This window comes from Bidens hawaiensis, unplaced genomic scaffold (assembly GCF_021521415.1).
Source record: "Bidens hawaiensis isolate Kalapana, Puna unplaced genomic scaffold, B.hawaiensis_p1.1 tig00019559_1, whole genome shotgun sequence".
Taxonomy (NCBI): Eukaryota; Viridiplantae; Streptophyta; class Magnoliopsida; order Asterales; family Asteraceae; genus Bidens; species Bidens hawaiensis.
Window position 1 is genome coordinate 261739 of NW_027492972.1, and position 133538 is coordinate 395276.

The 133538-nt window shown below is 36.1% G+C and overlaps 10 protein-coding genes and 2 pseudogenes across 11 annotated transcripts; 5 read left to right on the plus strand and 7 right to left on the minus strand.

Annotated features, from left to right (window-relative positions):
* Positions 1-22002: 22002 nt before the first annotated feature.
* Positions 22003-24129, plus strand: LOC143558610 (chaperone protein ClpB2, chloroplastic-like). The gene is made up of 5 exons (XM_077047419.1): positions 22003-22335; positions 23174-23392; positions 23476-23713; positions 23789-23984; positions 24072-24129. Exons 1-5 carry the CDS (start codon positions 22078-22080, stop codon positions 24127-24129), a joined length of 969 nt encoding a protein of 322 aa, XP_076903534.1. The 5' UTR covers positions 22003-22077.
* Positions 24130-29636: 5507 nt separating this feature from the next.
* Positions 29637-31021, plus strand: LOC143558627 (subtilisin-like protease SBT3.17). Its single transcript, XM_077047435.1, has 3 exons — positions 29637-29811; positions 29895-29992; positions 30822-31021. Exons 1-3 carry the CDS (start codon positions 29675-29677, stop codon positions 30899-30901), a joined length of 315 nt encoding a protein of 104 aa, XP_076903550.1. The 5' UTR covers positions 29637-29674; the 3' UTR covers positions 30902-31021.
* A 42-nt stretch (positions 31022-31063) lies between these two features.
* LOC143558628 (calcium-dependent protein kinase 11-like) lies at positions 31064-33307 on the minus strand. Its single transcript, XM_077047436.1, has 7 exons — positions 32547-33307; positions 32284-32427; positions 32049-32201; positions 31852-31967; positions 31611-31778; positions 31300-31524; positions 31064-31225 (listed from the first exon to the last, which is right to left on the minus strand). Exons 1-7 carry the CDS (start codon positions 33091-33093, stop codon positions 31085-31087), a joined length of 1494 nt encoding a protein of 497 aa, XP_076903551.1. The 5' UTR covers positions 33094-33307; the 3' UTR covers positions 31064-31084.
* A 13524-nt stretch (positions 33308-46831) lies between these two features.
* Positions 46832-47233, minus strand: LOC143558611 (sucrose transport protein SUC9 pseudogene; annotated as a pseudogene).
* A 3278-nt stretch (positions 47234-50511) lies between these two features.
* LOC143558612 (uncharacterized) lies at positions 50512-51327 on the minus strand. The gene is made up of 3 exons (XM_077047420.1): positions 50917-51327; positions 50604-50672; positions 50512-50556 (listed from the first exon to the last, which is right to left on the minus strand). The coding sequence occupies exons 1-3, from the start codon at positions 51325-51327 to the stop codon at positions 50512-50514; spliced, it is 525 nt and encodes a 174-aa protein (XP_076903535.1).
* LOC143558629 (disease resistance protein At4g27190-like) lies at positions 50568-57542 on the minus strand (annotated as a pseudogene). Its single transcript, XR_013139774.1, has 4 exons — positions 54236-57542; positions 52547-53281; positions 51708-52367; positions 50568-51628 (listed from the first exon to the last, which is right to left on the minus strand). The product of XR_013139774.1 is annotated as a disease resistance protein At4g27190-like (transcript).
* An 18278-nt stretch (positions 57543-75820) lies between these two features.
* On the minus strand, positions 75821-78306 carry LOC143558600 (sucrose transport protein SUC8-like). Its single transcript, XM_077047412.1, has 4 exons — positions 76888-78306; positions 76391-76454; positions 76268-76311; positions 75821-76166 (listed from the first exon to the last, which is right to left on the minus strand). The coding sequence occupies exons 1-4, from the start codon at positions 78145-78147 to the stop codon at positions 75990-75992; spliced, it is 1545 nt and encodes a 514-aa protein (XP_076903527.1). The 5' UTR covers positions 78148-78306; the 3' UTR covers positions 75821-75989.
* A 13564-nt stretch (positions 78307-91870) lies between these two features.
* LOC143558601 (uncharacterized) lies at positions 91871-95544 on the plus strand. The gene is made up of 4 exons (XM_077047413.1): positions 91871-92134; positions 92218-92305; positions 95027-95179; positions 95269-95544. The coding sequence occupies exons 1-4, from the start codon at positions 92002-92004 to the stop codon at positions 95300-95302; spliced, it is 408 nt and encodes a 135-aa protein (XP_076903528.1). The 5' UTR covers positions 91871-92001; the 3' UTR covers positions 95303-95544.
* Positions 95545-96027: 483 nt separating this feature from the next.
* LOC143558630 (mitogen-activated protein kinase kinase kinase 1-like) lies at positions 96028-98936 on the minus strand. Its single transcript, XM_077047438.1, has 9 exons — positions 98067-98936; positions 97907-97991; positions 97757-97819; positions 97503-97660; positions 97339-97411; positions 97194-97253; positions 97012-97122; positions 96709-96915; positions 96028-96453 (listed from the first exon to the last, which is right to left on the minus strand). The coding sequence occupies exons 1-8, from the start codon at positions 98831-98833 to the stop codon at positions 96748-96750; spliced, it is 1485 nt and encodes a 494-aa protein (XP_076903553.1). The 5' UTR covers positions 98834-98936; the 3' UTR covers positions 96028-96453; positions 96709-96747.
* Positions 98937-105740: 6804 nt separating this feature from the next.
* Positions 105741-108302, plus strand: LOC143558613 (uncharacterized). The gene is made up of 2 exons (XM_077047421.1): positions 105741-106790; positions 108099-108302. The coding sequence occupies exons 1-2, from the start codon at positions 105894-105896 to the stop codon at positions 108300-108302; spliced, it is 1101 nt and encodes a 366-aa protein (XP_076903536.1). The 5' UTR covers positions 105741-105893.
* A 2631-nt stretch (positions 108303-110933) lies between these two features.
* Positions 110934-113732, minus strand: LOC143558631 (transcription factor bHLH81-like). The gene is made up of 5 exons (XM_077047439.1): positions 113073-113732; positions 112874-112993; positions 112744-112809; positions 112319-112387; positions 110934-111652 (listed from the first exon to the last, which is right to left on the minus strand). The coding sequence occupies exons 1-5, from the start codon at positions 113478-113480 to the stop codon at positions 111605-111607; spliced, it is 711 nt and encodes a 236-aa protein (XP_076903554.1). The 5' UTR covers positions 113481-113732; the 3' UTR covers positions 110934-111604.
* Positions 113733-130137: 16405 nt separating this feature from the next.
* Positions 130138-133534, plus strand: LOC143558614 (DNA mismatch repair protein MLH1-like; the record flags this gene model as incomplete). The annotated part of the gene is made up of 11 exons (XM_077047422.1): positions 130138-130634; positions 131378-131550; positions 131621-131693; positions 131903-132037; positions 132166-132376; positions 132459-132607; positions 132736-132837; positions 132957-133026; positions 133104-133233; positions 133327-133421; positions 133500-133534. Coding segments are annotated over exons 1-11 (1452 nt in total), but the record flags the coding sequence as incomplete, so codon positions are not given.
* Between the last annotated feature and the right edge of the window lie 4 nt (positions 133535-133538).

Genomic DNA, 133538 nt, shown 5'->3' on the forward strand with positions numbered 1-133538 from the left:
TCACACCCCGACCAAAGGCGGCGGAACATGCCGGGGTGCAACGATTGCTCATAAGCGCATGACACTATTTAAAGCGACAATATTTAACTAACTCATTTCATTTCACATCATCGAAAATGTCACATAACCAAATATTCATAACTCAAATACAACAAAATATAACAAAATATAGCAAATCAAATATTGTTCAGTTTTGCTAATATCATAACGGTATTTGTGACGTTTTCTTCAACGAACTCCATAATCAACCTAGATGCAAACCTGTAACATTTATAAAACAAAGTTTATCAACACAAAGGTTGGTGAGAAATTCATAAGTTTGAACAATAGATATATAGTATGAAAAGCCACAAAACTAGTATACAAAACCATAAATAATAGCTATAAACTTGGATAAATAGTTATCGCTAACAAGTTAGCGACACCCAACTATAAGGGGTTGCCAAATAGTTTAGGATTTTATAGTTATCGTTAATTGCATTATGTTAATGACACCTTGCCATGAGGGGTTGCCAAATGGTCTAGGATTTATAGTTCCACCATCCAAAAGCGATAAACACATAGTCATATAAGCATAGAACACCAAATCGAGCAATTATTCAAGTAAGGTATACAACAACGTTTGTGGTTTAAGACCCAAGTATAAAACATTTAGTTTAGATAAGTTGAAATGTCACCCCCAAAATAAAAGATAGAAAACGGGGTATGAAGTTACTCACGTTCAAGTAATAAACTTGAAAGATTGATTATTTGGAGATTTGCCAGAACGACGAGTTTAACGTATGAAGCCTAAATAAAAGAAAGTCTTGGATTTAGAAAAGTTGTCTTGAAGATCTTTAAATAAAATAATTGTTGCAAAAACTAATCAATTAAAGTTCAAGGTTTAAAATGTAACTATTTAAGAATTTATAATAATAACCCTTTTAAAAAATGTAAGTTTGCTCAAAAACCGGGTTAAAGTATCTAACCTTAATATTTACTTAACCAATGTTAAGTAATAAGGTGGGGAAAGTGCTAAAATGCAAGTTCCATTAGGCTAAAGATACTAAAACGGGTTTTTAACGAGTGTTCGGGTTGTCGGTTCGGGTCTTGACAAATGGTCGAACCCAAAGTCAACTTTCCAAAATATTAATTGTTATGAGATAACTCATTAAAACATACTAACACTTAACCAAGTACGTAGATCTATTGTTTAGAACTAACAACGCACGTTAAGCGAGTGTTCGGTTTTGTCGGTCCAAACTATGTTATGAGATCAAGTTGGATCCAACTATTCCAAGTACTTAAGAAAAATAATTAAAATCAGTTTGTAAACTATTTTTTTTAAAGAAATATACAAGTCTTGATAACTAAAAACACACTTGTGTGTCTTAAGCGAGTAAAAATCGGTATAGTTCGATCTCCATCTCACAAAGAGTTCATAGATGGTTTCTACATGCCCATATATCATAGAACTTGTATATTGGTTTATAAATGAAGAAAACTTAAATTTTACAACAAAAAAAGTTAACTACAAGTCTTTTAAGCAAAAGTTTCGGTTTAGTTCGGTTTCCATCTCCCAACGAGTTCATAGATGGATTCCATATGCTTAATATCAAAGAACTTGTAAAAATGATTTTTGAAACTCAAATCTAGCAATAAACATGTTTAAACAACTATTTTAACAAAACTAGTAAACAAAAGTTCGGTTTCCGGTTTGGACTAGTTTCGGTTAAACCGAGGTTAGTCTTATACAAACCCACACCATGGAACTTGTAAATAAGATGAACAAACTAAAGGGTTAGAAGTTAGTCATAAGTGATATGTATAATAAGTTATGTGTGTGTAAATATATATCAAGAACACGAAGTCCTCCATGAAGCCTTGCCTTATGACATTCGAAACTTAACCAACCAAAGTCGGTGAAGTAACAAATAAAGGAAACAAGGGGTGTGTATTATATATATGTTGTACCACCATATTCAAGAGTTAGTAATGTTAGATGAACAAGTTAGAATGAAAGACTATAGTTAGTTTGACTTGAGAAGTCAAAACTTCAAAAATACATAAGAAATAACAACCTTGAATCTATGGAGTTTGAGAGAGTTTTTTGGAGATGTAGCAAGAGTAAAATGAAGAAGATGGGTGTGTATATATAGGGAAGGAGTGAAGGGTTGGGTATAAAGATTCTTTTATGGTTTACATAAAAATGGGTATGTTTAAATGGTCAAACAATGCATAATATAAAAAAAACAATATTTTATATATTTTATATATTTTAAATGACAAGATCCGATATTTTATATATTTGAAATGTTCGGGTTACAAACGGGTCGGGTTTACATAACAAAAGTGACCCGAAATTGACGAATGTCACATAAGAGTTTACTAAAGGCTTACGATACAAAACTCCTATCAGCTCCATTGTCAAACAAAATAGAAGCAAAACAGTCGTTCACAGGAAACTTACCGGTCACCACATACGGATCGTTGCGGGCTTGGCCCAACCCAATGACGAAAGCTCTACCTTTACCACTGCTTCCGCCACTGTTGTTGCCTCCATTGTTCTCATTCTGCTTTAGTTTGGGGCAATCCTTCTTGAAATGACCTTCTTGACCACACTCGAAACACCCTTTAGTCGCAGTAGGATGTTTAGGAGCACCCCTTGCCGCTAGGTCTCCCCTACATTCCTTAGCCTGATGACCCATTTTTACGCATCTCAGACATTTGATACGGTCGCATGGCCCAGCATGGTGATAGTTGCACTTGTTGCATTTCGGGTACTTCCCAGCATAGCCACTCGAAACTTTTCCGCCACCGTTGTTGTTATTATTGGAACTCTGATTATTGAAGTTCCGAGCGAGTTCGGGCTTACGGTAGTGTTGTTGCTGTGGGGGGTTCGATGATGAGGACCTGGCGTTGTCAAATTTCCTCTTTCCATTACTCGGGTTGTTGTTGCTGTTGTCAGTGCTCGGGTTGTCACGGGTTTTAGAGGTTGAACCTCTAGGTGGTAACGCACCTTGGGTCACTGCCTGATACGTCAGTTTGTGAGCTAACCGGATCGCTTGTTGAATTGTAGCCGGTTTGGAAGACGTCACCATACCCTGAATTTGTGGTACCAACCCATCGATATACATCTCGATTCTCTTACTCGGCGGGTCTACCATCCGTGGACACATTACTTCTAGCTCATGGGAACGGGTGGTGTAGGCTTCAATCTCGGAACCCACCATTTTCAACGACCAAAACTCAGATTCCAACTTCGCGATTTCCTCTCTAGGACAATACTCTTCCCGCATCATGTTCTTGATTCCTCCCAGTTCAGAGCATTTGCCAATTCCAACACAAGAATTTGCACATTAGAGTTCCACTAGGTGGGAGAAAAATCTTGCAATGTTCCAGCAGCAAACTTGACCCTGCTGGCTGGTGGACCGTTACACATCTCGAAAGCTGACTCTGCCTTCTCGGCCCAACGCAGGAAACCTATGGCTCCCTCAGTTCCGTCAAATGAACTAGGCTTGCAGTCTAGGTAGTTCTTGAAAGTACAGACTCTGGCTTGACCTCTGGCTTGATTCTGAACGTGCGCAGCTAGAGCTGCCGCCGCATGGTCATTCGGTAGGGTTTGGAGTTCTGCTGCGGTTAGGGTAATGTTACCGCGACCATGACCAGCGTTTCCTCCAGTCATCTAGGTGTTATCATCCTTAGATGTCATCGTCTGAGGACACCTCTGAGTGTGCCTCCGGCTCAGCCGGTTCTTCCTCCGGTTCCTCTTCGGGTTTCTCCTCGGGATCTTCCTCGGGTTCTTCCTCAGGTTCTTCCTCAGGTTCTGCTGCATTCTGAGCAATTTGCGTCTGTAAGATATCGCAACGCTCTAGAGCTATCTCTGTCCGGGATCTCGCCACAAGGAGTTGCTCTTGCAAATCGATCATCTCTGCTTGCATTTTTCTCATTATCTTCATTTGTTGATCGTTAGCATCTTGCACTTCCTTCATAGCCGCTGTCAGGCGGGAAATTTCCTCCCTAGCCTCGGTTCCACCTCTTATCAATCCGGAAACGTTCGCTCTCGCCAAGCGCATAAAACCCGCGTCACGCTCTAAACAGGAAACAACAACTGCGAGAACTCGCTCTATAGGTTCGGTTATGGGTGGTAGGGTGTTGGGGTAAGCAGGGCGACTCGGGTGAGGTAGTGGGGGAACTTGTTCGCGATAAACCATACGTCTGATCAGACTCGGGTACCAATCCCAGCTAACGTCGTCGTCGTACATGCCTCCAGATAGGCGATATCTCTTCGGTGCAGGGACTTCTAGTTCCGGGACTACTCGGGGTGGCGATGAGGTAGGTAGCTGCGGTTCCTTTCCATGAGCATGAGTCATCTGGTCGGATGATGATGATGGTGGCGTCGACATCTCTACAGGTATGTCGTGTATACGCGCGTATGAGTGAATGAGGTAAAGAGATAAAGATGACGAAAGACTAAACAAAGTATATGCAGTGCGTAGAAATTATAACTAGTGGGTCGTTGCGGTTATAGTCTAGTATGCATGCAATTTCTAGTTCGCTATAACCAATGGCTCTGATACCAATCTGTCACACCCTCAAAATCCACTAACGGAGTTTTACCGTCAGAGGGTGTGAACTAACAGGATCGGAATCATTAGTTATAATCAAACACCATAAATAAAGTTTTCAAACCACGAAAACATTTAAGTGTAAATAAGTGCGGAAGCGTAAAATCATAAACCAAGTGTTGCGTCACGCGGGACGACTTAAAACCCAATTGATAACAGTTTAAAAACAAGTTTGCAAAAACGATAGAGTTTAAGGTAATGCATGATCCTATACCGCACGCCCGTCTCGGCTACCTGAGAATAACATACTAAAAGTGTCAACACGGGGTTGGTGAGTTCATAAGTTTATATAAATAAAGCGTTTGCGTTTGCGTTTGCGTTTGCGTTACCAGATAGTGTTAAATCAATTATATATCTATAGGTAGCTAGCCTATAAAGCAAGTATTACTAAGTGTTCGACACCGAAGCTGACTGTTTATCATTTGCCTTGCCACCAGGTCTATCCCAACCATGGTAATGTGTTAGCCAAGATTACACACACTCGACCTCCAGTCGAGTTTAGCGTTGGGTGGCGTTTGTCAAACCCAGTAGTACTACTCAACAGTGACTCGCTATTATCCAATATTAAACGGTTCGATATTATGAAGGACTTTAGTTGTTTCGTTTGCCACTTAGCCTTTACAAGTGATATATAATCAAATAACAAAATCTAAAGCGTTTCGGAGTATGTATTCTCCCCCAAGTAAAAAGCGTTTAAAAGAGAAAAAGGGGAAACGTGAAACTCACTGTTTGCGAAGAATTCAAAAACAAGTCAACCAAGAGATTCGCGTCACAGAAAATCCTCACTAGCGTTCTAAAACAAGAATGAGATTTTCTAAGTGTTGGAACTATTATTGAGTCTCTAAACTCGGCACATAATACCTATGCATAAGATACGTTTCCTGTTTCGTTTGTGAATTGTGTGTGACTCAACAAACACATTGGTGATACGTTACATGTGTGAAAAACTACTTACGTGTCAAGCATTAATAGTGTACATTACTAGCAATTATTCCCCACAAGGGCAATTTAGTTAAAAACATAGCAATTATCTAGCAACAAGCACGTTTCATGTATTTTCACATAGTTCAGCAGCTAGTTTCATCAAGACAGAATCCTACTTGAAAGATTACTATATTCAATAGATCACAACATATCAAATAATTCACCAAAAATCGTCACAAAAGCATACATGAGTTAGGTTTCCAGAACTATTTTTATTGTATTTTTATTCCACATAGTTTACTCACAATGATCAAAATATTACAGTAAACTCAGAGCAGTCAAAATCATGCGCAACAGAATGTTATTTGTTATTCCCGTTAAATGAAAAATCCAATTAATGCAAGACCAATTGGTTTAGGTTCTTAACTCAACATATTAACTTTCAGAAGTGGAACCAACCCATTTGGTCTTGTAGTTCATGAGATATGATAATTACAAAACAACCTAACAGCAGGTCTCACAATTCAGATTTGCACCTCAGTTTTGTAAAATAATAAAAGTTAACTTTTACTCGTCCAAAAATTACAAACTTGGACTTTATAGAAACTAGACTCAACATAGTACCCTGTAGTGTTAACAACCTCGACCAATTTTCACATTAACATTTAGTTACAGTTGTCTAAACATAACTTACAATCTGTCCAGTACCAGTTTTGACCTTTAATCAAATTTAAATCGTTTGAGCAACCAAAACACCTCCAAATTAGGCGTGTTTGGGTTTTCTGAAAACTAGACTCAGAGCACTACCTTTTAGACTCATAATTAATCCAGTTTGGCTTTATATTTAACAAGTTACATATCGTTCAAGTTTAACTATCTCTGCTGTCAAAACTCAGCAAGCACACACAATCGTCTAACATGCATCCTAAGCATACGACATATCTCCAAACATGCAATAAACATAATTATCCATAAAAATCAGTAGTAACCCTCTAGGGTTTACAAACAATCAATGATTTAACAATCTTTCACCGTTCAAAATCACATATGATCATCTAAATCAATAACCAAAGCATAATCAATCATCATCTAGCATAAATCAACCCTAGTTCATCTTACCCATCAATTTCGTGACTTAGGGTTTTAGATTAACCCATTCAAAATCAAAATTAAACATAAAGGATGCATAGAATAGTTGTTTATACCTTCCTAGCACCTTGATTCTTCAACAAAACTTGACAATCCTTGTGTGTGTGTGTGTGTAATGTGACGGCAGCCAATGGAGGGAGAAGGGAGGGGGCCGATCGGTTATGGGGAGGGAGAGAGAGAGTTAGGGTTTTTAATATTATTAATAATAATATGTTACGCAAAGACCCCTCAACTTCTAATTATTACTTTTCTAGCATAAGTAACTTGTTTGCATCTTGAGTTAATGTTTTATATAATATTATCAAATAACACATAATCCTAACACATAATTATCAAATAATTATTGTTTTGATGTTTGTCGTTTATTCACCAATGGTTTGCGTCAACTCGTTTGCGTTTCGGTGCAATTCCGAAAGACTACATATGTAGTGATTGTCAAGCGTCATTTAAAACCCTAGTTTAAATGTAATGAGATGTGCGTTAAAGATCAAGTGATCTTAAGTTTGAGTTTGACGGAGTTTGGATTAACGGAGTTAACCTGAAATTGACAAATGTCACAATACGGTACCACGAAGATTCAAGGACTTCGTAATAAATGATGGGGTTAACCGGGAACAAGAAGAGTTGGAAGAAGCTTTAATGTTGCTCGCCGAGGAAGAACCGAAGAATTACTCAGAAGCAAAAGATAACAAATATTGGTTTAAGGCAATGGAGATCGAGTTGGAATCTATTGAAAAAAACGATACGTGGACTTTAACGGGCCTACCTAAGGGTCATAAACCAATCGGGCTCAAGTGGGTTTATAAATTAAAACGAGACGCGGCTGGGAAAATTATTAAATATAAAGCGAGGCTCGTAGCTAAAGGTTACGTACAACAATACGGAGTTGATTATGATGAAGTATTCGCACCGGTGGATCGACTCGAAACTGTACGAGTCCTACTCGCCTTAGCCGCGCAAGAAAAATGGCAAGTTCATCACCTCGACGTTAAATCAGTGTTTTTACACGGGAACTTGAATGAAGTCGTATTCGTGTCTCAACCGGAGGGTTACGTAAAGAAAGGAAAAGAAGACAAAGTTTACCGTCTCACGAAAGCCTTGTACGGACTCCGACAAGCACCTCGGGCTTGGAATCTCAAGCTTGACGGAACGTTAAAGAAACTCGGGTATGAAAGATGCATTCAAGAACAAGCCGTTTACACGAGACATACCGGTAACGAGATCATAATTATCGGTGTATATGTGGACGATCTAATTGTAACCGGATCGAACATGGCTCAAATTAAAAGGTTTAAAGAAGAGATGAAGAACCAATTTGAGATGAGTGATCTCGGTTTGCTAAACTATTATCTCGGGATCGAAGTTTCCCAAGACGAAGATGGAATTCGGGTTAAACAAGAATCTTATGCTTGGAAAATCCTAAAAGAGGCCGTGATGGAAAACTGTAATAAGGCCTATGTTCCGATGGACCCGAACCTGAGGTTATCGAAAGCCGAAGACGAGGATGATGTAGATCCAACGGAGTACCGAAAGCTGGTTGGTTGTCTCTGGTACCTACTCCAAACCCGACCTGATCTCGCATATTCGGTCGGGGTAGTTAGCCGATACATGCAAGCTCCTAAGGTGTCCCATGCTAATGCAATCAAACAGATTCTAAGGTACGTGAAAGCAACAACGGGTTATGGAATCAAATATTGTCGGGATAAGGGGGTGCTAAACGGGTATTCGGATAGTAGTCATAACATTGATGAGGATGACGGGCGGAGTACAACGGGTCATGTATTTTATCTCGGGCTTTCACCGATCACACGGTGTTCACAAAAACAAGGTACTGTGGCGTTATCATCATGTGAGGCAGAATATATGGCGGCAAGTGCAGCCGCGTGCCAAGCTGTGTGGCTTAGAGATTTGGTTAGCGAGATAACCGGGAAGGCATTACACAAGGTGGTGTTGAGGGTCGATAACACTTCGGCTATAGCCCTCATGAAAAATCCCGTGTTTCATGGTCGAACCAAACATATAAAATCCCGATACCATTTTATTCGAGAATGTGTTGATCGAGAAGAGATTGTGGTTCAACACATAAGCGGGAAAGAACAACGAGCCGATATCTTAACTAAAGCACTCGGGAAGATTAAGTTCGTGGAGATGCGAAAGCTTCTTGGAGTTGAAGACCTCGCTAATTCGAGTCAGGAATTAGGGGGGTGATTGTTGGCCCGTTAACTAATTCCCGACCTGTTACAAGTTCGGTAACCGGGTTGGGTTAATTCCTTGATTTACCAGTTTGGTGAATTAAGGGTTTTTTAGGGATTGCTAATTAATGTGTATTAGAATCCAGGTTTATCTCAAATATAATGTTTAGATATAGATGAGTTTGTGTTTGTATCTAATAAGGAGTTTGAGCCTAGCTAGGATTGGTTAGGATTATATAAACCGATGTAATCAAGTTTTTGAGTAAGTTTTCTTGATCAATATAATTTGGGAGTTATCCAACTTGTTTGTTCTTTGAGTTACTGATTCATACCTGTGAGGACTCTATAAGTTGAAGTATTATAAGAAACGTTGGGTGGAAGCTACTGTAATGACAACCTAGTGGGTTATGTGACAGTTCAGAAATGATGTGATTTTTCAAGACAAGAATTTAGAAAGAAAACAACCTTCGACTCTATTGACAGTTATACCTTTTTTGCAGTTTGTCAATATAAACCGTAAGGCTAGAATTTGCTTGACGGAGTGGCTTATGAACCCTCAATGCATTTGTAGTTCTTTTCGACCGGCTTGTTGCTAGTTGTCGTTTTTTAATTTCTATACACTAGTCATTTTAAAGAAAAAAAAAACAACCTGCCGTCTCAATAACCTTTATTAAATTTCAAACTATGTTAGGAGTTTCTAAAAGTAACATGGACTTGACACATAATAATTTCAAATGTACAACTCAAACCTATACCTAGTAACACTATTTAATATGAAAGACATTTTTATAAAGTTTTAAATGAAGATGACAATAGATCATGTAAAGAACGTGACATTGTCTACATAAATCACAACTGGTGTTACGTACTAGATTTTGCCTTGAAAGTTAATATACTATTCTGAGATTTTTCTCGCTTTTTTGTTTTTGATATTTTGAGTACATTGTACATAGAAAAATAAATGACAAATAGATTTAAAGCTCATTAATGTCACACAAGTTCATCCACTTTTAATCATATTATTCAGCATAAATATCAACAATGGTTGAAGTGACATTTCTCCGGTAGATACTCTTCTCACATTCTTGCTCTAAACTAACTAAAATAAAAATATACAAAATATTGTAGTTAATACTTAATTAATAAACAATGTTTTTGTTAGGAATTTTCATAGTTGGTTCAAGGCCCAACACCATCATCCATGGGGTATTATGTATGAATTCAACATAAAAATATAGAAATTTGAGGGCTTTGAAATATAAGTACAAGATAAGTAAGTTTGGGCTCAAGCTAAACTATGGAGTTTTCTTACATATGATGGGTTTCATTTTAAGGTTAGAATGGAGATGATCGGTTGGGTCAGTGGCTCGTCAGTGATACAAGTGACCGTTCAAAGAAAAGATCGCCAAATTTCTCAAACCGAAACTGATCTTGTCAATTAACCTCTTATTAGTTGATTATTTGCGGTTCACTTTAAAATTCTATGATCATTTTGAGCAGCCTGCTAAAATTTCTTAGCCTAAAAGTGATATATTTGTGAGTGAACAAGGTAAAATTTTTGGAAGACTTGGTGAAGAAACACTAAGTGACCCCGGCAGATTACGGATAATCTTAGGGTCAAGTAGATGTTTCCCACGAGGGTTAGGTCCGGCAAAGATGGTTATTCTTCTGATGACCTGCAAAACAGACACCGTGAGCTCATCACTGATAGGGGGGGGTACCTCCTTGTGACCACCCTCCGGCGTGAGAATCAGACTAGATTGCTCTGAATATAAATGTATATTAAGAGAAATAGCTAGAGCAGATAAGATATGTGATGGTATAAGATAGTATGATACCGTTCCAAGGTGTTGGAGTATTTATAGCCGAAGGTAGGTTTCCAAGCAGGTACAGCCAGCTGTATAATATTCCTTTTCTACCAACTGTGGGCTACGCACGTGCCATGCTGGTGGTTGGTGGGTAGGCAGCGGCTGATAGTGACATGGCCGGCTGTGTACTATTCCTTTTCCACCAACTGCAGGCTATGTACGTGCCACGATGAGGGTTGGTGAGTAGGCAGCGGCTGATAGTGACATTAAGTACTAGAGCGTGCTGCTCGTCGTACTGTTGTCAACGAGCTGTCACCCTGTGATTGGTTCATGGGCTGCTTTGGTCAGATCTTGTCTATTTTGTTCATACCTTGGCAGGTATAGTACAAAAGATCCTCCAGAAGCGTACGGACTGGCTCATTTGGGCGGGAGTATTCCCGCTTTGCTCATTCCTTCTTCAGGTGACATTACTGAATTATTGAGAGTTAGTGCCTTGTGCGTGTAGCATTACTATTAGTGCGGGTAGCCTTCCCTGATGGCTTGTATTCGCAGCTGTGGGAACAGGTGGGCTACTTCACCATTGGGAGGCTTTTCCTGCGGGAACAGCTGGCGTACTGCGCGTAAGGTCTTCATCTCTCTGAGCATGGTGGGTCCTGCGGATCCAGTTGGTCTTTGCGCAGACGTCCCTCTTCAAGGTGAGTCTTGCGGGTCCAACTGGGCTCTGCTGGGACCTACCTCTTCAAGTCCCCCCAGTCCAATGTTCTTCTCATGAATTGTTAATAAGTGAGGCGAACTTTTGGACTTAAGCAAAGGGTTTTGAAAAGGGTTTTTAGTTTTAAGGTTCTCCGTGGGGATTCTTCCTGCGGGTTTCCTAATGTCACGTGCAGAAATTCCCGACTTTTCTGCTTGATCTTTGGGTATGATGCGGGTAGGTATGTAACCTCCTCGCAAGTCAGGAGCGTTGAGTTTCACTTGTAGATTCTCCACGAGGTTTTGGTAGTTTTAGACATAGTGATCAATTATGTTAAACAACCAATTCCTTCTTGGAGCTTCAAACAATCTAGTTCTCAACTTTCCCGCTATGCGGGGATGTTATTTCCCTTTCCACAAGCATGGCCCAGAAGATCCTTCTTGGTTTTAATTCCTTGCAAGTGCTAAGTATGTGAAGGGTTTCGCCTTGACACTGTACCCGCACTCGTCTTATAGTTACTTGACTTCCAAGGTATTCTTGGCTTCAATTCCCTGCAGGTGCTAAGTATGTGAAGGGTTTCGCCTTGACACTGTACCCGCACTTGTCTTACGGTTTCTTGGTTACCAAGGTATTCTTGGCTTCAATTCCCTGCAGGTGCTAAGTATGTGAAGGGTTTTGCCTTGACACTGTACCCGCACTTGTCTTACGGTTTCTTGGTTACCAAGGTAAGAGGGTATGTTCCCTCTTATTTTTGAATCTTTGAATCTTTTTGATTTGCTTTATAAACGTTATATGACTTGCTCATGCATATTATAGTTTAATTTGGCACTTGTTTTGCCTCATAAACAATATATGATTCGCTCATGCATACTTTAGTTTAACTTAGCAATTTTCCAAGTGTTTTGAATAAGTTAACCTTTCGACGCGCGGTTGTCAATAGGTTAATGTTCAGTTTCCATCATGATTGTGCGGGTAGGACCGTCACTTTCATTTAGTGGGATGACCAAACTTCACCTATAACTGACCTGCGTGAAGGTTTTCCTCATGTTTTCCTTAGAAATTTTTTCCGTTTCTTGTGTTTATGCGGGTTTTGCCACCGTCCACACGTAACGACTTACTTCCCCACTTATTTATGCGGTGAATACCGGCATATCAGTGTTTTGAATAAGTATAAAGGTAAGACTATCAACACAATGTGATAAAGGAGAATCATTTCCATTAGAAGTGGCTCTAGGCCTTTTCTATATAAGTTTGGAATTGATCTACATGTAACATTTGCGTAATTGAGCTCCATTCCATGTTCTTGGGATGGGGGTGCCATCGAGCCGGTATGTGCCCTTTCCCAAAACTTCTTTGATAATGTATGGCCCTTCCCAGACCGGGGCCAGCTTTCCTGGGCGTTCTTGGTTCGAAGCGTCGTTGTTACGCAGTATGTAGTCTCCGACATTGAAGTTGCAGAGTTTTACCCGCGTGTTGTAGTACTTTTGCATTTGTCGCTTGTAGCTCTCTTCACGCGCTGCGGCTAAGTCTCTGCGTTCTTCGGTTAGCATAAGGTCTAACCGTCTTTCCGCATCATTGTCTTCTGGCTGAATCAAGACCCTTGGTGAGGGTAAACCAATTTCGACCGGGACCATGGCTTCAGTGCCATAAGTGAGGCTGAACGGGGTTTCTCCCGTACTGGCATTTTTCAGTGTTCTGTTTGCCCAAAGGACGTGTGGAACTTCGTCCACCCAGCCGGATCTGTGTTCCAAGAGTCTTTTCTTTATGCCATTACCCTGCGGGTGCGCCACTGAGGTAAAGGTGTGGGTGATTTGAAGTTCTTCCAGCCACTCTTGTAGCTTCTTGTCAGCAAAGTTGGTGCCGTTATCGCTCACCAAATTCTGGGGAAGTCCAAAACGACAAATAATAAATTCCCAAATAAATTTTTTGATATGTTTTGCGGTTGTTTGGGCTAAGGGTTTTGCTTCTATCCACTTTGTGAAGTAGTCGATGGCGACCACTAGAAACTGAACTTTCCCTGCTGCTGTGGGAAATGGGCCTGTCACATCGATGGCCCACTTCTGAAATGGCCATGAAGAGGTGACTGGAACAAGTTCATTCTTCGGGCGATGCGTGTTGGGTGCGTAGAGTTGGCAAGACCTACACTTTCTGATGTATGTCAGCGCATCCGTATGCATCCCCGGCCAAAAGTATCCCGCGTTGTTTAGCTTAGCCACAACAGCGCGTGGACCTGCATGTACTCCACAGATGCCCTCGTGCACTTCCCTTAGGAGGTAGCCAGCATCTTGGTTGTCCACGCATCTTAGGAGTGGGCCAAGAAAATTACGCCTGTAAAGGATGTCATCGATGAGTTGATAGTTCAGTGCTTTACAGCGTATTTTTCTTGCCTGTGTTTTTGACTCTGGTAGTATACCCGCCGCAAGGTAATTTATTATTGGTGTCATCCACGTTTCTGTGCCGGTTTGGATGACACAGATTTCCTTGTGCGGGACTGATGGTGCTCCAAGGAGTTCAATGCGGATGTCCTTTCCCAAGTGGGTGAAGGCTAATGATGCAAGCTTGCTTAACACATCCGCAGATTTGTTTTCGCTACGCTTGACGTGTATGGCCTTACAATCGTTAAAGTCGCGCATAAGGGTTTTTGCTTGTGCGAGGTACAGGGCCATTGTGTCGTTCACGGCCGTGTACGTCCCGTTTATTTGGTTGGCTACTAACATGGAATCCACGTGGGCTTCCAAGTTTTTTACTCCCATCTTACGCACAATTCTCAGCCCGGCTAAGAATGCTTCATACTCCGCTTCGTTATTTGTACTTGGAAAATCCGGTCGAATAGCGTAAGTGTATTCTTGGCCTGCTGGGTTGGTTAGTTTCAACCCTGCGCCTGAGCCCTCGTTGCTGGCTGCTCCATCAGTGTAGAGTCGCCAGACATCATCGATGTCCTGTGCTGGAGAAGGTTGAGCCTCCTCCTGGCACTCTTTCTCCCGCGAAACGGGGACTTCTGCAATAAAGTCGGCCAAGACCTGGCCTTTTATGGCTGGCCTCGGCTTGTACTTTATCGCGTATTCTCCCAATTCTATTGCCCATTTGGCTAGGCGTCCTGACAATTCGGGTTTGCCTAGAACGTTTGCGAGTTTGAAGTTGGTGAGAATGGTGATTGGGTGACCTTGGAAATATCGTCTTAGCCTGCGTGAAGCCTGTACAAGTGCTAAGACTAATTTTTCCAGGGTAGAGTACCGGGTTTCTACGTCTGTTAGGACACGGCTAACATAGTAGATTGGCATCTGGATGCCTTTTCGCTCTACTAGCAGGACAGCCCCGGTTGCTCTATCTGTGGCGGAAAGGTATAGGATTAATTCCTCCCCTGCTTCTGGTGCTGTGAGCGTTGGGAGTTCGATCAAGCGTGACCGAATTTCCTGAAAAGCTGCTTCCGCTTCTGGTGTCTAGCGGAAGTGCGTTTTCTTTAAACAGTTTCTCAATGTGGACACGAATGGGAACGACCTATCCGCATGGTTTGCCAAAAAGCGGTTAAGTGCGACTAGGCGTCCATTCAGTGTCTGAACTTGCTTGATGGTAGTAGGTGATTCCATTTTGATAATGGCTTCAACCTTTTCAGGGTTCGCTCTGAAGCCATCTTTAGTAACAATGACTCCTAAGAACTTCCCTTCTTCCATCCCAAAGGAACACTTGCTCGGGTTGAGCTTCATGTTTATCTTTCTGAGCGTGTTGAAAGTTTCTTCGATGTCTTTCAACATCGTTTCTGGGTCAGTGCTTTTGATGACCAAGTCATCCATGTAGACTTCCAAGTTCCTCCCAATTTGGGCATGAAACTCTTTGTCCATCAGGCGTTGGTATGTGGACCCGGCATTCTTAAGTCCGAATGGCATCATTTGATAACAAAATGTGCCATCGGGCGTCCGAAATGCGGTTTTGTCCTGATCGTCAACGGCCATGTGGATTTGATGGTACCCCTTATACGCATCAAGGAAGCATTTAAGGCGAAACAGTGCTAACGAATCTTCCTTAAGATCAATTTCGGGTAACGGGTAACAATCTTTGGGGCATGCTTTGTTTAAGTCTTTGAAATCTATGCACATGCGCCATTGTTTGTTAGACTTTGGTACCATGACGGGATTTGCAACCCATGTTTGATATCTGCTAACGCGTACGATGCCCGCGTCAAGGAGTTCCTTGACTTGGGTTCTACACGCGTTAGCTTGTTCCGCCCCCATTACTCTGCGCTTTTGTATGATTGGCGTAAAAGCCGGGTCACACTTGAGCTTATGCTCTGCCTTACTTCGAGGTACACCAGTCATGTCAGCTGGTGTCCACGCGAAGATGTCAGCGTTTTTCTGTAGTAAGCATTTGAGTAAGGTGCACGTAGGATCAGTGACTGTTGGGCCAATGGTAACAGCCTGGTCAGGGTATTTGCCATTGAAGGCCCATTCTTCTGGTTCGGTGATGGTTGGTTTAGCCATCTTTGGTTTGGGTTTTGATGAGACAGATGCGATGCATACATGGGGAATACCGGTGATCATCGCTACACCCTTAGCTGTTGGCCATCCCATCATGCCGTGGACTGAAGATACCACGGCATTGAATCTTGCCATCTTGTCTCTCCCGAAGAGAATGTCGTATGTGTGGTGTAGCTTCCTCATTACGACAAAGTCCACGTCTTCTGTGCGGGAGTGTTTCCCGTTTGTGAGAATGACGGGGAAAGATAGGATACCCAGGGGGGTGTTTGTGCTGCCGTCGAACCCTTCCATCAAGGCGTAGACCGTTTCCAGGCGTTCCTTGTCTTCGTCGTCTAGCTTGTCGAAGAACTGCCTGTACATAACCGTTGACGAGGCGCCGTTGTCAGCAAGAGTGCGGGAAGTGATGTAGTGCCCCAGCTGGCTTTTGATGACGATAGGGCCTTCTTTGCTGGGTCCTCCTAGCACTCGCGGGAAGCGCACCTCAGCTTCCTTCCACACGCATGGTTCTATCGTTTGTCTTTTTCTTCCTCTGACATTACTATGAACCATGTGGATGATGATGTCAACGGGCTTTCGTCCGTTGCTTTTGTATCGGTTATCATTCTTCCCTCCATTCTTGATTGATGCCACAAGGTGTGTAAGTTTTCCATCCTTGACGAATGTTTCAACAATATCCCTCAAGGATATACACTCCTCAGTGGTGTGACCCTTTGTCCCGTGGAAGTCACAGGATTTGCTCTGATCCACGTTATGTCGCTGCCGGACCATTGGAGCTTTTGGCCATGGGAGTTTTTCGGTGGCAAATATCTCCGTGACGCTTTTGGTGAGTGGCGTCCACCGGGGGTTTCGGCTTGATGGGTGCATGTTATCCCTTCCGCCTACTAGAGGGCGAGAGCTGGATGAGGTGTCAAAGTTTACCCTTGACTGCCAAATACTTAGCTTCCTCTTTTTGTTTTGTCGGGCGGTCCGGACGTTGTTTTCTCTAGTCCTCTGCGTGTAGAGGTTTGTACTCTGGGGAAGATCCCTACCCAGTTGCTTCTCCGTTTCGGAAAAGCGCTTGGCCACCGTCATGATGGCATCCCATGTGGATGGCATGCCATCTTTACCTGTCAACGTGCGGATAAGCTCTGGGTATTCGGCGCCCTGGATGAAAGCGGCGCGAACAAGATCTTCGCTTATGGTGCCCAGACTCAGCTTTTTCGAGTTGAAGCGAGTGATGAAGTCTAGTAAAGATTCATCCTCTTCTCTAACGCAGTTGAGGATCGTCCACTGCTCTTCAGTATATTTCCTCTGTTGGCTGAAGTGTTGGCTGAACTTGTGTTGGAAGTCCACCCAATCATAGATGTGGTGGACCGGTAAACGATCAAACCACGCCCTGGCCGCTCCAACCAGCGTCATCTGGAACATATAACACCACGTGGGTTCCGTCCAGTTGCTGACGGTTGCCCCCTCTATGAATCTGTTCAAGTGATCATCTGGGTCGGATATACCATCATAAGTGCCTATGTTGGACATCTGTTTGGCACTCTTCGGGGCGATTGCTTCCGCAATGTCCCTTGCAAACTTGGACGTTCCCGCATTTGCAACAGTTGGTCTAAAGGTTTTGGAGAAGTCATGTGGGTTTCCCCATGCGTTCCTTGGTTTGAAGGTTTCTCCAAAATCCCTTCTTGGTTGGAAGTCCGTTTCCTTGGGCTTCCCTTTCGCCCTACGACGAGGGTTTGCGTCACTGTCGGACTCCTCCCAATCATTATCCAAGTACTCGCACTCATTGCTCATGTTGAGCTGTTGAGTGTTTCCGAACTCGTCAGCCTGTTGGAGTGAACGTAAGCGTTCATCCAACTCAGCTTGGATTCCTTCTGACGTGCTTCCGCCTACGCTTTAACTTGATCAAGTGTTTGGCGGGGGAGCCTCGTCTGTTGTCTCTCCAACTGGGTATCGATGAATCCCAGTGAATGATTGTTTACTGCACTTGCCCCGGCTTGGGTAACCGGGGTAGTGTTCGTAAAAATTGTGTACTCGCCGGTGTTCCCCCCAGTAGCTGGGGTTGTGGTTACCGGGGTTTCTTGGTCACTCGCTGGTCTTGGCACCGGAGTAACCTTAACCATCTTTCCAGATGTTTTGAAAAAAATGAGAAAATTAGTTCTAGCTTTTATGCACGGATGGCGCCAATGAAGAAACACTAAGTGACCCCGGCAGATTACGGATAATCTTAGGGTCAAGTAGATGTTTCCCACGAGGGTTAGGTCCGGAAAAGATGGTTATTCTTCTGATGACCTGCAAAACAGACACCGTGAGCTCGTCACTGAGAAGGGGTGGTACCTCCTTGTGACCACCCTCCGGCTTGAGAATCAGACTAGATTGCTCTGAATATAAATGTATATTAAGAGAAATAGCTAGAGCAGATAAGATATGTGATGGTATAAGATAGTATGATACCGTTCCAAGGTGTTGGAGTATTTATAGCCGAATGTAGGTTTCCAAGCAGGTACAGCCAGCTGTATAATATTCCTTTTCTACCAACTGTGGGCTACACACGTGCCATGCTGGTGGTTGGTGGGTAGGCAGCGGCTGATAGTGACATGGCCGGCTGTGTACTATTCCTTTTCCACCAACTGCAGGCTATGTACGTGCCACGATGAGGGTTGGTAGGCAGCGGCTGATAGTGACATTAAGTACTAGAGCGTGCTGCTCGTCGTACTGTTGTCAAAGAGCTGTCACCCTGTGATTGGTTCATGGGCTGCTTTGGTCAGATCTTGTCTATTTTGTCCATACCTTGGCAGGTATAGTACAAAAGATCCTCCAGAAGCGTACGGACTGGCTCATTTGGGCGGGAGTATTCCCGCCTTGCTCATTCCTTCTTCAGGTGACATTACTGAATTACTGAGAGTTAGTGCCTTGTGCGTGTAGCCTTACTATTAGTGCGGGTAGCCTTCCCTGATGGCTTGTATCCGCAGCTGCGGGAACAGGCGGGCTACTTCACCATTGGGAGGCTTTTCCTACGGGAACAGCTGGCATACTGCGCGTAAGGTCTTCATCTCTCTGAGCATGGTGGGTCCTGCGGATCCAGTTGGTCTTTGCGCAGACGTCCCTCTTCAAGGTGAGTCTTGCGGGTCCAACTGGGCTCTGCTGGGACCTACCTCTTCACTTGGGTTTATGGAGGGCCTTTTTTGGCTTGAGCGGAGTTAAAAAGAGAAAAAGATAGTTGGGGACTTGATAAAGATTAGACGCCTTTTACGTTTCTTGTCCTTTAAGTTTGTAACTGTATTTTAGTCTCCGTTTAAACAGATAATGTACTTGTAGCTTTCTCACCACGAGTGTACGAGCAATAATAATATATCATGGTTGCAATCCGTTGATGTAGGTCAATCTACACCGAACCACGTAGATCCTCATTTTCTTATATTTATGCAATTTATTTATTGTGTGTTTGCATTTTCTCAACCCTTACATGAAGTACGGATCTATAACGAGTGTATTTAAGCTGACTGTTTAGCCAGCAAAGTTTTCTATTAATATATATATGAGCATGTATGTCGTCAATTTTTCATGATTTGACCCTTGTTACTAATAAGAAATTTGAGTTGTATTATTAATGACTAGTGGGTGGCCGGCACTTTACGGTGGGTTTTGTAAGAACTAAATATAACCCGACTTATTTTAAACATTAATTATATTCGGATATTTTTACTATTTAAATAATAACAATTATTAGTGGTTACATATAAATTTAATGTGATTTAATGGTAGAGTATTCACTTTGCTAGTGAGAGGTAGGAAGTTCAAACCTCATTATCAGCAATTTATATGAGAGATATGAGGGATGACCATGGCTTGCCAGAGTTCGAGTACTGATCTCACCCGGTTTTACCGGCTCCTCGTTGTCGTGCTGTTTGGCAGGTCTGGGGGGTTAGGTTTTATCCGGGGTATCCCTCAATAGGTGAACCGCTAGGGGCTTCCTTTAGCTAATAGGGGCGTGTACGGGTACCCGGTGTTACTTAGTTGGTCATTTCAAAAAAAAAAAATTTGTTGGTTACATTAAATAAGTATATATAGTGTATTAAATATGTGTTACTTGGTGTAGTGAATTAAATATGCATTATCAAATAATGTATACTAGTTATTAGTGGTTACAAAAGATAATTCTACCCTTTAAAAATTTTAATTACTTAAAATGAATGCATAAAGTGTTGCGCTATATGAATAAAAACTAATAAAACATTTAAAACCAAAAATTCTTAAAATGTCATTCTCAAACATATTATAGTATAGGATAGGAATTAGGAAAGATAAAGCGTCCACTATTCATGATTCGAACAGAGATAAAAATGCTTGACTTTTCACGTGTTTTCTCTAATCGGAATGTTGGTAATATTAGCAAGACGGAATGGCATTAGCTGTTGTTTGCCACCTTATTATCAGTATAAGGTCGAGTCAAGTCTTTTATATTCGCAATGAACTAGACAAAGGGTATCATTATTCCAATTAAATCAAGGGTTGCAACTCAAAGCATAAAAAGGGTGGGAAGAACCTTTCATCTTTTACCAATACATGCAATACTTATGTTCTATTCTGTATGTTCGGTATATCCAACTCTTAAACAACATGTAGAATTATTATTATTATTATTATTATTATTATTGTTGTTGTTGTTGTTGTTGTGGTTGTGAGTTTGTGACAAGCATTGGTATAATGCAAAGTTTTTTTTTAATTTGACGGGATTTCTTTAAAAACTCAAAAGTTTAAGAAGTTTTAAAAATAGTTCACTGCCAATATATACATATATACATATTGCTAAAATATGAATTGAAGTCAACTCCATATATTTATATATATTATTGTGATAAGTTGAACTCATCACAAATAATACGATTTATGTTATATCCTACTTTACTGAAAGAGGATTTATGTAATCTCCTTAATGAAAGTCTCCCGTTTTGAAAAACGATGTTGATTAGAAACCAAAAATCATCAAACAAATACAGAAGAAATCTCGGATAACCTTTCTATAATTGATCTATGAAGACAAAGCCGTCGGGTGAAGATTGAGATGAGGGCGAAGACAAAGAACATAAACCTTGTACGCTCGTTGGCTAGTTGCAAGCATGCATTGAACAAAATTGACTGAACTAGAAATGTTGGGGAATTTCTGCAAACGATTATCTTTGGATATCTGAGAGTCGTGTAAACACTATCAGATCAAAATTATTTATGGTTCCCAAATATTTTGACCGAATGAAACTCAGAATTATAAGCAAGAATCAAGTATGGATTAATTGTGTATATTATGATGAACCAGAGAAGTTACGTATGATCAAGATCAATAATATATTAGGGTTGGGTCAGTTATAACTGCTTAGCAGTTATAACATAATCATGTTTGAAATTCAAAAAACATCAGATGACGCTCCTGCTGTTTCATTAATATTAATAATAATAGTAGTAGCTCGACCCCAGCCAGGGGCGCTGCCCCTTGGACCCTGCCAGGGCTGCCGCCCCTCGCACCCCGCTACCAAGGGCGCTGCCCCCGGACCCCCGCCAAGGGGGTGTTACCCCCTTGAAGCCCTCATGACTTAGGGGCTTCGCCCCTAAGTATCAATAGGATTATAAATTATAATAAGATCTAATAAGCACCCGACTTATTTAGATTCGTATTACAATTAACTTGATCAACAAGTTAATCTTTAATTACACTAAAATCACTAACAAGAAATTGAGCTTGGTGGTCAGAAAGATCTTCTGCCAATTTGCTTAAGATATTTGGTTGTGATTAATGTGTTGCGTTTGCTCATGCCAATTTTCGTGTGTAATTCTTCATCTAAGGCCATGCGTTATGAAAGTCGTGAATGTGATATGTGAGTTTGTCATGTAGGCACACCGTAGATGCCACATAGGCGTCAGGGCTTTTACATTTTACAACAAGTTGAATGTGTTGTGGTTGGTGAAATGTGAAATATATATGACTGTTAGGGGGTGTTTGGTAGAGGGAATTGAGGGGTGAGAAATGGAATTAGAAAGAATTCTCCTGTTTGTTTATGAAAGAAAGATGTGAGAAATGGAAATAAACCATTTCCATTTCTCTAATTTTGTTTCTCTAACAAAAGCGGAGAATTGGATTTCTCGACGTTCATTTCTCCCATTTTCCTCCTTTGCCATATTCTCACTCAATCTCTCTATCTACACACTTTAATTATTCTTCCATTCATTCACCAGATTCATTCATTCACACTACTACATATGGCGTCATTTTCCGGCGTTGGACTCCTCCACCTTCCGCCGTCATCCGTTTGCTCCGATAAAACGGCGTCGTTTGCTCAGCCGTCAGTCTCCGTCAACTCGTTTGCTAAACCTAGACGAATTACTCTACGCTCGTTCAAATTGAAGAGTAGTAGGTGTAACGAGGCTTTGTTGCGAGCTGGTACTGGTGGTATATTTGGCGGCAAGAGGTATCGATCGTCGTTTGTTGTTCGGTGTGATGCTTCGTCCAATGGCAGGGTAATATATTATTATTATTATTATACTGTTTTGCTGTTAATTGTTAATTGAATCGATGATTAGGATTGATTGGATTAAGGATATTATGTGGAGTTTAGCATAGTTAGGGAATTAGGGACTAATTAATAGTTGAATGAATGATAGAAACTGAATTTGACTTCCTTAAAACTATAATTAGGACTGGAAATGAACTGTTCGTGAATTGTTTTACGGGAAGTTTGTTTCGTTTAATGAATGAAGGAGCATGGACAAGGAATTTCGTTTGATTCATTAAACGAACGAGCATGAACAGAGCCATGTTTATTCAATTGTGTTTGTGAACATTTGAGAAGGTGTTAGTTTACGTCCGTTTTTTGTTAATGTTTCTTTGTTTATGTTTGTTCATTAAAAGGTTTATATAGTTTTCATGACTTGTCTAGTCTTACCATATAAATTTAAGCAAAATTATTAACTATGAAACACAATTATATTTGAGTATTATGCGATAAGTTTATATGTAAATTAACATATGAATATGAATGTTAAGAAAAACACCAACACAAACTTGATAGCCGGACCGAACAGTTGTCATTGATCATTCTCAGTTAGCCAAATCAAAAAAAATTTATGTCTGTTCATTTGTGTTCGTGAATGAACGAACACGAGCTAAAAGTTTCGTTCGGTTAGGTGTTCGTGGATTATTTGCTTGCCCAATAAAAGCTTAATGGGACGGGCATGACCAAGACCTTGTTCAGTTTTTTACAGCCTTAAGTATAATGTATATTTAATAGAATAGGTAGATGGATAGTTGATATTTTCCATGATATACTTATTGACAATGGGACAATTGTATTTACAGATTACTCAACAAGAATTCACAGAGATGGCATGGCAAGCAATTGTGTCTTCTCCTGAAGTTGCAAAGGAGAACAAGCATCAGATTGTGGAGACTGAGCATTTAATGAAAGCTCTGCTGGAACAGAAGAACAGGCTAGCTCGCAGGATATTCTCCAAGGCTGGTGTGGATAATACACGCCTCCTAGAAGCCACTGATAAGTTCATTCAGCGCCAACCAAAGGTGATAGATATGGCGTTCTGTATTAATAATTATATGACACTTAAGCTGTTGCATGCTCTCACCTTGGTTACTTTATATGGCAGGTTATTAGTGAGTCAGCAGGCTCAGTGTTAGGGCGAGATTTGGAAGGCCTGATGCAGAGAGCTAGGGATTACAAGAAAGAGTATGGTGACTCATTTGTTTCTATTGAGCATCTGGTGCTTGGTTTTGTGCAAGATAACCGATTTGGGAAACAATTGTTCAAGGAGTTTCAAATCTCATTGAAAACGTTAAAGAATGCAATAGAATCAATCAGAGGAAAGCAAACAGTAATAGACCAGGGTACATACAGTTTATTCATGTTTGATCATATGTTCTTGTTAATCCAAGTGATCCTAATATGTTTTTGAACTTCAGATCCTGAAGGGAAGTATGAATCATTAGAGAAGTATGGTAAAGATTTAACTGCCATGGCTAGAGAAGGAAAGCTTGACCCTATTATTGGAAGAGATGATGAAATACGCAGATGCATCCAGATTCTCTCAAGAAGAACCAAGAACAATCCTGTGCTCATTGGTGAACCAGGTGTTGGAAAGACTGCAATTTCTGAAGGGTAAGTTACTAAGATAATACCTTTTTGTAAAACCACAAGAAGACAATGAAGACTTGAAGCCTTAATTTACTCTACTGCATTTGACAGGCTAGCTCAGAGGATAGTGCAAGGTGATGTGCCTCAAAGCAGCTCATTTGATTGGTAAAGATGTGGATCTAGGACGTTCTTTTCTTGCATTGACAATAGAAGAGAAAATTGAGATGGTCGAGTTGTATACCGATGGTTCAATGGGATAGTTGTGTATGGTTGAAGTATGTTTTGTATGTGAATTGGTTTTAACTATGGTTGATGTTTTTTGCTTAAAAACTATGTTTTGTATGTGAATTGGTTTGATCAATGCATATTTTGGTTGGAATTTATGCATCTTTTTATATGTTTTTTATTTTTTAATAAATATTTGTTATGAAAAAAATACTTGTGCTAATGATAAAGTTGATATAATTCTCTGTTTATTTCCTATGTACCAAGCAAGAGAAATGATTCTCAGCTATATTTCTCTACTAAAATCTCTGTACTACCAAACAAAACAGTCAATTCTCATTCTCCAGACCAATTCCCTTTCTCTGCAATTCCATTTCTCTACAATTCTATTCTCTGTACCAAACACCCCCTTAGGTGAGTTGGAGATAAATGATCGGTTATATTATATATTATTATCATTTAATAAGTAGTAAAGAAATAAAAATATCAAATAACACCCCATTCGAGCCAGCTACCAGCCTCATGTTTGTTTCTTTCACGCCCTATGCGGCGGTGTTTTGTGCCCGAGCAGGAAACTGCTAAGGTGGCATGACTTAGAACCATCTTACCCTTGCGATAACACATGGTCATAAGGCTCCAAGTATTTTCTCACTCTTTTTTTTACTTTAATTATTTATATTTGATCATCATATCATGAGAATTTTATAGATGTGTGAAAAAACTAAGAAAACTAAATTCCATCGCATAGGTAATCCATAAATATCTATTTTTATAACTTTAAGATTCTTTTTAATAATACTCCAATCCACTATCTCATAAAGTTATTTACTTCAATTGCGTATATGATCATCATCAATTGCTTAGAGCCTTAGACAACCTCCAACGTGGGCTTTCTTACCCCCCTCCTGTGATGATGTGGAGTGCAAGGTGGCATCGCCTTTCCAACATGCGCATTGGACTGCCCCTTCGACGTATAAGGTCAGATCCATATGAACAAGAATAAACACGAGTGACAGATTCCCTCTTTTACCCCTTTCAACCGTTGTAATCTTCTAACTCGTTATGAAATTACTTACAACAAGCATTAATTTTAACTGCTTAGCAATTAAATTAAATTGATAAGGCTAGATTGTTTCTTGTGCTTTTAAATGAAAATCACTTTGTATTTGATTCTTCCTCTATAATATTATGTCTGTCTGTGCAAGCTGGGTTTAAGTAAATTTTACTATGAAGCATTCTATTCACTTGAATTGTTCACCAATGTCCATGAGTAAATATAACACTTATAGCTTATTTAGTGAATACAAATGAACAAATTGTTTTGAATGGCTTATAAGCACTTATTGTTTTATAATTTAAACCTATACTCTATACATACGTGTTAGATACATTATCTTGTGATGTATGGACTAAAGTAATTTTTAACCATGTGAAAGGGTTTCTTATGCCGAAAAAACACTTTTTTTCAAAAACATCATCATTGATTTGAGGAAACTAATGTTTACAAAGCCTTACTAAGCCACTACTAGTCTAATGTGCCTTTAAACACTAAACAAAATAATGAACATCATGAAATAAAACATACCAATTTGTAAGCCAATATAAATAGATCATCATCATCATCGTACTCAGTATATCCCACCAATAGCAATGCTATGGTAGGGTCTGAGGAGGGTAAGATGTAGACAGCCTTACCTCTATCCCATAGGGATAGAGAGGCTGCTTCCGGTGAGACCCCCGGCTCGATAGTAGTTTTGCATCAAGCCTTGGACATAAGGCACATAGCACTCAATCATCGGGACACCGGCTGATCGGTGCATGTGCCCTTGTCTTTCGGCTATCAACGCCACCACATGATGCCTGATTAACCTTCCGCCACTTTTAACGTTATTTTCACGAGATTAGTAAAATAACGTCAAAATTAGTGCAATTTTACTTTTGCCCACCCGAGGGTTCACACATATATACATTATATGCGCGCACCGCAAGCAGGGCGATAAGCCAATATAAATACGAGAAACAATAAACAACAAATCTTGTCCCAAACAAGAGTACAAGAGTTACACACCTACACTTACTATGTTTCATTAAAAAGAAAAAAAGACAACCCTTGTGAATAAGGTTTTTTCTAAATCTTTTTTAGATTTCCATGTTGGGAAATTGTAGATTTGAAATGAAAAAGTGAAAGGATATCTCTCTCTCCTTTTTTTTCTTATTTTTTTTATTTAATGGAGGAGACACTTCATATTCATGTTGTCATATGACAAAACACACAAGTGCCAATAGCTTTACAACTATTTTCCTTTATTCAACAAAGAAGTAATTCTATAGGAGAATCAAGAATGCGTTTCTTCTCTCTTTATCATCAAGTGAATATTTGCTCATTCTTTTAATTTGTCACTTTCATATTTGTGTAAGTTTGTCAAACATAAGTCCATTGGTTCTTTCTTAAACCAATAATATTAGTTTGTTTGAATAAAACTAGTAATATACAATTCCTTAAGAAGAATTGCATAATAAAATGGAGATTCATTTTTTCATGTGATTATTTATTATAATCTCTTACTGTGTATCGCTTGTGCTTAAACAAGACCATGTATGACATGGTGATGGTTGCGGGCGTGGAGGCAGCAACAATGTCAATTTCAAAGACGTTGGCAAATATCGAGTCGGAGATTAAATTCTTTTACTTGAGTTTCTTCATAATTTAAAAGGATTGTTGAGTTCATGTTTGAGTAACTTATTCCAATTCCTAACTCAACCAAGCATGTTATTGCTGAAATTCGAGCTATAAATCCACCAAATTATACGAATTAAACACGTCAAGCAACATATATACTTTTAAGACTTCATTGATAACAAGTGTACTGCAAATTTGTGAGAAGAGTTAACACGTCTATTTGGTCTTTTAGAAAGTCTATAGAAGAAAAAACAATGTTTGGGCGGTTCAATTATAACCACACATGAAACAATTGGTTAATGAAAATAGTATATTTGTTTAGATGGAGAGCAACTCTAAATATGGAAGCAACTCGCCTACTGATTTTATACAAGTTTGCAGTGGCGTATGGGCACCCATTAGGAGGTAGTGTGACGCCCGACCAACTTCAATAGGGAACTCGATCAAGGAGATTCTTGCACCATGGAGTATCATAACTCACTAAAAACGATCAAAAATGTAAGTGATACTTGTGGGGACACTTTGATGCATCAAGAAGGATAGTAACGGAAATATAATCAACAACACCTACCAACTAAAAGTTGCATAGTAGATCAAAACAACCACATTCTTGCGAATAAAAAAGAAATCAAAATTTTTAAATTTAGATTGATCTTTTTTGACGTAATAGTGTTTTATATTTAGACAACTCCTAATCGGTACTATGGTTAGCAATTACACAACTCCTAATCAAGATTGATCTTTTTGACGTAATAGTGTTTTGTATTTAGACAACTCCTAATCGGTACTATGGTTAGTAATTACACAACTCCTAATCAAGATTGATCTTTTTGACGTAATAGTGTTTTGTATTTAGACAACTCCTAATCGGCACTATGGTTAGTAATGACACAACTCCTAATCATTTATTGGTTTTTTGACACAACCCAGTTTTATCATACCTAGTATGTCAAAATTTTTGTATCATGCGTAGAAGTTTAAAATTTAATCACAGTTAATATGATATATATATAAAGCTTAAGAACGATGTACATATATCTTAACAAATATTCATAAGTTTATAGAATACTACTAAATCAAACTAAGTAAAATATAAGCATAGACACAACATCATTATAATACACCGCCTTACATATCATACGCGTTATACGAGATTGATGGTGAAAATGTGTTCGAGCTTTTATTTGATTCTTTCTATATTCATTTTGCTTGATAAAAAAATTTAAAATATTGAATCTGCTTATGTAATTAAACTGAAAAGTATTGATTACTTCGAAACAGAAGGCAAGCAGACAACAAGCTGTGACGCTACTCCGTTTTGAATTGCAAACCTAAATCTTTTAAAAAATACATTGGCTTATCTTGGAGTCATAACATTACTATGCATGATCCGTTGAACTCGGTTAGGCAACTTCACAGCTTCAAGCGCGAGGAAACCAAAAAGTGTCAAAAGCAAAATGAAAAAAATATGTGTTGGTTGTTAAGACACGCCTTCTCATGTTTAGTCACATTGCATGTAATAGCTTTTAAAGCAGTTTGATCGATTGTGAACCACTACTCATTAAGTTCACCAGAGGGGAAACCCCTGTTAAATCCAAACACACATGCTTTCCTCCTATCCATCCAAACACCAAAATGTCAGCCGATTATATCTTCCCTCCAACGGGGCAATCAGAAAATTCATAGGTGCTTCTTTCTTAACAGAAATTCCAGCCCGCCTAAATATGTCAAAGAGCACATCCCTAGTCAGACCATGTCAGTACTTGAACCCCGCTACTACATACCGTGTGCTTCCCATATGAGTCTAAACACGTCTTGCGACAAACAAACATATCTCATCAACCGAGAATAGTAACAATATAGATTTTATAAAAACAATACTTTTTTTTTTTGAACGATCAACAAAATTGAAATCTCATTAAACTAGCAAGGAGCTAGAACACTTACAACCACCAAAAACACTCCACCCTCAACCTAAACAATATCCCATACACCAAACAAACATACAAAATTACATCCCCAAACTAAACATTATAATGAGACCAACTCTCCCATGTGAGATCTCTCATTTTTCCCCTATTCTTTATCCATAGGAAACTCATAACTTTTATTTCTTCGACAATCCTGGCTAGTCAGATCGGCACACCTTCATGCACAAGAGCGTTTCTTTTCTTCCACAAAACCCACGTAACAACAAAACAAATCGCTTGAAAACATTTAGTTTTGTCTTTTTGCAATGGTGCAAACTTATGCAACTCCAATACATCGTTAAAGCAAAATAGAAACGGAGTAGGTACCTTACACCACTGGGATACAATACACCACACGGTTTGAGCAAGACCACACGAGACAAATATATGTTCCACATAATCCTTGACTTCACCGCAGATCGGACACAACTTCGAAGTGATCGGAATACCCCTTTTTTCCAACGCGTCAAAAGTTGGAAGTCGACCCAAAACTGCCCGCCAAGCAACGAATGCAACTTTTTTTGAAACCAACCTGCGCCAATTAAAAACATTTACTTGACCATTGAATGTTTTTTCAGCAATTAATTCCATTACTGTTCTAACCGAGAAGCCCTCGTATTCACCCCACCGCCAAACACAATACTATATCTCGTATAAAAACCTTATATTTTTTTGATCCAATAAACTAAACTAGTAAAATCATGCGAAACATCATCTTGAACTCAAACCCATTTGGTCAATGTTGTGAGTCTCATCGATATATTCTCCACTTTCATAGTCAACTCCGCTTACTATCAAATATCAACAACCCACCCGATCAAACTACAATCAAGTAATCAATGGCGACTGAACCTGAACCCAAGTCAACCGAAGCACCATCAGCCACGGCAGAAGTCCACATCGTATACACCGATCAACCTCAAGGCCAGCAACCCGAAACCCATCACCTTCGCACCCTCACTTCTGTTCTCGGCAGGTCTTTTTTTTTCTCAATTGTATATTATTATTTTAGGGTTTCGGTTATTATTAAAATTGACTTTAAATTTTGTTAATTGGTAGTGAGGAGGCTGCAAAAGAGGCTTTATTGTACACTTACAAGCATGCTGCTAGTGGGTTTTCTGCCAAACTCACTCCTGATCAAGTTGAACAGCTTTCAAGTATGTTGCGGTTCTTTCGATCTATATGTTTGTTGATAATTTATGTAGGAGTAAATGGATTTAACTATATGGTTATTGTTAGGTTCTTTTAGTTTAATAGTTATAGATAGGTTCATTGGTATTTAACTTTAACCGAGCAAACGCTCATACACGAACGATTTAATGAAGGAGAGTTTATTGTTTGTGTTCACTCATTAAGAAAATGAGCTTGTTCGAGTTCGTTTATGCTTGTTTGTTAAGAGTATAAATGAATGGTTTACGAAGGTAAACAAACAAGTGTAACTGAACATAGATGAAAAAACACAAACGAGCGAACACTAGTTCATGTTCGGTGATGTTTTAATTTTATGAAACTAGACTAAATTGTAATTTGCGGTATTTTAATTTTATAAAATTAGATTAATATGTCACATGCCTAAAGAGTTAAAATGAATATATAAACAAACAAAGTTATACAAATGTAAACTAATGAACATAAATGAATGTAAAAGAACAAACATAAACAAGCATAAATGAATGAACTAGACTTGTGTTCATGTTCGGTTAAATGAACAAGTTATTTTGTTCTTGTTCGTTTATTGAATAAATGAACGTAAATGAACTTGCTACTAAATGATTCACTGAACGTCCGGTTCGTTTGCAAGCATAGATACCATACCACTTTGTTCGTGTTCTAATGGTAGAAATGGTATTTTTTGTATCTTTATATTTTCTGATTCCAGTATTTGATATACGCATTTTCAAATGTTAGCGGTTTTGAATTGATTTATATGTATGATTTCCTTGGAGAAAACTAGAAAAGTTATTGATTTTCTTTTCCTTTTGGCAGAACAACCAGGTGTTCTTCAGGTGGTGAAGAGCAGGAGTGCTGAGTTACACTCAGGACCTGCACAGACTCACACCACATAAAACCATGACCAACGGTTTCGTTCTACTAGCTTCGGTTGTATAATAAATGACTCTTGATGAGTGTGCTTGTAATGATACTCTTGATCATATGATACTTAACAAAACACGCGTTTACTACTAGTAATAAGTAACATGTCTTGAATCGCATTTATGTTGAACAACAGAAAAAAAAATGTTATTTGGTTAATCTTGTGATTCCTTGTTTTTATCTAAGGTCAGAGCTTCTGCCAAATCAAAGTTTAGGCTTCCTTTCATCGCTCTGCTTACATCATCATCACCCTTTCTCATCATCGCTGTAAATTCTGCGTAATCTATACGCCCGTCCTGCAAAACACAAAATCGCAGCAAGTACATAATCTTGAATGAACAAGATATGAAATGAAGAGTTTAAGACTAACATTATCTTGATCAACTTCTTTGATCATTTCTTCCAATTGAGCATCTTGCAGACCAAAATCTTTGCTAGCTTGTTGAAGCTCGTCGATGGTTATGTACCCGCTTCCATCTTTATCAAAAAATCTAAAGGCGGTAAGCAGATTCTCCTCTCTCTCAATCTTGTTCATGTGCAAAGTTGCTGCAATGAATTCACCATATTCTATTGTGCCATTGCAGTCAATATCAGCCTGTTTTTAACTCGAATTTAAACTCGTATAAAGCATGCATTTTTAGTCATTTGATCGTTTAAGAAAACCAGAATAAAAGAACATACAGCATCCATAAGCTCCTTGATCTCGGATTCCATCAAATTGGAGCCAACTTTCTTTAACCCTTGTTTGAGTTCTTCAAATGTTATTGTGCCACTGTTGTCTGTGTCCAACATTGTAAATAATTGCTTTAAGCCACCAATTTCCTCTTCTGATAGCCTTTCTGCAATAACCTGGATAACAATTTGATCAAGTTATTTATATTATTTATATAAATATTTTAAATAAAACTATGCTGCATCATACACGTAAAGCCATCTTCTTAAGTTTGTTCATAGCCGAGAAGTGTTTAAGACGCGATATAACTGCAGAGTCTAACGGCTTGTCTGGAGCAACTCTATCATCTACAATCCATGGATGACCTGGCAAAAGTGTGAACTTTAAACAAACTAAACATGCAACAAAATTTTTGTCACTTTTTGACATTCCAAATTTGAACTCACATAGGACTTGATGTGCAGTAATTCTTTGTTCTGGTTTTCTGTCAAGCATCTTTTTTATCAAATCTTTTGCACTTTCTGATATTTCCGGCCATGGATCAGCATCAAAATCAAGTTTTCCCTTCAAAATCTGCCTAAAAATTCCCGAATCCGATTCTGAAAAGCAAAGTGCATAAACATATTATCATGAATTCTTGATTCTTGATGAACGTGACACAAAAATAAACAGTTATATTACCTGCCCAGAATGGCGGAACTCCAGACAACAAGATGTATAGGATAACCCCTGCACTCCACACATCAATTTCCGGTCCATAACGTTTATGCAGAACTTCTGGTGCAACATAGTAGGGGCTTCCAACCACATCTGATAAATACTGTCCTGTTAAACCGAACAAAAACACATTTAAGTTCTTACATATTGCAACATATAATATAGCTGCATGTTCTTAAAAAAATTGCCATATGTAAGGAATTGAAACACAAATTTATTAACAAAACCTGGTTTATAGAAAACGGATAGTCCGAAATCAATAGCCTTAAGCTGCGCATCTTCATCATGAGTATGAAACAAAAAGTTTTCAGGCTTGAGATCTCTATGCATAACACCAAGAGAATGACAAGCTTCAACAACACCGACGATCGTTTTCATCAATTTAGCGGCTTCCTTCTCACTATAATGTCCTTTCTGTACAATCCTATCAAACAGCTCACCACCGGCGCATAATTCCATAACCAGATGAACAAACACATTATCCTCATACGCGCCCTTGATCCTCACGACGCATGGATACTCAGATAAGTGATGCATGATTTGAATCTCTCGCCACACGTCCTCGTAATCTTCCTTGCATAGAAGTTTTCTTTTAGGTATGGATTTGCATGCGAAATCGGTGCCTGTAGATTTCTGTCTGCAAAGGTAGGTTGTACCGAATTGACCGTGGCCTAATTTCTTCCCCATGATGAAATGGTCTCTAAGTCTTGGAGTGGGGTGTGAGAGGACTGTGTTGGAAGGCTTTAATGATGAGATCTGTGTGTGTTTCTTCATGGATGGATGAATTGATTAGAAGATTTGATCATGAATGATTTGTGTTGGTATGATGGGAAGAAGATGATGAAACGAAGAAAATGGAGGTGGTCTCATGCAATGCATGAATAATATTGAATTAGAAGAATGGTCATTATTCACCATCAACTATTTTATTAAAATTTGGAAAAATAATAAACATAATATACAAATTATGATTATAGATTTATAGATGGTTTAGATTTTAGGGAAAAGATCCAATACAATAATACCTTAACGTACAATAGGTACGCGAATATATTTTTTCACGAAATCGATCCATGAAATCACATCCAAACATCTCGGAATCATCAATACATATCCAATTAATCATTGGTTCACCGAAAAAACAGTTTTGGATGGTTAATCAATCAATTTTTCACGAAAACCGTTTTTGAGCGTTTTAGGTTTTTGGCTGAGCGTTTTAGGGTTTAGTTGAGCATTTTTTGAGTGTTTAGTACTTTTGCTTTTGCTTTTTTCCTTTGAGCGTCTCGCGTACCAATCAAACGTTAATGCATTAGCGTATAGTATCTCTACCCTTAGATTTTAATAGTTGATTAATAATAATAATAATAAACATCCCATGTATTGAAATACCAATATGAAAATTATGACATGTGTAATCCAAATACAACACAACGATATTGTTACCGACGCTATTCTTTGGTCTAAATTTTATCGAGTCGGGTTGCAAAAACTTTTATGCCGAGTTGAATCAGGTAAAAGTAACTAAGTTCGGATAGATTGAATCATGTTTTTGTTAGCTTCTATCTGAAAAAAGGTCCGAGTAATTTAATAAGCCCGAGCCAAGACAAGAAGGTTTACCTAAATATTTAAGGTCAGAACAAAAAGTGCAATGAATGCTCAAGAGCTGAATTGGAAACACGAATTATTGGCAAACACCCAAAACGATTATTGTATTAAGAAACTCACTCAAAACTTAATTACAATAATGAAACCCTACACGGTTTATATAGACCAAACCTAGACACGTTTGAGTCTAACTAGGTTTCCTAAACAATAGGTAAATTAATTAAAATAAACCTAACAACCTAAACCCACATGTATTAGGAAGTATTAGGATCCATATGTAACTTGTGCCTTGCTCGCCAAGTTACTTGCCTTGCACTCCAAGGCTTTGATTAGAAATTGCCAACATTCACCCCCCCCCCCCCCCCAATTTCTTAGTCGTATAGGGTAGGTCTTCCAATTCCAGCAGGTCCCGCATCTCCTTGAACTTAGTTTGCGCGAGAGCTTTGGTCAAAATATCTGCCCGTTGTATTTTGCCACTTATGTGTTCGACTTCCACCTCCTCTCCTTCAACACATTCCCGAATGTAGTGGTAACGGGATTTAATGTGTTTAGTCCGACTATGAAACACCGGATTTTTCACGAGAGCAATAGCAGATGTGTTATCTATATATAACACCACTTTATGAGGTGGTTTTCCGGTTAACTCACTTAGCAACTCCCTAAGCCAAACCGCTTGAGACGCAGCCGAACTAGCTGCAATGTACTCTGCTTCACACGAGGATAAAGCTACGGTCCCTTTCTTTTGAGAACACCAAGAGATCGGTGAAGATCCATAGTAAAATATATGGCCCGTAGTGCTCCTTCCATCATCTTCATCAATATTGTGACTACTGTCACTGAACCCGATTAACACGGTTCTCTCTCCTCGGTTATACTTGATACCATAATTCATTGTCGTTTTCACGTATCGAAGTATATGTTTTATAGCATTTTTGTGTGACTCTTTCGGTTGCTGCATGTATCGACTAACAACCCCGACAGAATAAGTGAGGTCGGGTCGTGTTTGTAGCAAATACCGAAGGCATCCGACTATTTTTCGGTATCCTGTGGCTTCAACATCTATCTCGTCTTCGGCTTTTGACAGCTTCAAATTGGGATCCATGGGTACATAAGCTGGCTTACAGTTTTCCATACCCGCTTCTTTTAAAATTTTCTGAGCATACGACTCTTGTTTAATTTTGATCCCATCTTTGCATTGCGAGACTTCGATTCCGAGGTAATAGGAAAGTTTTCCTAAATCGGACATATCGAACTTTGATGCCATATTCTTCTTGAACCCGTTTATCATATTCAAGCAAGAACCTGTTACAAATAAATCGTCAACATAAACCGCGACATTTAAATTAAAATTACCGGATATTTTCCGATAAACAACTTGTTCTTTCATACACCGATGGAAATTCATCATCCTCAGTATTCCATCAAGTTTAACATTCCAAGCTCTTGGGGCTTGTTTTAGACCATATAAGGCTTTCGATAACTTGTACACCTTATGCGTTTCTTTCGGTTTCTCGAACCCCTCCGGTTGGTAAACATAAACGGTTTCTTTTAAGTCACCATGTAGAAACGCCGTCTTCACGTCTAAGTGGTGGATTTCCCACCCGTCATTGGCTGCAAGAACGATTAAGAACCGTATTGTCTCGATTCGTGCTACCGGGGCGAACACTTCATCATAGTCAATCCCATGTTGTTGCACGTATCCTTTCGCCACAAGTCGCGCCTTGTGCTTATTTATCGACCCGTCGGGATTTCGTTTTACTTTGAATACCCATTTTAAACCAATTGGTTTAACGCCTTTTGGTAACTCCGTTAAACTCCATGTTTTATTTTTCTCGTTAAACCAATTGGTTTAACGCCTTTCATCCACTCGGGTTTTGATTTCGCTTCGTTAAAATTGCTCGGTTCATCATTCGTTAATAGTAGCAATTCTTCAATAAATTCGTTGGAATTTAACTCATAGTCACCAAATTTTACGGGTAGGACTGAAGGGCGAGTGGAACGTCTAACCGGGGTTTGTACAGCATCATTCACGGCTACATTACTGCTATTTGCGACGGGGCTACTGCTGCTAGCGACAGTTTCGTTGCTGCTGTTGCTATTAGCGACAGATTCATTGCTGCTGCTGTTGCTGTTAGCGACAGAAGCGTCGTTGTTGCTGCTGTTTGCGACAGATTCGTCGATGCTGTTGTTGTTTGGACTAGAATGGTCGCTATTTGCTGCTGACTGGCCGATACTACTGTTGTTAGAAATTGCAGATCCGGATTCGGCTGGGTTGAGCATGATCGGCCCAGTTTCGGTATCAACGATATTACCCCACATCATAATAAACATACCCGGTTCTCCGTTATTATCGGTTTCATCTATTTTATCCCAATTCCACCCTTCTTTTTCGTTAAATTTAACGTCTCGACTCACGACAATTTTCCGGTTTCGTGGATCGTATAACCTATACGCCTTGCTACCCGGCTCGGTCCCGAGGTGAAGGAGACACCTCGATCGATCGTCTAACTTTTTCAAGTGGTTAGCTTCAATTTTAGCATAAGCAACACACCCGAATACGTGAAGATGTTCGAGGTTCGGTTTCATTTTCATAAACATCTCGTATGGGGTTTTTCCTACCAAGGTTCGCGTAGGAGAGCGGTTGATCAAATACGTCGCGTGTCGAACCGCCTTGCCCCATAAATAATTTGGAACTTTCATTTCCTTCAAGATTCTTCGGGTCATCTCCATGAGAGTTCGGTTTCGCCTCTCAACCACACCGTTTTGTTGTGGCGTGTATGATGCGGTTAAATGTCTCACCACGCCTTCATCTTCAAAGAACCGATTTAGTTCATGTGAAGTGAACTCTCCGCCCCTATCTGTTCATAGAGTATTAATCAAGCACCCGGTTTCTTTTTCAACCGACGCCTTGAATCGTTTAAGCATCTCGGAGGCACCGTTTTTTTCTTTCAACAAAATCGACCACATAAAACGAGAAAAATCATCAATTAAAAACTAAAACATACTTATTACCCGTTAAAGTCGGTGGAGTGGTCGGTCCGCATAGATCTCCATGGACGAGCTCAAGTACTTGGGATGCTCGATAAGATGTTTTGTTCCGGAACGGTTTTCTCGTTTGTTTACCCACCATGCATGATTCACACCATTTATTTTCTTGATGAATTTTAGAGACGCCCGTAACCACTCCCGTCATCGTCCTCATCGTTTGGAAATTGAGGTGACCGAGTCTCGCATGCCATAACCACGAGTCTTCGTTTATTTTTTATTGTAGACAAACCGGGCTTCCCACATTTAATTTAATCTTGTAGAGCCGACTTTTGTTTCTAGTGACTTTCATTAACAACACCCCGTGTTTATCATGCATTGTTAAATAGTCGGCCGTCATCCGAACATCACAACCGGACTCGGCTGCTTGCCCGAGACTAATAATATTATTTGTAAGTCCGGGATATAATAGATGTCGGTCAAGAGTTTTTGTTCTCCGGTTTTGCCTTCGAATAGGATGGATCCTTTGCCTTTTATTGCGACACACGATCCGTCCCCAAATTTAACCCGACCAATAATACGATCATTGAGCTCGGCGAAATAAGCTCGGTTCCCAGTCATATGGTTACTCGCGCCGTTATCGAGGTACCAAACATCTTTTTCACTCGAATCGGCCTTGAGTTTGTTCGGCAACACTTTTCTTCGTTGAGGTGGACAGTCTCTTGAATGCAATTCATCATAAAAAACGCACCGTCTACTTTTGGTTCGTCCTCGTTTGTTATTGCCATGTTTGCTTCTTTGTTGAACCGTACCGGACACTTAGAAACAAAGTGTCCGAACTCCTCACAACGGTAGCATTTAGCTTTCGAAAGGTCTCGTTTTCCCCCCTCGTTTTGATCATTCCGGGTTTTGGTTGGTTCCCGGTTTCGGTCTTGCCCAGTATCATGGCCTCGACCACGCCCCCGGGACGAGGAAGCCCCTCGTCCACGACCTCTATTTGCTTGATCACGAGAGCTATTTCGGTTAGAATAAGAATCAGATTTATGAAACATCAACTTACCTCGATTGTCGGGTTGATCCTCGTCCCTCGTTCTCTCTTCGTAGGCCTTTAAACGTCCCACAACTTCCTCGAAACTTACGGTTTTGAGATCTAAGATTTGTTCGAGCGAAGCAACCATGTGGATAAAACGTCTTCCTCCTCATAACATCGAACTCTTCAATCAACGTTTGAAGTCTCGCTTCTTTTACCCGATCGGCTCCGAGATGTTGAGACTTGATCGCTCCCCACATCTCCTTAGGCGTGTTCAAATCACCAATTTGCAAGATTTGATCTTCGGGAATTGATTGAAACAAAATTGCGGTTGCGATATTGTTTGCTTCGCGTCAGTAGTGTCGGGTTCGATTGCACCCCAAACGCCATGAACGTTAAAATTACCTTCATGCGCATAGCCCAAATATTGTAATTTGTTGCGGTAAGCATCGGACATTGAAACGAGCTCGAGCTCGTGCTCGTTTCTTTGGCCGCTTGATCTCTCATCCTTGGTTTTCGTCTATTATAGAAAATCGAAACTGATTTTCGTGAAGAAGAGCCTTGATCCAGCCCTTTGAATCACGACTGGTCGTAGTCCTTGAGCATGGACTCGATCGGTAATAATATATGATGAGCACTGCTTCTTCCCTCGTGATTAAAATAAAATCCACAAAAGATAAAACTATCTTGTTTGACTTTTTCTTGATTTAATTACTAAAGCACAATCTCTTTGGAAGTCTCTTGGTCGTAGACTCCAATCTTCAGATTACTGGATCGTAGCTCGTCTCTTGATCGCGCTCTGATACCAATTCAAGAGCTGAATTGGAAACACGAATTATTGGCAAACACCCAAAACGATTATTGTATTAAGAAAATCACTCAAAACTTAATTACAATAATGAAACCCTAGACTGTTTATATAGACCAAACCTAGACACGTTTGAGTCTAATTAGGATTCCTAAACAATAGGTAAATTAATTAAAATAAACCTAACAACCTAAACCCACATGTATTAGGAAGTATTAGGATCCATATGTAACTTGTGCCTTGCTCGCCAAGTTACTTGCCTTGCACTCCAAGGCTTTGATTAAAAATTGCCAACAAATGCTACCATACACTAACATGTATGTAATATGTACTATAGTAGAAAACAAGTCACAACCTTCCTCTACCTTGAGCCGTCCATTCCATCCCACTCTTCCTCGGTTTTGCAACAAAAACAATCCACGCACAAACACATGGTTTTGGTGAGTAACAACAAACACACCCCCTAGCTTTTAAAAATAAAAATAAAAAAATCATAATGCAAAATATAAATAAAAAACAAAAAAAATCTAAAAAACAAAAACTGTTTCCGCCATTATCCTTGTTAAAAAAACCTCGATTTCAATTCATTTGTAGTGATAGATTACAATTCATTTGTCATACGAGCACATCAAGAATGAAATTGGATTTCAATTCATTCCTATTTCAATTCCAATTTCTATTGGAATATTCATATTTCAAATCCAATTCTTCGCAATTCCAAATCTTATGCGAATTCCAATTCCAATTTCATTTCATTATATGAAACGAACATGCCCTTAATGTAATCTATATGTTCATCTATATCTTTATAAAAAACACATAAAATAAATAAAAAGTTCATTGAATCTATACATTCCTTTGGTTAAAAAAAATCATATCCCTATCTAATTATTGTCACAAAAATGATTATTATTGAAAAATTATTTATATAGAGTTTGGATCAAATAAAATGAAATTAACATGTTAAACGTGAGAATCAAGTAGAGTAAAGTAATTATGTAATTACTCTATGATGTAATTACATAATTACTCTACTTGTATATATAATTAACTTACTTGATTTTCACGTTTAACACGTATGATGTAATTATATAATTACTCTACTTGTATATATAATTAATCTACTTGACTCTCACGTTTAACACGTTAATTTCATTTGTATGTTAACATTCTCATATTTATATATATCCATGGTTTTTTTTAACTTTTTAATCTTTTATTAAATCCAAAGCAATCTCACACCATTAAATCTCAACCATTAATTTCTAGTTTCACCCATCTATCTCCCTCCTCTCTTCTTTCTTAGGCAATCCGTAATGGGGCAGGAAAAGGGCGAGAAGAAGGGGGTACACCTCCCCCCCCCCCCCCGGCGATATGTGGGTGAACACACCGTTATAAATTTGATAGAAAACTAAGTTTGGTTAAAAATATACTTTTTAATATAAAATAAATATTAATCAATACCGGATTATTTAATTTTTTAAAAATAATTTCAAATTAAATATATAGTGTTTATTTTACATAAAGATTTTTTTTTTGTATTTTTAGTCACTTTTAATAAGCAAAACAACAATTATAAATTTTATTTAATTAATAAAAAGTAGTGAAAGTTAGGTTGCTAATGAGTGTGAAAAATTTTGGTTTGGTTTGATTGGGTAAGTGAAAGAGAGAGAAATTTGTTTAATAATAAATATTGGATTAGGTTGGTTTGTGAATGAGAATGTCTAATCTTCACATGTTGCTAGGGGTGCAAATGAGTCGGCTCGTTTAACTTACACGGAGCTCGAGCTCGGCTCGTTTCGAGCTCTATTTTCAAAGCTTGAGCTTGGCTCGTGAATGGATTTTGAAGCTCGAGCTCGACTCGGGCTCGGCTCGTTTACTATTTATCAAATATTTTTTTATATATTTTTTTCTATTATAGTTTTATGTATAAAAGAATATATATTATTTAGTTATTTTTATTTATTTTTTCATAACATTATATTTATTAATTAATAATTATTAAATATATATTTAAAATATATATATAAATGGCAGGCTCGTTTAGGCTAGCGAACTGGCTCGAGCTTGTAACAACTCGGGTTTTTCCGAATTAATACTTTAATTAAAATATTATTGTTTAACGAAAATATATATTTATAACTTTCACTTATGTCAAATCTAACCCAGAAACCTGAAGATTTGCCTCTTTTGTATCTATTCTCAAACTCCATGGTGTTTTCAGCCAATATTGTTATAACCCATTTATACAAACGGGTTATTCTGATCCAGATCCTGAACCAAACCCATTTCTTATATCCGTTTACCCATATCCTTGTTTATGTGGGTTTTCTTGTACCCGACTCCAATAATCACCAAATTAAGCTAACAAATCCTTCTATAATCAAGTTTTGATCTCGTAATTGTTTGTAATTACCATATCGCGGCCTAACCGACACTATAAACAAGTTAACAATATCAATTTTGATTCATTCTTCCATATTTAACCAAACCGACAACCTTATTAACCCTAGAACACGAAATCAGTAATTATATTTCAATTGAACGCATATATGTGTTCTTGATTTAGCAGCCGACATTACCCCGCTATTTAATTGACTTGGTTTGGTCGTTAAGCTGCTCGTTTATAACCTCACCACCGCCGACCCTGTTCAGTCTCATTCTCCCTCGTCTGTTCTTCGATTGAGGTAATTAAAAACATAGTTTGGATCGCGTTTACATAAGGATCAAAAGCCCCAAACTGGTTTTGATCAATTGTACGCGGATAGATCAACTTATGGTTGTGTAGCCCAGCTGTTTAACGCTTAGGAACTTGGGGCGGAGGTCACGGGTTCGAACCTCCTGCACCACGTTTATTTTTTGGAAAATTGTTTGTCTTATTCTTTTAATTAATAACTAATTACAATAATAATGACAATGTTTAAACAAGATTGTTACACTAAAAACTGCCCTTTTAATACTCGTTAATTTACGTATTTATTCATATATATATATATATATATAAAAAGAAGATTATAATTTAAAAACAAACCTTATAAAAACTAAAAATAGTATTTTATATTTTCTTAAATCAAAATAATAGTTTTATAATAAATCCTTATAAATAAAATATTAAAATAATATTTCTTTGTTATTAATTATCTAGTTAAATCATGTACTTAGCGAGTCTTTTTACTCTCGTTTCTCATAGGCTTTAACGTTCGCGTGTAATTTCTTCCCTCATTCTCACTACCTTAATCATCTTCGTTTAATCTTGAGGTGAGTACCACATTCCCCTCTTTTTACTTGTTTTCCACGTTTTGGGGACATATGCGTAAATATATTTCTCATCTTATACTTATACTTAAAATTGTAACTTTGTCTTATGTGTTAACAACTTATACCTTACTTGTTTATGTGCTTATTTGCTTTGTATGCTTTCGCATTCGGAGAGGTCCAACATAATCTCAGTCTAGTATGATCACACGCCAGTCGTTATAGCTTTGTGCTTCTCGACATCTCAGTTATACTTGCTCATTTGGTTATTTTGTTATTCTCATATGACTTGTTGCAAATACATATTTTTATTTATACTTTGAACTGGTGTGTTGCTCACTCAACCTTGTGTTGACAAAACTATTTATTTTCAACGCATATGCAGGTATTCGTTTGATGTGAAGTACAAGATCACTTAAGGATTTATGCTAGAAGAAAAACTTAATAAGATATATTGTTACTGATTGATATATGTACTTGTGTATTTGAATTTTGTATGGATAATTGTTATTTGGAAATTTATTTAATAGATATCGACACTTTTAATGATGCATGATAGTAACCTTGAGAGTTGTGATAATCAGTTCACGCCCCGGCAGGTGTGACAGAGCTCGATAAGTAAAGCTCGGGCTCGGGCTCATTTATTAAACGAGCTTATTTTTAGGCTTGAGCTCGGGCTCGGGCTCGATAAAGCTCGGCTCAAACGAGCTTTTTAACGAGCCAATCTCGAGTAGCTCGCGAGTAGCTCGGCTCATTTGCACCCCTACATGTTGCCAATCCTCCCAAAAATGGAGTGTTCCTGTCTAGTGAAGGGTTTACAGTTAAGCTTTCGTATTGTTTGATGTTGTCGTGCAAAGAACCTTATCCAACAAAGACATCAATTTTGGTGGAGCATAATTTCTTTTTTCTTTTAAATAGTATATTTTGAAATATTTATTTACTTTTGAACGACTTTAAAGTTTAACCCTATCTATTACACCAAATTAAGCTCTAGTTTAACTGGATACGGATTAATTCGTGTAACTGTTAATTTTTTTTGAAAGACAAACTTATTTTGCTTTTCGAGACTCAAAAGCAATAACCTTTCGGTGTTTAAGAAACTGTCTTTGCAACCGGGCCACTAACCCTGTGACATGTTTTTTTAAATAACCATTTGGATCAGTGACCGACCCACTAATATTCATTTCCATTTTGATTCGGAACCCCCTATGTTTTTTTATCAACTTGAAAGCTAGACCTTTCATTTCTTATATTTTTTAAGCATCTCACATCCACCATTTAAATCAGAGATTATTTATTGGAAACCCCAGGACATCTAATTTATAAATACTCAACCCAAAATGAGAAACTATTTAAAGACAAATGGTATTACAACTATATGTAAAGATAAGTAAAAAAAATAGCACGAGCCCAAAAGTCTGAAGTGAATTATATTTTATGCTAAGTATTTAACTAAATATAGTTATTTATTCAAAATATTTATTATATTTTTTTAAACGATCAATTTGGATTACTAACGGGGTTATTGATCCACTCGATCAATCTCATTTCGCCCTCAGGAAAAACCCAACAATAGGTGAGAAAACCTCATGGCTCAACTTGAGCCTCATACTCAATCTCATTACTTTGCTAAACAAGATCACGACGCATAAACACCAAAAATTTGGATTTTTAAATGTTTTATTTATAATCTTACTTGATTTATCTTTTTAAGCAATACTTTTCAATTTTCATTAAAAATATTTTGGGAGTATATTGGTTTGCAAATAAAATAATTTGATGTTCTTCATACCTATTTTACAAAAAGGTTCATGTTACATACACAATAATTAAAAACCGTACGTCTAATTCTGGGGGAATTTCTGGGAAATAGTTAACAGCTACACGTCTGTATCTTGAATAAATATTGCACGCCTCTGTCAATAATATACACAAATATGAAACAAACAAAATAAGCAAAATCACTATAAGAGGCAATTTTATCTGTTCCTGTGAAAAATGTTTTTGTATATAATAAATTAAATAATTTAAAATGTCATATTGGGTTTCCCAAAACATCAAACGTATCTAGATATAAGAAAAGATGTCAATATCTAGTAAATATATTAAAGTTAATCCATATCTATAATATATATAAACAAAGACATAAAAATCTTACGTGTCGTGATGTGGTCGCTCCTTCTTTTTTTGGAGTCACCAAATTTACTTGATTTTTAAATATAGGCTTCTCATGCATTTGACCCGAATTCATAGGTATGGGTCTTACCAAACCCAGATATTCCTTAAACGGGTTATAACATCTCATTAAATTAAAAATTATTATCAACAAATTATTGATGTAAAAATCCTATAAAATAGAATGTAATAAAAATTAATATCTTATTTATTTTAAAAAAGATATATATATTATTTAAATTGAAAAACCAATTTGATAGTAAAAAAAATAAACGGGTCTTGAATCTCATCAAACCATAAGTATATTATTAACTTTCATAAATATTATTTCTAATTAAAAAACCAATTTTATAGCAAAAAAAATAAACGGGTCTAGGGTCTCATAAAAAACATATAGCTTTTAAATCGGGTTATAACATCTTATTTATTTGTGAAACAATTTATTATCAAACCATAAGTATATTATTAACTTTCATACAATAAAAAAATATAAATTCTAAAAATAAATAAATATTAAAAAAAGTAATATAAAACAACCCCCGTAATACGAGGGATAAAAACTAGTATATATGTTTTTTGTTTTAAAGTTTTCAACATTACACTTAACTTATAGGGCTTAGTGTTCACTCAGTCGTAACATTTTTATTCATATAACTTCTTAATTATGTAGTAGTTTTTATTTAAACCTACTTATATATAAAAAAAACTAAAAAAAATTCTCAATATATAACATATAATCAAAGATTCAAAGGAAACAAGAAAATAATCAGCTTTAACTTTTAAATATATTTTTACGTCTTTTGGTACTTTATGTAATTACATTTGGGTGTATATTCGCTAATTAATATTTTACTGATTTACTTTTTCGCATGTCTACTTTTTTTTTTTTCGTTAAACCGCATTTGGAACTACTCCAAATATCTGAGCAAGCTTTCCTGAGATGAAACGTCAACCGTCCATACTTACTTTAACGTTTCATGACATAACTTAACCATGAACACCTTAGGCTCAGATTTTGAACCCAAGACCTCAAGAATCCCAAACCTTGAGTCGTTGACCATCATACCCATGTCCAATAACACTGGACCAGAAACCCAATTTAATTTTATTTTTATGTATTTAATTTATTTTATATATTTAAAAAAGTTTTTGACAAAGAATGGAAACAGTACATACACATAATAACTTTTCAATTGATTTCTACAACATAAATCTTTATTATAAACTTGATTGTAAATAAATAAATCTTTTGTGAAATTTACTTTTGTTTATTTACAAATTTCAATGAAGAACCAAATCGTAAATAGCGAAGCACAAATAAAAATTTAATAAAGTAAACAAAATATATGATTCAATTATATGACAAAAAAGAAAGTTCATGTGAGATAAAGTTGAAATGATGTAAGAAAGAGAATGCTAATATCATATTAAATAAGGCTCTGTGTATCAAGACACCTCGTTTTTCTATTAAATAACATATTGATTAATATGAGGCATATCATCTCATCTAACAGACAAAAAGCTAGTCATATATGCTCCATATTGAACAATATGAACCACATTAGAGATGTCTAAATAGATGTGGGGGTGTGCCAATATAACGACCCTTAAATAATGTAAATAGAATGGGCCATCCATTCATATGGTAAAGTTAGACATTGTTCTTGGTTCTTAGTTTTTAAATGTACTTTACCAGTTAGTGTTTATTTAGTCGTATACCGTAATATTTGTTTTCATCTAATTTGTACACTAGTTATTTTGAAAAACAAGAATACATAAAATATTTTCCTTTCTATTCCATTTATAAAAAAACAACTCATTTTCTATGAGTTTTAAAAACTAGAACTACAAATCAATTTTCTCGAGTCAACTTATTTTCCCAAAATAAATTTGATGTGGCTCAATGGTAAAACACCCACTTTACTAGTGAGAGGTAGGGGTTCAAAGCTCACTATCACCAATTTATATGGGAGATACGATGGATGACCCTATCTTGCCAATGTTCAAGTTCTAATCTCACCCGGTTTTACCGACTCATCGCTGCCGTGCCGTTTGGCGGGCGTGGGGGTTGGCTTTTATTCGAGGAATCCCTCAATAAGTTGACCGCTAGAGGCTCCGTCCGTCCGGACTTGTGGCCGGCTCGGACTACCTTTAACCAATAGGGGGCCTGCATACATAGTATCCGACGTTATTTAGTTGGTCGTTCCAAAAGAAAACTTATTTTCCAAAACTATGAAGTCTGGTAGTCTACTTACAAATTAATAAATTAATCATAAAATCAAATTATGAGGTCTTTATTACATAGTGAACACTGATTATTTTCCGCTTTACTGTTGGAAATTCCTGTACTAATAATATTCATTAGTATGTGTTGTTAATAAAAAATTATTAATGAATTTAAATAGTAGAGATGAAATACGATCTATAATATGTGGTTGAAGATTTGAACTTTGATGACATGGGAAAATGAGTTTGTCCCACATAAATTTAAGCTCTTTTACACAGAGATTCTTCACAAAAAAAAACCATATTCGAGTATAAAACAATGTTTGTTATTTGAGTTATAATAACTATTAACTTAAAGTGCAAAAATAACTATTATTAATTATTTGTTTTTCTTTTTTGGTATACTTTTGTTATTAAAATTAAATAAATCACACACACATGCAAAAGCCAATAGCTATTAGAAACGATGATTTCAAGTATGCAAAAGCCTCGTTACATGCATCCGTTTTTGAGAATGGGAACAACCGGTAAAGCTGGTTGTATGACCCTGCTGCATAACCAAGGACATTTCCAACTGACATGAAAAATGAGAAAAGCGCATTAGCCGTTCGGATACGCCTAGCATTTGAACCTGAAAGGTCCGCTAGAAATGCGCGGCACGGGCCCGGCAACATATTGTTGGCAATATCTAAAAACCAAAAACCGACCACAAATAGACAGACAGCTCTGAGTTTTACGTTGTCCTCCCCGACTCGGTCTCCGAGCTTTACGCCTATGTCCGGGGCGAAGCCAATTAAGAAATCCGCTAAGCCGACCAGCATGACCTCCATTAATATTTTTCCTATGCCCTCAAATTTCTGATTTTTCCTTTCTGATCAAATTCAAGCACAACTAACAAGTTATTTCTGTCAAAAATACACTTTATGTTTCCTTGTTTTACAATTCAATTATTGATTTATATATAAAGAGTATCTCATTCTTATTTTTCCTGTTTATATTACATGTGAATACTTGGAGCTTGGACAACATTTATAAACGTTGGGCTTGCTGGATTTAGTAGTGGGCTTGTAGCTGAAGAGGTCCAAGACTTGTGAAGGCCCATTTGCTATTAGTTCAGTTTAATATACATTTGGGTTATATATATTAAAAAAGGGGCTAGAGACTTTTTTGAGATAATAGATTATTTTCTTTCACCTAACATATTTTAGATCTCAGTTTCGAGTTAGGGTTTTGATCTTATTCAGTTTGTTTCTTATTGTATCAAATCATTACAAAGATGATTTGATTATTTGTAGTTGGTTTAAGTAGTGGTGTATACGTCATCTCGTAGTGATTATCTGTTGAAGATTGTTTGTTATTGTGGGTTATTTCGGTTAATAAAAGGACGAAGTTGAATTTCTAATAAGACCATGTTTAGCCTAATTTATATTTATTATCGACATATACTGTTGTGTTAGAAACTTAATTAAACTTCTAGTGTCCTCCAAATAAGAACATGTTGAAAAGGAAAATGGTTTTGACGTACGTGAGATCGAGCCTTTTTTTTAACGACATTATATTTTTCTTATAAAATCTGAAAGATAATAAACGAAAAGTTTATTAAAGAGTTGTGCGCGCTAACTAAATCATCCAAATAGGGTCTTTTTATTCTTTAATTATGTCATTTTATCTAATTAAATACCAATGAATTTTTAAATACCTTAATTCATATTTATGGGCACTAGTTTTCAAATCTAAAATAGTTTGATCAAACATACACTAGGTAAGACATAAACTTTCAAAAGTGTTGCCAAAAATACTAGGAATCTAGGATAGTGTTAGGAGCATCTAAGGATAAATAGATATACAGTAACACATCAAAATTTGTTTTAAAGTGTTGTATAGAAAGTTCTTTACAAAATCATTCATGTGTTTGTAAAATTAATTGCAAGTTTATTACATTTTTTTTATTTGGCGTCACTTCAGTATTTCCAAACAACTTTAAGCTCTTTTCTTACCAGAATCATATGTCTGTAGTTAAGTAATTACTGACTTGTGGTATAGTTAGTGATTTGTGGGCATAGTCATTTTACTTGTAGTCTTCAATTAAGCAAATAGCTTTGTTTTGTTAATAAAATTGATACAAATAGTTGTTGGCTATGTTTTTCTATAAAAATGATAAAAGAAAAATGATAATAAAGAGATTCCTATCATGTGACCCAATTATTGCTTGGTCGCCAATAATTGGACCACATTGATAAGATTTCACCTTAGTTTAGTTATGAATTTTATTTAATTTTTACTTTTTTTTTACCGTTTTTATTACGGTGGTGGGAGTGCCCAAAATTGATGGATCGAGAGGTTTGCCACGTCAACATATTGGTACAAAAAAATCGGGAGGTCCAGTGTGGTTACCCCAATCTGGGGAAGAGAATGTAAAAAAGAAGAATTCGTGAAAAGAGAATCGGAAGAGCGAAAACACCTCATCACCTTCCGGTACGGATCCAAATTTGCTTCTTAACTGAAGCTCCCTCCCAAAAGTACTACATGTCTACATATACACTTTTAAGCCAGATTCTATGTACTCTTGCTTTTGAGTTTGATATCATTCAATGTTTAATAAAACATATATTCTTTTACATTGAAATCAGGAGAAAAAAAAGAGTTGTGTTAGTGATGATCGTATTTTGGTCTGCAAAATTCACAAAATTTGAGGGTTGGGCCGGAGTTTGGTCCAATTAATGATGCTGGGTCGAATCTGTATCTGGGTGCAATCCTCAATCTGGACATACTAATAATAGGCCCAGGCTTAGGAAACGGCCCAAATGGGATTGTTTCTGCCAGACCCAGTTCACTTGTGATCCAGGACTCAAGTTTCGTTATCTTGTTTAAGATCTTTAGAATTTTATAGGTCTGGTTTTCATTCTGTTTGATCTGTATGTTAGGTTCTTATTTCTGGTTCTTGTAACATTGTTTGAATTAGAAACAGTTTTGGTTTAGAATTACGATTTCTGACAATTATGTAGGATGATTTTAGCATTATATACAGATTAGGTTTATTTTATGCATCTTGTTTATGCAATTGAATAAAGCAGAAGAGTCAATCGTGTGATTAGTCGTTTGTTGTTCTTGAAGCATCCAAGTTTAACATAGCATGTATACCCCTTCTCTAAAAACTTGCATTAGGATATGAGAATTTGGAGCAAGCGTGTTGGGTCAGGTAATAATGGGTCAAATAATACTAATTATCAAAATAAAAAAGAAAATGAATCTGTAGTGTTCATATGTTCAGTTCTCACATGTCTTTTGATCATAACAATCATCTAGTTTTTCCTATCTCTGTTGATTGTTCTTCAACTAAAGCTTATAACAGTAGTTCTTTAAAACATAAATGAGCTTTTTGTTAAAAAACTTGAGCCAGTTGGCTTCTTGACCTATCATCAGCAATGCCAGCAAAAAACAGTAGATAAAAGCTTGACAGCATCCTTGGTGATTCACTCAAAAACCTCTTAAGCAATATTGAAGGCAACTACTACTACCCCTGTGAGAGAATTTGTGTCTGTGCTTTTTGTTTGTCGACTGTTTCTAACCGTCTATCAAGGCTGGATATACATAAATGAAAGACCGACAAATATAACAATGGTTTAACAACTTACAATAAGCTAGAATTTAAAATAGCATCACAATTCAGATGTCAAGTTGGGCTGAAATAAAACAAGGAGCGGGCCGTTGTAGGTTCTTTTTTTTCGACGGGAAAGAAAGGATTGTTTCTGCTTGGTCGTCTTTCACTCCTCACATCTGATTGAATCATAATCAGAATGGAGCTAGTGGCGGACCTAGGGAAGAATTTCACAGGGTCGGAAGAGGGTCGGTGTCATAATTTTATAGGGGTCGGTATGGATTTTTACATATATATACCTTTGAAAAAAAATTTACAAGGGTCGGCCGACCCCTACACTCAAAGTGTAGGTCCGCCACTAAATGGAGCAGAGGTTGATCAGGAGCAGACGTGCATCATGATGTCTTCAAAGAAGCAAAACAACCAATTTTTAATCGGCCTATTTTGACCACAACCCGCACTACCAATTCTAACCTGAACCAAAATAACTTATTTCTTAAATGGCCCATTCTAATCCGGCATGCCACCCAAACCAAGCAGCCTGTTTTGCCAAGTCTGTTGCAAACGGAACATAAGAAGGGTTCAATTTAAGTCTAAATTACCCGGAAGGGCCCAGACCATAGGAATTCCAAATTCAAACCAAAACCAGGTAATGCAATTTGAAGGGTTACCTTATAAAGTTTTAATACAACAAAAGTAACAGCACTAATAATTAAAATTACTTATATATTCTATAAATTTAAAAGTGTTATAGAATAAAAGGATAAAAATTGTTACTGAAAAGAATTATTGACAATCTTTGTAATTTACTTTCTATAAACTAAATCACAGATACTTGATTATGATGTTATGGAAATTAAGATATTGACTTCTTGAGAATATACAGTTGAAGGAACAAAACTAGTAAAATTATACCTTGGCCATGGAAAGATGTTTAATAGTGCCATTGAGGTCACCCTTCCATAACTGCTCTCCGTTCTCAAGTACTATCGCATTAAGCTTTGGTGTGACTAGTGGCCCTAAAGAGAAAGTAAACATACCGGGACACACCTCCAAGTTAAGATATTCCAAGGAAGGAAATTCAAACTTAAATAATCCCGCGCAGAAACTAGTAAGATTTGGTAGATTCACAAGCCCTATAGAGTGAAGTTGAGGGAACACAACATCTTCTCCATATTCTTTCCCTTCAACATCTGCAATCACTTCTTTCATAATCAAGCAATTAGCTAAGTAGAGTTCCTCAAGATGTAAAAAGTACTCAATTACGGATACCGAAAATACTTTCTTCAAGCCATCACACTTGATGACTTTTAATAAAGAAAACATTGGATATTTCAAAATGCCATTCAAATCCGTGTTCCACCATATGTCCGCCAGCTTGGGTAGATTTTGTAGATTGACGTCCCTTAACATACAAACCAGATTCTTCTCATGACCTCCAAAAATCTCTTCAAGTGAATCAGTCTTCAACATATAGCTTTTTAAGATCTTTTAGCTCAGGAACAAGTCGCACCAATTTTTTGCATCTTTTTACCTTCAATTTTTTAAGTTGATGAAAAGAGTCACCTACGTCTGCTGAGCTACTTATGCCTTCAATGTTCAGTTTCTCCAACACAGGTAAAAGTACCTGCCATAAAAGATATATAAGATTGGGGAATATGTCAAACTGATTAGTGAGTAAACACATGTAAATATGGAGTATTTACCTCTCCACCAAACATCTTCATCATGGGGCAGTTGGTTACTTTTAAAACCTGAAGAGACGGCAGCTGCAAAGTACCTTTTATAGAGCAAAAACTCACAAGGTTTGGTAAACTTTTAAGTACAAGAATTTTCATCCGAGGCAAGATTATCACTTCAAGCCGGTCTTCTACAGAGATGTCCTTCAAAACTACCTCTTCAACCAACTCACAAGAACTTATTCTAAGCTCTTGGAGTTGCACTAAACCTTTCATGATAGAAGCTGAGAATATATATTTTAGATGATCACAACCAGAAACTTCAACTGAAGTTAGGTTATGGAAGTGAAGAAAATCATTGTTCCACCATATATGCCTCAGTTTAGGTAGACTCTTTAGTCTTAATTCTGTCAAGCTGAAGAGTGAGACATGAGTCTCATCTTGATTTAAAGCAGGTTTGGTGACAAAGATCTCCTCAATTGAACTGCAATCTTCTGTGTAAAGTTTGCTCAGCATCTGTAGCCTTGGCAACATATGGGTTGGACCAACATCTATTAGTCTTTCACAACCTCGAACATCAAGGAGTTGTAGCCTGGAGAAGGTTTGATCCGGTAGTTGGTGGTGCCATATCTCCACAAGGTTTTCCATGTAGTGTATGTGCAACTCTTCTGTATTAGGAAATGCAACCTGTGCCATAATTCTCGTGTTAAAAAACACTCAACATTTCCTACAATGGAATCTTAAAAGATGCATATTATTCTGCATTCATAGGAAACATCCGGTGATTATCCCTCATAAGTTGCACCAGAAAACTACTCGTTCCACGATATTGACTTTAGAGTGTAAATGTTAGAAAGAGGACATACCTTCTCATTGAAAAGGGGTTGTACTGTAGTGCAATGGTTACCGACATGATCCCCTATTTGTTCACATTGAGAGGCAGGAAAGGTCTTCAGTTGAGGACAATTTGCAATAGTTAAGATCTTCAAAGATGGCCAATCTAAAGCTTTGTGATCTTTGTAGAAAGTTGTAAGCTCTGGAAGATGGTTAAGTCGGAGAGCGTGTAATAGTGGAAAGACAACCATGTTACTGTCCTCTCTTGTCTCAAAAGAAACAATTTCCTTCACCAATGCGCATGATTCTATTTCCAGGCGTTGAAGTTGAACGAGACCTTTCAATGCTGACAGAGAGAATATATATGTCAAACTATCGCATCTGGTTATAGTCAGCAAGCTTAAAAATTGCAAGCTAACATATGCAAAAGGTCCCTTGTTCCACCACAAATGATCCAATTCAGATAAGCCACATAGAACTAGTTCTTTCAGTGGTGGAAAATCTACTGATTTTGCAGTAGTTTCATCAACAAGATCTTCAAGTTCAAAAATCTCCTTAATCATATCACAGTTAATGATAGAAAGACTTTCAAAATTGTTTAATCTCTGAATCATATTAAAAGGAATCAATTTTGAGATTGCATTGCACCTTGTGATCCTCAAAACTTTTAATCTGCCAAAGCTCTCTTCAGGCACTTGCAAGTGCCATAACAATTTCACTCTGGGCAGTTCCCTCAGTATAAGCTCCTGCAATTCTGGAAGCTTTACCTGCCAAAAATTACATATAAAAGCTTAAAGAAAAGCGCCAATTTCATATACCCCCTTCAAACTTGAAAAATATCATATATATACCATGCAAAACTAAAAAAATCATATATGCCCTTTACAAAGTAGTTAGCATGTCATATACACGCAATTTATTAAAAATAAATGAGCATTTTACCCTTGTTTTTCTACAACTTTTAAAGTTTCATATACGCCCATCTATAACTTTAAACCTTTTCGTTTACCCATTTTTAGCGTAAATATTTTTTTACCCATTTTTAACTTAATTTATTTTTTTAACTTTTACCCATAAACTATTTTCGTTTATAACAAAAAAGAAGTCAATGAACAGATGCAATAAACCAATGCAATATTATGCCCTAACACGATCAACTCTCCGGATGCAATTATACCTGGTTCGACTATCTTATTCGAGTTACATTGCTTCATTCGATTATTAAGCATGGTTCGATTATCGGATTTGAGTTCAATTATCTGATTCAGACATACAGATTCGATTATCTACCTTCGAGCGAAAAAAAGAGGAGGGACGACGGTTCGGTTCGCTTGCTTATCGTCAATGTCAATCAAAATCCAAATAAAAAATAGGGTTTGAACATATATAAAGGAAAGGGGTAGAAAGGTCATTAAGTAAAAAAAACCGTTAAAGTTGTGTATATATGATACTTTTAGTTTTGGCAGGATATATATGATTTTTTTCATTTAGTAAGAGTATATATGATATTAATCCTAAAGAAAATTACTAACAGCATGAAAAGGACAAATGAGAGCATGATGGTGTTAACATTGTAAAAAGAATGAAGTTGAAGAAAATCATTTGTTTGATCACAAAAGTCAAACTGCATCACTTCTTTATCTGTGTTGGGCTTTAAAATTGCATTAAGATAAAGCAAGTATTACGAAAGCCTAAAAAGATTATTACGGATCATCACATACATTACCACCAAAGAGAGGCATGTCATGGTCGTCGTCTGAAGTTGACATCTCATTCAATTTGGGGCAGAAAGTCTTTAGCTGGGGCAAAAGAGAAAGCTCCAACGTTTTCAGCTTGGGGAGCACAATATCAACCATTTCCTCACCTGAAACCGTGATATTGTCCGAAAATATTCCCCAGAGAATGTCACAGTTGAATATACACAGATAACAAAGCAACCCTTGATCTGTGGCAGTGTATTGTGGAAAAAGAATTTGTAATTTATGACAAGTATGTACAGATACATTTCTTAAGTTGACAAGGCAAATGTCTCCCTCGGGCCCTTCCTTCCACAAGCAAACAAACTCAGGCAAGTATTTTAGATCCAAATCCTGTAGTGCTGAGAATGATGTGGCGGGAAGATGTCCATGGCATATTTCTTTTAAATTTTCCATTGAAACTACTTCCAACTTCTCCAAAGAAGGAAAGAGAACACCGGGTTTACAAATTACTGTGTCAACTATACATTCAATGTCAGAATTACCATATAGCTCTAACCCCCTGAGGTTTTGGAAGTGTCCTTTGTCATATCATACAGAACATTCTTTAAGACTTGTGGACAGTATTCTAAGATCAAGTATTGAGCTTGTTTCAGCAGCAGGGTGATACAGTCTGGTAAACTAATAATACCTTCATCAATTCTAAGTTTCAAAGCTGTTGAGTATCTATGGGTAAGGCTAACCAACCAATAGCTTCCAACATAAATCTTGAATTTGATCAGATTTTCCAAGAGTAGATCTCGGGGGATGAGATTGACATTGAGGATGTTCACCTCTAAGGATCTTAAACAAGACAGCATTTTCAACTCGCTAAGAGATGGATTATTTCCTTGCATATCTTCTTTATCTTCACTCCAGTTTACAAAACTGTTCATCATATTCAAGCTCTCCAATGAAGACAACTTTGATAACACATTGGGTGGAATTGTGGTCAACTCTTCACAGTCAGTCAGATCTAGAAGTCTCAATCGAGTAAGTTGTCCAACTTCCCCAGGTAACCGCTTTATATTTGAACCAACAAAACTTAAAACTTCAAGGCTCTTCAGCTCTCCGATTGATGACATGTCTCGTAACTTGCACCGCTCAAGGCACAATGTCCTCATTTTCCATAAAGATTTAACTGACCAAGGTAATGACAAAATAGGCATGTCACTCATGGATACAACTTTAAGCTCTTTCATACCTTCAAAGAAGTTCCCAGGAATTTGATTGAGTCAGATTGAAACTACAATAGCAGAATTTCTAGTTTTGGACAAACCAAGCCACCGGGGAGTTGAGTAATGTTGGTTGAAGCAAGTGAGATTGCAGAAAAAGGAGTGAGAGGCTCGCCCATATGACCTCCAAATGATTGAACATCATGTCTTACCAGAGACATAGTTTGACCACTAGTTGCAACCAAAATAGCAAAATCTCTTATCACATCATGCATCCTAACATACTCTTCATTTTTACCATCCAAAAGCAAGCAACAAGCTTTGAGGCTCTCAACTAACGCATATGCCCTGTCTCTTGCAGCTTCTAACTTATAAACATACTGGAACAGCCTTAACCCCAGGCCATATCTAACTAAAGTTTCAATCGGAATCTCAACGTCTTCTTTAAACAAACTACAAAGTAAGAAGCAAGACTTAATTTCATCTGTTTCCAAAAAACTGTAACTCAATTCAAGCGACGAGTATACATATTTCTGCATGCCTTTAATGTTTCTCGGAGGAGGGTTTTGCAACTGACAAAGTGCATCACACCAAGCATGTTTACTCTTTCCCCTAAGAGCTCGTGCAACAGTTACAACTGCAATTGGTAGGCCTGCACATCTTTCAACTACCTTGGTCGCTAGCAGATGCATATCATAATTATGGGTGATATTGGCCATCTTGCTAAATAAGTTCCAAGCATCCGATTTAGATAAGACATTTACAGGGACACACACCTGAGCATTCATCTCGTAGCAAACATCTTTGCTCCGTGATGTCAGCAACAATTTGCAACCCTTGTGGACATCTTTGTGTGGTATCCCAATAGCCTCGAGATCAATTAGTCTCCAAACATCATCAAGTATCAAAAGCACACGTGTTGATTGCTTCAACCTTTCACATATTCGAGTTGCCCTTCCAGATTCACTCTCCTGCTCAAGTTTCAGACCCAACTTGTCAGCAATCTCACCCTGAATATTCCTCACATTCATGGTCTGAGAGATGACTGACATCACCATTTCATCAAACAGGAATTGTTCACCAGCTTGCTTAGCAACTTCTTTAACAAGAGTAGTCTTACCAACACCGCCCATACCATATACACCAATGATATTTATGTTATCGTCTTTGAGTGCTTCCATAATCTCTTTAAAAGTTAAGTTCCTTGAATCAAAAGTCTCTTCATCACCTGTTGAGGTAGACCACAGTGGTGGAGGAACTTGTTGAGAAACACGGTCAAACTTACCATCTTCTAGAAGCTTATTAACCGCCAACACTCTCTTTTTGGCTTTCTTACTAACTCTGTAGCGTAAAACTACACTGCTACATGACGGGCTACCTTGATGATCACCAAGAAACTTTCTTGACTCGTCAACAAGCCCATCTGCACTTGTTAGCCATTCTGCAACTTGAGGTAGAATATGTTCTCCATTTCTCTTTGCCTCATCGACCAAATCTTGAATCTCAGTTCTAGTATTCTCCAAAGCCGGAACTCGATTTTGAAAAGAAATAAGGTTCTTGTTGTAATGATACAGATAACCAAACGATTTCCCAATAGGTTGAAATATGAATTCTCCTAACTTTACAGCAATAGAAACAATTAAATCAGCAGCCATTCGGCAACTTTACTCTTACAAATTTACAGTCAACTAATCTAAGTATATGGGACTGTACAACAATCTAGAACATAAGATTACTATACAACAAGAACCTTTCGGTAGAGAGAGCAACAGAGAATTCAAGAAGCTGATCAAAAGATTGCTTTTGTAAAGCTGGAAATTGATCTGTAGATGAGGGTTGCAGAATGGTAAACATAGTTGACTTGCTGGTCAATGGAGCTGGTTTGGTATAATTCTTATGGCTACTTGTCAACTAACACAAGAATTGTTTATTAAGTGTAAATTTCACAGAAATATCAGGATAACAGAATAATGGTAAACAAAGTTGACTTGCTGGTCAATGGAGCTGGTTTGGTTTAATTCTTATGGCTACTTGTCAACTAACACAAGAATTGTTTATTAAGTGTAAATTTCACACACACATCAGGATAACAGAATATGTCCAAAATGCATCCTGACTTTCAATTATGACACTTAACCCCCTAGGGTTTGTTATATGAACCTAGCTGCGCACACCACATAAAACGATCCGTTGAGCTTACTGCTAGGACTGTAAACGAACCGAACATTCAGTGAACTGCCGGTGGGAAGTTCGTTTACGTTTATTCGTTTAATAAATGAATGAACATGAACAGAGGCCGCATTCGTTCATTTGTGTTCGCGAACGTTCGGTAATGTATTCATTATGTTTGTTAGTTAAAGGTTTATTTTATATTTTTATAAAATTTTATTTGTAATAACCATCCTAACATTAAAATTTTATAATTTTATTGTTTTTGTTAAGTAAAAGTTCGTTTCGTTAATGGTTTGTTTTATAAACTCTTGCTTTAACTAACAACAAATCTAACTTGTGCGTCGTTGACATTATCATAATAAAGCCACCGACTGAAGGATGATTATGTTTATGACTATTCTTATTATCTCACGTGCTTAACTTTATATTTAATTAAGGTGATTATGTCTAATGTTTTGGATTAAGAATGTTGTTTTTCCTTCCTCTCTTTTTTCCTTAAACAATACATTTTCATTTGCGTTCGTGAGCAAGTTCAATTCCTTAACGAACGAACACGAATATGAATTTACGTTCGGTCAGCAGTCAGCGTTCATGAACCATTCGTGATCAAGTTTAATTCTAGACAAATGAACATGAACAAGGCTTAGTTCGATTTGGTTCGGTACGGTTTGTTTACAGCCCCTACCTACAGCTAATTAGGTTACAATTTGCGGTCATCTACATGTATGATCAAATCCACATGCTTAAACAACGATTATGCACAATGAATTAAACATTATATACAAATTTCAGCTACATGTTACAAAGTTGAGGGTTAGGAATCAGCAATTTCGTTTAATTTGTTGTTACAGTTTTCATTGGTGACATTCAGAAATTGAAACAATTAAAGTAGTGTGAGCATTTTACATGCTTAATTTTGAGTTTGAATGGGTTAATTATAAACCCTAGAATCCGAAAATTATATATATGGTGTTCATATGGCTTGTTTTGATTAGATGATGGTTAATTATGTATTGATTGTTGATTTGATAACTAGAATTGATGTTATTGCATGTTAATTGCTTGTTTCCTTGATTTTGAGTTCAAGTAAAACCCTAATCATGTATGTGGTATGTATGTGATGTGCATGGATAGTGATTATGGTGTCTAGAATGTCATATGAATGGATTATGGTCTATAGATGGTTAATATGTTGATTTTGGATGTAAACAGTTTCTGGACAGATTGTGTTGTTGATGTTCAATTGACTGTAACGGGTGTGAATGTAAGAATTGGTAGAGATTATTAATACTACAGTGTACTAGGTTGAGTCTAGTTTCTAAGGAATATAAATTTGTAATTTTTGGACGAGTAAAAGTTAATCTTTATGATTTTACAAAAACGTTGTGCAAATCTGAATTGTGAGACCTGCTGTTAGGTTGGTTTGTAAATATTATATCTCATGAACTACAAGACCAAATGGGTTGGTTCCACTTCTGGAAGTTAACTTGTTGAGTTAAGAACCTAACCCAATTGGTCTTGCATTTGTTGGATTTTTCATTTAACGGGAATTACAAATAACATTCTGTTGCGCATGAATTTGACTGTTGTGAGTTTGCTGTAATGTTTTGATCATTGTGAGAAGTTTATGTGGAATAAAAATACAATAAAATATGTTCTGGAAACCTAACACATGTGTGCTCTTGTGATGATTTTTGATGAATTAATTGATGAGTTATGATCTGTGAATTAGAGTAATCTTTACTAGTAGTAATCTGTCTCGGTAAAGTTAGCTGCTGAACTTTGTGAAAATACATGAAAAGTGCTAGTTGCTAGTAAATTGTTATGTTTTGACCAAATTGCCCTTGCGGGGAAAAATTGCTAGATACGTACGCTATTAACACTTGACACGTAAGTAGTTACTCACACGTGTAACGTATCACAAATATGCTTGTTAATTCACACACGATTCACAAACGAACACGAAACGTATTTTTGTGCTTAGGAATTATGTGCCGGGTCTAGAGACTCGATAATAGTTCCGATACTTAGAAAAATCTCATTTTTGTGTCTTAGAACGCGAGTGAGGATTTTTCTGTGACGCACGTCTCTCGGACTTTGGTTTTTTGTAATCTTCGCAAACAGTGAGTTTCACTTACCCCTTTTTAAACTCTTTAAACGCTTTTCATTTGGGGGAGATAACATACTCCGAAAACGCTTTTAAGATTTTGTTAGTAAATTATATATCACTTGTAAAGGCTAAGTGGCAAACGAAACAATTGAAGTCCTACACATCGAACCGTTTAGTATTGGAAAATAGCGAGTCACTGTTGAGTAGTACTACTGGTTTGACAAACCCCACCCAACGCTAAACTCGACTGGAGGTCGAGTGGGTGTAATTTTGGCTAACACATTGCCATGGTCTGGATGACCTGGTGGCAAGGCACTTGATAAACAGTCAGCTTCGGTGTCGCACACATAGTAATACTTGTTATATAGGCTAGCTACCTATCGATATATAATTGATTTAACACTATCTGGTAAACGCTAAACGCAAAACGCTGAACGCAGAACACAAAACGCTAAACGCTTTATTTTATATAAACTTGTGAACTCACCAACCTCGTGTTGACACTTTTAGTATGTTATTCTCAGGTAGCCGAGGCGGGCGCGCGGTATAGGATCATGCATTGCTTGAAAACACTTTTGTTTATGCAAACTATTTTAAACTGTTATCATTGGGTTTTAAGTCGTCCTGCGTGACGCAACATTTGTTTTATGGTTTTTACGCTTCCACATTAATTACTCGTAAACGTTTTGTGGTTTGAAAACTTTGTTTTATGGTTTGATTATAACTAATGAATCCGATCCTTTTAGTTCACACCCTCTGACGGTAAAACTCCGTTAGTGGATTTTGAGGGTGTGACAGATTGGTATCAGAGCCATTGGTTATAGCGAACTAGAAGCTGCATGCATACTAGATTATAACCGCGACTACCCATTAGTTATAATGATACGCACTGCATATGTTTGTGTAGTCTTTGTTATCTTATCTCTTTACCTCTTTCATTCATACGCGCGCATACACGGCTTACCTGTAGGGATGTCGACCCCACCATCATCATCATCCGATCAGATGACTCATGCTCATGGGAAGGAACCGCAGTTACCTACCTCGTCGCCACCCCGAGTAGTCCCGGAGCTAGAAGCCCCTGCACCGAAGAGGTATCGCTTATCCGGAGGCATGTACGAAAACGAAGTTAGCTGGGATTGGTACCCTAATATGATTAGGCGTATGGTCTATCGCGAACAAGTTCCCCCGCTACCTCACCCGAGCCATCCTGCTTACCCCAACACCCTACCACCCATAACCGAACCTGTAGAGCGTGTGCTCGCAGCTGTTGTTTCTTGTTTGGAGCGTGACGTTGGTTACATGCGCTATATGAGAGCGAACGTATCCGGACTGTTAAAAGATGGAACCGAACCTAAAGAGGAAATTTCCCGCCTGACAGCGGCGATGAAGGAAATGCAAGAGGCTAGTGATCAACAGATGAAGATTATGAGAAAGATGCAAGCCGAGATGATAGACTTGCAAGAGCAAGTCCAAGTGGCAAGGACCCGAACCGAGATAGCTTTAGAGCGTTGCGATGTTTTACAAATGCAAGTCGCTCAGAACGCAGCCGAACCTGAGGCAGAGCCTGAAGAGGAACCCGAAGAAGATCCCGAAGAGGAGCCTGAGGAGGATCCCGAGGAAGATCCCGAAGAGAAACCGGAGGAAGAACCGGCTGAGGAGGAGGCACACTCAGAGGTGTCCTCAGACGATGACATCTAAGGATGATAACACCTAGATGGAGGGGCTGTCTCCATCCAAACTATTATTTTCTATGATTATAAGGATTGATTTTAAATACTTTGTAGCGAATACAATGGTTTTAATCATGAATTATTATTTGGATTAATATATGGTTGCGATGTGATGTTTTGTTCCTTTATTTCTTTCTTACATATCTTTTTATTACATGTATGGCGTGTTGCATATGAAAGAAAAATTCATGCTTAACATTTTATGCTGTGATTCTAGGAAATGGCAGGAAGAAACGCTGGACACGGTCGCGGTAACATCAACTTGACTGCAGCAGAACTCCAAACCCTGCTGAACGACCACGCGGCGGCCGCCCTAGCCGCACATGTCCAGAATCAAGCTGGAGGTCCAACTGGAACGTGTACTTTCAAGAACTGCCTGGATTGCAAGCCCAGTTCGTTTAAGGGCACTGAGGGGGCTATAGGCTTCCTGCGTTGGGCTGAGAAGGCCGAATCAGCTTTTGAGATGTGTAATTGTCCACCTGTCAGTAGAGTCAAATTTGCTGCTGGGACACTTGAAGATTCTGCTCTCACTTGGTGGAATTCGAATGTACAGATTCTTGGATTAGAACTGGCTAACGCTATGAACTGGGAGGAGTTCAAGAATATGATGTGTGAAGAGTATTGTCCACGAGAGGAGATTGCAAAGTTGGAATCCGAGTTTTGGTCATTGAAGATGGTGGGTTCCGAAATTGAAGCCTACACCACCCGTTCTCACGAGTTAGCTGTGATGTGTCCACGGATGGTAGACCCGCCGAGTAAGAGGATTGAGATGTATATTGATGGGTTAGCACCGCAAATTCAGGGCATGGTGACGTCTTCCAGACCAGCCACGATTCAACAAGCGATCCGATTAGCTCACAAACTGACGGATCAAGCAGTGACCCAAGGTGCGTTACCACCTAGAGGTTCAACCGCTAAAGCCCGTGACAACCCGAGCACTAAAAGCAACAGCAACCACAACCCTGGTAATGGAAAGAGAAAGTTCGACAACACCAGATCCTCATCCTCGAACCCCCCACAGCAACAACACTACCGTAAACCCGAATTCACCCGGAGCTTCAATAATCAGGGTCCCAACAATAACAACAACGGTAGCGGGCAGGGTTCGAGCGGCTATGCTGGGAAACACCCGAAATGTAACCGGTGCAACTATCATCATGTTGGCCCGTGTGACCGTGTCAAGTGTCTGAGATGCGGAAAAATGGGTCATCAGGCCAAGGAATGTAGAAGAGACCTAGCGGCAAAGGGTGCTCCTAAACCACCTACGACGACTAAAGGATGTTTTGAGTGTGGTCAAGAGGGTTATTTCAGGAAAGATTGCTCCAAGCTAAAACAGAACGAGAACAATGGAGGCAGCAGCGGTGGCGGAAGCAATGGTAAAGGAAGAGCTTTCGTCATTGGGTCGGGTTAAGCCCGCAACGATCCTTATGTGGTGACTGGTAAGTTTCCTGTGAACGACTGTTTTGCTTCTGTTTTGTTTGACACTGGAGCTGATAGGAGTTTTGTGTCGAAAGCCTTTAGTCAACTCTTAGACTTAACTCCAACCCCGTTAGATGCTAAGTTTCCTGTTGAATTAGCTGACGGGAAGACTATAGTAACGACACATGTACTTGCGGGATGTAAGTTGAAGCTGTCAGGTCATATTTTTGATATCGACCTTATACCTTTTACGCTTGGTAGTTTCGATGTCGTTGTCGGCATGGACTGGTTATCCGAGAACCGAGCGGAGATTATATGTCACGACAAAATAGTCCACATCACTACCCCTTCCGGCGAGATCTTTTCGATCCAGGGCGAGAAAAGCGGCATGACCACCAGCGTCATCACCCTCATGAAGGCTCAGAAGTATCTACGAAAGGGTCATCCGGCAATTTTAGCGCATATTGTCGAGAAACCCGCAGAGGAGAAGCGAATCGAAGATATACCGATTGTGCGAGTTTTTGCGGAAGTTTTCCCGGCGGATTTGCCTGGACTCCCCCCTATTCGACAAGTCGAATTCCAAATCGAATTGACCCCCGGTGCAGCACCCATAGCACGAGCCCCGTATCGGCTCGCACCGACGGAGCTTCAGGAGTTGTCCACTCAGTTGCAAGATTTGATGGATAAAGGTTTTATCCGACCTAGCTCATCGCCATGGGGAGCCCCTGTCTTATTTGTCCGAAAGAAGGACGGGACTTTCCGAATGTGCATCAACTACAGAGAGTTGAACAAGGTGACGATTAAAAATCGTTATCCCTTACCCCGAATTGATGATCTGTTCGACCAGCTCCAAGGATCGAGTTACTACTCGAAGATCGATCTGCGGTTTGGTTACCATCAATTAAGAGTGCGCGAAGAAGATATTTCAAAGACAGCTTTCAGAACTCGATACGGTCACTACGAGTTTTCGGTTATGCCTTTTGGCTTAACCAACGCACCAGCCGTATTTATGGATCTCATGAATCGAGTATGCAAGGCGTACCTCGACAAGTTTGTGATTGTTTTCATTGATGATATTCTCGTCTACTCCAAGGACGAGGCTGACCACGAAGAGCACTTGAGGTTAATTCTGGAATTGCTGAAGAAGGAACAACTATACGCTAAACTCTCGAAATGCGAATTTTGGCTACGCGAGGTTCACTTTTTAGGACATGTGATCAATGAGAAGGTATCCATGTCGATCCTGGTAAGGTAGAGGCTATCAAAAACTGGGAAGCACCTAAGACCCAGACTGAGGTGCGGCAATTCCTAGAACTGGCTGGCTACTACCGGCGTTTTATCGAGGGATTTTCAAAAATTGCTCAACCCCTCACCGCTTTAACTCACAAGGGTACTAAGTACAATTGGGGTGACGCGCAAGAATCCGCTTTTCAACTGTTGAAAACCAAACTCTGTAGCGCCCCTATTCTAGCCCTTCCCGAGGGAACAGAGAATTTTGAGGTGCATTGTGACGCATCGATACAAGGTCTCGGTTGTGTGCTGATGCAACTCGAGAAGGTTATAGCCTATGCCTCTCGACAACTACGGATTCACGAGAAGAACTACACGACCCATGACTTGGAACTTTGAGCTGTGGTGTTTGCTCTTAAGATATGGAGGCATTACTTGTACGGTACCAAGTTTACCATTTACACCGACCACAAGAGTCTCCAACATATCTACGATCAGAAGGAGCTGAACATGCGACAGCGTCGTTGGGTCGAGCTGCTTAAGGATTATGATTGTGCCATCAAGTACCACCCTGGAAAGGCCAATGTAGTGGCCGATGCTCTCAGCAGAAAGGAAAACGATAAACCCAGGCCAGTGCGAGCATTGCAACTCACGATTCATGCCAACTTACCTGATCAGATTCGCGATGCGCAACTCGAAGCTTTGAAGGATGATAATCTTCCATCAGAACTCATGCGGGGCATGAACAAGCAACTTGAAACCAAATCGGACGGGGTCCGTTATTTTGAGAACCGGATTTGGGTTCCACGATACGGAGAGTTGAGAACTCTAGTGATGGACGAAGCTCACAAGTCCAGATATTCTATCCACCCCGGCTCAGATAAAATGTACCATGACTTAAAGGCACTTTACTGGTGGCCAAACATGAAAGCCGACATTGCCACCTACGTGAGCAAATTCTTGACTTGCGCAAGAGTCAAAATAGAATATCAGAAACCATCTTGCCTGCTACAGCAACCGGAACTCCCAATGTCGAAATGGGAACAAATTTCAATGGATTTTATCACGGGATTACCTAAAACACCGACGGGATGCGATACCATCTGGGTGATCGTTGACCGATTGACTAAGTCTGCACACTTCTTAGCGATTAAGGAATCAGACAAAATGGAAAGATTGACTCGCGTCTACATGAAGGAAGTAGTGTCTAGACACGGAGTGCCTGTCTCAATCATTTCTGATCGAGATTCTCGTTTCACTTCGCACTTTTGGAAATCACTACAGAGCGCACTAGGCACCCGTCTTGATATGAGTACAACATACCATCCTCAGACGGATGGGCAGAGTGAGCGCACCATTCAGACCTTGGAGGACATGTTGCGTGCATGCGTGTTGGATTTCGGAAAAAGTTGGGAACCTCACTTACCTTTGGTAGAATTTTCGTATAATAACAGCTACCACGCAAGTATTAAAGCAGCGCCGTTTGAAGCGTTGTACGGACGGAAGTGTCGATCACCTCTCTGCTGGGCAGAGGTGGGTGACAACCAAATCACTGGTCCAGAATTGGTATTCGAAACCTCTGAAAAGATTGTTCAAATCCGAAACTGCATGGCAGCAGCACGAGATCGTCAAAAGAGTTACGCCGACAAGCGCCGAAAGCCTCTCGAATTTCAAGTGAATGACCAAGTATTACTCAAAGTCTCACCTTGGAAAGGTGTGGTTCGCTTTGGGAAGCGAAACAAACTCAATCCACGATACGTTGGTCCTTACCGAATTACAGAGTTCATTGGTCCGGTGGCGTACCGGCTGGACTTGCCAACAGAACTCAGTGGCGTACACAATGTATTCCACGTATCCAATTTGAAGAAATGCCTATCTGATGAAACCCAAGTAGTCCCTTTGGACGAACTGCAAGTTGATGAACAGCTACGCTTCATTGAAGAACCAGTCGAAGTTTTGGATTGGGAAACCAAAACACTCAAGCACAGCAAAATTCCAATCGTTAAGGTTCGTTGGAACTCGAGACGTGGACCGGAGTTCACCTGGGAACGCGAGGAGCAAATGATGAAAAAGTATCCTCACCTTTTTGAAGGGCTGACCAAACATAGAAAACCGCGAAACCCGACAAACCGTCAGAAATCACCAGAGGTATGAATTAAATTTCGGGACGAAATTTCTTTCTACTAGGGGATGATATGACAAACTGAAAATTTTTCTTACTTTTTAAGACACTCATCACGACTTGACTCAAATTTTCGGGACGAAAATTCTTTAACATGGGAATGATGTGACACTCGCCAATTTCAGGTTAACTCCGTTAACTCAAACTCCGTCAATTCAAACTTAAGATCATTGGATCTATAACGCACATCTCATTACATTTAAACTAGGGTTTAAATGACGCTTGACAACTACTACATGTGTAGTCTTTCGGGAATTGCACCGAAACGCAAACGAGTTGACGCAAACAATTGGTGAATAAACGAAAAACGTCAAAACAATAATTATGTGATAATTATGTGTTAACATATGTGTTACTTGATTATATTATGTGTGATGCTAGACAAGAAACAAGAACTAGTTACAATAAGCTAGAAAAGTACAAACTAGAAATTGAGGGACTAAAGTGTAACATGTTATTATAAATAATAATATTAACCTAATACCCTAACACTCTCTCTCTCTCCCTCTACACCGATCGCCCCCCCCCTCCCCTTTGTTCTTGGCTGCCGTCAACCACACACACACACACACACACAAGATCTTTCAAGTTTAATCGAAGATTAAGGTGCTAGGAAGGTATAAAAAACTATCCTATGTATTTTACATGCTTAATTTTGAGTTTGAATGGGTTAATTATAAACCCTAGAATCCGAAAATTATATATATGGTGTTCATATGGCTTGTTTTGATTAGATGATGGTTAATTATGTATTGATTGTTGATTTGATAACTAGAATTGATGTTATTGCATGTTAATTGCTTGTTTCCTTGATTTTGAGTTCAAGTAAAACCCTAATCATGTATGTGGTGTGTATGTGATGTGCATGGATAGTGATTATGGTGTCTAGAATGTCATATGAACGGATTATGGTCTATAGATGGTTAATATGTTGATTTTGGATGTAAACAGTTTCTGGACAGATTGTGTTGTTGATGTTCAATTGACTGTAACGGGGTGTGAATGTGAGAATTGGTCGAGATTATAAATACTACAGTGTACTAGGTTGAGTCTAGTTTCTAAGGAATATAAATTTGTAATTTTTGGATGAGTAAAAGTTAATCTTTATGATTTTACAAAAACGTTGTACAAATCTGAATTGTGAGACCTGCTATTAGGTTGGTTTGTAAATATTATATCTCATGAACTACAAGACCAAATGGGTTGGTTCCACTTCTGGAAGTTAACTTGTTGAGTTAAGAACCTAACCCAATTGGTCTTGCATTTTTTGGATTTTTCATTTAACGGGAATTACAAATAATATTCTGTTGCGCATGAATTTGACTGTTGTGAGTTTTCTGTAATGTTTTGATCATTGTGAGAAGTTTATGTGGAATAAAAATACAATAAAATATGTTCTGGAAACCTAACACATGTGTGCTCTTGTGATGATTTTTGATGAATTAATTGATGAGTTATGATCTGTGAATTAGAGTAATCTTTACTAGTAGTAATCTGTCTCGGTATAGTTAGCTGCTGAACTTTGTGAAAATACATGAAAAGTGCTAGTTGCTAGTTAATTGTTATGTTTTGACCAAATTGCCCTTGCGGGGAAAAATTGCTAGATACGTACGCTATTAACACTTGACACGTAAGTAGTTACTCACACGTGTAACGTATCACAAATATGCTTGTTAATTCACACACGATTCACAAACGAACACGAAACGTATTTTTGTGCTTAGGAATTATGTGCCGGGTCTAGAGACTCGATAATAGTTCCGATACTTAGAAAAATCTCATTTTTGTGTCTTAGAACGCGAGTGAGGATTTTTCTGTGACGCACGTCTCTCGGACTTTGGTTTTTTGTAATCCTCGCAAACAGTGAGTTTCACTTACCCCTTTTTAAACTCTTTAAACGCTTTTCATTTGGGGGAGATAACATACTCCGAAAACGCTTTTAAGATTTTGTTAGTAAATTATATATCACTTGTAAAGGCTAAGTGGCAAACAAAACAATTGAAGTCCTACACATCGAACCGTTTAGTATTGGAAAATAGCGAGTCACTGTTGAGTAGTACTACTGGGTTTGACAAACCTCACCCAACGCTAAACTCGACTGGAGGTCGAGTGGGTGTAATTTTGGCTAACACATTACCATGGTCTGGATGACCTGGTGGCAAGGCACTTGATAAACAGTCAGCTTTGGTGTCGAACACTTAGTAATACTTGTTGTATAGGCTAGCTACCTATCGATATATAATTGATTTAACACTATCTGGTAAACGCTAAACGCTAAACGCAAAACGCTAAACGCTTTATTTTATATAAACTTGTGAACTCACCAACCTCGTGTTGACACTTTTAGTATGTTATTCTCAGGTAGCCGAGGCGGGCGTGCGGTATAGGATCATGCATTGCTTGAAAACGCTTTTGTTTATGCAAACTATTTTAAACTGTTATCATTGGGTTTTAAGTCGTCCTGCGTGACGCAACATTTGTTTTATGGTTTTTACGCTTCCGCATTAATTACTCGTAAACGTTTTGTGGTTTGAAAACTTTGTTTTATGGTTTGATTATAACTAATGAATCCGATCCTGTTAGTTCACACCCTCTGACGGTAAAACTCCATTAGTGGATTTTGAGGGTGTGACATTCTTTTCCTCGGTTTCTTCCTCCTTTCCTTTGTTATTCTTATCCTCTTCTTGATTTCTGATAATACCATTCATAGGATAACCGGCTAATTCCATGGCTGAATCAGCGGTTTGAGGCAAATGAGATCTTACCATATCTCTAATTTCCCGAGGTAAACTTCAAAGTAGCGGGTTACTTTGTTGGATTCGGGTATTACCAAGTGTGTTACCAATCTACAATACTCATGGAATTTAGTATTGTATTCCTTGAGATTAGTGCCTTCCACCTTGAGGTTCAAAAACTTAGTTTGAATAAGATCAAGTTCATGCATGGGAGAGAAATTTCGTAACACCAGTTCTTTGAATTCTTCCCACTTCAATTAGTACATAGTTTCTCTACCCTTTGACATGATCAGGGTATTCCATCATTCCAAAGCTTCACCTCTAAAGTAGTGAGAGGAGTATTGAATCTTTTCGATCTCGGTACATTTGCTGATGATAACAACGGACTCGATTTCTTCAAGCCATCGTACAGCTGATATAGCACCTTTATCGCCATAGAATTCCTTTGGTCCAAATTCCTTGAAGTTCTTGAAACTACTGCCTTGAATTACTAATTGTTTCTTGAATTTATGATTGAATTTGCTCTCAGCGTTGGAGCTATGAACACTTTCTTCATGATGAGAAGTTTTTTTTATACGGATGAGTTCTCGATGATTTATTTGAATGTTCTATTTTATTTTTGTGTGACCCTTCTTTCATTGCATCGACGAAAGGAGTCATTGCGTTATGAATCATTTCTTGAATTTGAACAAGATACTGTGCAGGAATCTCCTGTTCAGGTTTTGACATGTCCTTGTTGCTTCTATGAGTTGAAGCTTCATCATTATTCTCTTGATTGTTTGGGTTCGACATTATGTGAACATAATAGATTTTAGTATGAATGATTTGTTTGTTACAAGAGTGTGACATTCTAATTGATTTGTTTATAGAATGCTTAATTAAGTCTATCGCATTTCGAGTATATTTCTTTCTAATCTTTCTTGAGATTGTTCATCTCGTAATGACACAATCTAATTAAATATTCTTTGTTTTGAAATAATCGTTTGAAACGATAATTATATTATTTCCAAGTATTTTAATGACGAAAGTCGCCGGGGTTCTTGAGAGGCATCAATATTTTCTCGTTGCATATTCTTGAAATAATTAGTACATACCTTGTGTACAAATAGACCCCAATAATTTCTACAATTCTTATTTCTAGGTCATGTTTCACTTAATTCTTGCTAGTTATTTCACGTAGCGTCGACTTGAATTTAGTCATCTTTTAGACTTTGTCCACCTGGACCTTTCCTTTATTTTCTAGCTATTACTCTCTTACTTCCAGATGTACTTGGAAGAATTTTCTTAAGAGTTTGTGCAATCTTTTCTTGACATAATTATTTAAAAGATACATTACAAATTTCGAGGAAATTTAAATATATCTCTTATTTATGTTTTTACAAGGTTGCACGACTTTTATTTTAATTGCATTATTTACAACTACTAAGATTCTTATTTCTTCCATCGAATAATCAGCTTCTTGATCTTGTCGTTTTTCTTAACATTTTCTCCTTTCTTCTATTCTTTTTGTCTTTATTCAGCATCCATTTCTTTAGTGTGAGCAAAGTAAGGATCTTGCATTGTTGAATAATATTCCTGTCCCTGAGGATTTTCTTCTCGATAAATCATTACTTCATTTCCTTTTGATACCAATGGTTTCTTGGATCTACTTGATACGTCTCCATACGTGTTCTGATTTGGAATAATCCAAGCTAGCGGAATGTTAGAATCAAACGAGTCTGTATCTTCCTCCATTGCTGTTTGATATGTGCTCTCATCACTAGATATAGGAATTGGGAGAGATGTTCCCATATAGCCTTTCCCTTTACCGGGTCGAAGCTGAACGGATTCTTCGCTAGATTGACGATCGCACATCTGTACGAGGTTATATTAGGGATATGAGCGTGTTTTCCTATCTTATCCGTACTTGTTATATTTTATTCGTATTTTTAATCATTCAATTATTTCTTTGATATCCTTACTTGAATACTAATGATTATTATAATCCTATTTCTGATCGAAGCCTAGGTATGATTAAAAACCTAATTCGCTAAGATCGATGGCTCTGATACCAACCTGTCACACCCCGACTTAGGGCCTAGGCGTGTGACCAATAATTGTTATCGGTTTTGTAAATTTATCAGAGTTTAGCGGAAATCTTTTAAAAAGTATTAATATACTTCGAGATATTTATTTATTTATAAAGCTTTATTTATTAATTTATCATTTTGAAACATTTGAAAAATATTTAATTTGATTGAAAAGCTTCTCGGATAATAAATACTCGAGGGTTTAATTTATAAACCTCGTTTGATTTTACAAATCATATTGTTTATAATCTTTTAATTAAAAACTGAGTCATCTCTACCTTGCGAGCGTCTATCTTCTTGAATGGCTCTAATTTCTTGCTACCTTCACTAACTTTGTTTCCTGTAATATTGGGGTGGAAAAATACGTTAGCGATATACTGGTGAATCGTTGATACTAAAACATTTATAAATCTTTCTTTGACTGACAAGAAAGTTTTCGTGAAACAATCTCAGCAGAAACGTCTATTATTTCTGGGATTTGTACCACTTGCCATACACACACAATTACGGTTCTCCCAGGAACTGACGCCTATTGGGAACTGATGCCCATTGGGAACTGACGCCCATTGGGAACTGACGCCCATTGGGAACTGATGCCCATTGGAGAACTTTTATTATGATTTCTAGTCTGCGGCCACGTAGCCTTGACTGATAGACTAGATTGATTATGTTTGGATCCAGACACATGTGTACTCGGTCTGAGTTGCTTTTATTTTCTATCTTGTATTTTAATAGAGATCACGTAATCCCATAAATCTATATTTGACTGACTTTGTTTAAGATAAACAACCCGTTTATCTTGACTGAAAAAGGTTTAACGTATTCACCTGTGACTGTCTGTTCTGAATGATGTGGTGATCTCGTTTGAAAACCTTTGTGAATGAATGATTGAATGATTGACCTATAATAAAATAGGTTTATATAAATACCCGGATCGTCTCTTAATCCGGCTATAGACCTTTAGTCTGGTTTTGATAACTTAAACCTTGATTGATCATTTGTTTGTATAAGATACTTTGGACATGAATCCTTTCTCTTTATTTGCTAATCATGTGTTATGTTTCTTCTTCAAGAAGAAACGTCATTTGTCTATAACATTTGTATATAAAATCTCATGTTTCTTAATCATAAAGAAACACTATTTTTAACTATACCTCTTGTAGGTAAAACTTATCTTTCTTACTCTTAAAGAAATATTATTTTAACTATACCCCATGTACATATGAATACTTATATTTCTTAATCAAAAAGAAGTTAAGTTTTTAGTTATAACATTTGTTTAAATTTTGTATTTCTTTAATTATAAAGAAATCTTATTTTATTATTATCTTTTGATTTGATCAAGGTCTAGGCTATACCCCTAACTAGGGTCTAAGCCTTGAGATAATAATATTTTATTTGGACAGAACCCCTACCTTGTTCGGCTTATTATTTTCTAGATTCTCGGGCAGCACTTCGACGCTTGCACGTATAATGAGAATCTTGATCAACAACTCCTTGACACGCAAGTCGAGGCAACGTTCGGGTGTCACCGGGGCGTGCACGTACTTCGAGGCGGGACGTCGGGTCGTCTTGGGTCGGCACGGTTTACGAGGCGGCACGCAAAATGAGGTGCGCCGGTCTTCGGGATTGTCGGTACAAACTCCAAGGGGTCGTCGGTATGTGGTACGGGTTACGAGGTGATGATCGTTGGGTCGGTGGCACGAAAACCGAGATAGAGAGAGAAAATATTTCTACAGAGAGAGTGATTTGGTGTGAATGAAATGAGCCATGAAACGTTCTATTTATAGCTGAACGTGTCGCCACGTGTCATCTTCTGAGACACCTTCCGCCACGTGTTGACACGTGGCGGACACGTGTCACCTTCTTAAACACCCTCTGCCACGTGTTGACACGTGGCGGACACGTGTCATTTTCTAAGACACCCTCTGCCACGTGTTGACACGTGGCGTACACGTGCCGCTTTCTTATTATCCTAGTCATCGTGTATCGCGATGGCTTAATGTCTTGAGCCGTAACGTATCGCGACACCGCCCTTTTTGGGTTTCTGTGACGTTCCTATCGCGTATCGCGATGTCTGCTTGACTATGCCCGTCGCATATCGCGATGGGTTAATAAATCAAAAATTTTCATTTTTAATCCCCTTTCTTCTATTAACTTGTCATATTTGGATTGAAATTTTGGGGATGTTACACTTTAAGTGTTGTAAATTACTTAAAAATGGGTGTCTTAATTTGCCCTTGTTTGGTATATTATATATAGTATAGATAATTGTATAATTTTCGATATATTGGAATTGTATTCGCGATACAGTATCAGTTTTGTATCGTAAGTGATAACCGGTTTTTAGTCATGCAAAAAACTTAATTAAAATAGATAGCAAGAGTAAGGTATTGTATCCACGAGGACCTTGTGATGTGATACACTTTTCGTTTGATTATTTATTCTGAAACTTAATTTTAAATTGAATCTTATTTGGACAGTCGATGTCAAGCTGAACTTTGAAAGTTATTAATTAAAAAAACAGAAACTGAACTTGATGTGTAAATCATTAATAAAAAGTTGATCACAGTATCACACACGAGTTCTAGGTTTAGAAACACAATGTATAACCTAATTAATTTATCAAGTTGAAAGCCACATAGACATAGTTTGTTCATTGATCATGTAAACGGGTAATTGTGAAACTAAGGAATCTGGAAACGATGTGTAACCAAATAAGGACCCAAGCTGAGATGTTGTTTAAACAATTGCCGGCATAGACTATACATTCATTTAACCTCATGCTTGGTAACGATTAATTTAAAACTAATAATTGACATCTCGTTAATATAAATTTAGATAAGATATGTTTTACAAACCCAAAACATCAACCACATAAATATAAAAACTAGATTGAATACAAATTGCTAATAAAAACCTTACACTCGGTTATGTAATCATAAGAAAATTAGCCGATCATAATTATAAAGAAATTAAATATTGTCACTATCCAATTCTTCATAGGAAAATAAAGTAAAGTTTCAACAAGCGAACGAGGAAACAATGTAAATAAACGAAACGAGTGACAAACTCTTTCACGTGTAAAATCTCGTGCGACCCTATGTGGCTATGTTCCGTGCGTCAAAGTTCAAACGCGGCCTTTCTTATTCATTTGTGATGGCCCAATTAATTGTTAAACGCAGCTCACAAGATTTATATCAGCCCACAACTTCTTTGTTACAGCCCATGTCTTGGTTTTTTAACTGGTACAGAGAAACACAAAAATTAATAAATCATTCCAACTTCATTTGAGCTTGAGCATGCTCGATCATAATAGATAGATTGGCCGAATCCGTGTAATTTTGTCTTTATTTAATTTTAGTCTCTTTTTTGGGGACGGCCCTCCGGGCTGTGGAGGTAGCTTGTGGGTGTTGGTTTCTTGTTGTTTGTTGGTGCTGGTTTGTTTATAAAAGCATAGTTTAAAAGACAAAAAGTTCAATAATTTGTTAATCATGATATAAATTAAAAAGATTTGATCACTAAATAGTAACTTTTTTTTTTTTGCACAACTAAATCATTATTTACAACCACCCAAGTGAGGATCAAACTCCTAACCTCTATTTTAAAAATCTTATCATATTTACCACCACACCAAAAGATGTGGGAAATAGTGTGGGGTCATTTAATAGTAACTTAGATGTCATAACTTGATTCTAACTTTTCTCATTGTTTATATTATTATTGTTATTATTATAATTATAATTATTATTATATCGTTTTAAATGTTATTTCGTCTTAAACCTATATAATACATAACAAATAAAAGTAACAACTTTTACACCAAATTTAATGCCTATAATTAATAATTAACGTCCAAATAGTGGTATATAAAATAGTCTGATCACTAAGCTATATTGTATGTATGATATAAGTACTATGACAAATCGAAGTGATACCGTCTCTACACTATCGCTATCACAACGATTCCGACCAAATAGCACCGGTCTTATTGGAAGCATTATTGATATTCGTTTTTTATGATTTTCGATCAACGTAAAACACGAGTTTAATTTTAGGTTTTATCTTTCAGTTAATACACCAAATTGTGATACCATATCTATATTATAATGGACCGAACTCATACCGATCGAATTCCCATTATAATGCATGGAAAATTTTTCTAGTTATAACACCATAATGTCTAAGAAATCTATGAAGAGAAGTGGACCATTGGGTATACGGTGTTAAGGGTCAAGATTTGAAGTCATTTATATCAATTTTGAAATTTTAGCCTTTATCCATCCGCCTAATTTAGATCTCAAAACTGATAATCAACACTTTCTTGTCATCTTGGTTTTCTTCACACAACATCACACCCAAACATCAAGTTCCTTCGTATATGAAATCGAAGGAATATATATGTTCCAAGGTAAAAGACTTTCACATTTATCAGAAAAAATACATGCTGAAATATATAGGACCAGCTAAACGTGACGGACAACTCTTAGAGGAATGGGATACTAACTCTTTTCTTTCACATAAATAAGAGACTACTTTGATACAATGCACCATGACATATTGAATTTCCTTTTATTTGTAAGACCATAAAATTGCATAAGTCAAGGAACAAAAATAATAATATTCATTATTCATATGTAAAAGAGATGAGGATATTTAAATCATTCGAAATGAAAACATACCTCCTAACACTCTTTATGTAACAAACCCAAGTTACATAGCTTATATATAATATGTACCAAATTTATAAAGTATACCAAAACATTCGACCTACATACGGTTGGCATGATAAAAATCTCGCATGCCAACTAAATGAGCAAAAACATAACCATTCCACGACCAATTTGTTTAACTAAGTTACAAAAAACACAAGACAATTAAAGACCCAACATAAGTATGAAAATGATACTCTCTTTAATGAGGTGCTACCCCAGAAACCTTTGAAAGTACAGCTTCGCAAGGTGGCGACGGAAGCAATGTAAACGCCATTATTCCACTTACTGCTGCTGCGATTGATGCTACCACAAATGCTGGCGAATTCCCACCCCCAAACAATGAATCCCACGGTCCACTTAGAAATGAAACAAACATCTGTAACGCCAAAAGTAAAATATTAAAAAAATTTGTATAAAATTTAATTAATCACAAGTCAAGCTCAAGTTTTTCAATAGAAGATAGAAGTGTAATTGTACCTGTGGTACAACGATTGCGATGTTAAGAACACCTAACGATAAACCTGTACAATTATAAGAAGCACAATAAACGTAAAGTTTTCCATATAATATTAATCATCAAACAAAATTAGCGAGTTTTACCTTGTCCTACACCCGAATCATTAGAAAATATCGAGGCGAGAGCACAAGGAATGCTGAACGTTACCTGAATCATAACAAATGTTTTTAGAACTAGAACATAAGTAAATTACCCTTTACGTGAACAAATTAACAAATATCTTAACGCTCATTAAAACAAATTAGTAATATAAGCTTATTCAGTTACACTTTAACGCTTCTATAAACATGCAATCAAATTACTTTGAGTAATGAGGTGACCATATTAGTTATTTTTCTAAAACTAATTAAATTCCCAAATAATAGCCATAAAGTTTAGTAAATCAATTCATTAATTTGATACTTTCTCACCTTATCCGAATGGTGTAACGGAAAAATATATTTAAATGTCATAAAACACATTTAATATTTATAAAATTAATATTATAACTATTATAAATGTTTTCATCGTGACTATAACCGACATTAATTCATTGACTTAAAAGTAATAAAATAATTAAAAAAGAGACTGTTGAGCTCACCGAAAGAGGAATACCGAGAACCGCAAAAAGAGTTAAAGCACCGGCCCGAACACCACTAGACGGTCCATGACTCGGTTCACCATTAACCATCATAAACTGCCGTTGCGACTCCGCCACCCTCGCCACCACAACCGTCATAGCAAAACACACCGCAAGTAACATATTAACCCCACCCCACAACCGCTTCACACTCCCACAAACCCGCGTCATTCGCTCTATCCCCAACGACACCACACCCAACACCACCGAATTCAACAACAACCCGAGCGCACCCGCACTCACTCCTTTGCGGTAAAGCTTGCTATCGGCTGACTTACCCCCATAAACCTCACGCCCCATCCAATCCGTGTCAAATAAAAAAAATGGAAACCACGCAATCCAATTCAGACACGTCACCAATAATAATATCCACATGGGGCGTGACAACATTTTAAACGCCCCCATAATTTCCTTAAAGAAAACCAAACTATTTTCTTCACCCGAAACATTTTGCGCCACGTACACGTCTTCTTTTACTGTGAGAAGTGCGACAATCGTAATCGTTAACAACAATACAATCGCTATAAGAAAACACGTCTTCAAATTTGCGCAATACACGTCACACGCGTGTGTTTCCGTAAACTTAAAATATTTATAAAGATTATTATACGACCCGGCCGCATACCCCAAAACATTCCCCACAGCCATAAAAAACGAAAAGAGTGAGTTCCCGGTTCGAATACGTCTAGAATTCGAACCGGAAAGATCCGCTAGTAACGCCCTACACGGGCCTTGTAACATATTATTCGCCACGTCAAGTATCCAAAACCCGACAATAAAAATAGATATCGCGCGGGGTTTTGGCGTATTTGTTCCAATTCTATCACCGTATTTGACGCCAATGTCGGCCGCGTAGCCGATTAAAAAAACGGCTACCGCGACAAGTAACGCGCCGCCCGCTATAAACGGGCGGCGGCGGCCGAACCGGGACGTGCACCGATCGCTGTAATATCCAACGAGTGGTTGCACGATCATCCCGGATATCGGGCCGCAAAGCCACATATAAGATGACCATTTATGTGGGATCCCCAAGAGTTGAACGTAAGGGGTTAATAAGGAGAGCTGTAACGCCCACCCAAACTGAATGCCAGCAGCAATGGCGGCCACCATAATAATCTGCCATATCGGCCGTTGTGGTGGCTCCAATGAGACAGCCTCCAGTTGTAACGAGGTAGTCGGAGGTTGATGGGACACAGGCATTTTTGTGTTTGTGTTTTTCATAATAATAATAATATTATTAATTTGAGGGTATTGGATAGTAGTGGATTGAAGAGGTGGGTGGTGGTTTATATAGAGATTGGGGGATTTGGATGGGTTGTTTGTACAATTGTTTTAAATAAATGTAAGAAGTGGATAATTCATAATTTTTTTATTTTTTTTGTGCGTGTATTTTTAAGAGATGTGTGAGTCTAGTCCACCTAAAAGCATTCACATCTTATTCTATATATTTTTCCTATAATTTAACTAAAAAACACTATTTCATAAATTTTTCTATCATTTTTTAAAATTTTTCCACATTCTATTCCCTATTCATATCCATAAATTAATTATTTATTATTTTTTTCTATTTTGTCTTATTATATAGTAAATGGTGATTGGGAGATATGTGATATATTATATGATATGGATAAAAAATGAATCCTTATATTTAGGGATTTACTTTAGTTGCCATATAACTCATCCATATAATAGGGAATGGATTGGAGTGGTGATTTTGATGGGTTTTTTAAAATTTATCCTAAATTATGGGTTTAACAACTTTAAAGAATAGGTTGAGAATGCTCTAATAGTCATAAACAGCATTAATTGGCATTAAGTTTTGTAAGCTGTTACAATTTCATTTTATAATTAAGGGGTATTAATTTGTATCAAGATATAGAATCACTCCATTTATTCTCACAAAGATTCCATTTTTAAATGCTATAAACTTCAACAGGTAATTTCTTATATTATTATACAAAGCATTCCTTTTTTAACTTATTTACTTTGACTTTATTTTTTTTATAAAATTGGGGGGATTTTTTTCTGCTTTTTTGTGTTTCACTAGTAAGTAAAAAACAAAAAGATATAGAAAAAATAAAATAATAATAATAATGAAAAAAAGGAAAATAGTTAAAGTGAGTCAATATGAAATTTTACAAAATTAGAAAGTTTTAGGTGAAATAAGATAGTCCTTTTATAATTTCTTTATGGTAAAATAAATCAAATAGGATAAATCAAATTTCTTTATATTAAGATAAATCAAAGTGAAAAAGTTAATTTTATATATATTTTCTTTTTCAATAAGTGAAGGAATATATGGTTTTGGATTTGGTATAAACATGCAACATTTTGCGAAAATGGATACTTGCAAATCGAGAATCAGATTGAGTTTTTGTACGATTTTATATAAATATTAGAAGTGGATAAATTGGATATATGCAAATCGTACTAATATCCGGAAAGTGAATTCAGTTATCTTAGATCGAGTGGTTAAAGAATCATTTTCTTATTCCGTAATATTCTGAATGTTTGGTTAGCTTTATCTAACCGTTATCATTTTATAATAAATCTTTGTTGTTAAAAGGAAATGTTAGAAGTGGATGATTCTTGTAATGGTAAACATGTATTTGTTAAAAGAATATATTTTATATATTATTAATTTCTCTGTTGATAAGATAAAAATTATTCCACGGTCTTGAATAGCATTAATTGGTGGTGGTTTTTGTCAAAACGGTTGAATTAGAAGTGGATAATTCTTTTCATTATATAAAGTGGTATTAATTGTTGTTTAATTTTATCCATAACTGTCGAAATGGTAAAGTGGCTAGTGTCTATAAAATAACTATAACTAGTAAGAAGCTAGAACTACATGCACTGGAAAAGTAAAAAACGCTACACTTAAATAGAAAATAACTTATATTATATTATTTGATTTGTATTATTTAATTTATTTATTCATAGATGTTAGGGAAAACAAATGAAGATGGTGATGTTTAGGGAAAGACCAAGGAGTCAAATAATTAATAAATAACTAATAAGTGTAACTTACTCCAAAGAAAAACATCATCATCATCATCGTACTCAGTATATCCCACCAATAGCAATGCTATGGTAGGGTCTGAGGAGGGTAAGATGTAGACAGCCTTACCTCTATCCCATAGGGATAGAGAGGCTGCTTCCGGTGAGACCCCCGACTCGATAGTAGTTTTGAATCAAGCCTTGGACATAAGACACATAACACTCAATCCTCGGGACACCGGCTGATTGGTGCATGTGCCCTTGTCTTTCGGCTATCAACGCCACCACATGATGCCTGATTAACCTTCCGCCACTTTTAACGTTATTTTCACGTGATTAGTAAAATAACGTCAAAATTAGTGCAATTTTACTTTTGCCCACCCAAGGGTTCACACATATATACATTATATGTGCGCACCGCAAGCAGGGCGTATTTATCTGTTCATCGCAATAAAGAATAGTAATATTTAAAGATACTAGACCGATAAATTAATATATTCCTATAGTTTTATTACATTGTTTTCTTAAAAACAAAAATTGCTTTTTATACTAGGGCGGACGGGGCGGTGCGTGATGGGTGATCCATCACGCGTGATGGCCCTTTCAACACCGCCGCCGCCCCCTTATCACGAGGAAAATGGGTTAGTTGCGTGATTGGTGTCACGCGGGATGAGGGGTGCATTCCAAGAAAAAGAGCCATTGGGGGGAGGAATGTAGCCGTTGGTAGCTTGGAAAATAAAGGAGGAGTTGCTATGAATGTTCGCCGGAAAAAGAAGAACAGGTGGTGGAAGATAATATCCGCCGGAAAAAGATGACGGAAAATGAAAATGCCCGCCGGAAAAAGATGAAATGGACGGCTGAGATGAGATCTGATGATAAATAAACAAACAAAACGGTGTCGTGTTCCTCCTTTCATCTCAAATCTCAGATCTTCATGGGAAGAAGAAGAGAAGAAAAATGAGTTTGGGATTGGTTTGGTTTTTGGGTTGTTTGGTTTGGTTGGGTTTATGTTATTATGTGTTATTATCTTCTTGTTCCTCCTTTTATATTATTTTTAGGAGGTGGGTTTTGGTTGGATTTGAGTGAAACCGGTGAAGGTGGGATGAAGGTGGCCGGAAAAAGGTCCGGTGAAGGTGGGATGAATGTGGCGGAAAAAGGTCCATCACACCACAGCACACCACCCCTACCAAATTCCATCAAAATGTGATGGATTTAAGTTGGTAATGTGACACATTTTAATTGGGTGGGATGTGTGATGAGTTTTGAACCACCCCTTCCCCCTCATTTTTAACTTTGATGCATTTTTGAAATCTTTAACTTTTCTTACTTGAAATAAAATGGAAAAGATAGACAAATAGTTTTATAGCTAAAGATTACGTATTTTTAGTTGTGCATTAATAAAAATTCAACCCACTATTTTGAATATATGGTATTTGAAATTTAATAGTTTTCTATCTATAAAGAATCCCATCATTTAAGAGACCACTAGCTAAAAATTAACGAATTAAAAAGTTATACTAATGTCTTTTTTCCATGTATAGCAAGCAAAATCAACTACAATTAATTTCTATGAACAACTTTTCATACATTTAGTGAGTAAAGTTAATTATCAAGTTTATTTTCATTTGTAAAATTTAATTTTGTAAATTTTTTTTCATTTTTATCATATTGCCAACTTGATCTAAATAAAAGAAACTTTACAAAACTAAAAATTACACGTTTGCATATAACGTGTCGGTCGGTTTGAAAAACTTTACGCAATTTGTCTATAAATTTACACATGGCATCCTTGATTGTGTTGCAAAGTGTATCTTTAACAAATAGATTCTGACACATTATTGATGAACACGCTGTTCACGTCTTCCCGATGATTGAGTGCTATGTGCCTTATGTCCAAGGCTTGATGCAAAACTACTATCGAGCCGGGGGTCTCACCGGAAGCAGCCTCTCTATCTTTATGGGGTAGAGGTAAGGCTGTCTACATCTTACCCTCCTCAGACCCTACCATAGCTTTGCTATTGGTGAGATATACTGAGTACGATGATGATGATGATGATGGTGATGCTGTTCACGTCTACACACTTTGCTACGTGTCCGTGCATGCAGAGTTTGCTAACGCAACGCAACTGTTTATAGATTAGCATACTGGATACCACTTCAACTTCGTCTACACACCTCTTATCTTAGTACAATTCAATATATTTATTAACATATTTTTTTGGTGTTTATATTGTTAAATAATCAGTGTTTTTAGAACCGGACTTTATATGGAATCGGTCCTCTAACTAATCCACCGATCAGGCCACATTTTAAAGTCCATTGACGTCATAAATTATATAAACAAAAGAACCAGACTTTATATGAAGGTCGTCTTCTTACTCATGTCAGGTTGCCTTTGTGTTTGGTTAAATTCAAATTGTTTGTAAAGGAATTTGAGCAATGCTTTAGTTTATACAAAGCATTTGTTGTTGAACAAACATACAATATAGAAAATATAACATAAATCAGAATGTTTAGAAAAATTCTTAAAAATATAAACAAGTTTAAAAACATTTGTAATCGATCGGATTCAACATGAAGTATTTCAAATACTAACTTTCTTAAAACTATAATATATTAATTTACATGTGATGTATAAACTAGCTAGTGTGCACAAATAATATATATGTAAATGTATTAAGTGTTATGAATAGAAATTCTTGTGTGCAAACTATTTATGAACTCATTCTGATAGAGATGTGTATCAAGTAACTTCATAACACTTTCCCAAGTGTTATTAGTCCGTAGTGTCACCATTTCGACACTCATGTCCAAGAAACGTGTGATATGTAGGTTTGATATGTTGGTTTTATAGTACCTTATCATTGTTAATTGTAATTGTGTTTCGAAACATACTATTTTTCACGTTTATATGTGCTTGCTAGCAGTGCAGATTACATACAATTACTGGGGTTACATCATGAACAAGCGAGTCTTGGGAACTTTCAACTAATAACCGAACAAATTAAAGAACTAGAGAAGGCACCTCCCGTATAATACGTCAAGTGGCGTATCATATGCTGCTCTAGCAACAAAAGTAGCGTATGAACCAACATATATAGTATTGATTATCGTATGGGTGTTCAAGGCCAACAGCACATCATACACCACTTTGGCAATTTTGGTGGTTTAATTTCAATTGGTTTTGGTCTATACCAAATGCGAGAATTTAGGTTTTCAACATATCAATCTATATAGAAGTTAGAGAACAGTGGAGACGGATGAACCTTCTGTGACAGAGTTTCTACATCAGATTGGTGCGATCACTTTTGGAATCGTCATAACCACGACCGGTGTAGGGTTTATGTGTCAGTTCATTCAATTTGAGTTACTAAACTGTACTAGGAATGCACACATTTTTGTTTGGTGAATCATTTATAAGTGAGTTAATGTTATTGATTTGAGTATGACTTCTTAAACGATTTAAGTTTTTTTTTTTGTCACAATAATGCAATGTTTTGGAATGAGCATCACCCTGTATATATACGTACTATGCACACATTAACCATATCAAATAAAAAGTTTAAAAAATCGTGTGAAGTGCGCAAAGTTGGTTAGGGCCGTTCATTTAATAGAAGTAAAGATGAAGCCCGGTCTATAAGTTTCAAGTAGATGTTAGCTAGTCCAGTTTACATCATCTACTTTATTTTCTTTACATAAAAATTTGCTCCACTAAATGCTTATATCTAGAACGGTATAGATCACTGATATACATTTGCCTCTCTAGGTCTAGTGATTACTTTACAAACATCTCACTAATTCAAGGTAATGATTGCTTTCTACAATGCCTTATAAATTAAGGTAGTGATCACCAAATACAAGTTTTGTAATGTTTGAAGTTCTTCTCTTGCTTTGCTTTTGAACCTCTTCAAATAACTGGAATAAATGACATGGCGAAAGAGAAACCAATTGATAAATGTTTCTGAATTTTTTTATTGCAGGGGGGTGAGTGATAAGTGTGTAAACCAAGACAACAACTTTTTTACCAACTAATGAAGTCTAGTTACCTAAGCAACTATTCAGAAAATTTTATGTGTTGGAACAATATCAAATTCATATTTCAATGTTCTCTCTCTTAAAGAGAAATAAAAAAAACAATGATTTTTATCTTTAGCAAAAGTGACATTTGACCCTTACCTATTTAAAAGGTCTTCATCACACGTGATTGGTATTTACTATTTAGTAACCTTACTTTTGAAAGATTTAGGGGGTGCTTGGCCTAGCTTATATTTTTTATATTTATGCTTATATCATTTTGAAGCTTATAGTTTATTTTATATCATTTGATAAGCTTGTTTTAAGTGTTTGGATTAGATTATATTCTATAAGTTGATTATACATCTTAATAAGTTGTTAAATCCATCATTTTTAATTTCTTATAGTAATAAGTTACTTCAATATTTTTAATCCATCACCATTTGAAGGCAAATAAGTAATTTACCCTCTTAAACAAATAAGCTAAAAAACCATCTTCAAATAAGCTTCTACAAATTAACTTATATAAGCTTATAAGCCTAAGCTAAAAAAAGCTAAACCAAACACCAAATGAAGCTTATTTTATAAAATAAGCTAAAAAAGCTATAAGCTTTACTAAAAATGCTAGGCCAAACACCCCCTTAAATTAATTTTTTAAATAGCTTTACTTTATCCATTTTAAGCTAGTTTATGTTTTCTATATGATTCAATGTTTATAAATTGGATGTGTCTTAATGGTAGAGTACTTACTTTACTAGTGAGATGTAGGATGTTTAAACATCACTATCACCAATTTATGTGGGAGATAGGGTTCGAGTCCTGATCTCACCCGAGTTTACCGGCTCCTCGTTGTCGTGTTGTTTAACAGGCGTGGGGGTCGAGTTTTATCCAAAGAAACCCTCAATAGGTGGACCACTAGGGGCTTCGTCCTTCCGGACTCATGGCCGGCTCGGGCTACCTGTAGCCAATGAAGGCCGCGTACGAGTACCTGAGGTTATTTAGTTGATCGTTCCAAGCAAAAAAAAAAGAAAAAAAAAAATATGATTCAATGTTGCCATGTTGGGATTTTCTCTTTAGGTAATATTCTACTAGTTGAACTCAAATAATATTGACAAATATATAGAGCTCTTAATTTTTAAAAACCCATTTGAGTTTTATAAAAAAGTAATTGAAATAACTTTTATTTTATAAACATTTCATTTAATCGATATCTCAAGATTTTTTTAAAAACTTTTCAGTTGATTTCATTCACTCGTCTTATATTCCATATTTATATTTGGATTGCTTGAACTGATTTGTTTGTCACGTGTAACATTGCTTCGATTGACTTGACCTTTTTTATTTGTTGAATAATTTAAGTGTTGAAAGATTTGTATGCGGCATATAAACAAAGAAGGACTTAATTTAATCAACATGCTATGATGCTAATTATATTAATCATCATTAAAAGAGAACTTTTTGAGTTCTGATTAATTTTGCAATAACAAATATTATACGCACATTAAATATAATAATAATTCTCAATTTTATGATATAACTTTAATAAAACAAAAAAGATGTTAACATAAATAATAATTATTTTAGTTAAAAAAAATTCGTGTAACTAGTTTTTATGAAAAACTTTACACAAGGGGCAAATTCCCTATTTTACCTCTCCCAACTATTATAAATATCCAGTCAATTACTAACTTACCATCGCGCTAATCTTAATCATTAAATCGATTTTATTAAAATATATTCAGATTGCTTCTCATTAATTCTCATACGATAATTACTTTGTATTTTATTCTACATGCATAAAATGTGTAGATGCAAAGTAGAAAAATCTATAAACAACTAAACAAAGTATATGCTAGCGAAGTGTACAGACACGGAGTTGTGACAAAGTGTTGTGTGAACATTATGTTAACACATGAAAATAATAGAGTCAAACTGAATAAAGTTTATTCATCCAGGTCAAAAAGTTATATAGAGTTACATAATTATCTTGCATACTCTTCACTTATTTTAATAAGTTAATTATGATTAAGGTAATAGATGATATACAAAAGGGAAAAAAGACATATCCCGATTTAGGTAGGACGTGCATACTAAGTTTTATCATTTATGTTTTAAGACATTATCTATGATGTAAATATGTAATTACAGCTAGCATTTATACGACAATTGAACTTGTGTCTTAAGGGTAGGCGGTGCGTGAATGATGTGAGCGGGATTGCGGATGTGACAACGCGATACGAACGAGAACACCACCTCGGTACTACAACATTTAAAGATGGACGGTATTGTGATGCCGACCATGACGCTTGAAGAGTAGCCAAAACTTCTACCATCCCACCAATCACACAATCATATTATTATGCATTAGTAAACTCCTAATACGTGGCTGTCCAACGAAACAAGTGCATTGAATTAGTTGATATTAATGTATTATCATGTAATTAATTGTTATTATTAATGGATTTGCCAGCCAACAACTTTTATGGAAATCTCAATAAGAAGCTTTTATTTCATACAATTAAATTAAGTGATGATATAAATGTATTTGACTATTTTCTATTGGAAAATATTTAGCATAATGTGTTGTTAACAAAATACATCAAAATTTATGTTGCATAATTTGTAAAATAAAAGGTTAAAAATATTTCATATTATTTAAAAAAGTATTGAAGGATAGGAAATATGATAACGATGGTCATTAAGTGTAGTAGGAGTGGAGGTAGGTAGGAGGAGGTAGTGACGCGGATCACATCGTCTCATCCATGTGTCATATCGTACCACAAGTTTTAAAGGTTGCGGTGAATTGTAGTGCCGAGCATATACTATATTAGCAAGATGCTTGAACGATCAAAACAACTCAATAATAACTCAATGTACAACTTACAAACATAATAGAAATATTTTTTCCATTTGTTTTTTATGTAGTACAATTCGTTTCTATTATTAAATATTTTACTTTTGTTAATTTCATTTATTAATTATTATTTTATTCAAAAGTTTTATGATTTCTAAAAGTGTTTTCATTTTTTTATAATACTATTAATAATAGTAGTAGTAATACCTATTTTACCTTTTTTATAACTTTCAAAAAGTATTTTTAAATATTTTTTTATTAATGAAAGTTAGTTTTTGATATAAGTATTTATGGATACTACCAAAACATTTGTACCAACAAAATCGAAAATGTAATGAAAAAATTACAACATTTATTATAAATCCTGTCTGTTTAACTTATGTATCACATGGAACGATTTACTTTATGGTTTAACTAAGAGTAATATGTTTTAAACAGTACACATATTACACACAGCCACATCTATATTAAAAAAAAAAACTAATATCTGTTTAACTAAATTTTATAACAAGACTAATTTGTCTCTTTATTTTAAGAATTGGAATCACTTTGTATCAGGTAAAAAAATATTTAAAACAGTAAATTATGGGTTTGATCACTGTGATTTTTCTCACATAGTTTATTCGGACCAAAATGAAACTTTAAGGATAATTAATCCTTGACGTTTAACTTTGGGTGTGATTTTTGTCACTAGCTAAGATTATAAATGGCAAGTTTCTTTATTATTTTCTTCTTTCTATTCATTTATATTTCTTTAAAAAAAATTTATCACCTTTATTTTGTAGAATACTTCTACATATAATGATCACTATTACTACCAGTGTTTTAAAAACCGGTTTAAACCGGCCGGTTGAACCGGATTTCGCACAGCAGGCCGGTATTTTGAGTCCAGTATTTTTGACCGGTTTGCTAGAACATCGTACCGGTGGTTTTTGTCTAAAATACCGGTTTTTACCGGTAAACCGGTTTGATGCCCGAGAAATTTTTGATATTTGCGGCCCAATTTTTTTCAAAATTACTTTTAACCCAACAATTAACATTCAAACGTGTAAATTTTATAATTATTTTTTTAAAATTGAATGCTTTTGCATTATTTTTCCAATATAGATTAACTTTTGGGTTATTTTTTGTTATAATAATCATTTAGTTTTGGGCTATTTTTGTATTGAAGTTACATTTATAGAAAATTATAATGCAAACTATTTAACCGGTTGAACCTCCCGGCATAAACCGGTTGAACAGGTTGTACCATTTTTTAGCCAAATCCGGTACATGTAAAATACCGGTTTTTAAAACATTGATTACTATGTTTATTTTTTTAATCACTTATATATTGGCTGATGATTCAATTCTTACTTAGTCGAATAAAACTATTCAAGTCAATATCAAAAGTTAAACAGGCTACATAGAAAACTTTCGAACCAATGTATATGAACTTATATGGACCATTGCGTATAAAGGCCAATGGCCCAAAATTCATGACCGGCCTATTAATTCTATCTAAACTTTATATATTCCTACTTAGAACTTCCACGTTTCCATCTCCTGCTATACAAAGTACAAACTACAAACATAAATTCAAACAATAATATCCATAATAAAAGAAAATCAAAGTGAAGATGTTTGTCGACATTCCTTTCGAAATCCAAGTGGAAATCTCAAAATGGTATATCTAATTCAGTTCAGATCTATTTCAAAATAGTGTTTGCGGTTTTACATTAAGATCTGGGGGGCTTGGAGAAACATGTCGATGAATCCGTATGGACCAATGCACTTTTCGAATAAGGCGGACGGGGTTATTAATTGGGTTGTCTATGATTTAATTGTAAGTAATAATCGGATTATTTCACTTGATCTGACAAAAGAAAAATTCAGACGCGTAGATCTTCTAGATAGTTTAGCGGGCGGGCCTTAGATATCTAGACATATCTAAGCTTAAGGAGTCTCTTGTCGTGCTTGACTACGGAGTTGATGCATGGCAACCTATTTCTAACATATGGATTTTGTAAATCCTCATTTACAAAATTATTCACTCATACTCATAAGGTTATGCCTTATAGTATAATTGGATTTAGGAAGATATATAGGAAGAATGGCCAACCGATGCATGGAAGTCTTGGTGAACTTGAAGTTTATGAAGCCGGCCTAGAACGAATGAATGGTCTTGGTATTTATGGTTTGATCTTCAAGATGGCCTCCTACGTCCCTACTTCTGGTTAATCACTCAGATTCTACCATTGAATGACAATGACGGTGATAGCCGTATTTCAAATTGCATCTACTTCTTGTATTCCTAGTTTTTCATCTTTTGTTTTGTTTCTGTGTTAGAAAGATGAAAATTCTGCTAATAAGTAACTTTTGTGCAATACAAACAAGCATTCAATAAGCCCTAATTATATTTTTTCTGCAAGTATAGATGTTAAAATCTTAGCTTTTATATTGACAGACATATCTTCTAAACATTGTAGACCCAACAAAAGGCCCATACAGTAATTATACACCCAATGCACTGTGTACAAACTGTAGTCAACTTGCAGCGCATCAACACCCGATCAAAGTTTTGATGATATTTTGTTTTGTGTGGTTCTATTAGCCGATTTTCTTGTTGCATTAAAATTTGATGATTTTGGAAATATATTATGAAATCGAGTTTTAAATATTATACGAGGGCATTTAAATATTTAAGTTGTAACGAGGAGCCTGTGCATGTGTTGGGGCGGAGGGAGGGTGTTATATTTGTAAGGTTCGGTTTCGACGACTTGTAAATTAACATTCACACCGTAGTTTTGAATAAATTTTACATATCAAAAATTGTGTTTCTACTAATAGTAATTATGCATATCAAAAACTGATGAGGGTTAAGAGCATCCACAACAACAAACCGGCACATCATCGCAATATCAGATTTCAAACTTTTCTTAAAAACATTACTTTTTTCCACAACAACAAAACTCTACAAACCTATTAAAAAATTATCAAAGTTATACACATATAATGTGTGTATATATATGTATGTATGTATGTATGTATGTATGTATGTATGTATGTGAGATAGAGAGAGAGTGAAGGTGTCACCTAAAGTTTGTTTCAAGTTAGTAAGAACAAACTTTTCTCTCAAAGACTTCTCTCCACAATGGGGAACTTGGCTTTTCTCGAGTTTGCCGCCTGCCACACGTAGACCCGGACCTAGGGAGATGGAGTTTGTTGTTAGGGATTCGGGTATTGCAACACACACACAAACACAAATAATCCGCAAGAGAAAAATATGAACGAAGATGAACACGCGAGATTTACGTGATTCGGTCAGCTGACCTACGTCCACGGGCTGCAACTAGGATACTTTTATTATTGCTCTATGCCTCACTTATAAGTACAAGATATCTATTTATAACTACAAGATTAGGGTTAACAACTTGTTCCATAAGAAAACAATAACGGGCCTAATATAAATAAAACCGGACCATCTGCCTCTTTAATTAATTGCATCAATTTAATCTTCTAAAATGAACTGACCCAACACTAATCGAGCCTCCATAACCCAACACTTGTTGTAAATGATCTAACATACATCCTTAACCTATTTAATTATCATTTATTTTTTTTCTCTAATAACTATTTTTGTTATTTATTTTTAAAAAGTCTAGATACACAACTATGTTAAAAAAATGTGTTTTCAAAATAAAGTATTTTTTTGGTGTTTTAAACCAAGGATAACATTTATCGAAAATTGATACCATACTCGTACTAACTAAACAACATTGTGGTACCAATATTCATTTTTGTGGTTTTAAGTTTCAGTATGAGTTGGTTTTAGTATTCTTGCACTACCGATACTGATCCGGTGTTGTACCTCCTTAATTAGTATGATAATTGGTTTAAGTTTTTACTTATTTACGGTTTAAGAATTATGGCATGTTACCGAACTTGGAGTTGTATTCAAAATAAAGTATAAGTTTTATCAGAGGAATATAATTACACACTTCGACTGCTCGACTACAATAAAAACTATATATTTAATTTCTTCTTTCTTTTTTCTTTTGTATAACGTTTATGTTTACTAGATATTTTTCTTCTGTTAATTGTTCTAAAATTATTATCATTCCGATAATTATTATACTCCGTAACTTCCATTAATGAACAATCAAAATACTTTTTCACCACAAATGCACTTTTATCTGGTTATACAGAACAATTTTCCGCGAGAACACGGAAGTGAATCTTACTTGTTAAAAGCAATTTAGGCATTTAATTTATAAAATATAATATATATTTAACAAAATGTAACCAGAATTTATCAAGTAGTTAATTGCTGGGATGCTCCTCCTGGTTTATCAATATTGCATGTTTAGCCTCAAACTTTCAAAATTGACACGGGTGGTCCAAATGGTTTGATATATTGCACCTAGAAGCTCTATAGCGTGGACAATCGTTATCAGCTTAACTTTTCAATATGTTTGTCTTTTAGCAGTAAAGACATTTTAGCCATTCTACACCTACTTAATTAAGAAAACTTAACAACCAAGGAGTGTACAAGAGTCGAACATCTCGTGTGCTACTCGAGATCAGCTGCAAAAAAGCTTGATGAGCTCGAACCCGAGCCGAAAAGTAAGCTCGTTTAATAAATGAGCCTGAGCTTCACTTATCGTGCTTGAGCTGGCTCGCGAGTCTAAACGAGTCCGTCATTAATATAATTTTTTATCATATATATAATAATTATTAATTAATCTATATAACAATTTCAAAATATAGAAAAATAATATATTATATGTTAGATATAAAATTATAACTGAAAAAAATATAAAATGATTATAGATATATTAAAAATTAATTAAGAAATAGTAAATTAGCCGAGCTCGAGCTTAAAAACTATTCACTAGTCGAGATTAACCTTTCTAGATATATAGGTCAAAATACATTCAACCCGAACTTTATATAAATTAAACAAGTCAAGCTCAAGCTACACCGAAAAACACATAGATATTATTTTTGAAAGCCGGGGACTAAACTTTAGTAAAGTAAATTACGGAGTATTAATCAACTCTATTATTAAAATGAAAAAAAAGATAAATAATAATCATCATCATCATCAATTATCATATACTTGAGAAACCCAGATTCCAGAAGGAAGCTTACGTGTCAGGCAGCACAGTAGTTGATCTTGATTAATTGATTTGATCAATCAATCAATCAATCAATTATCAATTTAGATGGATTTGTCTGAACTGTGGGCCATCTTCGGACCAGGCGTTGCCGGAGCTGTATTCGGAGCCGGGTGGTGGTTTTGGGTGGACGCCGTCGTTTGCAGCTCCGTTCAAGTCTCCTTCCTTCACTATCTTCCTGGTTCTCTTTCTTTATTTCTCTTGTTAGGGTTTGGTTTTCTTTCAAGTATTTGAATTTAATTATTATTATTATTTTGGTGGTAGGAATATTTGCATCTTTGGCTGCTTTGATGTTTAATTGTGTTAGAAGAGAGGATATTGATTACTCTCCCTACGAAGAAGGCGAATGGAGGTTCGAGTTTTTATTTGTTTTTTTATATTTGTTGGATTAATTTGCCCCAAATTAAGTTATGTAAGCCCTTATTAGATATTGTTTTTTTTAATGTGAAATAGGAAGTTAATTATGATTCTATACCTTTTGTTATTGTAGTGAGTTTTACTTTACAAAATGAATGCCTTTCGCAATGTTTGATTTTGATCTGTTTTCATGGTTGATAGCTTTTTTCTCTTGTAAGATCTTTCGTAGTGCTATGTTATAAATGCTTGCTGCAAAATGAATTTTGGTTCTAGTTGAGTGCATGTTACTATGTTAGTGGTGATCTGTGGACGTTTGGTGATTTATGTTTCAAAGCATTCTAGGTTCTTGAAATGTATGCACTTTTATGAAGTAACTCATTTATATTGAGCGGGATTGAGTATTCAACATTACGTTGATGGCTGATTGAGAAGGTACCGTTATATATATATGCTGGTTGTATATTTTCTTGCTTAACTGCTATTCTGTTGTTTTTTATGGTGTTAAATTTGGGTACTGGTACTTTTAGGAATTTTTATAGGGGTAGGGATGGTGGTGATGAGTATTTGGGATCTGCTAGCAGTTATCATAAAGGGATTAAGTGTGTTAGGGGTGTGTGGTGCTCAACCCGATCAACCCAAAGTCCACAACCATTAAAAAAGCCGCATCATTAGTACCCAAATGAAACCAATTCATCGGTGGCGGTGTACCCTCCATACCCGAATCACTTTGACAAATCGTTGGTTCCATCACACACACAATCACTTGGCAAAGTTAATTGTATTCGGGTGCACTAAACTGCAGCTCCAAGCTGAAACATTTGCGCCAGTGTACCCAACCGACTCGATGCAACCGAGTGACGAAGCTGAGAACACCCCAGATACCCTTGAAACCTAAACAATATAGGGCACAGATAAAGGGGTAGGAGGTATATTACACTGTCCATAGATAAAGTAAACCATTGAATCTATGAACAAGTTTGATCCACCTACCCCTTTATTACACTGTCCTGATAAAGTAAACCAATGATCTGTTCTCATTGCTGTAGACAAAAATAATCTTCTTTCTTGTAACGTGAGGGTAATTAGCAACAGTTCAGTCAGTTCATTAAGACTCTAATCTCAATAGAGATTTAAACTTGTTCATAGATTAACAAGTTGTTTTTATGCTGCCCTTAGGCATCACAGCTTCACAAGAGCATGCTCTTATAGGAAAGTATTATCTTAGTTTACTAAGGGTTGTTTTTTGTGTACACTAGTTACATATGTATCTACCATAGTTATCATGGTGCCTTACTGTGTTCAGCAGTTTAATGTCAGGCATATATGCCTGAGCTAGGTAATGCACATAATAATGATATTGGACACACACATTAATGCCCATATATAAAGTTCTAAAGTCAAAGGTGTAAAGTGTAAACATCTTACATTCTTTCTTGATGTGCTTACCATATAGGCCAACTTGTTTAAACCATTTTAGCAGGAGTATTTAACAATTTGTCTATTCTTATTACTGAAGACCACACGTTAATGCCCATTCCTATATCCTGCTCAACTAATTTTTAGCTAATGGGTGCTCAAAATGCATTTGCTTGTTAATAATAGTGGGAAAAAAGTAAGTATAAGCTGCTTAAGAGTCTAAATATGAACCCTTTAGCAAACCTGGAACATGGAAGATAACATCAGATCTGAATCACTTCTGGTGCTGATATGATTAAGTTGTGATACTTGACGAAGGTTTTCAAAATACTATTAGTAGCCTTGAGATCCGAGACAACCACATCACAAACATATTGTCAGTTTACCGCATTATGCTTATGTATATGGTCTGCTAAGGAAAGTCCTCAGAATATGTGGATCCCTATCTCATTGTTGAAATGTAACTCCATTAACCAGATATCAAATGTGTCAACAGAAATGTTTTGTGATGTCGTTGAATGAACGATTTAATGGCAGCATATTATATGAATCATCGTTTGTCAGTATCATAGATTCATATCCATATAGAAGCACCAGACCCCAGTATTCCTAAGAACTTTGTGTTGATTCCAAATATCTCCAAGCTTAAAAAACCTAGAAAATTAGATCTTTAGAAGTGTAAAGGCTTTCTTGTACCATGTGCAATTTCTTGATCATTATGGACCTCATCGTTACAATAAACATCGAGAATTTGATGTAGATGTATCATGTATGTTAAATTTTTAGGCGAGTTTATCATATTTTGATAGGTGTTTTACATTCTTACCTTTGATTCTTTAGAGGTTTATCTTGTTAGGAACACTCGTAATCAGAGTTTTGTCGAGATTAGTATGGAAGCTTAACTTGATTTTCACCTTTTTCCCAAACTGAAAGTAGCCTACCAGTGTCACGTGTTTCTGTACTCTTGTTACTTGATTATATGTTTGTACTTCACTCTTGATTACTGGCATGGGATCAGCACTCACTTAACATGGAGCGCAATTTTATTACCCGCGTGCATTGGACCATTAAAAAGAACCTTTGTTTTTCAAACATTTTTATCGTCTTCGGTAAGCTTAGCTTAGCTTATAGCCTTCATTTTATCAAATTCATAAGTTATCTTTCCTGAAACGTGTATGTTTTTAGCTTAGCTTATAACCTTCATGTTGTAACTTGTATGTATTTATACTGTATTCTATCATCTTGTGTCCTATACAACCCGTGTACCAATAACTGGCGTTTACCGTGTGTAATATTGCAGGTTGAAACTCTGGCTTTTCCTAGCGTATGTTGTGTCGTTCGTCTCATTGGCAGCATCAGTAGGGCTGTTGATACAAGATGCACTTGTGCCTGAGGGCCCTTCAGCTTGGACGGGAACTGCTGGTGTTTTGCAGTGTGTGCTTGTGTTAATAAGGTTAGTCTTTCTGTATTTCCCGGAAATATTTTGTGTTCCTTGTCTTCCTTAACAAGATATTTAACTTATTCATAATCATTGATGTGTAGTGGACTTGTGTATTGGACGTCTCATTCGGAGTAAAGAGTGAAGTTTTCATTTCAAGGTGTCAGGTGTCATTTGTGGTTTTATATACTCATGCTTGTACATGTCTGTTGATGATAGTGAGACAATCTTTGTTTCTTAAGGTAAAAGTGATTGACCGAATTATATGTTTAGCTGATGTTTTCTCCTGTGTGTCGTTTGTCACCCTTTTGTTTTTTATTAAACTGATAAAACATGATGGTTAAAATTTTGATATTACTAAATGCCACATCAGCTAAAATGGTTCATAAAGATGGACGTTGAACATGTAGGATTGGATGAAATTCACCTTAAAATCATTGAGGATGTATTGACAACTATATAAAATAGAATAGATAACATACTACAGGGATAACAGAGGCCTGAACGAATGATTAGCGATGCTAAGTAGGAACATCGTGTCTCAGTATTAGCAAGAGCATCAGCCACGAGTTTTGAGTAGCAAATCAATTTGAGTAGGAATGCGATGGTCATTCTTGGCTTGACTTAGAAAGTGACCATTTTTCGTGTTAGAAACCTCAATGCTCAAAAAGTACCGAGGTGACCACATCCTCAATTGCAAATTCCTTGTTTAGGCTGGAAGGTGTCAAGAAAAACCTGTTTAGAAACCGGACCGGCATTGAAACCAGTTTAACAAGAATAGGTTAGAAACCGAACTGTCGGTTTTGTCATGAGAGAGAACTGGAACAAGATGGCTTAATGCTAGTAGGCAGCAGACCAAAAGCTGACTTATATCATGCGTTATTTAGTAAATCATTGATGTACTGATGATGTAATATTATCGACTAAATACAATACAATGGATACACATAACAAACCAATCTAGGATAACATTAGTAACATAACTAAAAAACAAATTTATCTTGATATCCTTGATCATATTTATCACTAATACAACTCCTCATTCGTGCTACATGACATCTATAAACAAACTACTATTCACCCAAAAGAATTAATTTACAAACCAAACACACAACGCCAGAGAACGAGAAAGATTTCTCACAGCATCAACAGATCCGTCCCGAGAGAGAAACAATGAAAAGAATATGATATGCTCCAATAAGAACTTTAACCAGACCCAAAACTGAAGTAGTCAAAAGGACTTTGCAGTTTCATCATAACCTCATAATGTATGATTTGAGCTATTGCATCTGTCACAAGAAAGGCATATAATGCAATATGTTAAAAAATAGGTGTAAAGTATACACCGACAGGCGACACCTTGTTTGGTTCTACTTGATGATGAATTCAAACCTGATGTAATGCAATAGGTGTAAAGCATACACCGACAGGCGACACCTTGTTTGGTTCTACTTGATGATGAATTCAAACCTGATGTTTCAAGGTGTAAAGCATACACTGACAGGCGACACCTTGTTTGGTTCTACTTGATGATGAATTCAAACCTGATGTTTCAAGGAGTGAGCAGACTGCAGATGCATGGACTACGGAAGCGGAATTCTAACAAATGGATGGTCCAAGAGTTGACCAGCGGTCGGGCGGTCTCTTGGATTAACACGAAAGCACTGTAATATGAAATTTCTTGCTTCTGTTGAAAGATTATCTGGAATTGGCGGAGGACGACCACTTCCGATTCTAAATAATGCAGCCATCTGTTCATCACAACAGTAACAATATGCTGTCAATTAGCTTATAAGTTATAACCAAATGCATACATGCATATGAGAGAGAGGGAGAGGGTAACATACACATTCCATTGGATAATAGGGAATACTACGTGTCAACATCTCCAAGACGGTGCAGCCGAGGCTCCATATGTCTGCTGCAAGTCCATACCCTTTATTTCTAAGATTAACAACCTGCAAAGTTCATTAAGTCAGAATGAGAAACAGAATTAAAATTAAACTAAATTATATATAGTTGGACAAACCTCAGGAGCCATCCAGAACGCGGTTCCCTTGCAAGACTTCACGTCATTGAATTTAGTGGCCTAAATAAGACAAGCAATAATTTAAGAGATGAAGACGAATAACTATCACAAGGAAAATAATTTAATAAATGAAAAGTGAAGCAACCTTAGCCAATCCAAAATCTGCAAGTTTCACTGAGCCATTAGCATCAACTAATATGTTTGCACATTTTACATCCCTGGTACACAAGCAAGAACATTTCAACATTAGAAGCCAATCATGTACTCTATGAAGCCCCTAGTACAGCCAGTTGCATAAATTAGTTGTACCTGTGCACTATATCGCGATCATGTAGATACTTAAGACCACGTAAGATCTGGCGTGTGTATGAGGAAACTTGAGAATCCAGAAGATGATATCTTTGATAGAGACTTAAAAGAGAACCTTTTGTCACAAGCTCAAGAAATATATACAGCTTGAGCTCGTCCTGCAAGCCAACCACATCATAAAAATATCATGCTATTACATATTTACATTCATATAGCCCATGAAGCATCGAACTGATAATAACTGAAAACAATACCTTATAAGTACCATAGTATCGTACTATGTTTTCATGCTCAAACTGACTTAAAAGAGCAATTTCCTGAACAAATAAACAGAGATCAGTATATCAGATATCATAACTACACACTACGATGTTAAAACAGTACAAGACATACACCTTGCATACCTGTTCAAGTTGAAAAACACTTTGCCTTCCTTGTTCCCCTTGATCAAGCAAAGAGACTTCCTTCACAGCAATAAAATATCCACTACTGCAAGAACAAAAAAACGTAACCGTAAATAATGTTTCTTTGGTGTTAAACTGTTAATAGACAGTAAGCACATACTCGCAAATGCCTTCGTATACCGAACCAAACGACCCACGCCCCAAAAGCTGTCCCCTTTGCCAACTAGTAATCTTGACATGCCTGAATCTTCCATTAATGGAAACATTCGGCCCGCAACCGTTAGGCGAAACACTGGACGGAGGCTCCGTGGTAGTACTGGACGAATCATCATCATTTGAAGTCGTAAAAGAACACGACGCCGAAAGCGTCGTCCTTTCAATCCTCCTCCTAACATTATCCATATCCAAATCACCTTCTTCTTCTTCCTCCTCCTCCTCATCACACAAGCTTTGTAACAAGGCTTTGGAAATTGACGGAGGCGACAAAAGCGGAGGCCGTACACCATTTATCCCCTTCCCAATTATATTCCCATCACTAACCCTAACCCTAACATCATCATCATCATTTTCAAGTAATTGTTCAATTTTAATATTATTATTCAAACTGGAGCTCGTAGGATCCGAGGTGGACCGGATCTTACTAGCTTGCCACGACGACATTGGAATCCCTAAATCCTCAGCACTGTCCACCCCTAAGCTACGGTACACACTCTCAAGTTGATTGACATCATCGGTTCCATCAATTCTAAAACTAGTAGGCAATTCAAGCGATTGAGTACCTCGAAACCGCGAAGAAGCGTCTTCGGAATTGAACTCGTAGTCAATGTTCTTCCGTGCATTCAAACGCTCGAGCTTCGGCTTACGTGGCTTTGGCTTCTTGGTGGTTCCATCGTTGTTAATAAGGAGGAATTGAGGTAGGTGACGCATTGAGAGACACGGAGGTCTGATTTGTTTGGAAATTGGTTCATTAATGGGTTTGGATTAGGGTTTCGGACTTTCGGTCGTCGGAGAGAGATGAGTAAACGCAGGAATAATAATGTGTTGTGTGGTGAGGTGTGGGCTTCAAAATATCGCTACCGCAGACAGTTTTAATTTACTTTCATTCAAGTTTCCCGGGAAATTAAATATAAATATAATATCAATTTCGTAACCATATGATGATAAACATGAGGCACCCCCGTCGTACTTTAATTTTTTAAGTCTTTTTTATTTAACTTTGATCGGTAATATTTTTGTTTGTGTTATATAATACATGATGCAAAATATATGAATGGATTGGGTTTTAAATTTATTTGACATTGATATAATTTTCATCAAGTATTATATGACACGAACAAAAAAATTTACGGTCAAAGTTGCAAAAGAAAAACTTGAAAAGTCAAGACAGGACACTTATAATGGGACGGAGGGAGTATAATAAAAAAATAAAAATACTTAATAAGTAAGCTAATAAGAACATTTTCTCCAAAATTATGTGAGAGAAGTTTGTAAATTATATGATGGAGTTTTGAGTATTTGTGAGTGTAAGTTATATGGTAAAGAGAGAAAATGTAGTGATTTTTTTTGTAAATTTGAGATATCAAAGTTTGTCCCTTTTTATTTTTTAATATTTATTGAATTGGTTGTGTGTAGTGAAGAGAGAAAACGGTAATGATAAATGTAGAAAAATGCATTATTTATTAAATATGAGAGAATAATATAGTATTTTTAGTGTAATTATAGAGACATGGAGATTAATTGAGAATGCTCTTAGTATTACCTTTAAATATAAATAAAAAGTAGTTTATAATAAAATTAAAAAGAAAAAAAAGTTAGCTTTCAGCACGTGCTAAACGAGGTTTATTTGTATACTAGGTTGTGATTTAGTGATAGAGACAAACTCTTTTATCTTAAAAACTTGTAGTTCTGGATTCGAGTCATAGGAATTAAAAGAAAACTATCTCTAGTTTTTTTCCCATTATGTTCGTAGTGTTTTTATGATGGTTTTGGACCTACTACGAGATACAAAAGTGAGAAAAATTAAAATATTTAAGGCTTTTACTTGAATTAGACAACGCTCTATTTTAGTTTTAGTTATATATATATATATATATATATATATATATATATATATATAGGGGATGGATCATACGAGAAGTGATATTAGAGTGAGAAGTGGATCTCATCCATTGATTACACAAATCAATGGTTTAAAATACAAGATGGCATTTTTGTAAATAAGTTGATGATTTAGTCAGATGTTTTATGCTTAAAAGGACAAACTCGTCAAAATATTGTAGGCTTATAATATGTAACCTCTGGAAACCCTTGTTTCACTCCTAAACGGCTCCAATCAATCCTCGTAATGAAATATGTTTCTGCATATGAAATTGATACACCAAATCAACGAATTTAACTAGGGTGATTCTGTTTGCTAGTGTATAAGAAGCGATCAATTATCGATGCTAGTGATTGGGTTGCTGTAAACCATAATTGGGGCTATTTTATATGCTACAGAGGCCGAACCCTACACAAGGAATCAAGTTATGTTGGAAAATTTATGGTGTTTGTTTGAATTAAACTAACATATAACTAAAAAGATGCATACATTCATAAGTTTTTTTATTTGTGGTTCATCAGCATGTTGCCCTATTCCCGATTAGTTGGTTAAATTTTTTTTATCAATCGAGAGTTATGGTTTTAAAAATACATCTAATTATGTGTGTAATATATGTTGTGGATGCCTAATTCTTGAATAACAGGCATGTTATGTAAGGTCAATAATTGATGCTATTGTATCCGTAGGAGGTCATGTTATGTTTATTTTCATAGTTTATACATTGTGTTGTATTGTATACTTAATATTAGTTGATGGTTAGACCAAGTGTAAAGTCTTATTCCCGTGTAGGGTGTATGTTAGAGTTCTGTTTGATTATACAATAAGTATCACTACGTTCTCTAGTTATTAATAGCTACACTAAGCCTTTTATTTAATATAAAATTGTGAATTATATTGGCAGATTGTACTCATGAATTGAATCATTCACAATGTCAACTAATAAGTTTGGTCTTAATCTATCTATTAGTGTAGGAGACTTTTAGGTGATGTATATGATATGCTAGCAGACTATGTATTATATGTGTAGGGTATACATATAGTGTAAGGATGCTTTATGTTGATGTGTATGATATGTTAGTAGATTGTGTAGGCTGGTATGTTGAAATGCGAAGTGTATATGATTTCGTGTAGGGTGTTGGTGATAATGTGCATGGTAGACATATTGTGTAAGTAAAGTTTTAGTTGATGTGTATGATATGTTAGTAGACTGTGTAGGCTAATACGTTGAAAAGTGAACTGCATATGACTTATGTGTAGGGTGTTGGTGATAATGTGTAGGTTATACATATTGTTTAAGGAGACCTTTTGTTGATGTGTATTTACATTAGTATACTGTGTAGGCTGCTACGGTAAAATGTGAAGTGTATATAAAATCTGTGCAGGCTGGTATGTTGCAGATGATGGATTATATTATGTTATTTTCTTTTGTTCTCTGGGTTTTTTTTTTGATGATTTATTCATTACAAGCAGTTTGTTATGGTGCACAGGAGATGGGTTTTGTTGATTATGATGTTAGATGGTAGCTTTATACACATGATGTATGCATTTGGTAATGTTGCTGTTTGTGTGTATGGCTAATTATTGGTGGTTGATATTTGTAAATATTAGATGATTCATTGGGAAAGAAATGTTAAAAAAAAACTTACTAACCATACTAGGTCCTTTGGGTTAGTATTTAGATGTTTAGTTACTGTAGTAATTGTTTGGTGTGGTATTTAAATTCTGTATACATGGTATATCGAATAGTGATGTGTAAGGATTATCTGCAAATTGTGTAGGCTGTGTAGGTGTTAATTTGAATATACATTATGTATGTGTATGTTGTGAAAGGTATATTAGCAAATTGTGTAACCTGTGTAGGTATTAATTTGAGACCATATTATGTTATGTGTAGGTTATTTAGGAGTTAAGTTGCATATGTGTAGGGATATTAATGGCTATAAAGGGATATAATAGTTGCATTGCATATGTGTAGCTTGATTAATTGTATGGTTAGTGTAATGATTTGTCTGTGTACATGTGTAGGAATATCCCTACACAACAGTTAAAGAAATCTCAAAGTTCCTACGTTGTACATTGTGAATAACATGATGATCTGTGTATGTGGTGTTATGAACAATTGTAAAATGTGTAGGTATATTCAAATTTCTTACAATAACGAGTCGTAACCTAAAGATGGCAAAATGTAATCTATGTATATTAATAAGATGATATGTGGGTGCTATATATATTTGTTTATAGTGTGATATAATGTTTTTAATTACATTAATGTTTAATGTTTTTTTAAACTTTGGTTTGTTTTTATTGTAGAAACATAATAACATTATTTTGACATTCAAAGGTTACCCGGTAAAAGACGAAGGCTTGATTCAGACATAAATGCTAATTAAAGAAACGGATATTTTGGAGCTTCTCTCGATTCCCCATAATTGTTTATTGATAAATGAGTATGCATAGAATTACTAGTATGTTTATTGGTTATCAGACGTCGTGTTTTGTTTAAGATAAACTATAGGAAACCTAATGAATTATTAATTTCTTTTGATCCGTGTGTGTGATTTGCAAAAAATTGAACTGTTATGTACTATATAAATTCTATTGTTTAATGATATTGTGAAATTGTGTAAGAATAATGACAATACAAGTTCTTTATCGTGGTTTATCAAACAAAAATAATTTCAAACCTATGGTTTGTATAACTGGAATTGATGGCATAATGAAAACATCTAAAAATCAAAAGGAATCTATAACAATATAAAACAAATGTATTCTAATAATATCAATGACATGATCAAAATTAATAAATGATTGAACTCATTTCCTGATTCTTAAATTGCAAACATAATTTGAAATTGTATCTTGAAATTGAATAGGGTCTTGGGTTATTTGAAATTAAAGCTTGATATTAACTTAGATGGTGGAGACGATATAAACTTTAGTTGGTGGGGTTAAGTACTTATGTTTATATAATTAAAGATGAAATAATAAAAAATAATGAATTGTAACTTACTATTAATTGTGATTAGTTACCAAAAAAATAATAACTAACATTTTACTAAAATACCCATGTATTTAAATAATCCAAAAATAAAAAAGAAAATTTATGATTGATCTAATTAACTTCTCGCACTTCTCGCTATAAAAATACTTCTGAAAAGAACCAAATCCTATATATATATATATATATCTTATTTTGATGATAATTTGTGACAATTTTGTTTATTTCTGTATGCTAATAAATGATATTGAACTGTGAAGTTTAGTTTTAGAATTTTAATCACATTTTTATGTTTAAATTCACAACATTGTGTTGGCCTGTGATTATTTAGTGCTTCTGAAAACATTTTATTTTTCTTATGAGTTAATGAGTAATTATATATACTTCTTTTGTTTTCTGTGTAAATGTGTAATGTTATGTTTTTATTTTTTAAGACCAACCTTGCCGTTTGGCAAAAACGAGTAGAAGACTAGTGTACTTTTGTATATTGAGGTCTGAGGAGGTATTATCCAACTCAACTCATTATGGAGCCTACTCACATCCAATTACTGAAAGCTAATCATTAGGGCTAAAATTAGTTATTGTTATGATTATCTTATTATTAAATCACATAAGTATTTCATTAAAAAAACATGTAAGAGGAATTCCACGTAAATAGTCACGATAGACCGTAAACAGGGCATTAACACTTTTTATTGGGTACTAGAATAATTCTTTCATATGCTTTTAATTACATATTTACATGTAATATAGCACACACATAACCTATGCATATATAGGTTATATGTAATGTAAATGATAAACAAACCAACTTATTTATGTGACAACAATAAAAACTAAACTTATTTAATTTTTTAAGATTGAAAAATGAATGGTTTATTATGTCTATGGCTCTACGCATTTTTAAAATATCATCTTTATGTCCATAACAATTATAATCGCATAATATAAATAACGATTGGTAGGTATAGTAAGAGTGTCTTCATTGACATCTTCATTTATACTTCCATCTCTAAAGTTAGGGATATAAGTTAAATTACCACTTAGTCAATCTCTACGATATAAAAGGAGTTAACAAAACAAAAGTGATTTTCTAAATATTAAAAATCACTATTCATATCATATATCTATTTTCTTTTGTGAGTAGAAGTAAAAGAGAAAATATTAGTTAATCAAATTGATATAGATATGAGAAATTTGATGTGAGGCTTTAAAATACAAATAAAATTAACGTGTTAATTGTAAGAATCAAGTAGTAGAGTAATTATGTAATTACAATTACATAATTACTCTACTACTTGATTCTCACAATTAGCTCGTTAATTTCATTTGTACGTTAACTTTCCCATACATATGATCCCCCCCCTAAAAAAAATTTCATATAAAAATTAGTTTATCAGTGATCAATTTAGCTATTTCAATTCAATATCATAAATTGTGCCATTTCGAAAGTGTGTTTTCTGTTTTGTTATCATTTCACTCCATTTGGCTAGCGCCACATTTCACTCTATTTGGCTAGCGCCATTCAATTTTTCCATTTAATCTTCCATGTATGTACACACCATGTGAGGATATTTATGTCTTTTAACCTTTAACCCCCTCAAAATTTAAAACCCTATTGAAAGTTGCCATCGCAAGCTCTTGTCCCCAACTTCCATTCCAATCAACGAAGTTAAATTGTGACTTCTGGAGTTACTATTTCACAAATAACTCAAAGTTTCCTGCTTCAATATTGCACCCCATACACATATTTATGTATTTCACTCTACAGCTTTCATTTAATTACATATTTAAACCCACACACTTATTTACATTTATACCCTGCAAATTTCATTTAATTATATTCTTAAAGCCACACACCTAACTACATATGATACAACTCCCCCCCCCCCCCCCCCACCACACACACCCCACTCACATTTTAATATGATAACCTTCAACACTACAAGAAATAAGACTTGTGTCGACAAGACCTATCTGGATGACATGTTGTTGTCGAGATAGCCTTGGCTATCACAATGACTTATCCTTGACATAGGGTTCCCCAAATTTGTCAAGCTGAAATCATGTTTAAACATTATGTTCTTGAAACATGGTTAATTGAGGTTTTTTTAATATATATATATTCTTAAAAACGAGATAGCTAGTCATTGAACTTATCTCGAGGACAAGTTCTAGAGATAGGACTTCCCCAAATATTTCTCAAGGACAAGTCCTTGAGATAGGACTTTCCAAATATTTTCAACACTTGCAAATTCCATTAATTACACATTAATTCATAAAGTTTTAATAGGGCGCAACTCTTAAGTTTCCCTAAATTACACAAACAACCTTAGGAGTTTTTATTATAGTACAAATAGATATAGTAACGAACCAAATCCACACTGACCAAGTTCCGCCATATACAGTACATTAGAAAACTTTACTTAATGTTTAAATATTTAATTGTTTTATTAAATTCACCAGTATATATACAATTTCATGAAACAAATCTTTCAATACACACCACCGGCCCTTCTGTTAGCTTCTTTATGAAATGGAAGAATAAAGTAAACCCTCTTAACGAAGACACGTATAGTTCACATGCAACATTCACCAACCCACGTGTCATCTTTTGTCCACCGCCATCTTCCACGTCCTCATATGTCTGCCACTCTCATCCTTTAAAACTGCACCAAACATCTTACAAGATCTTCTCTTGTTTCTCTTCAAACTCACACCCCAAACATCTTACAAAACAACAAAGATCATGATGAACGCATTAGCAATCGGTCTTGTACTAACTTCACTGCTAGCAGCAGCCGTATGGTCTCCATCTTCTAGTACTCACCATGCTGACGACCACCGTGAGGTGATTGTCAAAGAAGGCCACCGTGTGGTGGTGGTTGAGTATGACAAAGAAGCTGATGGCAGCACCAAGGTGCTTATTTCACCACCCGACGACACCGAAACCGAGAAACCGCCTTCTGAAGGCATGTTTTCGGGTCCGAAAGAGCTCGTTTGCGACGCTTACGGCAAGTGTAAGCATAAAATCGCCTCCGCTTTCGGGGAAAACCAAAGATAAAGTCGAGGAAGTCGAAGAACATGCGAAAGAGGCGGTTAATGAAGCGGTCGATAAAGTGTCAAAATCCGAGAAGATTGCGGGCCATACGATTGGTGAATCGATAGGGATAGCGAAGGACACGGTGGCTCATGGGATCGATAAGGCGAAAGAGGTAGCGGGTGATGTGGCGGACACGGTGAAAAGCGGTGCCATGAAGGCGAAAGACAAATTAGATGTGGTGGCGTCGGCTAAAACATTAGGGGGGGATATAGAACGAAACGTGTCGGGTATTGGTCGAATCCAAGAAGCCGCGAGAGAAACCGTGGGGAGCGTACACGAAGTCGGTGAAAAGAGTTTAGGCGAAATTTTAAAAAAATTGAGAGAAGTAACAAATGATGTTTTTAGGTATGTTGTGTCTCGCGATAAGGTTAAGGCAGTGGTCGGGTTGATTCACATGTTGGGGTTTTCGACTGCTTATGGTATGAGCGTGTGGGTGACGTTTATTTCGAGTTATATTTTAGGGAGGTGTCTTCCGAAACAGCAGTTTGGGATAGTGCAAGGCCGGATATACCCGGTGTATTTCAAAGCCATGGCTTATTGTATTTCGGCTGCTTTGTTGGCGCATTTAGCGAGTGAGAAGAAGGATAGTTTAAGCGGCGTGATTGGGTTACAGGGTTTGAGCCTTCTTTCCTCGCTGCTGATGGTTTTGACCAACTTGTTCGTGTTCGATCCTAGAGCTACTAAGGTAAACTGTAAACCTCCATTGCATTATGGCTTGTTTATATGTGCTAACAATTTGCTGACATGATAATAAAGAAATTTCTAAAGTATGATATATTAGTGTAGAATGATACATTTAGTGTCTCCTTAGTGTCGAATGACACATTTAGTGTCTCCCCTTTGTCGCATTATAAATTTAGTATTACCCATAGTGGTGAAATATGAATTTGTGTCGCTTCGTGCTAAATTATAAATTCGGTAGTCCCCTTAGTGTCAAGTTATAATTGTAGTAGTCACCTTACTCTCGAATTATATATATTTAGTAGTCCCCTTAGTGTTGATTGCTTGATTTATGAATCTTGTAGTCCCCTTATATATTTAGTAGTTTCCTACGCCTTGTTCTTGAGTTTTTTAACCAAGGAAAGAAAAAGAAAGGAGAGGGAAGGATAAGAAAGGGAAGGAAATTTTTTTTAATAGGCTCCTTGAGCTGAAAGGAAATTGAAAGAAAAGAAAGGATAACTTATTGGGAACAAACTTATCCTTGGTAATCATTCCATTTTTGGGAGGATAATTTATTGAGAAAAAACATCAATTTAATCCCTCCTAACTTCTCATACTCCTTTCCTTTCCATCCTAAAAAAACTCAAGGACACCTATTTTTAACTATCCTTAGTTTTCATTTCATTTCCCTAATTTAAAAAAACTCAAGAACAGGGTGTAGTGTTGACTTATAGACTTAGTGGTCCCCTAAAATGCAATCCGTAATGGACGAGAAATGTGGGCAAAAAGGGGCGATTTTTGTGGTGCACACCGCCCCCCGAATTGGGGCTGGGGCGGGATGTTTTTGTCGCTGGAGGGGGGGGGGATATATTATTATTTATGCATGTGTGTGTTGTGTGATATACACACACACACACATATATATATATATTTGTAGCCCCTACACCATTAGACCCCAAAAACAAATTCCTATCATTTGCAAAATGACTGAGCGCCACACGGCGCAAAACGCCTCATTTTGTAGCCCCCTCCACTACGCATAGCCATTAAGCTACCGGTTCCAACTACATATTTTACTTGTAATTTAGAGATGTAAACTATTGCGACTTCAATAAACACGTAATCCTTTATTTGATTTATTAAGGGAACGGTACAAAATGACTTAAAATCCTCAAAAGGTATTTATTATTGAAGAAATTAGATGCTTAATTGGAGTAGAGTACAATATGAATGTTGTTTGTTAAGGGAGGACATTATACATTATGGAAAAATTTGAATGTTTTCCAGAGAGTAAAGTAAATACTAATTGGTGGAGATGTTATTTTACTTGTAGACCATGTATGAAAGAATGAAGATAGAGGGGGAAGAAGGGAGAGGGGTAGAGAGCCCTATTAGAGACTGGATAACAGGTCCAGACGGGTTGCCAGAACATGGTGGTGCAACTACAACCTCAACTTTAGTGAGGCCTGGCCGAACTTATAGACACACGTTGGTCGATAATAGTGGTGCAAATGTGGTGAGGCCAGTAGTGGCGTAGAGGCGAGACATATTGACGTTGAACGCGAAGTTGAAGAGGTTGAATATGTACTCGTCTGTGCTGAATGGCTTGACTTTGGTCGCTCTGACATGGCATATGGCTTACTTGGGTCGTCGACTTCATGCTACTCGGTAAGAGGGCGGCTTCATGCTACTCGGTGCAAGAGGTGGGTAAACGAGGTTGCATGTACGGCGACCCTTGATTCACTTGCTGCTTTTGACACTTGTAGATTTACACATGTTTGTATATGTAGTTTTTACTATGACTGTTCTTGCTTTGTTCACGATTTCGATGTAGTTTGTGCTTCTTTAGGAAGGTTAGTTTGTGGTTTCTATTATGTTTTTGTTGCTTGTTTTACTGACATCGTTGTATTTCGATCTTGTACACTCGGAGGATAGTGATGTTTTGATTATAAGAACTTCGTAATGTTATTAATTTTGATCTTCGTTAGAGTTTGTAAATTACTGTTGGTAAATTTGACCAAATGGGATTGAAAGCAATTCAGTCATTTGAATGTATGGCATAATACTTGTTACTATGTAAGTCTAAGCATCTTCCAAATTTAGCAACCCACAAGGCCATGACGAATTAGCAACCGGTGTAAAATTTGGTAATCGGTCCAAACGTCATGTTTCTAGACAGTCTTCCAAGTATTTCTAAGGACGTAAACCACCGGTTTCTCTTGGTGGGCAGGGCACATGTGACAAAGAAACCACCGGTTTCTCTTAGTGCTCGGCATGTAACCCGACAACTAGACATGTAACCCGCCAACTAGACGTGGGCAATACCATTGGAATTGGGGCCACCCATGGTTTTTGCGCAGTAGTGTATAAATTTACGTGTTTTGGGCCGAATTTTTTATACGTAGTGTAAGTTTAGCCTTTTTCGGCTGAAAATTTGAGCCCGGTCCCCCTCGTTTGTGAAATTTTGTATACATTTTGAGTCCCCCCTCCCGATTCTTCAGTCCAAACTTCGCCACTGGGCAATACGACAAACTTACTAACCATGATCTATCATATTATAACTCTTAATAACAAACCATGTTCATTTTCAACCATCTATAGTCTATAAGCGTCAAATCATATTTGAAACACATTTAAGGTTTTTTTTAGACTTGAAATACAGGACGGTTGTTTTTAGACTTGAAATGCCACACAAATTTACTACCAATATTTGTTGCTATATGTTAAAAAGTATTATCAACGGATTATTCATGATAGGTCCACACCTATTGGCCGACGATGTCGAGTGGTGTGGTACAATGGTGGTGACAGTGTTGGGTGGTGTGGTAGTAGGTGGTGGTGGCCGGCTAGTAATGAAGGTGGTGTGGCGGACCCCACCATCTATTTTTTATATGATTATTTTGGTGTGGTAGATCCCATTATCTATTTTTTATGTGTTTATTTTTGTGTTGTAGACCCGCCTATCATTCATACATCAAAAACTAACTACGTTAGACTCTATTAGAAAAAAACTTGGTGAAAAAACAGAAAATTTCTTTTATTAGGATTAATGTTGGCCAATATGTCAAAGTATGAATTATTAAAGTCCAATTAATTTCCTAAAAAAAATTAAATTCTATGGCTAAGTTTTATAATTCTAGATGCACAATTTATCACACGTCCAGTCTCATTGTTAAAGACGCTACAATCCGCGTTGTCCTCTCCTTAGATGTTATAAATAAATGAAAACTCCATCAATGCATTTCTCTATGGGCATCTCATTGAAAGTGTTTACATAGGGTCACATTGATTCTCACGTTTCTAATCATGTGTGTAAGTTAAATAAGGATTCATATCGGGTCGAACAAGCCTCATGGGGTTGGTTTCACCGCCTTAGCACATTTCTTATCAACGAAGACTTTGCGGGCTGCTAGTCATGCTGACCCATCTCTCTTTGTCTTCAAAAAATACTTTTGCATCATGTAGCTATTGGTTTATCTTGATGATTTGATCTTAACAGGAAACAGCCCTCATACACTCACTTCTTTCATCACTCATCTAACTCAAGAACACCATCAAATATTTGGGGAAGCTCAAGTACTTTCTTGGGCTTGAAGTTACTTATACGTCAGATGTACTCTTTTTAAACCAATCCAAATATACTACTGACATACTTACCGTGCTAAGATATTGGATGCCAAACTAGCACTAACACCGGCATCTTTAAGCACAAATGTTTCCACGCGAAGGCTTTTATGTGCTCCTTGGTTGTGAAGCTTTCGTCAGTTAGTTGCTTTTTGTATGCTGCTCATTATTTTCTTCAAAGTCAGTTGCATACCATCTTCGTAGTGGTGACAAACAACGTCATTCGTCCTCCAAAATAATATTTTCTAAGCTTACATTACGCTAATATTTTGTTTGTCGTGAGCTTCTAGCTTTGTTGTACGAATGTTTGTCCATCGCTTATGATTGTTGCCATTGAAATTTCATTGGCTTCATAAAACCCTTGATTCAAGCTAGATGATGTATTTCCATAACATTTGCTTTTTTGAAGGATGGAGATGAATCCAATTTTAGCAAAAAGAAATGTTTAATACAGAAAACAAGGTTTATAAAACATTATTTTATATATAAGCGTTTTTTTCAAAACCCTCGATATATTTAGCCTTCCACAAGCATGAGGATACTCACAGACTCATGGCTCACTCAAGAGGGTGGCGCGATGTTCGCATGAGCTTGCTTATATGCGGCCCTCGCTCCACTCAATCTAACAAAGTATAACACGGGCCGTTATGGGCTTAAACTTAACCCCGTTTAAATCATGCTCAAAAACAGGTAGTACATACTAATACAAATTAAACCAAATAATCATTTTGCCTCAAAAACCAAGATCAACCCATAAGTCCATAACTTCATTAATTTTCATATTATTCTCGTAGAGCTCTCAAATATATAGTTGTTCCTTCTCGAGCGTTACAAGGGAAACTTGAACATTCCCAAAACCGGCAAGGTCATACATTTCCGAAACTAGCTATATATTAGACACCATTATGACATATAACTTCCCTAGATTGTTTAAAGGGGAGTAGGTAACTAGCAAAAGCCAAGCATACACGTGCAGTCATACTTCACTAGAGAAGTTTACACTACACATACTAGATAGATCCTAGACTTGACAGACAAGTGAGTGACGCGCATCACATATTTAACCCTAATCTACTTGTTTCTAATAGTACTTTACGGTCACAAAAGAAGAAATAAAATTTGATCTCAGATGTTGGAAGAAGCACCATAGCACAAAGGAGATGTTGACGGCATAAACACCATTGAGTCATTCGTTGAGATAACGTTGAAGTTGGATCAATTCTTAACTGAACATGTGCATTTGTCTTGATGCTCCCTAAGTTCCTGCATTGAGTGAGTTTACATGAAACTAGAGTGTAGATATGAGTTCCTTAGAGATGGCACGTACGTAGTAACGCGTTTTCTACTTATAATTAGTGGGTCAATCACTATAATGGTTATGTTTAAACAAAATGAAACTGGCCAAAAATGTAATCAAATACATTAGTTGACAAGGAGTTACCAGAAAATGGCCAACATAAAATAAGCATAACTTGCTTTACAAATGGAGCTAGGAGCCACATGTGCAGTTTGGCCATGCCATCGGAACCCGTATTCCTCAGTCAGTGCTCCGATTTCATCTTAATTCACACGCTTAATTTATGTCCTTAATTCCATTATTTATTAGGCCTTTTTCTTGACAACTCACACACACGTAAATCTACACCATTTTTGCCCACATTGAGACTCCTCACCACTTGGGAGTGACATTATTTATCACATTCGTACCATTGGGGCTTAAGTAGCTTGTAATTTAAAAAAATTGGCAATACGCTAATACCTGCCAAATTTTAAAACTCATCTTATGTAATGTTTCAAGCATTCATTTTTACATCATTTTCTTCTTGAGAATTCTATCTCCGTTATTCTCATGCTTACGCTTTGCGTCAGTTGCCCGCTACCCACCCAACAAGTTAAACGCATCACTAGCTAGATCGATAACATACATACCTGAATCTGTCTTTGCGGAAACTTTACATACTCCACCGCCTCGTCTAACATGTCTGCCGTATTGGTTTGCTGCATCACATACATCCCATTGCTCATTAGATCTTCTCAATCATTCTAACTTCTAAGCTTAAAAAATCCAGTGAAAAAAACATCATAAATGCCCACGCAATCGTCAGATCGGGGCAGTCTTTAACACCAGGCCAGTACTTCCAAGTCTTATATTCCCAACAGAAAAACATGATCTTAAGTCTTAACATTCATATCAGGATTTAAGGTAGTGACACTGACACTCACAGAAAGATATAAGAAAATATATATATATATATAATCTGTATATATGACCAAAGGGTGTGGTACAGTGTATCCATTCAAATGTAAAGCAGTTTCCATAAAAGGAAAACTCTGACCAAAAGACACTGGCTTACCTTATCCATATTAGGAACCAGTTCTTGAAGCTTCCTTATCCTGTCACTTATTCTAGTCCTTCTCACCTTTTAACACACAAATCAATTCACAACAAACTAATCATCATTACCAAAAAAAAAAACTAATCACCCGCTCAGTGATACTGCGAGGATGCGTAGCGCATCCTCGCTTAGCGCGTACACGACACGGCACCGAATCCCCTAAAATCTTGTCCATGTCCGCATCCAACAACATACTTTGATCTCCACTCTAAATAATAATAACAATACAATAAAGTAAGTGAAGCAATTAACTTTTATTTATTAATATGAACTAATTAATTAATTACCAGCTGTGTGGTGAACTTCCCTCGTTGACTATTATCTAACCCGGGGTCTAGACGGTCTCTAGACCCCGAAAGATAATCCTCGAACCCCGCAGTTTGGTAATTTGGAAGAAAAGCTTCCGGATTACTGATCTGCGACAGGAATTCAGCTGGAGAGCTGTTCTGTCGCAGACCGATGGGGTTCGGTATCATAATATTAATATTCGGATCAACGAAAGTTGGTTTGGAGGAGTCCCCAGCGGTTGTGGCAATGGAAGTGTGGTGGTGGAGTGGTGGCTTCGGTGGATCAATGATGACATCTTCTTCCTCTTCGGATTCCAGTAACGCTTCGAGCCATGTGGCTGGAGCGGACCGGAACCTCGAGAGGCCGCCTGGACCGGGACCCGGACCGCCACCGCTTGTCGGTTGCATTTTTTTTTTGGTTGCTTAAGGGACTGGGTTTATTATCTTAGTAAGAGTGCAGGAAATAATAATAATATTATTATTGTGTTGTAATATAAAAGGAAGGAAAATGATAAAGTGAGTGAAGATGAAATGAAATGAAATGAAAACAGGTGGATGGGAGGAAAGAAATGCGACGTCATCGTGTCACAGGAGTAAATGCTTCTGCAACATCCGGTTATAAAAATATTAATTAATTGATGGTCTAGATTTGTTGTTGAAAAATCTGAATTTTGGAAAAGTATTAAATTATTATCTTGATTTATATGTTAAAAAAGGAAAGTAGTTAATTCACCAGATATATTAAAGTAGATATGATTAATTTATGTCTTGTACAATAAAAGATATTATATTATTTTTATTTTGTTTCTTTATTTATAAAAGGAGAGAAAATTAATGTGAAAACTTTTTAAGCTTAATCAAACTTATTGCACGACTTATTACAAATATAATGGTCATGCTCGGACTTTTAGGATAAGTTTTGACACGAATGTTGATGCTCCTAAGACTATATAGAAGTCTATAACTTTCATCAATGTAAAAGACCCTTGTGAAAATCGTTATAGAATGATATTAGTGTTGTGAATAAATGTGAGTTCTAGCACGATCATAATTGTTGTTTAACTTTTTTCTTTTCTATAAATGGAATGATTATGGGGGCTTAATGGAATGTCTCTTCATAGTCTAAGTGTGTCTATACTTTAGAATAGATTTTAGTCGTTCATCACTTCATTGTTAGTTTGGCGCTCAAGGATGGGGTCAACCATTTTCAGGAAGAAACCGACAACTCGTAAAACCCCTGATTTGCCTATGTCTGAGAACTCAATGAATCCCTGTTAATGGTAGCAAGCTTTTTGTGCTGAAGTGGGATTTGAACTTGTGATCATAGGGTTATAGAGACTTATCCATCCCAACTGGTGTTAGTGGACGGCCATAACAATTGTTGGTTAAATAGATTTTGGTTGATGATTTAAATAGATCATAACCATCTCTTTTTGTAGGAGATTAGTACTCCAAATAGAGGTGAAGCCATTTGATTAATCGAACCAAAAGTTATAGGCGTCGGTTATTAGATATTTCAACTGAATGGTCGGTTAAAACCCATTTGATTTGTTTATTAGTTACATGGTTGTGTCTTCACGAGTCTTGTCAGCCTATATGCGCCAAATGTTGAACACGATTGTGTCTTCATGCTCAAGTGTCCCAACTGATAAGCATGACCGTCACTTCTTGAATTATTAGCAGCCCAAGTGTGCCAACTGGTAAGCACGACCTTGCCTACTGGTTTTGTATGTGACTCATGTAGACACGGTACGTGCTACTGGTTTGACCCAGGATCTCTGTAAGAGCACGCTCGTGCCTAAGGATAGACATGGTTGTGCTTGGCCACCTTTGATGTGTTTCTTCGTCTTTGCTGCTTTATCACCAAAGGCCTATATAGTCTTCATACAAATTCTTAAATAAACAGAATAAAAGTCAAATCATATGAAAAGTAGAAATAAAATATGAAGATATTGTGTGATAAAAATATGTATAACTTGAGACACGTCAATTACATACCATGAAACAATTTATAATCAAGATGGACCAAAATCTTAACCTAATGAAATTAAATCTTTCCATACAGTGTATCACCTTATGTGACAGATGTACACTAATTTCGTATTCTTATAGTATAAAGAAAAAAAAATGAGAAAATTCCTAAAATGATCCTTTATAGGATAGAGATTTCAAATAACCCACCAAAAGTCAAAATTCCCAAAATGATTCATCCAAATCTGTCTCCCACGTAACATTAGGAATTTCGCCGTGAGATTTCAACAACCAATCAAAATCTGACATATTTCAATGCTCTCACCTGCCACGTGATATTACAAATCAAATACGTCTTACGTGTTATATTTCACATGAAAACTAACTTGATGAAAACAATCGTTTATGTGATGTTTGGGGTGGTTTTTATCTTGGACGTGAGTTTTCAAAAAAGTGGTTTTTGGAGTTTTTTTTTTTTTTTTGAAATTCATCTCTAAAGATGAATTTCATATGACTTTCAACTCCGGAGACATATTTCGAATAAAATGCAGCTGTTAAGATGATTTTCAACCAAATCTAATCTTATTTCACCATCTTCTCCCACTTTCTCTATTACTTATTTCAACTAAATTTCATCTTGATGATTTTCATTTCTCATACACTAACTAAAATTTGGGTGCTCTTGACTTGAAGAATGAAGTTTAAGCGAGGTTATCGGATTGAAGTTGTTGATATGAGTCCTGGTTTCTTCGGTTCGTTTTATAATGAAAACATAATCTCACGGGTTGGGAAGAAAACCTACATCGTGGTTTTCTGCACGCTACTTGAAGCTGATCATTCACGGTTGTTAAGAGAGTTTGTGAAGGCCAATAAAATAAGGCCGAAACCTGCTGAGGTTGTTGTGAGTGGCTTTGATCTGAGTCAGAAAGTGGATGTTTTTGCAAACGATGGTTGGTGGGTTGGTCGTATTATTAGAAAAATTGAAGAAACCGAGTATCTTGTCCATTTTCAACCAAAACTATCTTTGAAGATGTGTTTATAGGAACAATCCAACGCTGACAATGGTTTTCAACATAAAGTCATCGGATTCTAAAAAGGGTTAGGTGGATGGGGTCCAATGATTTTATGTTGAAAACCATTGTCAAAGTTGGATTTGTTATATAAACACATCTTCAAAGATGGTTTTGGGGATAAAATAGTTTGGTGGACCCCATCCACCTAACCCTTTTTAGAATATTATGAGATTTACTTGTAAACCATGTTCACCATTGGATTTGTTACGTAAATCATGGGCGTAGACATTTTTGTGGTGAATATGCTTTGGTGAACCCAAGCCACCTAACCGTATTTAGAATCCGATGAGTTTATGTTGAAAACCATTGTCAACGTTGAATTATTCCTATAAACACATCTTCAAAGATAGTTTTGGGGAGAAAGTAGTTTGGTGGACCCCATACTATAACTAATAAAAGCCCAAATTTTTTGTTCATTTTCGTTTATTAAATAAATGAACATAAATGAACTTCCCACCGAACAGTTCACTAAACGTTCAATTCGTTTACATACCTAGTTTTAACCTAGCAACCTTCGATCAATTTACCATCAAGTAGAATTACTCTCAATATTGCCATCGAGCAACTTTTGGATCGTTTTTTCTTATTAAGGATTAACTTTTGAATTATTTTTTTTATTATGTACTCATATATTTTCATATTATATTTAGTCAAAATTGTATTTTTATAAAATTATATGGTTATTTAGTCAACCAAGTTGAACCGTCCAATACAATCCGATACAACTCGTGTATCATTTTTAAACTCAAAACGGTTAGTAGAATACAACCCAACATAATTACCATTATGAAAAGTAAATATGCATACCCCGGACTGATGAAACTACACAGTAAACTAAATGTGTGGGGACTTCCATATATGGAAATAGAGACATACAGCCCCTACCCTAACTCTATCCTTGCATTCTTGAGTTTTTAATTTAACGGGATTAGAAAAGAAAAGATAAAAAAACTTTTCTTTTTTCATTCTTGAGTTTTTTCATTAAAGGAAAAGAAAGGGAATGGAAGGAAAATTTAAGCCTTTTTTCTTTCAAAATTTTCCTGCCAAATATGGCCGGATTGTGAAGGAAAGTTTATATCTCATTACCATATTACCAATTTACCCTATTTTAATTCTCTTTTCCATGTTACTATGAAGACATAATTGTAAAATTACAATTTTTTTTCCTATATTTTCCTTCCAATCTAACTCAAAAATGTAATAAACACTTTCTTTTCTTTTCTTTAATTTTAACTCGAGAATGCATTTTAAGTATATAATTTTTTTTCCTTTCTTCCTCTATCCAATCTTATCATTTCTTTTCCTTGTATTTTAAACCCGAGAATACAATGTATGTGTTGTATGTTCACGTTTCGATCAACCAATTATAATCATTGATTGGCCCGTGCTTGTGACACTTTTGTCCTCATGGTAACCGTTATTTTCTTCTTTTTTTCTACACATTTTTCATTTCAAGATATTGTGTGTATCCTTTCTAGTATACTTAAAATTTAATTTTACTTTTTTCTAGTTACATGTATGGTTCTAATGGACTTATGGTTTTAATCTTCATTCACTCATTAGTAATATGTTTGGTCTTGTTCATCAGTTAACATTCAAATCTTTTTCTTGCTAACAAGGGCTCAACTGTTTCGATTGGCTTAATCACACGTCAAGGTGAGATGAGTGTCGTCGACTAGGTTAGGATCCATTGTGTAGGAACCAAAAAGGGTGAATCACTTTTTATTTAATTTGCGTAACTAATGCTAATTGTTCCTACAATAAGTCAAAATCTCGCTTCTATTCTTAATTATGAGAAGTATGGCTATTGTGATCAACTGGTTGTCTGGTTTCCAATGAAGCCGTGTATCAAACCAGATCAAATTTTTGAAAGGATGATAAAGAAATGTCCATGCTCCACCGAAGACACCAAGTCTCTAATGAGGCTAATTTAAGTCGGTTTATCGATTCCGAACCCTCTAAGTTATTTACCTTTTCTAGCATGCCATAGTATTAGTGTATATTTCAGATAATGATACAAAGTGGGTTGAATCTTGTAAAGGAATGGAGCCTTAAAATAAATCAGATAGATTTTCAAATAGTTTGTTATTGTAGATAAAACTGTTCTCTCTTTTATGTATTGGGTTTGGTCACAATGTATATCCATCAAGATTATAACTTAACATCATAAATCTTCTTAAAAGTTTTCTACTACTATAATATTTTAACTTGTAATGATTTTTGGGATACGGGTTTGGATCAAATACAAATGAAATTAACGTGCTAAACGTGAGAATCAAGTAGAGTAATTTCATATACAAGTAGAGTAATTATCATAGAGTAATTACATAATTACTCTATGATGTATTACATAATTACTCTACTTGTATATATAATTACTCTACTTGATTCTCACGTTTAGCACGTTAATTTCATTTGTACGATAACCTTCCCCTTTGGATACAATTATTTATTTTTTGGAAATATTTAAATGACTTGGTTAAAGTAATATATAGAAAGCTGATGTCATAATTATTGACTTTATAAACCATATATATGTCATAATTCATCAAGTATCCAAACTCTATACCAATATACCGTATAGCGAGACGGCGAGACACGTAATTATCAATACCATAGTTTTTTTAAGAAAAAAAAACTAAAAATATTAGGTAAATTCAGGTTATAAACATTTAATAAAGATATTTAACAATTGAGGACCACAAACGCATTGGGAAAAACAATAACAATTGATGGCAAAAATAAAACATTGGAAAATGTTTCCATTATCAAATTAAAAAAATAAAAATAAAATAATTAAAAATACAATCTCAAGTTCTTAGCATGCCAACTTAGGAGTTAGGTCTAAGATTCCTCTTTTAAAGAAAGTACTAAGAAACACCAACTTTTTTACGATGAGAACCCGTTATTAATAAGGGTAAAATAAACTAATGGTATATACTTTGTTATTATGGGTGTATCGAGAATGATGGAGAATTACACAGAGAAATGAATAAATGAGTGTCACCTCAAATATAAAAAGTTTATGGAAGTTTATTATGAATGCATAGAGACCAATGGAGAAAAAAAATTGAAAAAATTATAAAAACAGAAGGAATTTTCATGATTGGTTGATTTCTGCCCAAACTCTCCCTCCCTCGCATTCGATTTAATTAACCGGATTTTTCATGAAGGCTAGACATGGTGAATTAATGTTGGTCTATGCCCGAATCGGGTTCATACCGCCGAACTGTGCCCCAAACACCCTAGAAGTAAACAAAAAAACAATAAAAACACGATTTTAAATTATCACACATGGTAGTTGGATTTGTTAAACAAGAATAATTGATAAATATGGAAATATGCTTTTTGAACTATAATTGTAGAATATAAAAATTAGTATTTACCGTAAAGTATTTATGAGTAAAGTTATGTTTAATGTGTTTTGCGGTTCTAAAAAAAGGTTATTTAAGAAAACCAGGTTTATATGACTAAACAGTAAACACATTGTAAATCCTCATTATTTGACTCCAAAGTCCAAACTATAAATCAATAGCTCGTTAAGTTATAAACGATTTTTTTAACAATAGATATTACTCATACTCTATTACACACCAATAAATCTACATTACTCCATTAAGTTATAATCAAATAAAATATTACTATAGCCAAATAGCCGGCTAGTATTTATTATGTATGAATATATCAGGTTGCTCACAAGCCTAGTGAAGAACAATTTAGACTAGAACTCGAAACTACACGTAAATGAAAGAGTCACAGACAGAACAAAAGAGAAAGAAACGGCTGAACGAAGACCGATCTTGTTGATTAGATATGGAGAAATACTGTGGTCGCTTATATATTGCTTTTTATATGCATTAATTGTTATCAAATACATTTTTGGTCAACTTAATATTCAACTATCATATATGATGCTATGTTTGTTTTCTTGTTTCATGTTTTGGGCTTCACTCTCCTTGGTCATGGGCCTCTCAAGCTTGCCTTCTAGCCCATTCTCTTCTCCTTCCAGGCCCTCTACCACTTTTGGTCTCTGCTTAACTACCAAGTACCAACTATCATATATAGTTTGTTAATATAATGGAGTTGTTTACCATGATAAGAACAACTTGTCATGTTTATAGTCAGGTGCGTAGGCAGGTAAAGAGGAACGAACCCGTACCAAAAGATTTTAGTGTTACATATTCATGTATTTCGACATCGCACCCACATAAGTTTCTACATCAAACCTGTAAAACATTTACGCCGAACTCTTAGAAACCTTGACAACGAACCTTAACCCACATTTCAATTAAAAATACTAACTTGTTAAGCCCATAATATTATTTTTTTACATTTTAGTTTGATTTTTGTCATTTTTATTATGCGACTTGACCTGAACCGCTTAACCGGAATAGACAGAAAAACCCGACAGTTAGCGATAGTCCCTCGAAAATTTTTGAACCCGTGAGAAAAGCATCCTGGCTACGCCATTGTTTATAGTAAATTGAATAAATTTACAATTTACTAAACTATTGCATTTGTATGTGTACCAGAAAATGAAATAACTATTTCTTATATTTCTTCTACACGACCAAATAAACCCGTAATCTTGCATCATCACACTTGGAACATAATTGGTGAAGACGTCAAATATCAATAAAAATAATACATATAAAAAATGTAAAATGTATAATCTATATCTATATTATGTATAAAGGAAGAGTGATGGGCAATGGAGGTAATTTCACAGTTACATGACAAGGACAAAATAGTCATTACATAATAGGGCAAGAAAAGTAATTTGCCAACATATACATCAACTCTCAAAGCTTTTGGTACAACATCATGAAGCTTCATTTTTTGTGACATTACTTTTCAATCCTTTAGAAAACAAAAAGGTTATGGTTTAAATATGTTGTTATTATTATTATTATTATTATTATCATTATTATCATTATGGTGACTATTCATATTCTTAACTCTCATGTGTCATTATGTGTCTACTAACTTTGTTAGCCTATATATAATGGCTTCTTGTGTATACATGCATACATACCAGTGAAGAACAAACTCTCTTTTCTCTACTTATTATGCTCTCTGTACACTATTCAAAACGACAACCACAACTAACGTAAAGCAAGGTCCGGCTTTGGATTTAGAATGGTGGACTAATCATTGTTGGTTCTCATTTGGGGGAATGATGTGTAGAAATTAGAATGTTTTGATGTTTTTGTACGAAAAAATAATGTTGATGCTACTTGAAAAGAGCAACACATATATGCTCTTGGATAAGGAAGTTGTACCGGAGTCAAACTTTTTAACAAGTTTCTCTCATCTTTTTGTTATAAATCGGTTTTGTGTGTTGTTTATATTTGCTATGCATTGTAATGAAATTTGGTGCTTCTAAGTGCATGTTTGGTTGACAGTTAATGAAGAATAGAATATGGAATGATAGGATGAAGAATTTAATACCATTCTATAGTAAGCCCAAAGCTAAATGTTGGATGATTCCAACTTTTCACAGCTGCATCAACATCCCATGTGCATGATGCATAAATCAGCATAATAAGAAAAAAAATAATCTTATTTTAGAAAACTTTGTATAATATTTTTAAGTCAACTTCTTAGGTCAAGTGTCATACCTTAACCAAATATGTTGGATTTTCATCTGTGCCTGCTTGAATTGCCGAAAGCATAATGAAGATTAATGTTGTATCCATCACGAAAATACTGAAGAACAGAGATAATAACTGCGGTTTCATCAGAAAAACTAACGAAGTAAATAAAGAAAAAGATTAGTCAAATATAGAACAAAATATACACGATCACAATGTGGGCTATATAATGTTGATCAATAACCAAACGAACTGTTTGCATCTTTAGGTGGATTTGAAGGAATATAAACAATTATTTTGTCTGTCTCTTAAACCACCTGAGGCAAAAAAAAAACTCCATTAAACACACATAATAGAAAACCAATTTTTACTTGTATGCATAATTAAACTTTTACAATATCGATTGAGGTAGAAAATGAACTAACCTGGACGAAACCCTAATTTGTTTGGGACTTCATGTCGGAAAAGATGTAATGACGACGAAGAAGGTAATTGTTGAGTGATGGTCGGGTGAATAGAGAATACAATAAGTTAAAATATTAACCTTTTAGTATTCCCAAGTGTTAAACTATTGAAGAGAATGTGGATGGAAAGATGTAATTTTCAGTTTTTAATTTATTTTAACCTTTTAGTATTCCTAATTGTTAAATTCCATTTTTAATTCCTAATAATATTTATTAACATAACTTTAAGATGACTTCCTAATTATTAAATACATTGCATTATATATATAAATTACGCATGATTTAAAATTACCGATATCTCACCGAATTACCACCGCAATAACCGATATCTCAAATATCGACCGTTGACTGATATCCGATATTTTTCCGCATTAACTGCTTAACGTTTAATGAGAAGCAAATACAGTCGATGGATGGTACTTTGTTTCAAGAGGAACTGCATGCATTACATCTGTCCTTCTCGCAAACCTTATGCTGACGGTTTTACTTCAAAAGTGCAAAGTAAAAAAAAGAATTAATTTGCATGATAAGTAACACGTTACCACACAACGAAATTAAAAGACAATAATGTTAAATTTTCTTTTTCATGTATTTTTATTGATATAGCAAGGGACTGGGCAGTACTCCGCAGTCTGATACAAATCGTAACATGAATTGGGCATAAGGAGTAATAACAGCCACAATATATGTTCAGATTTTATATAGTTTTACTAATTGTAATTATTAATATAAAATTTATATTTCTATAATAAATAAAGAGTCTAAATATAAGTTAATAAACAAAAGGTTATGGTTTAAATATGTAATTATTATTATGGTGACTATCCACGTTCTTAACTCCCATGATTTGTTTTCAAGTTTCTTAATGTTATAATGTTGTGTTAAATGTAATCGGTTTGTTTAAGAGTCACAGATCGGCATCTTATCGGGTCACAATGTCAGTTTTTATATAGTTTTAGTAATTATGATTATTAATATAAAAATTCAGATTTCTATAATAAATAAAGAGTCTAAATAAGTTAAAAAACAAAAGGTTTTGATTTAAATATGCTATTATTATTATTATGGTGACTATTCATGTTCTTAACTCCCAGGTTTTGTTTTCCAAGTTTCTTAATGTTATAATGTTGGGTTAAATGTAATCGGTTTGCTTACGGGTCACGGATCGGCATCTTATCGGGTCACAAGGTCAGATAGTCAACTTCATTCCGAGTCATCGGTTGGTATATGTGATATCATCAAATATTTAACAGGACATGTGTGTGGAAGAAGTCTAAGTTGACCAACATATGAGGTAGGGATTAGAGATGACCGAAACCTATTTCAATTGACGATCCGTTAAGAGAGGTTATTATTCATTGGTATGTATGTATGTATGTATGTATGTATGTCTAATACAAGCACAATACGCCATTATATATATAGGGTAACAAAGTTAATAGAAACACTTTTCTAATTAGTTATGAGTTTTAATAGTTACTAGGTTTTGTTTAAACTATGATGTTTTTTTAACATAATGGTTCTATTTGTTAGTTTAGTCCAAGTTTAAAAAGATTCAAACGTTATTTAGGTTTCTGAAGGATTTGTTGGTTAAAAAAATTCATAATCAAATTGGATGCATTCGTAATTTATTATGTGATGAACCTTACCAAAACGAACCATCAAAACCGACCCAACTTTTTTATATTCGATTCCATGAAATTGGAGCATATAAAAACAGTGCACCCTCATGAACAAATTTATGGATCTGTTACTGGGCATAAGGACAAATATAGATTAAAAAATAAAATATAAATACGTTAGCTAAAGAATAGAGCCTGAAATCTGCTTAATGAATAAGTACGAAATTTTCAATTTACTCTAAAAATGTAGGAGAGCATGAATTTAGATACGAAACTATCAAATTTTATTGAAAAACTAATATTTAAAAATAAACGAAATCAGTGTAAGACAAATATAAAATTCTAAAGTAAGATATGGTCAAAGTAATTGATTAATTATTTATCATATATTTTAAACGCGAGCACTACTGAAAATTCTAAGATTGTTAAAAGGTTATATTAAAACATCTTCTTTGTAATAAACAAATAAAATAAAAACACAATGATTTGAATATAAGAGAATAGTTTTTCTTTTCAAAGTTTGTATATTACTCCTTCCAAATCCTGAGTAGATTTTGTTTACCTTGGATTTAACAAAGTATATGTTACTTTCCATCATTTTTTACTTTTAAAAGGGAAAAATTTAATTTCATTTTAATTTTAAACAAAACAACGTTGTTTGTTTAAAATACAAATCTTGTATCAAATCATGAGCATTTGAGTACGGTTTTATTTAAATATATATAAGTTTTTAGTAACATATTAGGACAAGACCTTTTTTCCTTTAATTGGTGATAGCACATTTATCCACCGATGACTCGAAATGAGGTTGACCCATCTGACCTATGTGACCCGATAAGATGCCGATCCATGACCCGTAAACAAACCGATTACATTTACCCTAACATTATAACATTAAAAAAATTTGGAAAACAAGTTATTTGACACTTTTTGTCCAAAAAATAAAAAATAACCAAATAATGCTTCAACTAATGTTTTGTAATTTTATTTGTCAAAAAGTCAATAAACCTGGACTTTGTCACTACCAAGAGAAACACCATTTTTTTTGTTACACTTACAGTAAATTTGTTTTTCCCTTAAACAGGTGATTGTAGGTCAATCATTTGTACATAGATGTAATGCAACTGTTCAATTTGGTTCAAAAGATAAACTGTTTTTCCCGGCCACCATAAACGGCTTGCATAAATTCTTCCAAAAAATTGCAGTAAATATTTTCGGTACCAATAATGTTAAATAAATGTTACCATTAATGGAAGCAGATGATTTCAATTTTTAGTTGTTATTTTTTATTTTAAGTAATTTAAAAGAATTATATTACAAATATGTAGCATGAATACTTTGGCATAAATGTATAATAATCAATTAGTTATCAATTAACAAAATGATCTAGGCCAACTTTCTTTTTTGTGGCCCAAAATTTTTGAATCGAAAAACCAATCTCGAATGGTTTTCAAAAATTCAAAAACCGAAGTATCGATATTTTGTTCGATTTTAGCAAAAAAATGAATAAAAGTAAATCATGCACATTCTTAATTCTTGGTATTTAGTTTGTATTGTCTTAACTACCAATTCATAATATACATCTGTTATAGGTATTTGAAACATTTGAGCTTTGAAGTTAAATATGTGCGAACAATGCTCCGCAACATGTAGATGACAAGGTAACATGCTCAAAGTTAATAATATCAATCATCGAAACAAAAAGAACAATGTTGCACAAAATGCTATGAATATGCAATATGTTTTAGGTAGACTTGCTTCATTTTTAACTTCTAATAATATGATTGTAAGCTATTCGCATGCAGATTATTAAACAAGCTAACGAGCAACCACAAGATTCACCTTTAAACAAGCTAACGAACAACCACGAGTTTCTGATCATATGGATCAAACAAAGGATATGATACAAAAAGTGCCATGTTTTTAGTATTTAAAAAATGGATAATAGGATAATACGTAATTCATACTTATTTTCTATTTGCCCTTAATGGAGGGTTTACGATTTTTAACTCTCAACTTCGTATGTATTTAAATTCATGCCTTAAAGTCATATTAAATTAAATAACTCATCATACTCAAATTCCAAACTCATGTTTTAGGGCTTTCGATCAGAATGATAATACAGGTCTATTGTTGTAAAACTTAGTTTGAAAGGGTCCTCCAAAATGACGATACAGTGCTTTAATTCGGGTGTTTAAACTTTCAATTAACAAAAATCAAGTCGTTTTGGATCACCTTTTCGAGATCAATTTTACATCAATTGACTCGTATCTTCCTTCCGATCAAAAGCTCTAAAAAATAATTTTGAAATTCGGGAAAACGTATAACGTCGTTAAGTCATTTTTAACGGAGGACCATTGGGGGCCAACTTTTTAAAATTTGGGACCGTAAGTAGTGATAAAATAAATAAGGGTTATTATTGACCAATACCAGTCAATAAGGATTATTAAAATCCAATAAATCTAAATTAAACCATGAAAAGTTTGAATGATATATAACAATGATGAAGAGAGCACAAATTAAAACAATGAAACTTTGGTAAGGCAAATGTAAACATCTAGAAAATTTTGTGACAAAAATAAATAAATAAAACAAATGTTACATTGGCATTTAGTTGTGCTTTTATATATATAAATAAAATCACCACCTTCATGAAAACAATTTAAACTTTTTGAAATGATACAATTTAACCCAAATTCATTTTGTTAAAATGTGTTTAACCAGTCAAGCAATCTAACTCAACCTAAATGTTTTACCAGGCTTAGTTTAAACCCATCATGCAACCATCCAAATTATTAACATAACATAATAAAAGTATGGAAACTCGGAATTTAATAATCTTAAATTAATACAGTTGGTCAATATTAATCCCAAATTTGAAAATAGTTGCCACTTGTCTCAACGTTCACACTATTTGTTTTCACCGGATCCCCGTTTTGTGGTAAGGTTTACATCAATCGACTCGTATTCTTATGCCGATCAAAAATCCTAAAATATCAGTTTGAAATTTAAAAAAAAACTTAGCCACTTATTTGCATTTGAAGCATCACAATACAACATTTAGATTCATAATAAGGTTTTAATTGATGAGATTAAATCAACGCATTGGTACGTAAGAATGAGTGGTATTCTTATCTGATTGATGCAAACAACTTATTATAGCCCTCGATCAATAATTTGCTTTCCCATCCAACCACTAACCATGACCACCAATATATTTGCACACTTGGATGACCTGCTATGTCATTCGTTTCTACAAATCAATGAGTTGCTTCTATAGAACCCACAGTCATGGCATACAAACGTCTACCAACAAATGAATCTCATGGCCTTTATAACACTATAAGAAACCCTTTGGGATTATAGAATGACCCTTTAAATGACACAGAGTTTCGCACATACTTCGAGACGGAATGTAGGGTTTCTTGAGTGGCACGCACTTCGAGGAAAACACCGGGTATTTGGCACGGATTACGATATGTTATTTGTCGGGTCGGTGGCGCGCAAAACGATGTTTGGCATGCAAACCGAGGTAGAGAGAGAGTGAAATTCTAGAGAGAGTATGGGTGGTGTGTGTGAAATGAGCCAATTCCCTCCCTATTTATAGCCATTTTTGTGTCCCATCGCGGTACGCGATGGGCACCTTTTTCAACACCGTCGCGTACCGCGATGGGTACCATTCTGACACGTGTCGCCACGTGGTATGACAGGTTCTGCCACGTGTCCCGGCCTGCTGTCACGTGTCACCAGAGTGTGACACGTGTCCATGAGTCATCACGGCCCATCGCGGTACGCGATGGCCGTCTTCTTGGACTCATCGCGTAGCGCGATGGGTCCCTGGATATTATTTTTCAGTTTTAGTCCCTCGTCTTTGATAGCTTGTCATTTCTAGTCTTATTCTCATTGTCTAAAAATACTAAGGCGGCTCGCGACTATGCGAGCGTGCGAAGTGCAAAGTGCGCCATCAAAGCGCTACACTGCGCCCAACGCCCTTCGCCATCGCCATCGTCCTCGTCCTCGCCTGAGCGCGAGCGCGTGCGCGTCGGGTGCTACGCACCCTCCGCTAGGACCACTTGGTGCATGATATTCATAAAAGAATATTACTATGGAAAATCTATTCCTTATAAAAGAGCTTCCATTTCTTTACCACTTTCCATGTGACATGGATTCCATTTCCTTATTTATACCTTGGTGGAATACTTCCACTTTCTTACATCTTCCAATGTGGGATGTAATTTCTTTCATGTAAGTAAACTTAACTTAGGAAATATTTTTATTTCCTTATTTTTCTTATATTTCCTTATTTGATATTTTCCCATGACTTGTCTTTAATATTATTTTTGATCCCTTAACTTTCCTAAGTTGTCAAATTTGGATCAAAATTTTGGGGATGTTACAAATGCCCTTCAACACAGATAGGGAACATGTAAGAATGACTTATGTGGGAAACGAAACTCCATGTCAACATGCGTTGCACTTCGTCGATTAAGAGGCTTGGTCTGTGTTTATGAATGTTGTTATTAACTTTCTGACGAGAATGAAACAAGTTAAAGAGATGGTCTTCCCTCATGTTCCATCAAAATCAACTTTTATGGCCCATTTGGGAAACATTGACAACTCCATTCAGATACTCTGGGAAGGCACAAAATATCATACAACCTATGGTCCGTACTCCGAGATAAGTGGACCCCCATTTTCACAACCCCCGCAATCACATCTATATCCTTGCACTCGTGGATCCCCATTACCCATTACGTTACAAACAGAAACTGTTTGCTATGGTTGGCATAACAAAACTATATGAGATTGCGATCGTCAACAAACTGTTAGGAAGACCTACTACATTAATTGGTTTACGGCCGAAAAGGGGACAATCTTCACTGAGACCCTTGTCTTTCCCACTATAGAAGTTTGTTAATGTCATATCGTTTTCTTAATTCTCATCACATTCCTACTTGTCAGTTTGTGATGCCCCAAATAAAAAGTTTTGTTTCTAGAACTTAAGTACCCGGTAATTCATAACACCATTGATCCAACATATATGCATGTGCACAATAAAATCACGTATGTCCACCACTTTACCCCTTTTACCATTCGTTGACGACAACTTAGTGGTCTTAATTTGACATTTATTTATCTGCCGATTAAATTTCAACTCTAACTACTCACCAATTAACACACATTTAATCCTTTATGTTGATTAAAATTCACAAAACCAATAAAAACCTACTTTATTAGCAAATATTTCACAAAACACGATGTATCCAATGCGTATGGATATGTTAAAATTTTTGTGCGCAACCCCTCCCAAAAAAATCCACCATTCACAAGTGGCAGCTCACTCGCACGGATAGCCCATTACACACAACACCAAACACTGCAAACCAATACGAGAAGATAATTTGCGTGAACCCGCAACAACGCACGGGCACTTTTGCTAGTTTAATTAAAAGCTTAAAACTAATATAATTGCCTTTGACATGCACTTGTAACAAATGTGTTATAGATTTTAGACAAGAAATGAGTGGTATAGTGTTTGCATGAAAGAACGAATAATGAATCCCCCTATTGTATCACCGCCTAGGGCTTGTGAAACCAATATGGCAATATCACACAACAACCATCAACACATATCTAAAGAAATTAAGCCAACTAAATAACATTTGCATGATATAAGGCAACAGGCTTGTACCTTAAGAGTATCAAATTGTCTACTAAATATGTTTCTTCTACATTTTGGTGTCATGATGAATATAAGCATAGGTTCAAAAGTAGAGTTAAAAGGTATCCGACTTAGTCATGAACAAATTACGTAATATAATACTTATCCAATTCAAACACAAGCCAATTTTCTTTAGAAAGAAAATAGCAAGTATAACCGCCAAAATTTTTTACTCTTTATCTTTTTGAAAACGACGAATATTTTATCAGAACACAAACACAAAATCTAGCAAGGAGTAAGAAAGCATACAAAATTGATAAGTAAAAAATTGAACATGCATCATGAGTTATAATCGATAGAATGGGATATTGCTCCAATCCATATCCATAAGTAAGTGTTCGACTTTATCTCTTCAATTGTTTTTTTTACACGTCAAACCTTTCGTTGTTAAATACCTTATCATCCAGAGTAAGGTGTTTAATCAATCCGAAAGAAACGATAATCCTGGGCAATCCATTGTGATTCAATAAGTTTTTATCAATATTTTTTTATTGCCTTTCTTCAAAAGAGGTAAAATTCGGATCGAAAAAAATATTTCTAGTAAAAAAAAAGAGCGATGACATTCTGATTATTCAGGATCTGAATCGAGTGATACTACAATCACACTTGAAATTGATTACCGAAATTAATTGATTCGCACTTGTCAATATTAATGACGACGTTCAAATACCACGTGGCTCGAAGCTCGATAGGAAAAAAAAACCTCACTCGAAATACTGTTTACTAAGCGAGCCAGCTCGACATAGATCATTTCTAAACCAAAGCCTACTCGAGTGACGAGTACTCGATTCAGCACGTTTACAAACCAATTTTACCGCCAAATTGGAGCCACCGGCAATGGAATTCGAAACAACCGAACCACCACCACCAACACCACACGCTATGGACACAGACACAGTCCATCCTCCACCACCACAAGAACCACCGAGGATCCACCGTCTTGACGAATCTGTCGTCAACCGAATTGCCGCCGGCGAGGTGATCCAACGGCCGGTGTCCGCCGTCAAGGAGCTAATTGAAAACAGCCTCGATGCCGGCTCCACGTCGATTAATGTGTCTGTTAAAGATGGAGGACTCAAACTCATCCAAGTCTCCGATGATGGCCACGGAATTAGAGTAAAACCCTAACCCTAGTTCATGATCGTATTAATTTTTCACAAATCTATTAATTATAAGTTGTGCAACTTGTTTATTATTATGTGTAAAATTAGTTCAGTTTTTGTGCCGAGCTTAAACGAACCCAAGCTCGAGCCTAAAACTAAGCTCGTTTAATAAATGAGCCCGAGCTTCATTAGACGAGCTCGAGCCGGCTTGCGAGCCTAAACGAGTCTGCCATTAACATAATATTTATAACATATATTTATATATATATATATATTTAATAATTATTAATTAATCTATTTATTATTATGAAAAAGTAACTAAATAATATATATCATGTTATATATAAAATTATAACTGAAAAAATAAATATATTAAAATAAATATAAATTTATAATATATAATTGAGAAGTAGTTAACAAACCGAGCTCGAGCTCCAAAAACTACTCACGAGCCAAGCTCGAGCTTTAGAAATAGAGATCGAACGAGCCGAACAAGAGCTCGAGCTATATGTAAGTTAAATAAGCCAAGATTGGGCTCAGCTTGTTTGCACCCCTAAATTTGGGTTTTTTTTTTTTTTTTTAATTAATGTAGAGGTGAATTTTCTCTAACATTGCATTTTATTTTGAAATCCGGAAATTGGGTTTTGTTTCGTTTTTGTTTGTGTTTTTTTTAGTGTAGAGATGAATTTTCCCTAACTTTTTCCGAATTTCGGAAATTGTTTTTTTTTTTAATGTAGAGGTGAATTTTTGTTACAGTATGAGGATTTACCGATACTATGCGAGAGGCATACGACATCAAAGCTGTCTGCATTTGAGGATTTGCAATCAATTAAGTCTATGGGGTTTAGAGGAGAAGCCCTAGCAAGTATGACTTATGTTGCTCATGTTACTGTTACTACAATCACCAGTGGTCAGTTGCATGGTTATAGGTATGCTGGTTGTATTACTACTTATTGATTGCGATTGATTTTGATTTTAGTTTTGGATTTTGTGTGTTAGGGTTTCTTACAGAGATGGTGTGATGGAGCATGAACCTAGGGCTTGTGCTGCTGTGAAAGGGACTCAAATAATGGTATGTTAAGACGGTCTTTACTTTGTGGTTGTTGTAGAATTAATGGCATGAGATTAGCAAGATTCTGAAAAAGTGATTGCTGTTCTTAAATTATAGAAATTTAAAGTTGTAGTAAATGGGACATGGATTTCAGTTTGTTCTGTAATTAGTGAGATTCTGAAAATGTAAAAAGATTCTCTTTTGATTGATGACACCTGTGTTTCGACCAGATTGAGAATTTGTTCTATAACATGATTGCCCGAAGGAAATCTCTTCAGAGCTCTGCCGATGATTATCCGAAAATTGTTGACCTGTTAAGTCGGTTTGCGATTCATCACAAAAACGTGAGCTTCTCCTGCAAAAAGGTGAGTAGCTTAAGTAACTGTTGTTTCCATTTAATATAAAGATATTATTTCTACCTTAATTATACTTTGAAATAATTGTACTTACTTGTTTTAATACATTCGACGTGTCTATCATTTCATCTGTTTAGCATGGTTCATCTAAAGCGGATGTTCACTCAGTTGCAATGTCATCAAGGCTTGATGCGATCAGATCTGTTTATGGGGCCTCGGTTGCTCGCAATGTGATAGAAATTGAAGCTTCAGATTCTAATTCGTCTAGTTCAGTTTTTGAAATGAGTGGTTATATATCTGACTCAAATTACTCTGCAAAGAAGACTACCATGGTTCTCTTTATCAATGGTATACATTCAAATTTACGTGTTATTAAACTTTGACCTCTGCTAGTTTATTGACTTTTATGCATAAATTTCTATTTTTGCAGAAAGGTTAGTTGAGTGTACTGCTTTGAAGAGGGCAATTGAAATTGTGTATGGTGTTACTCTGCCCAAAGCATCAAAGCCTTTCATATATATGTCAATTAATTTACCTCCTGAGCATGTTGATGTTAATGTGCATCCCACAAAGAGAGAAGTAATGATGCTTTTGCATGATTTTTATGTTATTTCATTTTGTTTTATCTTTTACTATATATATTTAGGGTTTTTACCAAGTGATGGATAATTATTTTAACTTAACTTCAACTTATGATACTTATGCAGGTGAGCCTTTTGAATCAAGAGGTCATTATTGAGAAAATACAATCAACAATAGAAGTGAAGCTAAGAAACTTCAATGACATGAGCACGTATCAAGAGCAAGTAGTGAGTAGACTTTTCTTTTTTACATTCTCAATATGTATCATTGATAGAAGGTTATGTCCCCAATATGTCAAGTTACTTAATACAATACTAATTGTATCTTTTATTTATGTGATTAACAGGCAGTGGATAGCTCTCCAGCCAATAAAGTAGCTGCAAATAAAGCTTCTCCTATAAGCACATCAACTTCTGGTACGCGTATTGATACTCTTTCTTTTACCGTACATGGATCTCTTAATGATCTTACTTTTTTGTTTAATTTTTCAAAGGGTCTCAAAAAGTATATGCACATAAGATGGTACGTACGGATTTACAGGATCCTTCTGGAAGGTTGCATGCCTACGTGCAAGTAAAGCCTTCTAGGCAACTTGAAAGAAACTGTGGTTTGAATTCATTGAGGTTATAATAATAATTTAATTTATGAATCTATAGAAAAGATATTGCTTTACAAACTAAACAACCATGGGCTCAAATACTGTCATCTGACTGCAGGTCTTCAATCAGGCAAAGGAGAAATCCAAAGGAAACTGCTGATCTTACAAGTCTTCAGGAGCTTATAAATGAAGTTGAACATGGTTGCCATTCTGGTATGCAGACTAAATATTTTTGAAAGTGCATGATTTTGTGCTAGTAAAGGCAGTTTTTTTTCTCCTAATTTTTTGTAGGTCTTTTGGACATTGTGAGGAATTGCACATATGTTGGAA

Bases quoted from the DNA above. Each gene is read 5' to 3' on its own strand.
- LOC143558610 (XM_077047419.1), top strand. From the start codon at position 22,078: ATGGCGTCATTTTCCGGCGTTGGACTCCTCCACCTTCCGCCGTCATCC. The intron at 23,714-23,788 runs GTACATACAGTT...TTTGAACTTCAG, and splicing joins GCAAACAGTAATAGACCAGG to ATCCTGAAGGGAAGTATGAA. The intron at 23,985-24,071 runs GTAAGTTACTAA...TGCATTTGACAG, and splicing joins AAGACTGCAATTTCTGAAGG to GCTAGCTCAGAGGATAGTGC.
- LOC143558627 (XM_077047435.1), top strand. From the start codon at position 29,675: ATGGCGACTGAACCTGAACCCAAGTCAACCGAAGCACCATCAGCCACG. The intron at 29,812-29,894 runs GTCTTTTTTTTT...GTTAATTGGTAG, and splicing joins CTCACTTCTGTTCTCGGCAG to TGAGGAGGCTGCAAAAGAGG. The intron at 29,993-30,821 runs GTATGTTGCGGT...TCCTTTTGGCAG, and splicing joins TCAAGTTGAACAGCTTTCAA to AACAACCAGGTGTTCTTCAG.
- LOC143558628 (XM_077047436.1), bottom strand. From the start codon at position 33,093: ATGAAGAAACACACACAGATCTCATCATTAAAGCCTTCCAACACAGTC. The intron at 31,968-32,048 runs GTGAGTTCAAAT...CACTTTTGCCAG, and splicing joins TACTGCACATCAAGTCCTAT to GTCATCCATGGATTGTAGAT. The intron at 31,525-31,610 runs GTATGTTCTTTT...AGTTAAAAACAG, and splicing joins TCAAGGAGCTTATGGATGCT to GCTGATATTGACTGCAATGG.
- LOC143558612 (XM_077047420.1), bottom strand. From the start codon at position 51,327: ATGTTTTCTTTATTAAAAGTCATCAAGTGTGATGGCTTGAAGAAAGTA. The intron at 50,673-50,916 runs GTATAATTTTAC...AAACTTTATAAG, and splicing joins AACATCTTTCCATGGCCAAG to GTAACCCTTCAAATTGCATT. The intron at 50,557-50,603 runs GTAATTTAGACT...CGTTTGCAACAG, and splicing joins TATGGTCTGGGCCCTTCCGG to ACTTGGCAAAACAGGCTGCT.
- LOC143558600 (XM_077047412.1), bottom strand. From the start codon at position 78,147: ATGAAAAACACAAACACAAAAATGCCTGTGTCCCATCAACCTCCGACT. The intron at 76,312-76,390 runs GTAAAACTCGCT...ATAATTGTACAG, and splicing joins TGATTCGGGTGTAGGACAAG to GTTTATCGTTAGGTGTTCTT. The intron at 76,167-76,267 runs GTACAATTACAC...TTGGCGTTACAG, and splicing joins TCGCAATCGTTGTACCACAG to ATGTTTGTTTCATTTCTAAG.
- LOC143558601 (XM_077047413.1), top strand. From the start codon at position 92,002: ATGGATTTGTCTGAACTGTGGGCCATCTTCGGACCAGGCGTTGCCGGA. The intron at 92,135-92,217 runs GTTCTCTTTCTT...TTTTGGTGGTAG, and splicing joins CTTCCTTCACTATCTTCCTG to GAATATTTGCATCTTTGGCT. The intron at 95,180-95,268 runs GTTAGTCTTTCT...ATTGATGTGTAG, and splicing joins TGTGTGCTTGTGTTAATAAG to TGGACTTGTGTATTGGACGT.
- LOC143558630 (XM_077047438.1), bottom strand. From the start codon at position 98,833: ATGCGTCACCTACCTCAATTCCTCCTTATTAACAACGATGGAACCACC. The intron at 97,254-97,338 runs GTTGCTTCACTT...TGTCTTATTTAG, and splicing joins CAGATTTTGGATTGGCTAAG to GCCACTAAATTCAATGACGT. The intron at 96,916-97,011 runs GTATGTTACCCT...TGTGATGAACAG, and splicing joins CCTATTATCCAATGGAATGT to ATGGCTGCATTATTTAGAAT.
- LOC143558613 (XM_077047421.1), top strand. From the start codon at position 105,894: ATGACAAAGAAGCTGATGGCAGCACCAAGGTGCTTATTTCACCACCCG. The intron at 106,791-108,098 runs GTAAACTGTAAA...TTTTACTTGTAG, and splicing joins TCGATCCTAGAGCTACTAAG to ACCATGTATGAAAGAATGAA.
- LOC143558631 (XM_077047439.1), bottom strand. From the start codon at position 113,480: ATGCAACCGACAAGCGGTGGCGGTCCGGGTCCCGGTCCAGGCGGCCTC. The intron at 112,994-113,072 runs GTAATTAATTAA...ATTATTATTTAG, and splicing joins GGAAGTTCACCACACAGCTG to AGTGGAGATCAAAGTATGTT. The intron at 111,653-112,318 runs GTATGTATGTTA...CACTCAATGCAG, and splicing joins TTCCGCAAAGACAGATTCAG to GAACTTAGGGAGCATCAAGA.